General features: G+C 40.4%; 3 protein-coding genes across 6 annotated transcripts in view; 2 read left to right on the top strand and 1 right to left on the bottom strand.

The window, feature by feature from the left end:
• The window catches only part of gxylt2 (glucoside xylosyltransferase 2), a 22,960-nt gene extending 5,360 nt beyond the window's left edge, over window positions 1–17,600 (top strand). The window contains exons 2-7 of one of the 2 annotated variants that reach the window (XM_072451899.1): window positions 5,583–5,781; window positions 7,065–7,193; window positions 8,537–8,788; window positions 9,532–9,655; window positions 11,738–11,910; window positions 15,082–17,600. In XM_072451899.1, the coding sequence (XP_072308000.1) occupies window positions 5,583–5,781; window positions 7,065–7,193; window positions 8,537–8,788; window positions 9,532–9,655; window positions 11,738–11,910; window positions 15,082–15,258 (1,054 nt within the window). In that variant the 3' untranslated portion in view covers window positions 15,259–17,600. Of the gene's footprint in view, window positions 1–5,582; window positions 5,800–7,064; window positions 7,194–8,536; window positions 8,789–9,531; window positions 9,656–11,737; window positions 11,911–15,081 lie in introns of both variants that reach the window. The other variant, XM_072451898.1, reaches the window with a different exon arrangement.
• An 8,027-nt stretch (window positions 17,601–25,627) lies between these two features.
• On the top strand, window positions 25,628–32,609 carry ppp4r2b (protein phosphatase 4, regulatory subunit 2b). Its single transcript, XM_072451894.1, has 9 exons — window positions 25,628–25,781; window positions 26,424–26,505; window positions 26,723–26,893; window positions 27,085–27,178; window positions 27,260–27,297; window positions 27,389–27,463; window positions 29,078–29,209; window positions 29,287–29,576; window positions 31,281–32,609. The coding sequence occupies exons 1-9, from the start codon at window positions 25,745–25,747 to the stop codon at window positions 31,655–31,657; spliced, it is 1,296 nt and encodes a 431-aa protein (XP_072307995.1). The 5' UTR covers window positions 25,628–25,744; the 3' UTR covers window positions 31,658–32,609.
• A 9,671-nt stretch (window positions 32,610–42,280) lies between these two features.
• pdzrn3b (PDZ domain containing RING finger 3b) lies at window positions 42,281–131,561 on the bottom strand. Of its 3 annotated transcripts, XM_072451895.1 has the most exons (10): window positions 130,721–131,561; window positions 123,650–123,730; window positions 120,997–121,104; window positions 49,836–50,083; window positions 48,330–48,417; window positions 47,141–47,239; window positions 46,591–46,653; window positions 46,401–46,502; window positions 44,810–44,926; window positions 42,281–44,190 (listed from the first exon to the last, which is right to left on the bottom strand). In XM_072451895.1, the coding sequence occupies exons 1-10, from the start codon at window positions 131,432–131,434 to the stop codon at window positions 42,715–42,717; spliced, it is 3,096 nt and encodes a 1,031-aa protein (XP_072307996.1). In that variant the 5' UTR covers window positions 131,435–131,561; the 3' UTR covers window positions 42,281–42,714. The 3 variants fall into 3 exon arrangements, with proteins under 3 accessions (XP_072307996.1, XP_072307997.1, XP_072307998.1); XM_072451896.1 differs by lacking the exon at window positions 123,650–123,730; XM_072451897.1 differs by lacking the exons at window positions 120,997–121,104; window positions 123,650–123,730; window positions 130,721–131,561 and adding an exon at window positions 58,484–58,674.
• Window positions 131,562–144,179: the final 12,618 nt, after the last annotated feature.

Below are 144,179 nucleotides of genomic sequence, written 5' to 3'. Positions count from 1 at the left end.
CCTCTCTCTTTCTCTCTCTCTCTGTCTTGCTGTCTCTCTCTCTCTCTCTCTCTCTCTCTCTCTCTCTCTCTCTCTCTCTCTCTCTCTCTCTCTCTCTGTCTTGCTGTCTCTCTCTCTCTGTCTTGCTGTCTCTCTCTCTCCCTCTCTGTCTTGCTGTCTCTCTCTCTCCCTCTCTGTCTTGCTGTCTCTCTCTCTCCCTCTCTGTCTTGCTGTCTCTCTCTCCCTCTCTGTCTTGCTGTCTCTCTCTCCCTCTCTGTCTTGCTGTGTCTCTCTCCCTCTCTGTCTCTCTCTCTCTCTCTGTCTTGCTGTCTCTCTCTCTCTGTCTTGCTGTCTCTCTCTCTCCCTCTCTGTCTTGCTGTCTCTCTCTCTCCCTCTCTGTCTCTCTCTCTCTCTGTCTTGCTGTCTCTCTCTCTCTCTCTCTGTCTTGCTGTCTCTCTCTCTCCCTCTCTGTCTTGCTGTCTCTCTCTCTCCCTCTCTGTCTTGCTGTCTCTCTCTCTCCCTCTCTGTCTTGCTGTCTTTCTCTCTCTCTCTGTCTTGCTGTCTCTCTCTCTCTCTCTCTCTCTCTCTCTCTGTCTTGCTGTCTCTCTCTCTCTGTCTTGCTGTCTCTCTCTCTCCCTCTCTGTCTTGCTGTCTCTCTCTCTCCCTCTCTGTCTTGCTGTCTCTCTCTCTCCCTCTCTGTCTTGCTGTCTCTCTCTCCCTCTCTGTCTTGCTGTCTCTCTCTCCCTCTCTGTCTTGCTGTGTCTCTCTCCCTCTCTGTCTTGCTGTCTCTCTCTCTCCGTCTTGCTGTCTCTCTCTCTCCCTCTCTATCTTGCTGTCTCTCTCTCCCTCTCTGTCTTGCTGTGTCTCTCTCTCCCTCTCTGTCTTGCTGTGTCTCTCTCTCTTCCTCTCTGTCTCCCACCAGATGCTGAAACATTGCCTTGTCACAAAGCTTCATATGCACCACACGTTTTTTGTAAGGGAAAAAAACACATTTATGTCTTCAGTTATGCAGCAGAATCATTTGTAATGCCATTATTTTTGCATGATATGTGTGATATAATTTCTGCAGTGTGGCGGTAAGGGGTTTGGAGGGGAAATGTGTGCTCAGCGGCCCGGACAGCACATCAGGCTTTGGAGTGTAGCAGCCAAGATGTCTCCGCACCTTCCTATTCATCCTAATTTGTTATTCATTGTCCCTCAGCCATGCAGAAAACCCAGTGTCACCCTTTGAGACGGCCTTACCCTTTCACAAATTCACATGTAAAGTAAAGACTCACCCAATATAATACATTTAATGCATAGCACGTTTTAGGGATTCAAGGTTACTTTGGCACAGGACTTCTGCAGTACGGTACTTAATGACACTGGAATTGGGTAATGGCTATAGCTTCCAATCTACACCTTCGACTGCTCCAACCACCTCCAACCATGAGTGTTACTGCAGGGAGTAAATCATTTCCTTTGCCATCTCAACATTAGTAAAACATAAACATGAGTAAACATTTAAACAAACAGCAATTTACCTGAGCTGATACATTGTTCCACAGAAAACTCTTCTGAAAACGCATTCTCCCCTCTTTCCTGATCTAGTGATGTAAAAGCATTTGGCCTTCACCAGAGATATTTCTACTTCAAACACAAGTGTCTCTGTTCATTTTGCTTATTTCTCTCTCTGTCTGTTCCAGCAGCTAGAGCTTGAGTGTGTTATTAGAAGCAGCTCTTTTTTGCAGACGCGAGGAGATGGAGTTGGCCTCAGCCTCAGGCACTGCCATTGTGCAAATGTTTCCCTACTGAGCGTGTTTAAACCTAACAACCGCTCAGCATACATCGGATAAAAGACTCATGCCACAGAATCATTTTGTCCAGTGGGAGGATTTTCAAAATGCATGGAAACCCGGCAACTATGATTGAGGCATCTTTATTAAAATCGCCCATATTCCATAAACGCATCTGAATATCTGCATGTGGCAGTTCAAGGAGACTTTCAATTGCACGGAGTAAGAAACAGCCAGGAAAATATTAGACATAACCTGTACTTATTTGTTTTAAAGCAGCAGCGATGACACAAACTACTGTGTTTTGGTCCACTATGTGAAAATGAAAGGAAAAACTATCAGCGCTGTTCAACGGAAATGAGATGTTGCTTATCTTTGTGTGCCAAAAATGTGGTTGTATGAAAACTAGCAGTTTTTATTAGCAGTTAGAACTTTAAGTGCTATGCTAAATTACTAGATGCCCCCAAAACCGAACTAATTTCAGGGGGTTTGTATCCGCGACCCAACCCTGGATAAAGTGGAAGAAAATGGATTTGTCTGCTGATTGACTCGACTGTTTTATGTGACAACACAGATTATATTTAAGAAAACAAAACAAACAATGTTTAATATACCGTATTTTCCGGACTATAAGTTGCACCTTTTTTCATTGTTTTGGCCGGGTTGCGGCTTATACTTATACTCCGGAGCGACTTATATGTGATGATATTTGTTATTTTCACACTTGCAACTGCATTTTATACTCCGGAAAATACGGTAATTGTTTAATATAATTGCCCCGTGCAGAGACTTTCAGGATTTTCGGTCCTCTCTGTGACAGGATTTAACCCTCTTAGTTTGATTGTAGAGTTGATTTACTTTCCTTTTTCAGTCCTTCAAGAGGTGACGGAAGGAGGAATGCCCCAGTGACCATTGAGATTGTCGGCGGGATTGAAATAGATTATTGTGGAGCTGACATGAAGTGACACGCTGTTACACGACAGGTGCTGAGAGCTGTCATTTTCTGCCGGCCTTTGAGAATTGATGCATTTTGTTCACGAAGCAAGTGGAGGAAGTGTGGTAAACAAGGCTTCCAACACTTCCTTGTGTTGCTAATCAATGTAAACGCCGGAGACATTGACAATGCAAATGCAATGGAGAATATATGATATGATAATCATGTAGTGAAGTAGTAATGCTACAATGATTTACGTTTCCCTATCAACCTTTTATATATTAACTACACAGAACATTTAGATTTATTTGTCAGGAAATTGCAGTCTACAGGTTCAATGGTTAAAACTTACCAAATCAATCATGTCTTCATTTCAATATTATTCTAATTGAACAAGATGAAGGCCAAGTCTGCACAATTTGGCAAAAATATAAAACATTTTGGACAAGTATTGCGCTTGCGATTAGATTTGCAATTTATGTTTAATGATAGGATCCTGTCTAAAATTGACAACAAGACTGAAATATGCTTGTACAAAATTTATTTCAGAGCATGTTTGTAAAGATCAAAACTACAGAGTTAGCCGTTTTCATGCAGAATTAGTCAGGATATTTTGTTGTTTGTGGAGGAAATGATTGCAAAAATGTTGCGATTTACAAATGTTTACGATTCAATTGTGATTAATCTTCCAGCCATAATGAAGGCTTTTAAAAACACACTACAACAAGGGAAATCAAATACGGATGACCAAAACACATTTTGCGATCCAATTGCTGTAAACATCTCTTGGCCTGGAGGCGTTCACCTTGCACTGGTTGCGATGAGGCGTGTGGGATTTGCGGCGGTTGTGGCAGCTGGTGCAGTTGGTCTTATAATAGAAGTTCATTCTGTCATTAGGCTCAACTCACAGCCAGGTGCTCTCTCTAATAGACTTCAGCGGGGGCCACACGTGTTCTGGAAACGGACAAATTCAGTTGTTTCAAAGTCACGGAAGGGTCATGGGCTGATTAAAATGTCAAGCATGTGGCCAGTAAGACTACCTTTATACATTCACATTTTTTATCCTTGTCTGGTTATGTAAACCTGTAAACAGCGTGTACTTTGGTGTGTTGTGTAGTGTAATGTGTGAAAAATGTATATTTACAATTATGACAATTTTTATGCTGTATAAAAGAGGAACGACGTGATTTTCTTAGAACAGCACTTACGAAATATGTTTTTTAAAAGAAAATGCAACAAGGAGCCTCGAGTGTCCAGTCAGGTGGCACATCCTGTTCAAGTTAATCGCTTAATACGGGTCTGGTTTGACTTCTTCATATTTAAAAATGGTTACCGTATTTTCCGAATTATAAGTGGCATACGTTTTTTTACATAGTTTTGGCCGGGGTGCGACTTATAATCCATTATTTTTACACTGGACAACAGCAAGAGGGCTCTAAGCGACGCAGAAGAAGAATCGTTATTTCCTCTACCTCCGGAGTTTGCAGAGTTGTTTATAAGTGACACAGAGGTTGTGGTTAATTGTGCAGAGTAACAAGTGCAGTAATGTATGTACAAGTAAACTAGCCAAAACAACGTTGAGGCTGCGTTCACACTTTCGCAAACACTGCTTCAAAATTGGGACTAAACCGAGGTTAATCCTGGAACTAAACCTGGACTGGAGCAGGACTAAACCAGGACCAGAACAGGACCAAACCAAAGTCCAACAAGGACGATGTATGAGGTATGAACGCAGCTTTCTCTTCAGCGCACAACTGTAAACTCTGTGTCGATGCATGTACTTTTGCCGTGTGGTGGCTATTGTCTGCTGTTAAAGAACAGACCCACTGCTGTTTAGAAGTGACACAGAAGAAGGATTTAGTATTTTGGGGTAATACTGATGCTTTGGTAAACTTGTTAGCATGTTCTTTATGCTATAGTTATCTGAATAACTGTTAATATGTTACGTCAACATACCAGACACTTACGAAAGTTCGTTGTCTGTGCGTCATGTATCTGAAGGTGTTACGTTAGCATACGTACACCTATTCACCATGTTCTCTAATCTGTTATTATTTTAATTTGCATTTCAAGATTCTTGGTCTTGGATATTATCAAATACATTTCCTTGTATACCGTATTTTCCGGACTGGTGTGAGTTATACTCCGGAGCGATTTATAATCCGGAAAGTGCTGTATGTTTTTTTGCAGCTGAATGTAGATCGATGATTTAAGTCACTGGCATTTTCAAAAATTAAATTACAATCACTTAATCTACATGGCGTCTCATTCCAATTTGTGGGTGATGAGTGATGGAAACAAGGTTTACACAATGAGTAACTTCCAGATCCAGAACATGGCCTTGAGTCGTTTAACGATGAGGACTAATGGGAACACTCATCCCTTACCTTACTATTATTTGGAGTTGGCGTGCGTGCTTTTTAAACTGTTTCATTTGACAGGATATCTCAAAATGAATATATTCACTAGTCAAAGTCAAAAACTTCTCATTTACTTCATTCACTGTTCAAAAATGTACTTTGTATGGTTCAATTTTCCAATTAGAGTGGGGGTGGGCTATATAGACCAAAAAAAAAATAAAAAATTCTATAGAGTATCCCGATAACAATATTCAGACGATAATGTCAAGCTTCTTTTTATCTATTTGTTGAGGTTTAAGTATAAGACAATGTATCACTTAATCATATGGAAATGGCCACATCATTTTTTTTTTGCAGCATTTTATATCTTCAAAACCCTGGCATTATTATCAGTTTTTTTTAATATCATGGGAAATACCAGTATGTAAATCCTGCCGGTGCAATCATATTTCCTGGTTAAGTCTTCTAGCCGCATCACACCGCCTATGGATTCAAGACATAGAATTTGAATAGCGCCTTATCTTGTATTTCCAGCAAACAGCGGAGCAATGTGGGCCGACCTGTGACCAAACGGGCCAGAGCACAAGAGGGCATGCACCTGGCCGTGGTAGCCTGTGGGAAGCGTCTGGATGAGACCCTTACCATGGTTAAATCGGCCCTCCTGTTCAGCCTGAAGAAGATCACATTTCACATATTTGCAGAAGACCCCTTGGCCCCGCTGTTTGAAGAGAGGGTAAGATCACGCCTGAAGGTAAAGCTTTGCAATGAGTGATTTTCCCTGTCCGACTTTTCCTGTATTCCCAACTGGCGGATGCGCATTCTTTTCCGAACATGTGATTCCAGATTTTGTGCAGTGCATGTTAAACACACTGCCTTGCTTTATAGTTGATGACAAGATCAGAGCAGTTTTAACTCCCCTTGTGACTCCCGGTAGTACAGACACATAACCCTTTTATCTCAAAGCTGGGGCGTAATATATCACTCAGACACCCCGCTTTGCCCCAGCACCGCTCCCCACTTCAAAGTCACCTCTGCTGCAGTGCCTGCTATCATTCTGATTAGTTACACCGCTCCTGTAACTAGCATCCCACCGTCACCATAGTGATTTTTGACAACCCTGGGTTTACAATGCATTATAAGAAGTCAACTAGTTCCACCAAACTAGAACTATAACCTAACTAACGAAGTATTTGTAGTTGAGATAATAATACAATATAAAATATGGACAAAAAAACGGTTACAATTTCCACTTATTACTGCCCCTATGCAAGAAGCATTTCCATAAAACCTTCAAGCAGTAACTTGAATCATTCCCAGATGTGGAAAGATCCCATGTGGCAGCCAGAGTCCAGCTGCTTTAGAACATACTGTTCAGTATGCTGCGTACATTTTGAGGAGCTATTCTTTTAAGGCTAAAGCTGTGGTTTAGGTCTCCTATTCTACATGCAAAATAACTGCTTATCGCAACACTTCCACACTTTTCATGGTCAAATGTTAAACCAATGAAGCCTAATAGGTCAAACGACACGTGCTTCAGTACTAAAGGAGTTTGTACAGCTATATTGGATGGAATACTGAATGACTTCATTGTTTTTAACTGTGATTATTAGTCTTATTGTCTTTGGTCTTTGCCAGACATTTTGTTTCAGTAAAACATCTGCTGTCTGTGAATCTTTGGCTCATCGCACTCATGTTTAAGTAGAGCAATCCAAGGAAGTTGTGGAAATGTTACAAAATATTACATTTGCATTGATCTAAACTAAGTGACTCAGTTGAATAGTTTGTTTTTATGTGTTTTTATTCCTTTGTGTTGGAATTTCACCTAGTGTTGATATCTGATATGATGATATATGTCATCTATATTTGTTGCTTATCGCACATTTTCATACACTGTGATGCAAACATTATAATCATTATAATCAATTAAAACGCAAACATTATAATCAAAGATAGGTGAATTTAACCTTCGCACGCAAGTACCAGACTGTATTAACCTGTGTGCCATTGCGTTCACAGCTAAAGCAGTGGCCCCGCTCCGTTGCTAAGTTTCACTACATCATCTACCCCATCACCTTCTCAGTGGGTGACGCCGAGGAGTGGAAGAAGCTCTTCAAGCCGTGCGCCGCGCAGAGACTCTTCCTCCCTGTAAGCATCCTCTCAGTGCAAAAGGGCTTTTAATTAACATGTCCACGAGCCCAATCCAATTTGCCTCTTCATTCACACCATTGTTTTACTCCTCTGACGGCTTATAATTACTTAGGCAATTATTGATGATTTCACACCTTCTCTGCAAAGCTTGCTTAACAAACCTCCAGAGATCAAGTCCGGTAATTCCATCAAGTGAAAAACCGGCCTGCATATTGATTTTTTTTTTTCCTCTCAAAGCTGCTGTTGATTGAAATATCAGCCAACTCGCTTACCATGTAATCAGCGTAATGCAGGTTGAAGAGGTCCATAGGTGTTTTCTTTTTTTTCTCTTGCTGCAGTCAAATCGATATAGATTCACTTTTTACTGAAAGCACAAGGCAAGTGTTCAAGTCAAAGTACTGTTAGCTATAGATGATTCCACAGTAAGCACCTCAACTAAAATGTAATAACCCTATTGTTTCTTCCACTTGGTCCACTGTTTGTTTTGTTTCATATTTAACTTAATAATTAGTTTTACAGTCTTCGAACATACATTTTTGTACAGCCATTTATTACAAATTGACAAATATACAAATTCTTGAAATATAGATTGTGTGTGATATGGCTTGGCATTTTGTGATCAACAACAAAGTAGTAGTAGTAGTAGTAGTACATACCAGAACCTTTCTCCTATCATCGTATTTTTAGCATCCGCACATTCAAAGCCACCATTGTGTGGCGTGCTGCTTGCAGTGTTTTTTAGTAGCTGCAAAGACCAAAAACGCCTCTTATCTCGTCCCCCTGGTTATCTTCTATCCTATGACAGCATGATCCGGCAGGCTATATTGAAAGTAAAAACTCATCTTGAACTTATCTTTTTGTTCGCAGCTGAGTCACTGTTTTCAGACACAGTTGCAGCCGGAATCTTTAAGATGTCCTTCCACAGATGGTTCTTATCTCCTGTCTCACAGTCGTGTAGTTCATTACTTCAGCTTTTGACTTTTTCACACAATATTGTTGTTAGAAGCATTCTTAAACTTAATTACTAAAGTGAATTGCCATTTATTTCTTTTTAATGCAATCCTTAGTAACTTGTTCTAACTGGAGTGATTTGGGTTGAGTTTTGGCAAGACTTTTTACCCACTTTTCCGAAAGGCACAGGGTGGAAAAATCTGACAAATTGCTGCCAAATGAAATGAGTCAGTATGTAAACATATTCCTGGCCAGAATTACGTATGCCGTTCTGTTCAGTTTATATAACACCAAATACCAGTTGCCTCAGTTTTGCACATTACTTTGGGCTGCTTTATTGTGATATTAATATGCCATTTACTGAGCTGTTCTTGTTTGGCATCTCACAGGTCATTCTGAAGGATGTGGACTCTCTGCTCTACGTAGACACAGATGTGCTGTTCCTCCGGCCCATGGACGATGTCTGGAGTTTCTTTAAAGCCTTTAACAGCTCACAACTTGCCGCCATGGCCCCTGAGCACGAGGTCCCAAAGATTGGATGGTACAGCCGCTTCGCACGGCATCCTTTTTATGGGAACACAGGGGTCAACTCTGGAGTGATGCTCATGAATCTCACACGGATCCGCAGCACACTGTTCAAAGTGAGTGGTTAATCTAGAGAGACACTTTTCTGTTGTTATAGTTCTCTTATACAACTTTTAGTGCGTTTTTGTGATCATCAAGGCAGATTTAGTTTTTCCAATTTTAGTGTCTGTTTTTTAATAGATGACTGCTTTGTCAATGTATTTGTGTTGTCACCATAGTAACATTTCAAACTTGGATACTGAGGAAAAGGCTCGGTATTGATGTCAATGCTACGACGCATAAAAAATCGATGTAATGTTCAACACAACATAATATTAACATTTGGTCTTCAACTAATTCTAACTTTTCAAGAATCGGCATCAATACTTAAATACACTTCAAATCTTGTTTTGATAGTAGTTTTAGTAGTAGTATGACCACCCTACAATGTGGTACGATCCAACATTCTGATTTACATTTTACTTCCAATTCCAACATTATATGACAAATGGTTGAATGATGAGGTTAGATGTTTTGATTCTTCCTCGCTCTGATCAGTGGCAGACGTTTAGGTTTTTCTCTGAGCTGGAGTCACCGGCTGAGTGCTGTGAGTGGGCTGTGATTGAAGTGTTCTGATTATCACACTGGCACAGAACTCTGCCCTCAGAACTTAATTTAGCAGCGCTCTTCATGCTGCCAGCCGTTTGCAACTGGGAGGGCAAATGTAAATTTGGTCTGCTTTGATGATTGAAGTGTATTTTGAGAAAAAAGGCTTCACTTGAGCTGTCTGTGAGTGAAATTATTATTATTTATAATTCAGAACAGTATGATCCCCAGTGGCTTGTTGTGGGAGGATCTTCTAAATCCACTCTACCAGAAGTACAAGAACCACATCACCTGGGGGGACCAGGACCTCCTTAACATCATTTTTCATTACAACCCAGGTAACATTTGAGTATTATCCTACTGAGTACTATGTTGGAGTACTTTGGTTGCAGGTGAATTGGGGAAAGATGTTTATTCAAATGTGAAAACGCAGCCTGGTACTTGTGTTTGCATTCTATCCTGTTGTTATTTTATGTTCATCACTACGAGTGTAACGACGATGCATTGTCCCACAAAGCACTGCAATTCTTAAATGTCACGATATGCATCGTACACGTCTACGTGCCGTGAAGAAGCTCACACGTGGAATATGATAAGTGCAGGATAAATGCATCAAGCGGTTCACCTCATATGAAGATGTAGCCTAAATGTAGCTAAACTATAAGGCAAGGCAAGTTTATTTGTAGAGCACATTTCATACACAAGGCAATTCAAAGTGCTTCACATCAGGAAAAATGCATTCAAATCACAAAGAAATTACAGAAACAGAAATACAATAAAATTAACTAAATTCCAACTGATTTTCTAAACTAATACAATCACAAACAAAAGAGAAGAGTGCAAAGAAAAAAGAAAAAAATCCTTTCAGTCATATGCGCAGCTAAACAAAACTGTTTTTAGCTTAGATTTGAACATTGTCAGAGTAGAAGCCTGTCTCACATCTTCAGGAAGACTGTTCCAGGTTTTAGCTGCATAAAACTGAAACGCAGATTCCCCATGTTTTGTCCTGACTCTGGGCACCAGCAGGAGGCCGGTCCCTGAGGTCCTCAGAGTCCGAGATGGTTCATATGGCACTAACATATCCAAGATGTACTTTGGTGCTAGGCCATGGAGAGACTTGTACACAAGCAGAGCTGCTTTAAAGTCTATTCTCTGAGCCACAGGAGCCAGTGCAGAGACCTATAAGCCTCAAGTATGTTGTTTTTTTAAATGCCATAAACTAAATTAGTCTACAGTTACATGCAATTTACATTTTATTATTTATATTTTATTTATTTGTACCTTAAAAACAAATCTAAATTCTAACTTCAAAGTCTAGTTTCTAAAGTTCACTTATTACAGTAGGATTTGTGGTGCTTGGTGAAATCTAACAATTTATTTCATGTCAAACTGTTTGGTATGCTACGCTTTTGTTGCATTATTGTCCAGAATAAAGTTAGATTTAAGAAAGGCTTTATTACAAGGCTGTTATCATGTAAATGGTAACGCCCAGGCTAACTCTCAGGCAATGGAACGCACAAGCGGTGGAAGGGTCTGGAGGAATTCTTTGACTAATGGATTCCTTCTCATTTGGCATGTTGTGCAGCAGCTGCCTCAATATCTTCAACTGTCATACATTTAAAATGGTAACAAAAGAACTGGGAACCTCTATTTTTTAGTTAGTTTTTTTTAAAACAACAGTTTTTCCATGCCTTTTTGCTGTTATGATCATGTATTTGGTGGGTCAGTTTGATTTTATAAGAATGAAAATATTCCTCTGCTGTTGAACATAAATTGTTAGTTCTTTACGCATTACGAAATGAAACGGCAGAATGAAGCAACAGACGAACCAGCTGCAGCAGCCAGATGTGCATATTAAGTGCTTAAAGGTATCTTCAGGGCTGTTTGCTTGAAAACACAGTCAAGTGAAGTGTTGTTTTAGATGACAAGGCTTATTCACCACCTAGGCACTGCCATACGACGTGCTCCTTCCAGGTTTATTAGTTAACATAGGGCTGCCGACCTCCAGAGAAAATAAGTTCTACGCAGACAAAAAGTAGTTTTTGGGCTGCTCAGGGAATTGTTTGACTTGTTGGTCACATGAAATATGAAGATATTTTACACAAATCAATTTACTTTATAGCATATTTTAGCGGCAAGACTTTTCCCTCGTTCTCCATTTAAATTGGACCAGACATCTCCAATTTTTTGGGAAATATATTACTTAATATAAGATTAGAATTTCATTAGAAACATTAGAATTTCCGTTTTTTTTTTTTTTTTATTTGCTATTTTTGCAGACTTTACTTCTTTTTATTGTTGTTTCATGTATCTCCCACCTACATGGAAAACCAGATTTCAAAAAATCTAAAATTAAGTTATGCTGCTATGTTAATGACTAGTATCCTGATCTGGGGCTGTTTTTGTTTTGTGTTTTGCAGAGTGTCTTTACATCTTCCCCTGCCAGTGGAATTACAGGCCTGACCACTGCATGTATGGAAGCAACTGCAAAGGGGCCGAAAAGGAGGGTGTGTCCATTCTGCATGGAAACCGCGGAGTTTATCATGATGACAAGCAGCCGGCCTTCAAAGTTGTCTATGATGCAATCCATGATGTGAGTGTCCTTTACTAAATCACCTGAAGAATAGCGCCTCCTATTGAGAACATGAAATGGGCCCAAATGTGATCAAATATGACCTTAGGCTTTCTTCTAACAAAGAGGTTGGCACCTCGATCTCTGCTCTTTGATGCGATCATGTACAAATAAAAGCATTATAAAAATACAATATAAGTGAAATAGTCCAATATGTCTTTAATCCAATATGAAATAGAAACATCCAGTAAAAGGATGTCACCTACCATTCTCATCTAGGTCAGTTTGTGAAATTAGATGTTCTATCTAGTCACATAGAGTGCTGCATTACTGAGATAATCCTCTTAAACACTAGCTGGTTGGCAAGTACAATAATGCTGAATACCATTACATCTTTGCTGATAAAATGTTTGCTGTGGTTGATGTTGCCCTGAAAGTGCTGCTAATATTAAGAATTATTTCCTAAAATGATAATGTTCCAAGTCCATTTGACCATCAAGAAGTCTCATTTTCTGTTCGGAGTACAGCCACGTACGATGCATGTATGTGTATGTTTTAGGGCTGCAGCTATCGATTATTTTAGTAATCGATTAATCTATCGATTTTTTCTTTGAGTAATCGATTAATCGGTTAATTTTTTTGTACAATCCGTAAACCATTTAAAAGCATATTAATTTTTTTTAAATAAACGTTATAGTTCATTGTAATAAACAAATAACAAATTGAGTTTCTGCCTAAAAAAACACATTTTCTTAATTTCACATAAGTTTGTCCCCAAAACAGCAACATTTCACTTCAGTCCAAAGTGTTCTGTTTGTACATAAAGAATATATAAAGGACTAATTAACGTAAACAGTTACAGTAGCTATGAATTCATTTGCGTTTCTGTCACATAACTTAAAATAAGACATTTGTTTGTATAACATTTTGTGTGGGACCAGTGATGCTGGTGCATTTTGTCACGTACGAGTGTGACTGGGAAGCAGAGTTGGGAGCGCGGGGGAGCGCGAGTGTGGAGCGGGGGTCCGCTGTGGCGCGGTGAGGGCGCAGAGGCTGGGGCGGGCGGCCCGCGGAACTAGTTGTGGTGGTTAGAGCGGCAGCTCGCAGCACCCTGCTCTTTTACACAACAAAACTCTTCCCGGTCGCACCTAAAATACATCCATGGGTCGCACCTATAATACATCCATGGGTCGCACCTATAATACATCCATGGGTCGCACCTATAATACATCCATGGGTCGCACCGATAATACATCCATGGGTCGCACCGATAATACATCCATGGGTCGCACCGATAATACATCCATGGGTCGCACCGATAATACATCCATGGGTCGCACCGATAATACATCCATGGGTCGCACCTATAATACATCCATGGGTCGCACCGATAATACATCCATGGGTCGCACCTATAATACATCCATGGGTCGCACCTATAATACATCCATGGGTCGCACCTATAATACATCCATGGGTCGCACCGATAATACATCCATGGGTCGCACCTATAATACATCCATGGGTCGCACCTATAATACATCCATGGGTCGCACCGATAATACATCCATGGGTCGCACCGATAATACATCCATGGGTCGCACCGATAATACATCCATGGGTCGCACCGATAATACATCCATGGGTCGCACCGATAATACATCCATGGGTCGCACCGATAATACATCCATGGGTCGCACCGATAATACATCCATGGGTCGCACCTATAATATATCCATGGGTCGCACCTATAATACATCCATGGGTCGCACCGATAATACATCCATGGGTCGCACCGATAATACATCCATGGGTCGCACCGATAATAAATCCATGGGTCGCACCATGGGTCGCACCGATAATACATCCATGGGTCGCACCTATAATACATCCATGGGTCGCACCTATAATACATCCATGGGTCGCACCGATAATACATCCATGGGTCGCACCTATAATACATCCATGGGTCGCACCTATAATACATCCATGGGTCGCACCTATAATACATCCATGGGTCGCACCGATAATACATCCATGGGTCGCACCGATAATACATCCATGGGTCGCACCGATAATACATCCATGGGTCGCACCATGGGTCGCACCGATAATACATCCATGGGTCGCACCTATAATACATCCATGGGTCGCACCATGGGTCGCACCGATAATACATCCATGGGTCGCACCTATAATACATCCATGGGTCGCACCTATAATACATCCATGGGTCGCACCTATAATACATCCATGGGTCGCACCGATAATACATCCATGGGTCGCACCGATAATACATCCATGGGTCGCACCGATAATACATACATGGGTCGCACCGATAATACATCCATGGGTCGCACCTATAATACATCCATGGGTCGCACCGATAATACATCCATGGGTCGCACCGATAATACATCCATGGGTCGCACCTATAATACATCCATGGGTCGCACCTATAATACATCCATGGGTCGCACCTATAATACATCCATGGGTCGCACCGATAATACATCCATGGGTCGCACCTATAATACATCCATGGGTCGCACCGATAATACATCCATGGGTCGCACCGATAATACATCCATGGGTCGCACCGATAATACATCCATGGGTCGCACCGATAATACATCCATGGGTCGCACCGATAATACATCCATGGGTCGCACCGATAATACATCCATGGGTCGCACCGATAATACATCCATGGGTCGCACCGATAATACATCCATGGGTCGCACCGATAATACATCCATGGGTCGCACCTATAATACATCCATGGGTCGCACCATGGGTCGCACCTATAATACATCCATGGGTCGCACCTATAATACATCCATGGGTCGCACCATGGGTCGCACCTATAATACATCCATGAGTCGCACTCGTGAGTTTAAAACACGCCGCTCTCTCTGTTGTGCTTCAGCTGCTTCAGGAAGAAGCTCCGAGGGAAACAAAAGCGCCACAAGTTGTTCCGTGCGCTCCACACGCCACAGAGTCACGTGTTTTTAATAAAATATGTAAATTAAACGAAGCATCGAGGCAATAAAATAATAATCAAAGCTTTTTTGTAATCGAATTATTCGATTAACTCGAGTAATCGTTGCAGCCCTAGTATGTTTGTGTGCTAACTTAGAATAACTATTATGTGTATTAATGTACTTAACATAATGTTTTCTGATCTTGCAGTTTCCCTTTGAGGACAACATGTTCCAGTCCCTGTTCTACCCCGTTCAGACTAAGTTCCTAGACACAGTCAACACTTTGTGCGGTCGAATTCCTCAAGTTTTCCTGAAGCAGATAGAAAAGACTATGAGGAAAGTGTTTGAGGAGAAAGTAATCCGCCATGCCCGGCCACGCAAGTAGCCATTGGTCTGTAGACCAGAAAACGGTAATAATTGTATTGGTATCAACCAAGCCATGGACTGTGTCTTTCCTGTTGAGTCTTCAAATTGAAGGAGATGGAATGAAATGGTATAAAAATATGAAGGCTTTATTTTAATTGTGAAATGGACCTATGAGCAGCAGACAGTGCAGGTCAGTGATGCTGCTAACTCGGTTTATCTTGAAGTTTCATTAGCCACATGTGAACAAATGATTGAAGTAAATATATTTGTTTATCTTTTGAGCAAGACGTCTACGTTCTCCATCGAAACCAGCATCTCATATTGTCAAATCAATCATCTTTTTCGGTTATAATCATGACACAATTCTTTTTGTAGCTACACAGAAAATCAATTTCTTATTTAAGAATATGTGTACAATGGTGTGTTCAATTACTATTATGCTTGGGTCATTTTACCAAATCATTGTCTAGATATTTTATTCCTACAGTCCAATTTTATCAATAGTCACCTATTTTGTCTTCAGTCTTAAATTTGTGTTCATGTAATGGGAAAAACGATTATATCTACAAATAATTCCACATATGTTATGTAGAATTACAACCATGCACACAATAAGGCCAAATAAAATAAATAGTGTGTTTCCGGTAACATTGAAACAACATTTTTTGATTTATTTTTTTAATATTTTAAAATGCTCGCACAGGTTTTGCAGAGTTTTGTTTTCTCAGAAGTGAGCACTTCGCATTGAAGTGGCCTTATTGGTATGCAGATATTGAATAAAATAGTTCTGTAGTTCTCTACATCTATAACAGTCCAATCACAGAAAAAGAGCCATTAGCAGACAACTTTTTAAAAAAGGTTTAGTAATTACCGCTCTGTGGCCCGCTCTGTGGCCCCGCGCCGTGGTCCGCACTGTTGCCCTGCGCGCGTGTTCGATGAGCTGTAGATCCACTGGCCCCCAAAAGTTTTCCAAAGCACCATTGCTTGTAAGTGTCAGTCTGCAAGATGACCAAATATGAGCATCTGCGCAGGTTTTCGCGCAAACATGGATGCGCCTATAGGTAAAACAAAACCAAAAGTGCAGCGATTTTCATATCTTACGATCCCCACAGATGATTTTTTCCCACAGCTTTTGGATTCTATCTGACAATTTGACATTCTCGAAACGTACGGCCAGTAAATATGCAATAACATTTTTAAGGTTGGGTTTTTTTCAATTTTGGAATTCAGGTGGTCACTGGAAACACACCATTTTTTTGGGGGGGGGCTAACCATAATAGCCTCTGTGCGCCTTGTTTACACTCCATATTTTAGTGGATTACAAACTATGACACAAACGAATGTGAGTATTTGGCCAATGCAGAACAGGTTCATGTGAAAACACTCTGATGTACTCAGATGAAAGTTACAGACCGCTGCTGTGTTCCTGTTCTCCTTGTGGATTCTTAGTTTCCGCAGACCCACTGCCACTGTGCTCTGAGGCTGGTGATGGCACGGATTGATTCGAATAGCTTTGGAATTCTTGTGGGACCTGCATGGGTCCCAACTCAAGATTGGGCAAGGAGTGTTTTCTCATTTATCAGAATGTTCAAAAATGCACATTTCGTTAATTGGATCAATATCAACACGACACCAAATGACATTGTTCATCACATTGATGTTTTGCTTGACCCAGAATTAAACCGAAATAAGAAGAAAATGATGATCAAGGCATACTGGTTAATCTTACAGTTTAGGACACTGTTAAACTGTGTTATGCACTTAATTTATTGTAAAACCTTTCTTTCTCAAAAATACATTTTAAAATGGTCATTATCATATTTAAATGTTACATTTTTATTAAACCACACACAGTTTACCATTAGACTTTCAGTTCTTCCGCTGGGATTTAACGTTCAGACCACTCCAATGGTGTCTCATGTTGTAGAGACGGGATAAGGGAGATGAAGGATTTTAGTCTGCATTTTCAATATTGACCTTTTTACCTTTTACTACTATGTCTTTAAACCACTATTACAAATATATGTGACTATTTTATTAAACTTGAAAAGAAAGCCTTTGATTGGGATGAATCCTGGTGTAATGCTAAATGACAGTATTAAAAAATTACTTTTGTCAAACATCCTGAATGCTGAAATGCACTTTGAGAAATAGTTTATAGTTCTTTTTTTAAGTGAATCCAAACCAGTAGTACAAGAAGTATGTGCCATATATGAAACATCATGTGTGTCATGTTTTCTGTTATCTAAGATGGAGAGCTATAACTGTATACAGTATGTCTATCTGTGATATAAAGAGCAGTTGGAATGATCATGTCTTGTGAACTGGAATTATTAAGTAAAGGTGGATTTTTGAAGAAAATTGTGCAGTATGTAGTCTTTGTTTGCTTTTGTACGGTTTAGGCTCTGTTTGCTTTTGTATGCTTTTAGGTTCTTGCACACATTTAACCCAACCATTTTCTTACATGATAGTTCTTACACATAGTGTTGCTAATTTTAACCTAAATAAAGATATAAGATGAGTTATAAGACAACATAAAAGGCTGACAATCCCAAGCAAGTTTGATTATGCCTGGGCAACATAACTTAAATACACTACATACAGCCTGATGTCTAGCAATGTAAAAATACTGCTGTCTTTTTTATTTGTTTTTATTTTCATTAAAGCAAAAGGAAGATCGACATGAAAATATAACTAGAAACTGTTGTTTTACAGTGCTTTTATTGTGAAAATCCCTAAAAGGTTTTACAGTGCTTATTCTGTGTCTGTCCGTTCCGTGTACAAATACAGTACAAGTACAAGCGTGCAAGAGAACAAATGAACTTCCTCAAGGAGGAGCGCTAAAGAAAACTGTTATGGGTGAGTATTGAGTATAGGTCTTTGGGTCACTGAAAAGCGCTATATAAATAAAAGTTATTATTATTATTAGGTGAAAACATTCATTCATTCATGTATTTTCTACCGCTTTTTCCCGTTAGGGGTCACGGGTGACTGGAGCCTATCCCAGTGACTTTGGGCCTTAGGCGGGGTACACCCTGGACATTGGCCAACTCATCGCAGGGCCATCTGAAAATATGTCCCCTTTAATCATGGATATAGTGCAAAATAGAGGGCAGTGGATCGTGATGTGGATCCAAATTGCATTTCAAAATAAACAGATTTTAAAAAGCATGCGTATATTTTTCCAATATAAAAACATGCTTTTCAAAATGCATTCTGTAAAGATGCAAAAAAATAAACCACAGTCATGTGGTTGATATCACGAATCAATATCAGAGCTAGACAAGACAAATAAAGAATAATTACCATTACTACAACATAAGACTGAAGTACTAGGATTACTAGAATTCCAAAAATACAAAAATGTACTACAACGTCGTGCCCATACTCTTTCGCCATGGAGGGATAATCTCTGCAATGTAAACTATGTTTACCCTGTCATTCTGAAAAAAAAACTACAAGATCGACACACACCAAGATTAATACTACAATGTAGTACTACAACCTACAACAACATGGTACTCGTAGGTTGTACAATTACGCAGGCCATATCCTGTACAGGTCATTGAATGACAAAAACAGTAGTAGTTTAGTACTCCCCCACGCCCGGAGAGGCGTGGGGGAGGTCTTGCTGTTATTCATAAAAAATCTACATCCATCACTGAACTGAACCTCAACCTTCCATCCATCTCATCATTTGAATACCTCGCCTTCTCCCTCCCCAACTCTATCACCGCTATCCTGATCTATCGTCCCCCAAAGCCCCACCCCTCTTTCCTCACTGAATTGTCTGAACTCCTCACCATCGCATCCTCTCTCTCTGCCCGCCTCCTACTCACTGGTGACTTCAACATCCACATTGACTGCCCCAACGCCCCACTGACATCCGACTTCCTCTCTCTCCTGGACTGCTTCCATCTCACCCAACATATTGACTTCCCCACCCATACCAAAGGCCACACTCTGGACTTAGTCTGTTCCTCTCTCCTACCCATATCTAAGCCCCACCCCCTCCCCTTCCCACTCTCTGATCATCTCTGCATCCTTTTCTCCGCCCCCCTACCCTCGCCCCACAACCCCAAAAAACGCACCATCACCTACCGCAATATCAAGTCAGTCAACCCCCTCACGCTCTCCCAGCTCATATCCTCAGCTTTCCCCCCCTCTTCCCCCGACGACTATGCTGTCATGCTCAACACCACCCTCTCCGACTCCCTTGACTCCCTAGCCCCCTGGAAAACCTCCTCCGTCTCATACATCAACCCCGCCCCCTGGTACACCCCTGAACTCCGCACCATGAAGCAGACTGGCCGCCAACTCGAACGACTCCTCAAAAGAACCCGCCTCACCGTCCACGCCGAAGCTTTCAAATTACACATCTCCTCCTACCGTGACGCTCTCCAAGCCGCCAAATCTGCCCACCTCTCCACCCTCATCAACAGCTCCCACCGGAGCCCTCGCACCCTGTTCTCCACCGTCAACAAGCTGCTCCAGCCACCGGACATCACTCCACCCTCCTCCCCTGACCTCTGCAACTCTTTCCTCCTTGCCTTCAATGACAAAATTTCCAAAATCAACAGCTCCATGACTGCCGTCTCCATTAACTCCATCGCCACCCCCACCCCTGCCCCCCCTCCTCTCCCTGACCACCCACCCTTCCCTCCCCTCACCACCTTCTCCTCTGTTAACTCCTCTCATATCATAGACCTCATCACCGCTTCCAAAACCACCACCTGCTCTCTCGACCCCCTCCCAACGACTCTAACCAAGGCCTGCCTCCCTGCTCTCATCCCCCATCTCACCACCCTCTTCAACCAGTCTTTATCCCTCGGCCATGTTCCTTCCATCTACAAACTGGCCTCCATCACCCCCATCCTCAAAAAACCCACCCTACACTCCGCCAACCTCTCCAACTACCGCCCCATCTCCAACCTGCCGTTCCTCTCAAAAACGCTGGAACGCATCGTCGCCGCCCAACTTCACACCCACCTCCAGTCAAACAACCTCTATGAACCCCTCCAATCTGGCTTCCGCCCACTTCACAGCACTGAAACAGCCCTGGTCAAAGTACTCAACGATCTCCTCACCTCTGCAGACTCCGGGGCCCTCAACATCCTGTTACTACTAGACCTCAGCGCAGCCTTTGACACTATAAACCATTCCATCCTCCTACAAAGGCTGCGCCAACTGGGTGTTGAGGGCTCTGCACTTGACTGGCTCACATCCTACCTCACCAACAGGCAAGAGTTAATTTCCCTCTCCGGTCATTCATCCACCCTCTCCCCAGTAACGCAGGGGGTCCCCCAGGGCTCAGTCCTCGGCCCCCTCCTCTTCATCTGCTACATCTTCCCCCTTGGTCACATCCTCCGCCAACTCAACCTGGACTTTCACTGCTACGCTGACGACACCCAGATATACCTCACCACCAAATCCACCCAAAACCCTCCCCTCAGCCACATCGAAACCTGCATCTCTACAATAAAATCATGGCTCACTCTCAACTTCCTCAAACTGAACAGTGACAAAACAGAGCTCCTCCTCATTGGCACCAAATCCACTCTCAATAAAACTGGTCCCTTTTCACTCAGCATCGACACCTCGACCATCACCCCCTCTACCCTGGTACGCAATCTCGGTGTCATCATGGACCCCACCCTCTCCTTCACTCCCCATGTCAGCCACATTGTCAAGACCTCATACTTCCACCTCCGCCGCATCGCCAAAATCCGACACTGCCTCACCCTCCCCGCTGCTGAATCCCTCATCCATGCCTTCATCTCCTCCCGCCTCGACTACTGCAACTCCCTCCTCACTGGCATCTCCTCCCATTCCCTCCATAGACTCCAAATGGTCCAAAACTCCGCTGCCCGCCTCCTCACCCACACCCGGTCCCGTGAACACATCACTCCCGTTCTCCGCTCTCTCCACTGGCTCCCCATCAAGCAGCGCATAAACTTTAAAATACTCCTCCTCACCTTCAGAGCTCTTCACCACCTTGCCCCCCCCTACCTGTCTGACCTCCTCATCCCCCACCGCCCCACCCGAGCTCTCCGATCCTCCTCCTCGCTCACCCTGACTGCACCAACATCCCGACTCAAAACTTTTGGCGACAGAGCATTCTCCCGAACAGCACCCCGACTCTGGAACTCCCTCCCCCAACCTGTCCGCCACTCTCCCTCACTCACAACATTCAAATCCCGCCTAAAAACATACCTCTTCACCCAAGCTTATGACCTCCCCTACCCCTAGCCTCCTCTACCCCATTGCCTACTCTTCTACCCCCTGTTACATCCCCATCTTTTTCTCTCTACTTCTTCTGTCTTGTTCATTTTATCTGTATATTAATGTGTATTGTACGTGTTGTCCCCCCTGTCTGTAAATACCCCCCCCCCTTTTTTATTATGTTCAGCGTCTTTGGGTCACTGAAAAGCGCTATATAAATAAAAGTTATTATTATTATTATTAGTTTAGTAGTAGTAAACAAGTAGTAGTAGTAGTAGTTATGTTACTTATAATGTCGGTTGGCAGCCAACTGAAATGGTGCATTTATCGCCACCTACTGTAGTTGAACATGTTCCGTATATATACCATTAAAAAAAAAAAAAGGAGAGAAAGAGAGGGGAGAGAAACTAAAAAGGGTTTTGTTCATAGTTATCCACCAACCTCCTGGTCCCTATTCAGAGTTTTTAACAGAGTTTTCTGACTTTTATGATAAGTCTGTCAGTAATTCTTTCAGCACCCTGTTAGATAGCACAGCTCAAAATGTATATAAACCGACTCACAGTCAGAAGCACACTCTGGATCTTGTCCTAACGTATGGAATAGATGTTAGTGACCTCATTGTCTTCCCTCAAAACCCTATATTGTCAGATAATTTCCTAATTACCTTTCAGTTTATTCTTAAAGATTATCCAGCCCCACAGAATAAAGTTTTAATGAAAAAGACAATATCCAAAAAATCTATCTCAAGTTCAAAGAAATAATAGAGCCAATATTATAGCCAGTGACATGTCATGTGATCCTGCTGAGAACAGCTTTAGTCCCAGGGTAAGTGACCAATTTGTTGACTTCTGAATTCAACTCTTGATGTTGCAGCACCGTTAAAACAGAAGGTCATTAGGTCAAAACGCACCTCCCCATGGTACAACAAAGAACTACATTCACATAAACAAAGAGTTAGAAAATTAGAAAGATCATTTGGTCGTTCACACACAGAGGAATCCCTAAAAGAAGGGAAAAGCTGCCTACTGTCCTATAAGCAGGCTCTGCGTAAGGCCCAAACCAGATACTATTCAAATCTAAAAGAAGTCAAAAGTAACGCTAGATTTCTTTTGAGCACTGTAGCCAGGCTAACAAACCTTGGGTTCAGTACTCGGTCCAATTCTGTTGACTCTTTATATGCTGCCGTTCGGTAACATCAGAAAGCATGGCATTAATTTCCATTGCTGACACTCAGCTGTATTTATCAATGAAACCCAATCAGAGCGATCAAGTAGACAGACTTAGTGCTTGTGTGAAGGAGATAAAAACCTGGATGACACTTAATTATCTGCTTCTTAACCCTGAAAAAACCGAGGTCATTGTACGAGGCCCTAAATGTCTATGAGACGCTTTATCTGAGCAGAGTCACACTGAACAATGTCTGTGTAGCCCCCAGTTCTACTATAAGAAACCATGGTGTCTTACGCATCTAAATCAAGCCTGTAAAACAGCCCATTTCCATCAGCGCAATGATGCTAAAATTATTAAAATCTTGCCTAAAAGCAATGCTGAAAAACTAAACCTAACCCATGCATTTGTTACGTCTAGATTAGACTACTGTAACTCCCTGCTCGCAATAAAAAGCTTTCAACTGGTTCAAAATGCAGCAGCAAGATTACTACTAACAGGAACTAAAAGAAGAGAGCAAATTACGCCGGTGCTCGAGTCTCTTCACTGGCTCCTGTCGAGTTTAGAATCAAATTTAAGATCCTCCTCCTGACTTACAAAGCCATAAATGACATGGTCCTATCCCACCTCAAAGATGCTATAGTACCATATCATCCAAACAGAGCTTTTCGCTCTCAAAATGCAGGCCTTCTGGTGGTCCCAAGAGTCTCTAAAAGCACAGTAGGAGGGAGAGTGTTTAGATACCAAGCTCCTGTGTTATGGAATCAGCTCCTGTCCATGTTAAAGAAGCCGACACAGTCTCTTCATTTAAGACCAGGCTTAAAATGTTCCTCTTTGAAATCGCTTATGGTCAAGCTAATTAGGATCTACGCTGCCCAAGGAGCAACTATGCTGGGGGAAGTATGGCAGCTTGAGCACTATCCTCTGCTTCCGAATACTTTTTCTATCAAACATATCAAACAATATCTGATATTTAATTTCACTTGCAATCTGTTCATTGCCTTTTCTTCTTCTTTTCCCACTTCCCCGCTGGGAGTGAAACAGGCACATCGATGACCTGTGGATCCAGATGCTGCTCAACTGCCTGGAGAAACGGTCTCTACTCCATATGGACGGTTCTTCATCTGCCTGGAAGAACTGGTTCTGAGTGGATCCAGCTCCACTGTCTATCTCGCGTCCGCCTGTCTGTCTGAAGGAGTCGGATCTCTCCATCACTGTGGAACTCCTCCAGGACACGGGGTGCTGGGACGTTGCCAAGTCCTTATGAACATTGTTTAATCTGTTTTTCCCTGTCGCCCCTCAAGACAACTGCTGTTGTGATTTTGGGCGTTCCAAAAATAAATTGAACTGAATTTAATTGAAGGAGGGAGAGTTGTTGTTATTGTGTTGCTTTTAATGGTAGTTGGAAGCCACCTGAAAAGGTGCATTTACCGCCACCTACTGTAGTTGTACGTCTTCAAAGTAAGTGTTTTATGCTATACGTAAAAAAAAGAGAGAAAGAGAGGGAAAGAAAGAGTGAGAGAGAGAAAGAAAGAGAGAAGTTCTGCTTTGGTGTTCTATGGCGGCTGCTATCCAAGTGTTACATTTCCGCCACCTACTGTAGTTGTACATCTTTATTCTTTAGGCTTTTTTATCGTTAGACTTTATTCTTCAGACTTTATTCTTCTTTTTCTCCCCCCTCTTCTCCCCTTCCTCTCGCCCCTCTGCTTCTTCTTTCTTCTTCTTCTTTCTTCTTCTTCCTCCCCGGTGCTTCCATGAATTGGAACAGAAATGCGACCTGTGCAATAATAACTTGAAGCCATGCAATGGCAAGAAGCCTTTGTGAGTGACTGCGTAATGCATGGCCATATCCTGTACAGTTGCCATGATCATTGAACTACAAAACACGTAAGATGACATCATGCCTGTTATGCCTGGTCATGTGACGATATGAAGCATATGCGTTATATCGTCACATGCATTCAATTCCTTTCCATTTTGATACCATGGGCTTTGAAGACTCTCCTTTCTCTTTCTTTCTTTCTTTCTTTCTTTCTCTCTTTCTTTCTCTCTTTCTCTGTCTTTCTCTCTTTTTATTTGTTCCTTTTTTTATAGAGTAAAACACATACTTGAAGATGTACAACTACAGTAGGTGGCAGTAAATGCACCTTTTCCGTTGGCTGCTAACCTCCATCAAAAATAACACAACAACAACAATGAACACAGTGGTATGAGTCAGCACCGCGCAGAAAACAGTCTGTGTGTGACGTGGTGGACCTAGTGGTAAAAGTGGCCATTCTCACTCTCATACTGTTTCACCATGGAGCTCTCTGAAGTCTAACTGACAAACACTGCAATGTAAACTAATAGGGGAACTTTAACTTTTTAACTAAAAAAACTACAACCAAAATTAATACTACCATCATCATTGAATGACAAAAACACTACAAGTACAGAAATAGTTCTACAATTGAATCAATCACTTACTGCACTGTTCATTAGATTTTGTGTACATGGTAAGCCTATTTTTATTTTTATCCTATAGTCAATTTAAATATTTTTTTCTTTGATTGATGCCCTTTTTTATTTGATATGTGTTGTTTGATTATTGCTCATCGTCGTATGTTGCACCGAATCACCAAAGCTCCATTGTTTTTTACTTTTGTTGGGTTAGGTTTAGGGTAATGGTTTATCGCCATTGCAAATGATTCTGAACTACTACTAATATTCCGCCACTCTAAAAAATATGAAAAATTGCAACTCTGTCCCGAAAAAAAACCTACAAGACAGAGGAATAACAAAAGCAACAGCAGCAACTACATGAAAAATATCTCCAAAAAGTAGGCAAGACAATAAATAAGCTCAATAAAGAAGTAATAAAGAAGTAATGCATTACTCAGTCACTCATAACAACAGGAAAATACAGAATTACCAGCGTGAAATAGGCCTAAATGTTTTATTCCAGATTTCTTCCCAAGTCTTCCCTGCGCTCTGCCGGCGTGTTACGTGCGTTTTGACGTGACGACGCAATATTAAAGCACCCCTCCCCCTCTCGTGCCCAGGCGGACTGTAGCATAGCTGCAACAGTTAGCCGCTAGTCTGCTTTTCACATCACTGCACTGACACCGGGAAACGACATGATGGAAATTGATTCGCTTCAAGAGGCGCTCCGAGGTCATTACGGTTTCAAACCCATATGCTCATGTTCAAACGTATTATACGATGTTTATTTTCTACAATTGCTATTATGTGGTTGTAAAATGGGCTGCATGACATGCTAACTCTATTTGCTAAGTGATAGCCAAGACAGGCAGGCTAGTGCTCGCAGTTTCACGGAAATGCCTAGCCATTTGACTAACAAATTAGCCCCGACAGAAAACAAATATGAGTGCTATTCTGTATGTTTGTAGTCCGACAGCAATTTTACAAGTGCTACGGTTATCGGGATATTGTTTGTAAGGCTTCGCTCATTGTTTCTTGTCTCAAGTTTTGCCGGCTTTGCTCTTAAATGCAGTCCAATGCTTAGCTTAGCAATGAAGCTACAGTTTAGCTAATGCTAGTCTATGTTAGCCTAGACCAAAATGAAACCATAGCACGAACTGTCTTATTGTGTGGTGTAAATAGCTTAGGGTGTTTGGATTTGATCACCAGCGTGTGTGTTGTCCTTAAATCGCCATAGTCGCATGTTATCGCACACAATCATCAAGATCGGAACTACATTCAAGTTACATAATCCATTCTTTGAAGTGAATCAAAATCTATGCAGGCCAGTGAGTGCACTGTGTACTGACTGACCATTGTTTACTTTCTTTTCAGACTTTGATAAAAAGTCGAAAAAGGAACCATGTCCTATCCTCGAACAGTTTCTATGTCATGTTGCCAAGACGGGAGAGACCATGTAAGTGCATAACTACCTACTACCACATACAAAACTCAAACATTCAAGTCATTTCAAGACGTATAGTGCCCTCGATTGTGTACCTGGGGATGCCTAATAAATATTTCTGAATTGTTGTCAATAACCCAACCTTTATTAGTCAAAATAAAATGTTTGTATGTTTAATGCATTCTTCTTTCGTTATTAGTTTCTCACTAAACATTTTCTTCCTGTTTAGGGTTCAGTGGTCTCAATTCAAGAACTATTTCTTATTTAAATTGGAGAAGGTGATGGATGATTTCAAAGCATCGGCGCCGGAGCAAAGAGTCCCAGCAAATGCAAACGTGGAGTCTATTGCATTTGAAGACATGAAGGAGAGAATTCTGAAGATTGTGGAAGGATACAATGGGTGGGTATTTCTATGCCGTGGCCATATGATGAAATTATTACAACGTGAAGATTATTCTACATTTATTGATGCATTATTAGCATGCAAAGAACACATTACGGCTGTCCTTATTGTCCCATCTGGCTTAATGTCCGAAAAGTACGATAGTCACTAAAGGCATGGGTTAAACAAATACTTTATTTTCATTGTAGAATTCCATTTACGATCCAACGCTTGTGCGAGCTACTTACAGAACCCAAAAGGAACTACACAGGAACAGAGAAATTCCTTCGAGGAGTTGAAAAGGTAAAGATTTAGCAGAATCGCTCCCAAAGGATTGTAGTGCATCAGTTTCACATTCAATATTTATTTATTTCATCCATCTAGAATGTGATGGTAGTAAGCTGTATTCACCCAACATCAGAGTAAGTGTTTCAAATAATTGTACCTCTTTAAAATTATTTCTACTCTGATGATCACCTATAACATTTTAACTGTAATTTGTTGTTTTTACAGAAAAAATGGCTGCAGTACTGTCAATAGAATGAATGGTGTCATGCTTCCAGGGAACACGTCCTCTTTTACAGACAGGTTGGAAGACTGTATGACTTTGATTATGCTGACGAATAGATTTTGTTGTTGACATCTTACTTTTGCTACTGGTGTGCTGCCCCAAATATGCAACTTCGTGAAATTGCTCTTTAACTGTATTTTCCGGATTACAATTCGCTCCGTAGCATAAGTCGCATCAGCCAAAAAATGCGTAATAGAGAAGAGGAAACGCGTATAAGTCGCACTGGGGAAATGTATTAGATAAAATCCGAGAACAGACATTTAATCATAATAAATATTAAAATAACATATTAGAGAACATGGTGAATAGTGTTACGTATGCTAACGTAACACATTCAGCTACATGACGCACAGACAACGAACTGCCGTAAGTGTCTAGTATGTTGACGTAACATATTAAGTTATTCATATAACTAGCATAAAGAACATGCTAACACGTTTACCAAAGCATCAGTATTACTCCAAATCACTAAATTCTTCTTCTTCGGTGTCACTTCTAAACCACTCCGGAGGTAGAGGAAGCGTTATTCTTCTGCGTCGCCTAGAGCGCCGTCTTGCGGTTGTCGGTGTGAAAATAATCAACATGTGAAATGTGGTTGCCATGATCTGTGTACGTTTGTCAAAAATAATGGATAGGATAATTAGTACTAGTATTGAATACTGGACATTTTTAATTCAATCAGCCCTGGTCTGCGCCACAGGACATGGTGCCACTTTCAGACAATGAAACAGATGGTTTTTCATAGAGGGACACACACACAGGGTTTGAGCGTGTCCAGCCTTGATTAATTGCAGAGAAACGCGAGGTCAGGTTGTACAAATGTTTTTCACATTTATTATAAAGGACACACTAACCGGCTTCTCTTAAGTCGGTATCATTTAGTTTTACTTTGTGTTTCAGCACAAAGCAAAGAGGAAAGTGGGGAGAGCAAAAGTTGATGAGTAGGATATTTCTTACTTTGACTTACTATTTTTTTTCCAAAATTATACACTGTTGTACATTAATTTCCCACGAACTGATTGTAACCTTAACCATAGTCATTACTTGCCTAACCTAAACCTATTTTAACTCATGAATGAACTTAACTCACGATTTAGATCTAAAAATATAGGCTTGACCTCATGGGGACTTGGTTTTTGTTCCTGTAAGGCAGGCCGGCCCCTTGATTCAGTAAAGGTCAGTAAACTGACCTTTACTGAATAGTTCTACTACAAGACTAAAATAGTGTATTTTATTGTTGTATTGAAATCAAATTTTAGTTTCAAGCTAAATCAAAGTATCAAAATTGAGCTTTACCTTTAGTATTGTGACATTAGTTATGTGTAGATCCACTTCTTTATACCCAACTTGTGAATCATGTGGCGCTCTGCAGGGCAAATTGTAACTATTTTGGATGGACACAACTTGTGTGTAATGAAGCGGGTGTTTGCAGATGTCTCTTTTGCTTTGATACATGAGGATTTTTAAAATAGTTACAAATGTTAATAGGAAAATAGTTACAAATGACAGTATTTTGATGCCCTAATTTGCTTTTAGCTATACTACTGTAATTCATGAAATATAGATTGAAACATTTTGGATTGCAATTTAGAGTGTGGTTATTTTACATTTTTTCCCCCCATTCCCTGTAGGAAGGTAAATGGCCCAGGAACTCCCCGACCACTAAACCGACCAAAGTTGTCTCTTGCCAATTCACTCTCAGCTAATGGTCTGCCAGATAGCACAGACAATAAAGACCTCATAGAAGGAGATGGAGAAAATAGGTAAGTGATCAATGCTTGAACCGTGTTGGTTTGGTTTTGAGCTCCGAGTTCTTATCCAGTCTTGTTGCTGGTGTTAGTGACGTTTCAGGGTCAGAAGAGCCTCTGGAGGGCCCAGTAAAGACCAAACATCCGCACACAGAGGAGGACATGGAGGCAGAGCATCAGGAGGTAAAAAGACTGAAATTCTGCAAAGATGAAGATGACGAGGATGATGACGAGGATGAAGAGGACGAGCCAGACACGGATTCACAACGACCGTCACACAGCATGAGTCTCTCTAAAGAAGCCGAGGCCATGGTCCAAGACGGTGACGAAAAGGATTACAGTAAAGACAAAGAAGCCTCAAGTGCCACCACAGAAGACCAAGGTACTGTTCTTCATTTATTATTCTGTTCTTGATTTTGATTAACACTGGCATGTTGTTAGATAATACAAGGTGGAAGTCCCTGCTGCATGCCTTAGGCTTTATTCTGAGGAATACATTCATGATCATTTAAATATTACATTACTAATCAAGTATTAACTAATTGACAGATCAAGATCGAGTCATGTGAAATTGTCAATTATTTGGGTGGATTTTTTAATCAAGAGATCCAGTCGATCCTCTTTCAGTAAAAAACCTGTGGTTTTGAGCAGAGGTCAAACTTTGGAGGAATAATATTGCTTATTTTAGGGCTGCAGCTATCTATTATTTCAGTAATCCGAGTAATCTATTGATTCTTCAATTAATCGAGTAAAAAAAAAATTGTGAATTTTGTAAACCATTTAGCGGTGGCTCTGCATTTTGTCATTTTGCGGCGTTTGCTCCGTGTGCCGTTCACTCCGTGTACTGTTCACTTTGGTCTTTGATGTGAAACAGAAAGTCCGCGACGACAGATTATTATAACATGTCGCGGTCCTGCTGTTTCCATGGATGTATCGGCTGTTTCAAGGCGCTGCAGAAGAGAGGGCCGGAGTGTTTGAAACGTACGAGTGTGACTGGGAAGCAGAGTTGTTGTGTGAGGGAGCACGGGGGAGTGCAAGTGTGGAGCGGGGGGTCCGCCGTGGCGGGGCCAGGACGTGAGTGCTGCGGCCGGTGGGCGCATGGAACTCGTTGCGGTGGTTAGTGCTCGGGACACCGCCCTCTTTCACACAACAAAACTCTTCCCGGTCGCACTCTTGAGTTTAAAACACGCCGCTCTCTCCTCTGTTGTGCTTTAGTTGCTGCAGGTCCCAGTGGAAAAAACAAAAACACGCCTCAAGTCTTACATGTTTTTAATTAAATATGTAAATTAAACAAATCATCTAGGCAAAAAAAATAATATTCAAAGCTATTCAAAAATATTGTAATCAAATCACACTATTTACTCGTGATCTTTGCAGCCCTAGTTTATTTATTAGATTAAAAGTCCATATAGTTTATGTTCAGGAAATCATAACTTTGCTTTTTGAAAGACCAAATAATTTGAATTGAATCAAGATCGATCAATATGAGAAAAAAAATCTAATTCAATTTAACAATTCATTAAAACATTTTCCCATATTTCCCAGCCTATAATCCAGCACTTGCAGTTTTGTATCATCGTGGTTGTTATGTCCGCAATGTCAATAACTATTGTGTATTGTGGCCAGAACACTGTAGTCCCCGGACAGATTAAAAAAAAATCCCCCTATACAAAATAAAATGACAGTACAGTTATAAGTTAAAATTCAACTCAAAAATAATACATTACAGTCCTGCACTTAACAATCAACAACAACAAAAACACTCGAGACAATGTGTGTAGTAAACAAAGGGCTTGAGTTGCACTGGCACACTACATGTCTAAATATACTTGTTGATGCTTTATTTAGAAATGCACTGTTTTGGTGCACAAGGTTCTTTGTGAATGTGCTGAACATACTTTCATATACAGCAGTTTCTCTCCAGAGACCAACAGAACTTGACAGTTTGTTTCACACTTAAGTGGGTTTATATTGAACCGTAGCTTCTTTGGAGCAGGTGCAAGAACAGCAGCGTTGCCCAAATTGACCAAACAGATTTTTAGACTTCATTGCTGTTCTCTATGCCAACCATTCCCCTCTTTTCCAGAACCATCCAGCAGCACTCAGTCTGAAGCGTGCCCAGCGGTGGCGGGCCCAGGGCAGGACGCGGAGGCGGCTGAGCGGGAGGTACCGTGCGGCTCCCAGGACGAGGCCAGCGACATGGACCAGACAGAGCAGCAGGCCCCCGCCGGCGTCCTGGAGAGCCCCGAGTCGAGCCGTGACAGCGAAGAGGGCTCCAGCGACCCCGTCAGCAGCAGCAGTAGCAGCGCGAGCAGCTGTAGCATAGAGGAAAGTACAGATACCACCCGGGAAGACGTTACGCTCGCTCCCTCTAGCAGCACTAGCGACGCCCCCACAGACACAGCCATGGAGAGCACCACCTCCAACACTGGGACCACTGAGGAGCCCATGGAGCAGGACTAGACTGAAGGCCTCCTGCCGCCATCGGTGACCCTAAACCAGCCTGTCCTCCGGTCCAGCCTGGCTGTCTCTGGTCAAAGGACACCTGCACTTGGAACACAACACCTCCTCCTACCGCTCGTGGACACGCCTCCAGAACGGCTACCTAGCATTGACGTGGGCATACCAATCTATTTTCATTTGAAGTATCTTTTTTTTTATTATTATTATTCCTTTTTTAAACTGGAATCTTTTATTGATTTTATAATGTGTTTTTATTCATTTTCCCTTGAGAGGTATATGGCCTTTGTATTTTCTTTTTTCATAAATAGTGTGGTTTGGGTGGAACAATGCAGTGGTGTTCTGATTGTTTTTTTTTACCCTTTCACCTTAGTCCCACTAATTTCTACAAGGGTTAGAACCAAGCCATCAGGCGCTCTTTGTTTATGAACTCATTTTGAGCCAATTCATTTCACTCAAGCATCAGTAAAACAGTGCTGTAGTTTAACACGGCTTGTACACTACCATCCCCTCTTTCTCTTTCTCAATATTATGACTGCTATCTTTAGAGGTGTACTCTGAAAAAAATCTCTATTTTGGATGCAGAAAACCACAATAATTTATACAGTAATTTCAATGTTTTGTTCTGTTGGGTTATTTTGTCTCGTTTCCAAAACCAGCTGTAAGTACAAAGATGACTTCCGCTTTCTTTGTATCGTGATGTCACCATGTTGTTCACTGACAGATGTTCAAGAGCTGTTTCTGGTTCCAGTTCTACACCTGTTTTTGCAGCTGTACCTTTTGATATTTAGAATTTTAAATTTCTGTAAAGTAGATTTTTGTAGATTGTAATACAGTATGTGTTCACTGCCTTTGTGAAACCATAGGCTATATAATTGTATAATTTCTGTGTATATTCTGAATGCTTTTGTCTCAATGCAGTATTCAGGAACAGCAATAAATGTTAACATTTTTATGTGTGGTAGACCTGTGTTTATTTTATTATTTTCTACTTTTGGTTGATTACCACCTGATGTATTGATCTATAAAAGAGCAACAAGATCTAATAACTCATACATGACTGCAAATATGTTTAATATTTAACCCTATACATTGAAATGTTGGTACCTTAGTTTTAATATTAACAAACTGAAATAAGTTGATGGATAGTGATAAGTTTTATTATTTAAAGTTATGAACAACAATGATCTGAAGAAAAACCTCAGCTTTTTCTGCACAATCTGGTGATATAATGACTATTCTCTTTATTGGCAATAATCACAAACGATTGTCTATTTTCTTTATTACAATAAACTATATTATTGTTCAATGTCTCAGCCCTAATCCAGAAATTGTGTCACAAGATCTAAACCATATATTTTCAGAAGAGTGGTACAACTTTTTGCCTCAAAATCTCTGGTGTTCTGACATTCTGTCTCACTTCTGCGAAGTGAAATTTACCAACACTCCCTGTGGAAATGATGAAAGACTGAACTTTCTTCTCTAAAGAAGCAAATGGCAGCTCAGAAGGGATTCTACACACAACTGGACTCCAAATGATTATAAAATGAACCCATTAATGATGGAACTATTGGAACATGATGAAGCGTAAAGGTCGACCAGCATTACACAAATCTATCATTAAAATGACTTGGGAAGCCGACACTTGAAGGAGATAGTTGAGTGTTACTGTATAATGACTACGAAATCACAGCTTTTCATGTTCATCACCTGCCTCTAGAGATGGCTCTGAAATGTGATGAGTCAGCAGCGGCGCGGGGCAAATTAAGGTAAATTATCTTCCTTTTGTGGGAATGGAAAGACGGCTTTAGTTATCAAATATAAAATGAGTGTAATAAGCACCTCAAAGGGAGTAATAAAGTGTCTAGAGCCATTTAAAGGGTCTAAATCCTAAATCCGGCCACTGGTTGCTTTTCAATGATTCATTTTTCAAATTCCTGACCAAATGCCTCAAATGGGTGTATACTTTGATAATCCACAATTTAACAGCAGTGTACACTTAACAGTTTATATAATTTAAAGCAAAGAAAATTAAGCCTATCTGTGCCAGGAAGGATGTGTAGTTTATGTTATACTTACAATTCCCTTTCTGTTATTAAAAAAGCACAAAACAATTTATAATGCTACTCTAGGGCTATAAAACAAGTTACAACAATTGGAAAGATAATTTTACTATATAATGAGTAGACCTGCTTTGCGGCTATATCAATTAAGCATTCATCTTTAAATTACATCACTGCCAAACCAAACATGCTATAATAAATATATGTTTAAAAAAAAACATTGTTCAATTAAAAAAAAAAAGAATGTTGTTAATTTGACCACAATTGTGAGCTATTATTAGAAATTACATTCTCAGTGTCTCACACAAATACATAATGTCCAACAGGGGGCGCTGTTTCATCTTGCCTTGGCTGAGATCAGAATGCAGAGTGTTCCCTATAAAAGCAGACTATGAGAGTAAGCACACTTAAACTGAGAGTCCTCTGAATTAACCTAATTGACTCTGTTTTATGCCAGTGAATTAAAATGCCAGTCACACTCGTTTGTCTGCTCCTCAGTGTGGGCTGCTGCGCATGTTCATCTCGCCTCTTTAAAACCATGAGCATCAGCTGTTATAGAAGGGGGCAGTATGCTCTACTGTAAATATGAGGTAAATTAGCAATAAAAAGTCTGAATGTTTTGGATTAACCTGTCATGAAAAAATATAATATACACTTTTTGAGTTATTATTTGCAATGGAGAAGCTGAGAATCTAGCTTCTGCTCTTACGTCCCCACGTGGAGAAGGTTACTGAGCTGATGTAAAAGTGTAGACATACTGGAGACATACTGGAGACATACTGGAGGAGACATACTGGAGGAGACATACTGGAGACATACTGGAGACATACTGGAGGAGACATACTGGAGACATACTGGAGACATACTGGAGGAGACATACTGGAGACATACTGGAGACATACTGGAGGAGACATACTGGAGGAGACATACTGGAGACATACTGGAGGAGACATACTGGAGACATACTGGAGGAGACATACTGGAGGAGACATACTGGAGACATACTGGAGGAGACATACTGGAGGAGACATACTGGAGACATACTGGAGGAGACATACTGGAGGAGACATACTGAAGACATACTGGAGGAGACATACTGGAGACATACTGGAGACATACTGGAGGAGACATACTGGAGACATACTGGAGGAGACATACTGGAGACATACTGGAGGAGACATACTGGAGACATACTGGAGACATACTCGAGGAGACATACTGGAGACATACTGGAGGAGACATACTGGAGACATACTGGAGACATACTGGAGGAGACATACTGGAGGAGACATACTGGAGACATACTGGAGGAGACATACTGGAGGAGACATACTGAAGACATACTGGAGACATACTGGAGGAGACATACTGGAGACATACTGGAGACATACTGGAGGAGACATACTGGAGACATACTGGAGGAGACATACTGGAGACATACTGGAGGAGACATACTGGAGACATACTGGAGGAGACATACTGGAGACATACTGGAGACATACTGGAGGAGACATACTGGAGACATACTGGAGGAGACATACTGGAGGAGACATACTGGAGACATACTGGAGGAGACATACTGGAGGAGACATACTGGAGACATACTGGAGGAGACATACTGGAGGAGACATACTGAAGACATACTGGAGACATACTGGAGGAGACATACTGGAGACATACTGGAGACATACTGGAGGAGACATACTGGAGACATACTGGAGGAGACATACTGGAGACATACTGGAGGAGACATACTGGAGACATACTGGAGGAGACATACTGGAGACATACTGGAGGAGACATACTGGAGGAGACATACTGGAGACATACTGGAGGAGACATACTGGAGGAGACATACTGGAGACATACTGGAGGAGACATACTGGAGACATACTGGAGACATACTGGAGGAGACATACTGGAGACATACTGGAGACATACTGGAGGAGACATACTGGAGACATACTGGAGGAGACATACTGGAGACATACTGGAGGAGACATACTGGAGACATACTGGAGACATACTCGAGGAGACATACTGGAGACATACTGGAGGAGACATACTGGAGGAGACATACTGGAGGAGACATACTGGAGACATACTGGAGGAGACATACTGGAGGAGACATACTGAAGACATACTGGAGACATACTGGAGGAGACATACTGGAGACATACTGGAGACATACTGGAGGAGACATACTGGAGACATACTGGAGGAGACATACTGGAGACATACTGGAGGAGACATACTGGAGACATACTGGAGACATACTGGAGGAGACATACTGGAGACATACTGGAGGAGACATACTGGAGGAGACATACTGGAGACATACTGGAGGAGACATACTGGAGGAGACATACTGGAGACATACTGGAGGAGACATACTGGAGGAGACATACTGAAGACATACTGGAGACATACTGGAGGAGACATACTGGAGACATACTGGAGACATACTGGAGGAGACATACTGGAGACATACTGGAGGAGACATACTGGAGACATACTGGAGGAGACATACTGGAGACATACTGGAGGAGACATACTGGAGGAGACATACTGGAGGAGACATACTGGAGACATACTGGAGGAGACATACTGGAGGAGACATACTGAAGACATACTGGAGACATACTGGAGGAGACATACTGGAGACATACTGGAGACATACTGGAGGAGACATACTGGAGACATACTGGAGGAGACATACTGGAGACATACTGGAGGAGACATACTGGAGACATACTGGAGGAGACATACTGGAGACATACTGGAGGAGACATACTGGAGGAGACATACTGGAGACATACTGGAGGAGACATACTGGAGGAGACATACTGGAGACATACTGGAGGAGACATACTGGAGGAGACATACTGGAGGAGACATACTGGAGGAGACATACTGGAGACATACTGGAGGAGACATACTGGAGACATACTGGAGGAGACATACTGGAGGAGACATACTGGAGACATACTGGAGGAGACATACTGGAGGAGACATACTGGAGACATACTGGAGGAGACATACTGGAGGAGACATACTGGAGACATGGCGGAGAAATGTGAAGTGATGTGATGTTGTGAGAAAAAGGTAGAGTTAACATGGCGCTCAGTGTGTGGGCGAGAAGTGCACTACGGGAGTTCCACTTCTCTGCTATAGAGTCGCATCAGGGCAGACAGTGTTTTGACAATCTTCTGAAAGCTGTTACATACTGAGAAGTGTGGAGGGCAAGTGATGATTACTATCCAGCTAAAGAGAAACAACATTTGGAGCATTTAAAATAAAATAAAAAAATAAGACCAAGGAAGGATATTTTGGCCTCTTGTTGAGTCTCTTTCTGCTATGACTACCACTACCACTACCTCATGTTGTCTAATCTTTACTTTCCTTGTAAACATCCACATAAAACTTTACGTTGTATCTGTTGCACCCTTGAATGATACGCCGATACATTCCGTTTTGCAACTTTTATTAAGTCCACGGTTCAGAATAACACATTTGAGGCACGCAGGGGTACAACACCCACAACACACCTGGGCCACACTCAACACCAATGAATAGGTGTGGCTGACCTACTTTTAACGCCACACGCCGTCCAGGTACAGCCCCTTTCATGAACGTTCACTCTAATTAAAGTGCTCTGTGCTAACATGTACAATCTAACACACAAAAGTAATAATAATTTAGCAGTGTATTGTACCATCACTATTAAATACCAGCATAATAAACTAGATGAGCAACATATCCAGTGCATTCATTATTCACTTCTCTGACCAATAAAATCCCCAAATTCATCATTTAGCCTCATTCAAAAACAGAGAAACGGGGGATAATAGTCCTTTGCTAGTATAATGGCCCTGCACGGCACTGTTCAGATCTGAACTGTGCTCTAGAGACCATTTCCTGAGAGGTGATTGGCTATTTGAACTGTTTTTAAAAGGTGTGAATGAGAGCTTAATAAAGGTGCAATGACATAGACTGTGTTAGCGAGCAGTAGAGCGCCTCAAAGGGCTCACTGCAGCAGAGCGTATGAATCAGCCACTCAGGAGAAACTCTTATTCAATGGAATTAATAACTAATGCCTTTTTAAAGGTAGTTTTCTAATTGGTGGACAGATTCAAAATAAAACACCGGTAACATAAAACTGTGTGTGCAAACTATTCTTTTCCCTGTCTAGCAACTTGATATGCTTTACTATTATTATCATTCATAGTTGTATGTTGTATGTTACACCTTAACACTGACACAACTTCCTATGTTTACTGACAATGGCAATAAACCTTTCTCTGACTCTTCATTCAAAATGAACACACAGACAGACCACAATATGAAAAGTGTGAATTTAACTTATTGACTCTGGCGCTAAATCTTTTGGTGTCCAACAAGGAACAAAAATTAATTGAATGCAGAAATAATTGGTTTGTAAGGGATACATGGTGCATATTATTAAAATTAGTTATAAAATAAATCTTTAAAACCTTAAAACACCCCCATAAGAGCTGTTTTTTAAATTAATCTGGTCGTTTTGGCACGAGAGCTCAAATAATTTAAAAAACCCCGTAAATGTGTACATTTTTTTTTACTGTTGACTTGCTTGATGCACTTAGAAAGCATAAGAGTTGAAAGTATAGTATTTGTGTCTCTTTGTGTATTTGTGTATTTGTGGCAAGTTCAATTTCACAGTATCATTTATTTGGAACATTTTACTAAATGAAATGCCACATTCGCAGACTCATTAAAGGAAGATATTTGTAAAGCAACTGTGCTATTGATAATAGGCTTTTGCGATTTAGTTGGTTATCAAATTCTAGACAATTCCCATTGCAAAGTGACACTTGATGGTTGTCGTAAATAACGCCGGCTTTAGGCTAGTTCTATTGTTGACTTCTTGCTCACTTGGAATGTGTATAATGGGAAAATTAGCCGACAACCAATAAATCTTTGGAGTGGGAGCCATCAAAGTGCTAGTGATGTGGGCCAAAAAGCCAAGCTGCAGAATGGAAGAGGGTTTGTGGGAGGAACCAGCCTGCTTGAGTTATGGCTCCACCAGGTCATAAACCAAACACAACCTACAAGGGCCTTTGAAGCTAACAAGACCAGGGCCAGGGTGAAATAAAGACATTCATCTGTGTTTGGCATTCAAATCAGCAACATTCCTGAGGTGGAAATGTGGAAATGCAAAGGGAATCCACCCAACGTTTGTGTTAAATGTCTTTATTCACAGTCACAAATGAAGTTGACATTATGGACACTTTTTTAAAAATATGGTTTTGCTGGCCAAGAGTTCCTACAGCTCCAATCGATACTTTGCTATGGTTGAGGTAGTGGATCAAGTGGATGTTCTGGCCCAGCAAATGAGGAGGGTGAAGGCTAAAACAAACTCTTTAACTGAAGGAAACAGGAAAATCAGCTGGTTTGTAGAAGAGCCTTCCAGGACCACAGACCAAACACCAGGGAGGCAAATAACTAACTACAAACACTCACATCACTGTAATTGAGTAGATTTTTTAAATGTGTACTTGAACTTGTGAGTGTAATTTTAGCAATGTAATTGCAATTAGTTACATTTAAAATGACCATGAGTAGCATGTACAGCCTCAATCATCCCAAAGTTCAGCTGTCTCACCTCTGTCCCACACAAAACATCGCTGCATCACCTGCTCTGATTGGCCAAAGCTCAAAGAATGAGGATTACCATTTAAAACTATTTCACTCAGCTTTAAACTGTATATTTTAATCAGGTTTTGTACAAAATACTGCTCTAAAATTATAATGAAACCATGTTTAATAGTAACAAGTAAGTAGTACTCTGAGAACTGTTTTTCTTGCATACTTTTTACTTTTACTTAAATACAGATTTGGCAAAAGTACTTGTACTCATAATTGAGTAAGTTTTTAGTCATGCAACTGTAGTTTTACTTTCTAATATGCAGTATTCTTTCTGCAGCGATCTACGATGGCTTCACTGTCTCAAGTGTTCTCACGGTCTTTGTAATGATCAGAGTTTAGGTCCAATCATTCTTCAATCCACGTGTCCAGGAATGAGCTGAAACCATTATTGATGTTTATTGGGTTTATGCCATTTCATCATCACAATTGTTGGTTTATTTGGTGGGAACAGAGCATGTTAATGAACATTCATGAAACACATGCTGTAAACAGGCCGGATTGTAGCCATGGGCTCATTTGCATCAGTTGTTCCACATTCACTCTCACAACACACTCTCATTCATACTCCAGCATCCTTGGACACTGGAGGCAGGTGGGTGAAGTATGCTCTACTGCCCCCCTGTGGCACCTGGTGTTCCAGTGGTCCAAGTACCAGCCAAGCCCATCCATACTTAGCATCCAAGATCTGACAAGTTCAGGCTTTGACAAGTTGGTATGGCCACCTAATGATTTTATTGAAGCTGATGTAGGAGATTTACAGTGATTTCTGGACATTGTTGATTTTTAATTATTCTTGTCACAACCTCAGAAACCAAAGCATTTTAGCGAGCTGTTTCCCATGGATTGTGCCACAGTTTTTTTTTTTTTTTTTATCATCAAGAAAGAAAGATTTGGAGAAAACTGGAAAAAGTGTGTGTTTTTGGCTATTCAATGGTAACTGGATACTCATTTTGGGAAATCTCTGGAGGTCGCTCTTGGTACTCAGGGGAAATAAGGACTCGGTGGTCGTCCGGATTCTGACTCATTTCACTCCAATATTTTTTCCAATCTGAAGGACTTAACATCACAGAATACATATTTTCTACATAGTGTGCTTCCTTGCCTTGGCATGCCACCTTGTTAGAGATGATGATGATGATGATGATGATGAGACCACTCTAGTAGAGATTGGAGATTGTGGAGATTGGAGTGATTGGTTTAAATGTTTAGCAGGGTGGACAATGGTGGCATCTAATTTTATCATTAGTTCTAACAAATAAAGAGCAAAACGCCATCTAGTTTGTTGTTGAGTAGACAGAGGCAAGGTTTAAGATGCCCCATGTTTGTGTTCAGGTGCTGTATGGCTGCAGAGTGGAGCTCCTCATCAGGGGCCAATCAATGTATTCATCAACAGGGTAGTATTAAACACAACCAGTTGTAAGCTATTGGAGTTCCAATTATTATGTTGAGATCGGTAGCCATGAGCAAACTCGCATAACAGCAAAAAGGGCCAAAAGAATAAAACAAACACAACTCAACTCAAAAGATGCAAATCTACAAATTACGTTGTGTAATAATATGAAATGAAATTAAAGTTTTGGGCCTGTTCTTCCTCATTATGATGTGTTTTATTTATGGAGCTTTTCTTTCCAAAGGTCTATCTTTTGGATATTATACTTGGGTCATTCCAGGTGTCTTTCTTTCATGTTTGTCTTTCTTTGAAACCAACATTACAATTATTGCTATTTTCTATAGCTATGCAGTGCTTTAACAAGGTCATTTTTTAATAATAATAACGATAATAATTCTAACTTTTAATAATGCATTGGATTGATAAAGTGCAGGACAAGTCAGGCCATCCAGATTACTCGACATTGCATTATTTCTTCACTTTATACTTAGTGGTGGTAAGCTACTTTTCATTAGCAAGGACCACGCCACAACAAATACAGTAAATGCAAACCATAATACCGGTAATTTATTGAAATGAGAGACACTGAAATTCTGTAGCAAGCTTGAACTATGAAGGACGAAGGTGGCGGGAGAGACTGGGCTTTATATTGGTGATCTGCCTAGCCAATTCAGGATCCCGCCCTTTAGGAGACTGGAAGTTGAAAAAAAAAAAAAAAAAAAGAAGTAGATTATGTGGTAGGGAGAGGGGTGTGTGTCGAGAGAACAGTCAAATGGTGACCGAGGCTGGTATAAGAAAGGTGTGGTCTTGCTCATGAACCGCAGTTCTCTTATCTCTTACCTTATCTAACACACATGCACATCATATTCGTACTAGGTAATGTGGGTGAAGTGTCTTCTACTGCTGCACCTGGTATTCTCCGCCGTGTCCCGTTCAAGTAATACCAGGCAAGTATTTACCAGGAAGTGCAGTCGTGTGTAGCAGGTTTGAGTAAGGACTTTGGCGATTTAATGCATTACCCGTTGTATTATTTATAACAAGCTAATTGTATCGGCCGGATCCTGATCTTTCCACAAGCTGGATCATCCTTTTCAGTCTCGTCAGAAATTGTCCCTGATCATATCCATTTGAGATGATTTTCCTTCTACCAATAGTTTACCGTTGATCTCTACCTTGAACTGCATTATTGCTATGAAACAAAATTATACTTTTCCACTTAAACGCTCATTAAATAATATAAAGTATAAGGAATAATTTATTATTTCTTTCATTTTACAAAAAGACAAAGTGTGGCTAACTAAAGACTTAGGCTTAGTTACATACATTGTTATTTTTTTGGATACATGAACCCTAGGAACAATAAAGAATGCAGCGTCTACCTTAACACAACATCAGGTTTGGCAATAACATTGGTGCTGTTCAGTTTGGCAAATAAACACCTTGAAAAATAGAACTAAAAGTGATATTGTATTAAACTATATACAAAGGTGTCTTTAAAGGGTTTATACATTCTACCTGGCAGGGAATTAGAATTGTTTCCATAAAAACATTGACAACAGTAAAATACTGACAAAAATATATATGATACAAACAGAACATTTCAATTATGTAAATGCTATTTTATGTTGGCACACGGTTTATACATCAAAAACTATACAAGAGTGAAACAAAATGTTCTTCCCGAATTTATCAAAAGCAAGCACAAGCATACTAAATTTTGAAAGAATCTGACTCAAAGGATCCTGCTGACTGAGCCCAGATATTAATTTAAGAACCTTCAGTTCACTAACAAAGTTGACCATGTCCATGCAATAAGATTTTCTTTATGTACAAATATTGCCACATTGAACGAGGCAGGAATCTCTACCCCGAGCGGTAGTGTCCTATGTACAGTCCAGTCAGTTGCTGCAATGGGCCAGCTCTCAGACTGTAGTGACAGACAGGAGTGAGTTATACACCCTGGTCCCATCTGGCGACTTGGTGCCATGGGTCAGCAGTTCTTGAATGGTCATCCAGTTGTCAAATATTTTCTTGTTTCTCTTTTTCATCATCTTTTTATGACTGAGTTGGATTATGTTGGGCTCCTTATTGTCTTCAGCTGCAGACTGCTCCTTGAGACAGTCAGTGCGACTCTGCTTCATGAACTCTCGCCTCTGCCTCTGCTCTTTTGCCCGGACAGCATGCTGCTTTCTCTCCTCCTTGCTCCAGTAGCGTCCCATCTTCAGCTCGCTGATTGCATCATCGTCTGTTGTCATGCCACTGCGTTCTTCATGGATCCTGAGGGCACGTTCTCTCAGCAACTTGTCTCGTACCGGGCGCTTGGTGATGTAACGTGTGCCGTCGCTCCGGATCTTTACCTTCCACTCCATCTTAGGGTCCAGGTCACTGGGGCTGATGGGGTCGTGACACATACTGACAAGACTCATTTGACTCTGGGCATACTCTACAGCAGATTTCTGCTGGATGAGCTGCATGTAGCTCTGGTAGTGCTGTGCATGGGCTGGGATGTGGGCGTGCTTGTATGGGGAGTGTGGAAATCCACGAGTGGACTTCCTTTCTTTGGGTTCCGGTTGTACCTCTCCATCTTGCTCTTTTGCTCTGCTGCGACTTGGCCCATCAGCCTCCAGGACAGGAGAGAGCTGTGGCTTTAGCTCATGACCCGTAGTAATGATGGAAGGCCCTGTTGCTCCTGGCCCAGGGTTCTCTCTGCAGAGAGAGTTATCTGGCGATAACTCTAATGTTAGTGGTGTGCTACGGCAGCTCTCTCCTGTGTTGTAGGCACTGGAACTGTCCTTATCGGACTTCTCAGGCAGCTCGGTGATGTCTGACAGTTCATGGCGGCGAGCATCGATGCTGGTGTTGTAATTCCGGAAGCCACTGTTGTGGAGCATCCAAGATTCGCGGCACTGCTCTCTCAGTTGTTGCATCTTGTGAGCCCTGACAATGTTCAAGCACTCCAACTCTATGGTACGCAGCTCTTCATTTAGCATCTCCAACTCTTTATCCACACAATCCCCATCCTGCCCAGTAGCCCCTTGGCAGTACACTCCCTCTACTACCTGACCCATCTGACACTTGAGCTCAAGCAGCTCCCTGAAGCGCTCACATTCATCGGCAGGGATGCCCAGGAAGTCGGTGTCGGTGTAGTCAGCAGATATGAAGGATTCTCCACTGAAAGGGAGGTCATTACTTCCAAGCGTGTCTTGGCTGTATGTTAGCTTACGACAACTGCCCAGTGTGTTTGAGGCTGTAGTGTGGTCGTCACATAGGTTCTCTTGCTCAGAGCTCTCGTCGTTTCTTGTACTCTCATCTGTGCGACCAACTCCACTGTCTTTCTCATGATGGTTGGACAGCAAAGTGGCTGTGTCTGTAGTGCCATCATCTTCCTCATGCTTTTTCTGTAAGCAAACAAAATTTAGATTTGTAAATCTAATGTTATTAATGGCCCTGTGACAAGTTGGCCACTGTCCAGGGTGTACCCCGCCTAAGGCCCGAAGTCACTGGGATAGGCTCCAGTCACCCGTGACCCCGAAAGGGAACAAGCGGTAGAAAATGGATGGATGGATGGATGTTATTAATGTTTTTATTGTGCTAAATCTTTTCTGTCCCTCTGCCAGCATGTTCATGTGATGTACCGGTATGTCTCATTAAAGGTTGTTTTACAGCAGAGGGGCAATAAAGTATTTCACTTCAGAGTCTGCTTTCACTTAAAAAAATAACTTTCTTCAATCCTAGATTGTGTAGGCACCCACAGGAGGGCTGACAATGTAGCTCTCCATATTGGCAGATTCATTCTACAGTATATGCCTGCATCTGCAATCTGATAACCCTGAACAATACAGAGACAAACACTTATATCATATATATGATATCAATTAATTACCCCTCTTTATCATATTCCTTCACGAGAGATTATTTTTTAGAATCTGTTACAAACACTAAACCAATATGTTAGTAGATCTGGCTTCAAAGAAGTACACTACATAAGGCAGTGTAGTAGACAGGTAGTGTGCACACCTGTTGCAGCATGCTGGCGGTGAACTGCATGGCCTGGTGGTGCTGCTGCTCCAGCATGTCCATGTGAAGGTCATCCAAGAAGTCATTTCTGTCAGCATCCATCCAGCCCTCATCCAGCTGAGACACAAGAACAAAAACCTTATTAGACCCTTCCGCTTCCTCTGCACCACCATCACCCAGGACCTCAAGTGGGAGCCCACCATCAGCTCCCTCATCAAGAAGGCCCAGCAGAGGATGTACTTCCTGCAGCAGCTGAGGAAAGCCGAGCTGCCAGCGCAGATGATGGTGCAGTTCTACACGGCCATCATTGAGTCCATCCTCACCTCCTCCATCACCGTGTGGTACGCTGGAGCCACAGCCAGGGACAAACAGAGACTACAGCGCATTGTACTCTGCTGAGAAGGTGATCGGCTGCAGACTTCCATCTCTGCAGAACCTGTACGTCTCCAGGACTCTGGGACAAACAGGTCAGATCACAGCCGACCCTCCTCACCCTGGACAGCTCAGGCAGGAAGCCACTCCCCTCAGGCAGGAGGCCACTCCCCTCAGGCAGGAAGCCACTCCCCTCAGGCAGGAGGCCACTCCCCTCAGGCAGGAGGCCACTCCCCTCAGGAAGGAGGCTACAGTCCATCCGGACCAGAACCTCAAGAACAGTTTCTTTCCCTCATCCGTTGGACTCATGAACACTTCTTTAACACCCGTCATTTTAACTAGAATTTAATCAATCACTCACTGCACTGTTCACTTTCTGCACTACATCTGTAAATGTTGTGTACATAGTAAACCTATTTCTATTTTTATCTAATAGGAAATGTGAATTGTTTTTCTTCAATGCATGCCCTTTTTGATTCTATGTACAGGTATGTTGTTTTTATTATGGTTCATCGTTGTATGTTGCACCAAATCACGAAAACAAGTTCCTGTATTTGTGAATTTTGTTCATTGATAATGGCAATAAACCTTTTATGATTCCAATTCTGATTCTGACAGACAAGCTACTTCAAACTTTTATTCAGGAAACCCAGGATGGGCAAGAGTGTCTTCAAGATGACATAAGAATATATTATTTTTCTACAATGACATAATATGTGTTTTATAATTCAATTAAAATTGTGAGCAGTGAGCGCCACCATGCAGCGATTGGAGACCCATCTCCAGATCTTGAGCTAGGCTAAAATCAAGACTATTTTAGCTGGAGCATTTAACCTATTGTGCAGGTTTTGGGTTGATTGGGGGAAGCGGTAGAGCCCAGTGGAAACCCCCCCAGTCATGGGTAGAAACGTGCAAACTCCAAACAGAAACGCCCTGGCGACCTGGGAGTCAAACCTGGAGGTAAAAGTGCTAGCCACTCAACCACCGTGCCACAAAATGCACTGTCCCTTTAAATAAGTAAGTACCCAGAGAGATAACAATGCATTAATACTAGGACTGAGTGATATATAGCTTTTAGTTATTTCATAACTGTAGTTATAGTTTAAAAACTATACAGACTTTTAAAGAGTGTCATTCAACAAAAAAAATAAAACACATTTGTGCCATTGAGGAGTGAACATGATTGAATCTCGATCTCTCGTTCTGACAAATTAATTACCTGTATTTCTGGCCGGACCACCAGCAGAGATATGTTCTGGTTGCCCTCACTCGTCAGTAGTGCCACAGCCTCTTCACGGTTTTGGATCTCAACTCCATTGATCTAAAAACAAATTAATTTGTGTGGATCACTGTTGTGTCCAATATTCAAGTATGTATAATGCTAAAACTCTACAATAGAGAACACATACCTGAATGATTTTATCTCCTTCTCTGATGCGGCCATCTTTTGCAGCAATGCTATGTGGGTCAATCTAGAGCCAAAACAATTGAAGGTGAGATTATCAGGCCATTATTAAGGGTGAGCAGCCTTCTGAAGTACATTAGTTCAGTTTTATAGTTGTTTATTTCGGTCAACAGGATGTGTCATTTGAATAAATCAAATACAAGACCAAAAATGCATAGGTTGATGCTTGGCTTATTGTGCCTGTACTTTTCACATTTCTACTTTATGCTCCCTGGGCAAATTGAATATAATACATCCATAAAGAAACAAGAATTTAGAATACATAATTTTAGAAAAAGGAGAAAATATATACATATATTAACTTTTCTCTGCTTGATAAGAATTCATCACTTTAAATTTAAACATTGTCCCAGATCAGACAATGTATTATTATTCTTTTCAACTGGATTTGCTGCTCCAAATATTAAATACAGTGATAGCATACTTTTCAAACAAATTCCTGGGGCCTGAAAATTCTCCAATACTACCGTACAAAGTCAGAGTAATCTACATACTTCACTTATGTAGATGCCAGCCTCGTCTTCATCATCAGTCCTGTAGCAAATGGTCAGGCCCAGCTTTTCTTGGATGTTTGTTCGATACAAATCCACCTCCTGAAAATACAGACAAAAGAGCCGAATAGATGAAGTCGAATAGATGCTGTAAACAAGATCACAGAGGAGCTATATCCCATCCGTCATTGTAATGAATGTTTAAACTGAATGCTGTCGACTATTGGCTTCCCTACTTGGTAAATGAGGGACGATGCACCGGCCCATAGATAGACAGAACACCGTTTGTCATTTGTCAAAAGCCGTAATCTTCATGATACAGACTCTAGATACAAGGCCAGAGTGGTTCAGAGGAGGTTAAACTTTCAAAACGGGCAGACTCTCAAAACGAATGAATGGAATTCTTTAAGGGATCAGACGAGAAAAGCAGCTTTGGGTATCACAGAAGGTGCTTTCATTTCATTGTCGAGTAACCAATGCTGCCAAAGCATTATGGTCCAAATACTGTTCCAATGTTGAGCATTCACATCCACTGAAAATGAAACTTTTAACTGACAAACAATTAAAAATAAATAATAATAAATGATTTATTACTTAGATGGATGGATTTGACACTATCCACTCAAACGACTGGAACAAGCAGATATTTGACAGTCACCGTTTGTTGACATACAAATGGTGTATTTAGTGATCGTTTTTCATTAACACTTTAAATGCAGTAACAATCATATTCTTCTGTTTGACCGTCTAGTGTGTCTACTGCTTGTTTTGTCCAATACTTTGCTCTGTAGTCCATGTCTTCCTTTGCACATTACCCTATGGATGTTATTAATACAAACAGTAGGGGGCTGTCAGGGGGCTGGGGTCAAAGGAGGTCACTGGCAGTCGGCAAACCCCTGCTTTCCTCCATAGGACGCATCCAGGCATTGTTTTGAGTGTGTTAAATCCATCACAGTAGACATATTATCAGTGCTGGGTAATTATCCAGGAGTTATGAGAGCGGTGTCACTAAAGAGTAATGGTGAGTGCTCCACATCTGCTGCAGAGCACTAGTGAGCTCAGGCTTTCGCATGTGCAGGCGCTGACAGAGAGCCATCTGCTACAGAGGAGGACAGATACGGACGCTGAGAAGACAAGAAAGTTGGGCTGCGTATTTCCATCTGGGTCACATCAGAAAAGAAGGAGATTTTACCTCATATTCCATCTCTTCACGTTCAATGTCTTGCTGTATCCCCACCAGGAATTCATTGGGATCAAAATAGGCATGTCCAGTGGGATGCCTGAAAAGGAAAATGGCAATTATTTAAACACCTACAATAATAGTTGAACAAAAAAAGCATTTGTTCATTTAGACCAATTTGCTCTGGAGTTATGGTACACACATTTACAAACTATGTGAGGATCTCCTTCTTGAATCAGATATGATGTCTCTAACCCTGAGGCAAAGTACAAATTAGCCTGCCGTGCTAACTTGAGTCAAGAATCAATTAAAGAAACGGCAATAATACATTACTACATAAAGGTTGAATGGTGCTGTATGAGTAAAAATGCAACATTTATTACTGCTGGGAGCTTATACAGGGCAGGTTTAGAGGTGCTGCTCTCTCATTTAACCAAGGTTACAGGTCTGATTGAGTCTGACAGCACGAGGACCTTTCCAATATAGCAGAATGAAAATATCCTTATCCTGACATTTCCTGACCAGCCAAGACTACCGCTATACAGGCTTTTTACAATGCTTTACAAAGACATCAAACAATGGAACCGTAACTTGTCTCCGATCTGAGTGATTAACATCTGGATCAATTAGAGAAACACAAAATACTGAGGACTAAGAAATAGCACAAAATCAATGAGTGGAACCCTTAACTCTGTAAATGAGTTGAAAATAGTTATTTTGGTTTGAAAGATACAAGAATATTTGAGAGGAGATATCTTCCCATTTTAGAGACACAACTGCTACAAATCATGTGATGGTTCCAAATCCCCTGCAGTCGATCCAAAAGTAGGAAAGTCTGCCTCGCCAGAATAACAGACACAGCCCACAGACCTGAGATTTATTAATCTAGTCATGAGTTCACAACTGTGTATTATAACCAAGCGTTACTGAATTAGCACGCCGCAACACAAAATTATGTCTCTTTTTATTACCAAATTATCAATCAATATGTGCACTGTAGGTTGTATTTAAATTTCAATAAAGATTTAAAGCAGAACTAAGTAACATTTTCACCTTATTGAACATCTTTGTAAGTCCCTGTGATGGTTAAATATGTATTTTTGGGGCATTTGAAGCGCCTGCCGTCGCCCTCTGCTGGCTATGGAAAACCAGCCTTGCTATACTTTCTGACCCGAAAACAACACTTCTATGAAACTCTGGTGCTTTTTTTTTTTTTAACGTATGGCAATTTCAAATGTTTCTGTATGTAATTATACCGTCTTATAATGAAAAAGCTTTTACACAAGGCAGCTGCAGGAGGAGCTTAATCCCCAGAGTTACTTAGATCGACTTAAAATATGCAGCAAACCGCATACGGTGTACATTTAATTTAAAATGAGGTTAAATGATTGTGCCCATTATGTACTTTCTGTCTTTTCACTCTTACTCCACAAAAAATATTTCTACAATTGTATTAAAAAAATATTGCTCCACTGCTTGAAGTGAAGACATTATACTTTGAACAACATAGTAACTCACTCGTCTGGCTGCAGGTAGTTGTTCAGCGCTGCCATGCCGGGTGCAGGGGCCGGCAGCTTGGTGAGGGCTATGAGGTGCTGTAAGGTGAGCTCCGTCTGGGTGCTGGTGTCTGACAGCTGGGTGTCAGAGTTGGGGCTGGGCAGTTGCGGGGTCCTGCGGAGAACCTGCACCATGATGGGATCCTTGGCCATGCGGAAGGCTTCTACGGCCTGGTCATGGGTGGATTTGGAGAGGTCCTTTCCATTCACCTGCACAGAGGAACAAAGAAATATACAGACCGTGTTACAACTGATACATAATACACAAAATTATAAAACAAGTAATAACAAATATGTTGTATTTACTGAATTATTGAGATGGAAAAACATGTAATTTCAATGCAAGTAACCGACACCAACATGGAATATTTGCATCAAGGATCACAATATATACATTTAACTGTACATCTTTGCAAAATGACAATACAGGACCTCTGATTACATAAGTATGATATTTTATGCATGGCTTATTTATTCTGTCAGCAGCACTCATACAGAAGTCCTTGGTTTGCTTTCAATATGGAAATGGAAGGAAATCAAGCGACTGAAACCCCAGAACTGGTCTTGCAAAATGAGCTGCCCTCTTGTGCTGAGGAAATGAATGCTAATGGTCTGGGTTATTTTTACAAGGTCAGAGTCAAATGACTACAATAACCACTTCATTATGAGGAGTCTCTCTTTAATGAATAAAAGTTGTTAGCCGCTGCATCGCCAAGCCCCAATTTGGCAAGCTCATTTTGAGCAATCAATTTAACCTGCCGTTCCACAGCAATCTCTGTATGCCACAAGTTAACCTTACTGATTCATTTAAGCAAAAAGGCAAAGGAGAATCATGAAGAGGAGCTAATTAAGTGTTTGAAGCACTTAAAGTCTCCCCACACAGATGAGAGATCGGTGCAGAGGTCCTCCGACTAAATGGAAGGTGTCAGCAAGTAAAGATGACAGCGCAATTATAAACTACTGGTATGTTCCATTTCTCACAGAGAGGGAGAAAGTGCTAAGACATGGATACCAGTGACACTGAATACAAGTGCACGACAACCACCCTCTAACTAACCTATATATTTTGATAAGCTACTACAGTAAATAATTAAAAAAATAGGACTGTCCTTTAATTTACAAAATCAGCGTATTATTCAATAAATGAAAGATGGAGCAATATTTTTGGGGGCTAAATATTCAACATTTGTACATACAAAACGTTGACATTTTTAGGTAATATATTAAAATTTCAGCTGTAGAGGGTGGAATATTAAATATATTAGACTCATGATGATGACACTATAAGTGGTTAATCTTCCTCTTTTTTATTACAACTCATGGGTTTGATGGTATATATTTGATGGTAATATATGTTAACGAGATGAATAACTAATATAAACCACGCCAGAGAATGAGTGATAAATAAAATTGAATTATACACTGAAAAAAAAGGTACATATAATTTTTCTAAGTTCTTTGAAGTGCCTTTTACAGATTGGACAGCTCATTGAACTAAAATGCAATTAAGAGAAATCTATTTTTGCAAAAAAAAAAATAATCTCAGAATAGCTTAGAATTCATTAGGTTTATATATTTTTTTCCTGGTTGTAATTGATGAAAGGAAATTATCCTTTTGACAAATAAAAATATATAAGAGTACCGGTACTTTTATTTTGTTGAGTTAAAAAATAATTTATTTGTTTGTGTAATCCTTCATAAACTTTAGTCTTTATTTAAACTTTTCTCCACAAACAGCTGCTCGATTGGTGTAAAACTATAATTTATATCTACAACCGGTATAAATACATAAAATACAGTCAAAATAATACAAAATAAAATCTGTCATAAAAAGCTGTCATTAAGTTTATGTTCAAACCAGGGGCACAAAAGAGACCATGGCACCACCCGCACTACACAACTGGAGCGATTTGCGATGCTCAGAACTCAAACTACAGCAGCCTCTGAGGGTCAAACTACGCTAGCTTTCACGGTCAAACACACACAAACCGAACTCTTCATTTACAAGACGTCACAAATGTCTCAAGACTGGCTTTTCTCTCGTTTCCCACAGCGTGCCATCTCGCTGCACATCAGCTGAGGAAGACAAGGGCCTGTGTGCGTTCTTGGCTGCAGAAGTTCGACCTGGTTGCCTGGAATCCGCACACACAAAGCCTTTAGGGCCTGTGCTGAATGTGTGCAGCCCCCGCCCAGCTGTGGAGGGGGTCCGGCTGGCCTCATTCAGCTGCTCACCTCTGACACACAACGTCTTTCGCTGTGCAATGGAAAAAAACACACACAGAACACTCAATGCACCACGAAAGCTACTGCCACGCCATTCATATTGTTTAAGTACTTTCTATGACTACTTTTGAATCCAAATAAGAAGTAGTAGTTCTTTGTCTATTGGACATAAAGACAACAGAAGCTGCACGATCATTACTTTAACACTGTAATGCGTCGTCGAGAAAACCGCCTAAACTCTTTTGAATAAGTAAATATTACATCTTTTTTCATGATGACAAATAAACAGCACAAGCAGAAATGGAACGGACACCAGTGAATCTTTGGAGAGAGACAGCTCCTCCTTTTTAATTCATCCATCTTAAGGACAAGGAGCACCGAAGTCCCACTTAAAGGAATACTAATTAGGTCTAAATCACACGGCTGTCTGGAGAGGAATTTACACAGCTGGGCTATTGTTATTCACAGCCTTTTTTTCTTTCATTAAAACATTGGCAATCTGACCTCAACCAGGGTCGCAGAGGAACCAGAAACTGTACGAAGATTCATTTAATATTTGCGTTAGAAAAAGGCAGATTTTTTGTAGACATTATGATAAAAGAGCTGGCTTTCGTGATGATAATTAAGGCTCGAATGGGTGAGTCGTGTCCTCCGGCTCAATCCTGCCATGCAAATCAGCGTGGATGTTGATATAGGGCTGATGTATTCATAGCACGGTCAAGGCAGTAATCTCTTTTTTCATTATCTGTGGATGGATGCTTTTATTCAATAACATCTCATTCAAGACAGGTGCTCAAATTGCATGGGAAATAATATACTACTCAATTATGTATTCCAACAGTCAAAATAGGACAAAACAAATCAACTACTATGGGATTGTACAGGCATCAGTGTTAACATATATGATAAGGTCAGCACAGGCCATAAAATGAACTATTGTCACAAATATTCATAGAGCTTCTTTTCTTCCGGGATTTATGTTTGCAAGAAAATTCCAGGATTGTTGCCTTAGAGTGGATACAGGAAATACTTCAGTTTAATCTCGTTATGTAACCATTTTGTTTGATGGTAATACCTTCATACAATGGAGTTCTTAAATTCCAAGCCTGCATTCTTTTAAGCTGTATGGTAAACAAAATAGAAACCTGTGCTTGGCCATCTCCAAATCTTACAGGCAAACACAACAGTTACACAGAAAGTACACTCAACCATGGTCTTTTGCTTGGATAATCTTGTACTCACAGGAAAGCTAAACCACAGGTTTGTAGAAAAGCATTGTTTTCAGCTGTGAATGTGTCCTTCTCCCTTTAATTTCAGCAAGAAAACAAATTGAATGCTTGTCAGTTTTCAGAGTGTGCCTGCTCATGTTGTTCTTTTCAGTAATCTGACAAATAATAAAAAAATGCTTCTGTTTGACACAAAACACACACATTACAGACCAAAGAGTTATAAATAATGTAAAGAGTGTTTTATCCGAAGTGGAAAGGGGCCTTCGGTCACTTTTAGCCAATGGATCACTTCGTATCAGTTCATTATGCCAGGAAGAAGCAAAAGCAATTGTAATGTTTTGTTATACGACATGTTTCAATTGAATCTACGCAAACACAGCTCTGACTTATGTATTTGTGCTTATCTCAAGGGCAGACGATTTCAATACAAAACTAAAGTTATTCAATAAGAAATTGACACTAAACTAAAAGCAGGTCTACAGTTGTATTATTCATTGTGCATTGTAAAATTCAGACTACTTTTAGATAACAATCTATGTATGGAGCATTTTTGAAACCATGAAGACAAATCCACTACAAAACTAAAAGGTGGTTCTTGCACATTTTGATATCACTGAGCTCTTCATCCTAAAAATGCTGTTTCATCTGGCAGTATCTAATCATCTGTAAATATATCAGTGAAAGGGGCCCTTGCTGCGCTGCTGCCAGCCCCTGGTTATGTCTTTATGTGCTTTGTGTTGACAGTAAGTACAAAGGCAGCCACCTGCTCCGTGGTTTAACAGATGCACCGGCCCAGGTCCAGCCTGGCTGTCATTAAAACACAGTCATGGTCCACTACGGCAGATCTCCGGCTGGAGTTTGAGGCTGCCAGTGTCAAGCCTCATTAAAAGCCTCTTGTCCCACTGTGCCGCTTTACTTTTCCCCTGCAGTGCTTTGATAATAGGGGACGACTGCGGCTTGGGTCATGAACGGTCTACAAATAATGACATCTCACAGTGACCTTTTTGAGGGCTAATAATATGGCTCATTTAGAAACACAAAAAGAGAATGATGATTTGATGTGTTTACAGATTTAGATGAAGAAACAAGACAATAAATTGCCAATTATTGCCAATTTGCTGCCCTTCAGCATGCTGCAAACAAGACTAAGACATTCAATAACTCAACAGAAAATGTCTGTGTAAGGTTGAATTCTGTCACCTGAACAAAACTTCACAGTACATTCGACCGTCTTGTATTTGTGCACGTCAAAGCGAAATATATCGAAAACAAACTTGCAGAATCAGACTTGAGAGCAGCGCTGCCTCTCTAATGAAGCCGTGTCTCCTGTATGATCCACAGCACGGCGCCACAGTCTAGAGTGTTCTGCCAGGGACACACTGTGTTTCAAGGGCTCTATCTTTAAGTCCCTGACAAAAGCAACATCTCCACATGGTGCCCCCTCCAGCTTTGAAGACTCCACTGAAGGATCCACTGCAGACTGCGGGGTCAAGTTCAAAGCGAGCCCCATGGTCTGGCTCTGAAACGATCACCTGTGAAAGGGAAATCGCTTAGCTAAGATGATAAATCACAGCATGTCACAGGTTGATGTATACCGGCATATGGTTGATGTAGACCAGCAAGTACGCAGATACATTTGGTGGGATAGTACCCGTGGTATATATTTTTTATGGTTTTACATCAGTCAAGTGGACGTTTGTGAAAGGGAGGATAAATTATGTCATCAATACACAAAAATTCATCCAAAATGAAGGAACATATGTTTCTGAAAGTTTAAACATTAATTTAAGAAACTAAAGATGTTACACATTTGTATTTATCCAACGAGGAACTAAAATTATAAAACATTGATGGGGATTGATCTCTAATTTTGATATATTGATACAGACAGAGGTATCAAAAAGTATCGATGCTTGTGCAGAAATATCGACAATTTCTTCAAAGAAATGTTGTTTTTTAATAAATGTTGTTTATTTTTTTGTAATACTGTGCTCATATTTTAGGTTTTCTGCATATATATTTACCATTCATATTAGTTCAAGCAGCGGTAAAATAATGATGGCCCATGTAAAATTGTTCATAGTTGAGTTTCAATGCATTTTAGTACAAAACTCATCGGTATCAATATTGGATCGATATAGTATTTGCCGTAGTATTACTTGGTATTGGATCGAAAAAAATAAATACAATTAAAACAAAATCAATGGTGTCACTTTTATAAACGTCACAAAAACAGTCCAATTAGGGAAAACCAGAGTGTGTTAAAAAAAACAAAAAACGATAGATATAGTACTAAAAAATGTATATCTTACAATGGGATGGTTGATTTGATACATTATATCATTAAATAAGTACAATGATATGAGAAGGTTGCATGCATGGCCTTGACCATCCTCAGAGGTCTATGTACCTAAAACCAGAAAGTATTCTAGTGCAGAAGGGTGCAACACAACCTCATTTAAACATGTTTGCCCCGCCATTTGAGACACACTAATGGCTCAGTATTGTCTTTGCACCCTCAGTCCGTTTAGTCTGGACACCTGCGTCATAGCACAATTTTTTTTCTAAACTTTGGATGTTTGAGAGAAATAAACCCAAACTAAGCCCAGGAAAGCCACGTATTCAGGGACAGAATCAGACATAATAATAGAGACCTTGGAGCGCTGACAGAACATTCACAAGTGAACTGGATCAATGGGCCAAACAGAGCTGCGTGAACTCTCAGACCCCAATCTGACCATCATTAACTCTTGAGGGCCATGAAAGCATTCATTCTGGGAGACATGTTGTAATGATTAAACGTGTTGAGTTACTCATATTTCTGGACAACAGTGTAAGGTGTTAACAAGAATTCTAGACACAGCACTTATTGTTTGGGGTTTTTATCCAAGAGAATGTCAGTTGTTTTTCTTAGTGTCAAAAGGGCTGCCTCCAGTGTCTGTGTCTACTGATGGAAGAACAAAAACGCCCAGTTGGTGGTAAAAAAAACGCCACTTGGGACCATTTTATAGTAGGCAACTGTAAAAAGACGATTTCCGCAAGACACAATTGCTGTAACTATGCAATTCATTTCAGTAAGAAGACTTTAGTTGAATGAAATGTGTCCAAGATGAGTCAATGTGTACACTGTAAGCTTGATACAATTCTAGGTTTTTGACATTTCAGCAACCGCATCACAACGCAGTTTATTTTTAGGCTGACAGTTTTATATGAGCTTTTATATCAATCTCTTCATATCCTGCAATAACTGCTGATAACAAATGCTTGTCCCTGATTGATGGACACAATGACACTGCCATCACAACAAAGGTCTCCACACAGCACGTCGCTGCTGTTATGAGTGTCACCCGGGGGCCGACAAGTCGAGTGCTTTCTGACCCCAGCATCACCCATCATAATACATACAACGTCATTATTTTGAGTATTTTTGAGAGCAGCCCTGATCAAAGCCACCTTCTGCGCTTTGACTCGTTCTCGCCCTGATGTGCAGCTGCCATTTTTAGGGTTAGATAATGAGCACACATTTCGTTTGATTGAGGCCGCCACGAGACACCCTGCATGGGAAATGTGTGTGTGCTGATAGATGGCTAACCCGCAGTTTTCACTCATTAGACCAATCCAAACAAGCAGATGAACATGCTCTGTGTGGGTCTCAATTAAAAGATGACACTGAGGCATAACCCATATGAGCAAGAGAATGGCAGAAACTGAGAGATGGCGGATTAACAAGCAATAGTGCACTAATGATGTTGCCAGAGAGAAGCATTTGTGCCTCATCTTGACAAAACTGAGGTCACACCGAGTTCAAAGACGGGCAGAAAAGACAAGGAGATTAATAATATGGTCAAATATTAATGATGGTTCAGCAAGGGTATTATTTATGCAACATACATTACCAGTTATTTCAATTCTCTTTGTAATGTGTGACCTGTGTCCAAGCATTTCCCTTTGTGGATCAATATCAGTCTAGACAACACTTATTTTGATCCGCAACTTCTACTACTACTGCCAGTGCTGCTGCAGCTACTACTGCTACTACCATCTTCTGGGTACGTGCCATAGAATGTAATGTTTAACAACCACTACTCCTGTTCTCTCATGTGAAACATTGTCTGTGTCATGTTAACAGACTCTTTACCACCACTTCGTTACACCTTTGAGTGTCAAAATGCAAAATAAGTGCAAAATAAGCAGTACGCTGTTAAACATAAACTTTAGTCAAAGTCAGACTGGGGTGAGAGCGCGAGAGCAGCAAGTCAGCATTCAGTTGACAATGAGGAGGTGGGCAGCGGTGGGCGAGCTGTCACCCCCACACACACCACGGACCCCCCACCCTCAGGACGCCTCTTTTGAGCTCAGTGAGGCCACCTCTCCCTGACCCCCGCGACCGGAGTGCAGCCCCGCTCACAGTGTCAGCCTGACCGCCACATACTCTGCTCTAAACCCCCAAGCACACGGCGGCCCACCTTCACACCAGGCAGCAAGTACTAACATACAGCTAACAATACTTCATTACGATGTAAGATTAACTTCCATATGCGCTTTCACGTCATTCAAGCATAATGCACTTTACATAATATGTTATATAAAATGTGTTTATTTGAGAAGAAATGTATACTGTATATTTGCTGTTGAATGCTTGTTGTTGTCCTTAATGTTATGTGGCAAATGTTGCACAAATTTCCTTCAAAGTTTATTCTCCTATGTGAATAATTGATGCTAGAGGGTTTCGATTGACTGCTATATTTCATGACCAAATCTATCACAAATCTAGTAGCTATCACATATTATAATTATATAAAAATCTTAAAGTTATGATTTAGAGATGTTGCATGCTAAAAGTGCATTTTTCTTCAAGCAAATAAAAGTTCTGAGATACTTCTTTGGGGTAGTACTAGGCTGGGTGATCAATGAATTGCAAAAAAAACACAAAAACAAACATTCAAACAAACAAATCAAAATCGTGATGTGGCTTCAAGAAAACCACCAAAATCATTCTACCCACTCCTAAAGTACCATGTGTTTTACCAAGCCAAACTATCCGTATGTTACATTTTACTGCATTTAAACACTGTAACATTGCAAAGAAACTTTCAAAAACAGCAAAACATACAGCCCAGCTTCGACTAATAAAGTATACTAAAGTTGCTCCCAGTACCTGGCATATTTCATAGAGTAGTTTGTAGTGCTCATCGGGCTTCTGCAGGGTGCACAGGCTGCATCCCATCGTGGAGCGCTCCCTCCGGGTACGTTTGGTTAGTCCCCCCCGTGCTCTCTCTCCTCCTCAGCCTCGACCCTGCCGGCCTGTCATGCTTCCAGCCTCTCAGCGCTCTCCAGCCTTCTGTCGAGCCTCAGCCGGGCCCCTGACAGAGCACACTTATATACCCCCGCCCCCTTGTGGTTATTGAGTAGCGTCATTGACTATTCATGAAGGGCCCGGGCATGACGGGGATTACAGACACGCTCACACCACAACAAGACAGCTTCATTAGCAAACATTATTAATTCTATTGTCCACGGTTTAAGCGACAAAAAGCTGCTTAATATTGTGAAATTACTGAATATCTAGCTTGGATGTAATGTTAAAATATTTATACTTTAATCAGAACAGCATAAGGACATATATTTGTTTTTTAGCACTGAGTAAATCATTGCAATGAAGAACACATTGATCCACTTCAGTCTTAACACTGCAGCAAAAAACACATTTGGATTGACTCCATGTTGTTAAATGATGAAGGTTTTGAAAAATCCAGGCATATGATTATTTGTAAAAAGAATTAAACAAAAACAGATGGACTTACTTAGATTTTAACAACCAAAAGTTGAATCAGAAATAACTCAATGTTGTGGTTAAATTAGCTGCACTTTTATCTAATCGGACACAGTCAGCATTCTCTGCTAACACAGGAAAAGCTACAACAAATAAGATTCATTGACCCATTGGGGCGTCTTATGCAAAGTAGCACCTCCTTGATGGTGTCCACTGCCTAGTGCACGTCCAGAGCTGGCATGGACAGTTGGCCACAGTCCCACTCAGCCAAAGGACTGTAGCAAGAAGGGTGATGAATGCATTCTGCTACAATCCGCTGGTTCACAGGCCAACTTTGGCATAGAAAGTAAAGCCATTCACCGCTACTCCACCCTCAGATATATTTTTAAACCCTTTATATGATTTGATCCCACTGGTGTGTCACAAAAGGATTGCTTTAATTGACTCGGCCGAACTAAGTCGTATACCTGGATGGATTTTGGGGTCCTTGGGGAACACTCTGCCTGCTGCTGATAGGGGTTTTCTTCAACCAGATGCGTCCACTGATCCCTATCCATCAGCACTTCCCCAGCCCACAGCCGGGAGAGTTATTAAAAGTGCTCAGAGGTTTTCAAGTCAAATGTCAAGCAAATTCTGGGTATAGATTTCAAATGCCACCAAAAACAAATTACAGGGTATGGAACAAAAAAAAATCTGGACAAAAAACAAGGAAAATGGGTCTCTTTGTTAGGTGATCCATACAGTGGGCAAACAATGACATTCACTGAATATTCCAGCGGAAGTATCTCCATACATTTCCATAGAAATCAAATGTCAACTTTTAAGAATGAGGAGGGAGGTTAGCAAGCAAGCAAGCAAGTTTGACTGAAGCCAGTTTCCATTTGAGGAAAAAATTGTCTTGATAATAACGAACAAAGCAGAGAGAAAAAATAATAACTATGAGAGCTGACGGATGAAAAAAAAGGATAAAACATCTAGGGTTAATACTGCATTGTGTTGTCCCATACTGCATTCATTTAATTCCACCATCAATTAAAACTCTTCAAATCTTCCCACAACTTCCTGTAATCCCCCACTCACCTCGGATCTCAAATGTTAAAACTAAATGCTGGAGGCAGTGTGTGGTATGTACGCAAAGCTCAACTTATCTGTGCTTCCTAATCGCCAAATTCTCAGCTTGTCTGGTGCAAATCTCCAGCCGCTTCCACCGAGCCAGCATGAAAACCAATTCTGCGCTCACATTAGCCGCCCTGTAGTGCCCGGGGCAGGGATCAGCGTGGAGTTGTAGCCAGCGTTCTTGCACCGCTTAATCTTTTTTTCACGCTCCTATTATCCTATTCAGTGAGTCAAAAATGGACACAGCTCAGATATGAACTAGTGCTAAACGTTAATTCAGTTGTAGTTCAACTTCAGTGTGGCACAAATAGTAATAAACAAGTGGTAAACAATATCATTATTCAACTTTTGCACACTAATTACACTTTAGGCACACACAATCTAGTTGAAAATCACTTCCTTCAAGGCTAGGAATATACTTAGAGTCATTTTGTCTGAAGCATTGTTTTGATTTGTTCCACTGTCAAGTGAGACTGGAGTGAGATAATGACAAATTAATATTGATCAGCATGCGTAAACCATAAAACTCATTTTCATTTTTATGCCCAGGGTTACTGCATCACCTCCCAATTAACCCACGGTATGTTAAAGTGGGCAGGGCCATGGCATTTGATCTATGCTTGGATGGATTATTCATATTCATGGGGGCAGTGTGATGTTGTGTCTGCATCCCGGGGGGCCCAGATGAAGAGTTATGCCATTGGATATTGCCGCAGTGGGATCAGGTGGCTCGTCCAAAAGGATTTGGATAAAGATATTGAAGAATATCTACCGCAATATCTCAGTTTGTAGACCAATAAAATCAACATAAACTGATTTTTTTCTTATTTCAGATCGGAAGAAATGCCACTCAAAATTTGGTCAATGTGTGATGTTGGGGAGGTACAGACTGTCGACATAGCAACATGTGAGGAAACCCAACACTGATGTGGAGCAGTGATAACAGGGGGAAAGTGTGATGTCCAGGTGTCGTCACACTGGCCTAATGCACTGTCCAGACGGTGTAAGATCAGGAATTATGGACAAACGAAACTGCGACATAAACTGAGTTAATCCAGAAGTGAGGCATGGTCTACTTTACACAGTATTAATGTCAGTTCATATCCTCAGAAAATCAGCAACGTGTTTAGTTTTAATAATGCAATCTCGGAGAACTTAATTTAATCCAAAGTATAAAATGACTTAGCTGGAAAAAATGTACTTCACAATACGACGTGACTATTCTGTTCTTTTATATCAAGTTACACTGCTGCATGTGTAACCGCTTTACAAACATCACCAAACCTGGAACAATCTTCCTTTCAGTCATAGTAAGACAAGTGGATGTTAAAAAACACAAAAAATAACTATTAGCTGATTTAAAAATTCAGAAGTATGATGTACAAACAGTAAAATGAGCTATTAGACGCTATAATATACAATAACTCTAGTGCAATCAATTTAGTTAAATAAGACAATTGATGGCCAATGTGTGCACTATAGATCAAGGTGGTTAATATCTCAAAATTTAGACAATATCGTGAATCTTGTTTTGAAGATATGCAACATTTAAATATCAAGTAAATCGTGTATAGTAAGAAACTGATAATTAAATCTCAACCAATTTAATGTTTTAATACATTTCTGTGGAATTGACATATCATCCGACTTTCGTTTTTGGGAGACAAATATCAAGGTATTAATTTTTGTCAATAATGCCCACCGTTAACCAAAGTCACTGGGATAGGCTCTAGTCACCCGTGAGCCCAACGAGTACAAGTGGTAGAAAATGAGTGAATACACATTTAAAGTATTCAGATTGTTGGTATTCAGAATACAGATACTTTTCTAAAATCAAATGAATACATTATAATATTTGAGCACACAATTTAGGCTTCAAACGTCACTGAATTTGTGAAAAAAAATGTAAAACACAGCTCTTAACGCCAGTGCATGTGCATTTTTGTCCTGCTTTAATTTGTGATTCAGCTTCTCTTGTTATATACATAAATACAGAACAAACGGTCAACAAAACCAAATAATACACTATAAAATAATACAAGTATTTCAAGTATTCAGTATCTAATAATCTGATTAGACCAAGCAATGGAATACGTAATACTAAATACATTTGAGTATTATTCCCAACACTGTTACTATAGACCGTATTCTTTATGTTGCGTTATTTCCACCGAGCTTGACTGATTCGGCACAGTTGGACAAAGAGGTCAGACGGTGTGCTTTTGTTGGCCAGAATCTCTTGGTCTATCAGCGCTTCCATCTACAGAGGATATGAGGAGCCCCGTAGTAAGTGAGATGCCAGATGAGCCAATGGCAGCGAGTGGGAAGTGAGGAGAAGGTGAGAAGACGACAGAGGATTCAGCCCTGGAGGAGTGGAAGGTGTCTTGGCTGTTCCAAAGCGATCTCGACGGTGAGCGCGTGTGAGCGGGGGACTCGATGTGCAACACTGACTCCTGCATAATTGATCAAACAGCTGCCAGCTTTGCACTCCTATTTACTCTTCAGGTAAAAGAGAGCGGAGTGCCACGTGAAAGCCACACAACGGTAATTGGAGACTCGCACAACTAATCACTTGGATATGACCAAGGTTTAATAGCATGTATAAAGATGCTTTTATAGTGTGACAGCTGTGAAAATGAAACATGATTGCGATTGGAATATGGGCGTTGAGCATGAAAATGGAAACTATCTGCTGGTACATTTTTAGTAGCTTGACGCCACCAGTACTGAAGTGATGTAGCTATACGTGGCGTAGCAGTATAATACTAATAAAACTAATACAAAACACCTTCAATTGATGTGGTTCAGGCTTTGCAGATACTGTAGTTCTAAACCGCCCATTAAATGTCTGTGCAATCAAATTCATATCGTGCAATAATTCTCATAACCTTTGCCTCCATAAAACGTCTTCACTGTGTTGTGCTTGCAAGGTCCAATAAAAAAGTATTTACAGTTTATAATTATGGAAATGCCACGACATTTCAGCAGTGTAACTCGCGGGGGCATTCAACAGGGTTATTAGGCGAGATATTAAAACAGATCATATTTCATACTTGGGTCTGTAGATGGGGTGGTTTACTAGTTGTTCCATGGACTAAATAAGCAGAAAAAAAGCAAGAAATCAATATTATCTTGGTGGGGAATAGTTAAGTTAATAATAGCGATCTTTGCATACGGCTGTTTGATATTCATTCATAGTTACAAATATCGGGTATATACTATAACCATCTTCTTGTTATTGTGGTCAAAGAATATTATCATCAAAACTAGTGTTGGAATAGATTAGCTTGACTGCTGAATTAGACCCTACACAACCATCTACTACCCAGCTCACGTTTGAAAATAATGGTAGTTATATATGTATTAACCGTCATTTAACCCGTTTATACCTATTAAGATCTAGATCTCTTTTGTGAGCGTGACCCGGGCAAGTGGTCTGCATCACACATCCCAGAAAACAAATGACAGATATTTTATGCAGAGCAAAATACAAAGCATTGTAAAATTCCAACTGAACTACCGGTACATTTAGAGGGACAAACAATATTCATAGGATTCTAACTCTTTTGTTTTGAAGTGAAAACACCATGAGAGGAACCAGCTCACAAAGTTTGAGCACAGTTTACCGACTAACAAAAAGCGTACTTCCACAAACAAATGAAAAATATGATGTGAACCCAGGGCACGGTGGCTTTCAGCGCTCTTGAAAGAGGAGCATAAATAGGAAGGAGCACAGCCGTGAATAGTCTTATTGTAAATCGAGGCCGTACGATGAGCAGACCTCCGAAAACACTCAGCCCTGGCATACGCTTCACAGTCACGGTAAGACATTTCAACTTTTGCGGCTTCCAACACATCAAATATTTGGACTAAATATTTGATAAGGCTTACTTCACCTGGACGAGGTCACAATGTTATTCTCGTGTCGTCCATTGCTTTACCCAAATACAGTAAAGTAGAATCTAGATATCAGGACAATTTCTCTTACATCCTGAGTAGTAAATACAGTGGAAAAAACAAGAGATCCATTGACTAAACTCCATCGACTAACCTCTCTATAGTGCTCCCAGCCCTCAATTTGTTAATGTTGTTAAATGGTGGGATCTGTCACTGTGTTTGAGTTTATGTGGGCTGAGTTATAGGCAAAGGCCCATTCAGTCTCATTACATTATGGTGCTCTTTCTAATGAAAACGTGAGGTCATTTGATATCACTCAAATACCTCAATAGTCATATAGACAGACCAAGACTAAGTGTTGTGATAAACGACACAGGCCAGAAACAGGAAGTCTGCTTCTTTTATACATGTCTTGGCCAGCGGACAGCAGTTTGATGAAATTGCTTGTGAGGCTAACTGGATGGCTTGACCAGTCAGTAAATCTCTTTGCTGCATGACCCGAGCCCATTAGTCCGGCGGACGCACTGACCTCCGAGAGTGCAGTCACACACAGTCACAGCTGCCCTGGTGTTTTGCTGAGCCACTGAGCTGTTTCAAAGCTAGATGTTGGTGGTGAACAAAGATGCCAAATGACACAAGTGACACTGATGTAAAGTCAAATTATTATATCATTATTATATATTTCTATATCAGGATATAGAAAGACTATAACAATCAACCAGACTACTTTAAGTCACAATTTTCCAGATTTTTTACAAATCAGATTTTTCAATGATATACCCTCTTTTTATATGCAATGTGAATCCTTTTATTGAGGAATTCATCAAATAATTTGAACCAAAACCTATGTCTGTTGAAGTGATTCTGTGGTTTGGACAATTGCGGTCCATGTTTGTTCGAAAAGAGAAAGACACTTTCAAAATGCATTGAATGTTTAGTGTGTTTTGGTCTGTTCAATATCAAAGGAGCAATTAGCATTGGCCACTAATTGGGTGAGATACACAAATAGTTGTGTGAATTGTGTGTACTAACTGGACAGTACACACCACAAAAAGCATTTCAAACAGACATCTCCGGCTTCAACCATAACTGACATAACTCATGATGTTGACTGTGATAACTAAAAGCCCACTTACAACATAGACAAGATAACCCATTAACTGAAATACTGGCTGTAAATCAGAGAGTCATATCCGTCTGCAGTGTTCCTCGGGTCACGTCACAGCTGAGGTGACATCTCCCTCCAAGACTTGAAGGAGCTGATTTGTTGCTTTCGGGGAGTGTCCCACCTCATAAATGTGAGCCCCCTCCTCATTACTAGCCTTGATTACCTTAATCCCCTGTCTGATGCCGTCCTGTCACAGGCGCACAGGGATTTGAGGGGGCAAAGGGCAAACCATCCCCCAAATAATCACTGCGTTTTCATAAAAAAAAAAAAAAAAAAAGAAGAAGCCCCCTTGCGATCTCAGTTGCTCTTTTACAAAGCATTAGAAGTAAGAATAGAATATAAGTATAATTTGATACTAAATGGATGATTCCTTAAAACTAGTAAGTGCCAGAAAATATATGTTAACCCTTAACAGCACTATGTGAAGTAAATGCCTCAATCTCAGGTATTTTTTTTATTAAAAGCGCTGATTATCCTTTCGCAGTCCTGAAATTAAATTGTCTGTATTGTGAAATAAATTATTCTAAACAATAATGCTTAGCCGCCACTTAACACCTGTACTGGCACATGTCACACAAATTATTTTTTCCATTTGCGCTAATGGAATTTGGATGCTAAAATCTGTTCTGGCTCATCTTTGGATCAGTACAGAGGAAAATGGAGGCATTGTTCACAATGGATTTCCAGGGATTTGTTAATTGAATTGACTGCATGTAAACCTGGTTTGTATTGTTGATGTCTGGGGAGGTGATGGATTGGAATTTGTTAGCTAAATTGAATTTATTACGGAGCACTCATGACTGTGCTTATAATAAGACAAATTGAAACAGTAATCAGTTTAGATTAGTTAGATTTGACTTGGAATGAACAACTGCAATTCATTTTTACAGTGGTGGAAGAATTTCAGAAGAGTGTTGTTGTAATGCCCAATGTCTTAGTTTTAAACCAGTTCTTTCATAGATTGCGTAACTGAACAATTGCAGACAAGTATTTTCCCAGGTGGATCAACAAGGAGTTACACTTGTGTGGCTCAAAAACACTGCAACTATCAAAAGGGTAAAAGAAAAAAAGTATATGGTCCAGCTTTTGAGGTGAGAGTCAGCTATAATCACCAGACCAGACTTTCTCAAAACTCCAGTGGGATTTAATGCTTCAATTGTGTAATTTTCTTCACATTTTGATACCTTCAACACTAGTTTAAGCCACAGTGTCCATCTAAAACATGGTCCTTTATACTGTGAATTACAAGTGACTCAGGGCATGTCAAATGGTAAACTATAATTTTAAATACATATGTTGCTATCGTCTTGGTTAAATGTTAGATTAGGTTTGTCTTGGGGTCCCTGCCCCAAAAGTCCCTCTCTCTGCTCTGCTCATGCAGCAGCTTTAGATCTACTGTATGAACCTTCTGTTTGACTGGACTGTGCTGTGTTTTGTGTTGCTTTATGGTGATAGTTTGGGCTTTGGTCTGGTTGAGAGGTGATGACTTTGTGCTCTGTGAATATTAGGTTTGTTTTTTGTAGAACGGCTCCTTTCTCTGACGCATTCTGCGTTCTAGGTGAGGGAGAGAGGGGGTGGGGGAGAGAGTGCGTCTCTTGTTTTAGAGACACAAAGCATTATAAAAACATGTTTGTCCCGCTCTCCTATCTGTCAATTCACCTCCCTCTAACGCAGGTTTGGCAGCTCATGTCCCGAAGTGGACTGAACCATTATGAGAGAGGGGTGATTGAAGCATAGAACATTTTTTTATTGGTCAAAAGTGTTCTGAACTTTCTGAGCCCTTGTCACTTCTGGGCCCTATGAATCTTTCTAACCTTTCGCCCCTGACCATGTGCCCTATCCTAAGCAACATTTAGTATTTCCATTTCCATGGAAACACGCCTTGTGGCAGACACTCAAAAGACAGAAAAAGTTACACAGTGCACCTTTAAAAAGTTAAGAAATGTCAAGATTTTGCAAAAGCCTGAAAGGCCTCCCATAGCTCCAGACGGAAGTAGTGTGACTGGATTTAAAGGATTTGCTCTACAAGAATACACTCAACAATGCCAAGACACACAGGACTTTCAAAGGGTTATGCACTGTCTGCTGCTGGAACATGACTTCACTCTAAAGTCCACCCAATCCTTTCAATCATCCTCAAATCCTGGCTCTGCTGCTAACTCCACACAAAGAGAACGCTTAGTCCTCATAATGGGGATGCCACATGCCAATATCGCCTTTCACTTGCTCGGCTTGACCACTGCTTCTGTACAGAGTCACGTTCAGTCTCTGACTTTTTTTTTTAATCACATGTTTTCAATTACTGCGGGAGTGTGGAAAGACGGCTGGTGTTGTAATTCAATAAAGGCACACGGCAGAAGGTCAAAGGGTGGGAAGGGGCGGCCATTGTGCTGCGGACAGTTGAGTGACAGCAGTGAGGTTGGGAGAGTCGTGGTTAACGTCGTACCCGTCACTCACGCCGTGACATGAGCAGCTCGCAGAGATGTTGATGTGATGTCTCCGCTATGGGGCGAGGTGAGAGGTCCCGGGACCACAGGGCAGGGCCACCCCAGCACCTGTCGGCCCCAAACCACAGCACGCCGAGACGCCCCGCAAACAATACACACGGCAGAAAGCTGACAGAAAGGATGGGAGCGTGCAGACGAGGGGAGGATCAACAACAGCCATTACATAAAACCTGCATGCTGTCAATGTAAGAAAGATATGGAAGGATGTACTAACAGTAGCCACAAGGGGTCAGTAAAGTAACAAATGATCAAAATACCGTTTCATCAACCCTAAACAAAACAAAAAAAAATCCAAGAAACACAACAACTCGATAAAAAACAAATATTGATCAAAAACATAACACAACGACATACTGGTCCATTGACTTCCTGCTCAAAACTGCTGAACTGATAAGCCCTGCCTCTTCATAGTGAAATTTCCCCATGACAAGCAGCAGATTGTAATTTACATGTTTTTAACTTTAGAAAAAGGGCTATGTAACATTTTAAAGTCCTAAGCGTGTCACCCGGAGTATCATTGTTTCAAATAATCGTAACTAAGTACAGAGATGGTGGAACAGGAATTTTAAAAGCCTTCAAGATTCAGTACCACGATACAGGATTACTCAAACACGCTTTAATTCATCAAAATATAACTTTGTGAAACACATGATGAGGAAACACTGTTGCAACAAGGTTAAAAGCTTATTAAAGTTGATGTAGCAAAATATGTCCCCTTTAAGTACATTTCCAGTGTGCAAGAGGCCGACTGTTAACCCCTCGTTACAGTCTTTCAATTCAAACACACTTAAAGTGACAGAATTGTATTTTTTCTAGCGCTGCCATGCTCTTTGGTCTCTGAGCCAGATGCAGTGAAGCTTTATGCTCCACTGAGGTTCAGACTTCTACCTCCTCCAGCTCATCCATCTCTGTCAACACTTCTTCCTCCAAAGTACTCTACCACTTCCTTATCTAGCCCTCTCAGCGAACACAACATCATTCAGCAATCTTCCGAGCCAATGACCGGCCCACAGTCGGAGAAAAGACATTGATTTTTGCCACTGAGCGGTAGAGGTGAGGGGGTGTTATGTGCCAGTCACAGTTGGCCGTGCTGACAGCAGAGACAGTGGATCATTGAAGGCCAAAAAAACAACTACAAAAACAACAACACGTGCATTGACTCCAACTGTTTTATCTACGATTGTGGTCTCAGCTAAGTAAGCTTTCAAACACTTATTCAAATACACTTGGTTAGTAATAACGATCATCTGAAACTAATGGTAAAGCCACCTGAATACTGCCCAAATACCGTATTTTCCGGACTATAAGTCGCACCGGAGTACAAGTAGCACCAGCCAAAAAAGGCATAACAGAGATGAAAAAAAACATATATAAGTCGCTTTTGAGTATGAAATGCGGTTGCAAGTGTGAAAAAGTAAGTATAAATATAAGTAAAAGTCACACCCCGGCGAAATCTATGAAAAAAGGTGCAACTTATAGTCCGGAAAATACTGTAATCATTAAACTTGATCCATGTTTTTTTTTTTACAATTCTAAAACTCAAAAAATACTGGAAACGCCCCCCAAAAAGAAACTCAAGGGCAAGGCATTAAACGTCAAACTTTGTGTTACTGCATCCCGGAGAATGAAGTACAGTTGGGCAAAAGCTTATAGGATTTAAAGGCCAATCTGCCCTCATCTCTGCGCTTACCGCCAGTCAATTGTTATTGAGTTGTCATTAGCCCCCATAGTAATCCCCTCAGCACTGGGCTCTAATTGAGATCCACAGGTCGACATGGTGCCTCTCTAAGCCCCCGCTTTGATGCTGTTGTGCTCCTCAGCTTCTCCACACAGAGGCCCCTAATGGGAGAAACAGGTGAACCAGGGACAAACATTACTCAAGCATGAAACCGCCAGAGAGCAAAATCGGAGCACTGTGGAGAACAATGGCCATGACAGAAAGTACAAAGATCCGTTGTGTAAAATATTGTAGAAAAAAAATAAAAAAAATACTGACAAAATAGCTTTTATTGAACTGGATGTTATTAAACTACTATGACCTGTTTTTACTTCAGCATGTTTCCAAATGAGGAAGTTTCACCAGGACATTTGGAGTTTGTGTTCCTGCTGTTTTTGAAATTGCTGGTCACTTACAATAAAGCCTTTTGTCCAGCAAATGTTCAAGATACATTTTAGTTTTCGCACAAATAAAAGTGATGTTTAGCGTTGTGGTTCACAAAAAACAAAAAACAATCAAATAAAAGTGAGTTTGAATATATTTACATTTATTACGGTACTATATAATACCTACAGTCAACCATTTTGAACAACCACTGTGGAATATACTCTAAAGTAACATGCCATCATTAGATGCAAGAAGAACAGTGCCTTTTGTTTGTTTTTAAGGGGCTCATTGGGTATTCACCGAGATCTCAGAACATTTTTATTTTACAGTTGCACTGTCGATACCGGGTCGGGAAAAAAGACTTTCAGTAACTTTGCCTCCTGCTTGTGGAACTAAACACAGAGACTACTTAAATTAAAGCCTTTTAATCAAATCAAAGCACTGGTTAAGGACAATCCTCCAAATATTATTTTAAAATAATAACACATAGGGATAATTAAAGTAAAGTCTAAATTAAGGTGATGATTTTCCAAAACCCCAGTAGCCCGTCTCCAAGCAACGTCTCAGACAGTCACCATGGAAACCTGCATACTGAAAGTGTCAAGAGCATCTTTCAAAAGTCGACGTCCCATCGTTTAATATTATTAGTGACAGGCGTACTGTACAAAACTAAAAAACAGTTATTTCACAGACTCACATGAAGTTGTTGTTAATTAAGTGATAACACAGATCTGACACAGCAGCAGAAACACTTCTTAACTCGACACTGAATTAAAACAAGTCAAGTCAAAAATGTTTTTCACAAACAAAACAAAACAAAAACCGTGAGCAATTATGAAAACGCCCGAGACGCCTGTCATTGCACAAGGAAAATGAGTAATGAAATCATGCCCCGATGACACCACTGAAGATTATCTCTTCTTAGCACTCCTTTAAACTCACATGGTTACTTTGCCCTGGAATTGGACCAGATTGATAATTAAAATTAGAGAAACTAGAGTTATACAACCAGACACTAAACCAAAAAGTTCTCCAATTGTTATCAGACTTATCCAAACTATTAAGATAAATGCCTTGATGCAAAGCTATTAAAGTTGAATAATTAATAATATAGACCGGAGTTATTAAAACAAAAACTTAGTAATGGATATATGAAGACCAAGTCAAAATATACTTTCCTACACTTCTGAGTGGGTCAGCTTTGATTTGCTATTATTACATCATGCGCTACGTTCTATAAACATGTAGTGCAACCAACAACACAAACAATACAGTATTAGTATCGATACTGTCTAAATGTCCACATTGCATCTTTAAACCATTTCTCCTGCAGGGCACAGGCAACTGGATTACATCACTAATCTGAGCCATGCCTCAGTATTTGGGTTGCATATTCTGCCGTCACCGTCACTGGCAGCAGACAGGCACAAGCACATTCCAGTACCAGCGAGAAACAATAAACCCCATATTGCCAAAATCTCTCCACAGTCTGAAATAAAGCCGCCTAACGGTCAGAGGCGTGACAGACTAAACAAGACCCACATCTCCTGGTCTAGTCTCTAATACAGCAGAGGTCGAGTTTGGGGTTAAGTCCACAAGGTCAAGCCAGTCTTGTGCACGGGACAAGAAAGAGAACACGTTCTTGAACACAATGTACAATCACATGATGTATATTGATACAAACGGTCTCCAGTCTGAACCTTGAGCGGCCGAGACCTCGACTGTGCAGCTGCAGCAGAGGTTGAAGACATGAAGCTTGAAGAATATGGATGAGGAAGTGCAGCATCAGTGAGACAAACTTGTTTTTAATCGTTCACACAGGCAGTGGTTAGAAATGCGTACACGACACAGAGTCCACATTGTGTTGCCAGGTCACATTTGAGAGAGGTCTCCATTTCCTCCGAAGGGGGTAGGGGGGTAATCTTCAGTTATTTGAGCATGCCCAGTGACACATGTCTTTCAAAGTATTGTTGTTGTTGTTGTTTTTTAAAGTACAGAAGTGTAAGTAATAGAATTATACTAGATGTTGTGATCATGTGTCATTTGTACTGACGGTGATCTATGCTTTAGTCTTAAAGGTTAAAGATTAAAAAGGTACAGCCAATCCTCTTCTCTGACAGTAAAATATGTGATATGGAGCAAAGTTCTGTTTTGTGTGTGTTACGTTGCAACAATTACAAGTCTGTATTGTTTATGTTCAGGAAATGTATATTGAAAGCCATTTAAACTGAATCAAAATGTTTACTGATGAATTGGATTATTATTTTTTGCCCAGCCCTACATCCATGACAAGTTTATGCAATACCGTGGATACTTCAAGACAAAGCCATAACATCTTTATGGAGAAACACAGGTGGCAGCAGACAGGTTGCATTATGCGCCAAAACATTCATATAGAACATATAATTGTCATTTATTATTGTTATTATAGAGAACAGAATAACCAAAAGATGTTATGAAGAACCAAGGGCTCCCATTTCAACACACTTCAAACACAACAGGACTCATATTCTTACTCAAATGATTCCCCGTTACTGCCCAACATAAAGGTTAAAGTGGAGATACTGCATGTCTTATACACCAGTTCATTTCTACAACAATGTCACAATATCAAGAACAAATCCAGATCAATTTAGAATTCCCCTTTGTTAAAATTGTGTTGCGTTAAAAATCACCACACAGCGCCACAAGACTAATTTGTGCTCCGGGGACAAAGGGATCAAATGAGGCCAAGTGGCGAGCCCTCTGAAGAGTCACATCGCCATCTACTGGTCCAGTTAAAAAGCCTGGGAAAGGGAGAGGCTGATCAGTGGGTTAGTGGAAAGAGGAGGAAAGAGGAGGAAAGAGGAGGGTAGAGGAGGGTAGAGGAGGGTAGAGGAGGGTAGAGGAGGAAAGAGGGGAGGAGGAGGTTAGAGGGGGATAGAGGAAGAAAGAGGAGGAAAGAGGAGGCTAGAGGGGGATAGAGGAGGATAGAGGAGGAAAGAGGGGAAGAGGAGGTTAGAGGAAGAAAGAGGAGGAAAGAGGAGGCTAGAGGGGGATAGAGGAGGAAAGAGGAGGTTAGAGGGGGATAGAGGAAGAAAGAGGAGGTTAGAGGAGGAAAAAGGGGAAGAGGAGGTTAGCGGGGGATAGAGGAGGGTAGAGGAAGAAAGAGGAGGAAAGAGGAGGTTAGAGGGGGATAGAGGGGGATAGACGAGGATAGAGGAGGGTAGAGGAAGAAAGAGGAGGAAAGAGGAGGAAAGAGGAGGAAAGAGGGGGAAAGAGGGGGAAAGAGAGGAGGGAAGGCTGGGCAAAAAAGTATTTCTTCACTAAATTCTTTACAAACTTAAAAAAACAACAAAAACAGGTACATTAAAAAGTAGAAGTATAAAGACCTTAACTTTAAAGAAGATATTCCCCCAGGTATTTAGTATTACACAGTATCATCATTTTACATTTTGTTCATTGTAAAGCAGTTCTTGTACTTTTGATATACTGTAAGTAAGTTATAATAATATTCATAACATTTTGTTTTTGTTGCTTAGGCTATGGGACATGTGTCTGCACCTGTGTCCTTAATAAAGATGACATAATCATAATAATAAAAGATGAATCACAATACTCATCTAAAGTGACATAACAGAAGCAGGTCCATTGACTTCCTGCTCAAGACACTGCTTTTTCATAGTGGCATTTCTCTGTCATAAGCAGCAGGTTTTCATTTACTGTATTTATTAAAAAAAAAGGTTGAGTTTAAAGGTTTTGAATAATCACATGTAAGTTCCATGGTTGGTGCAGAGCAGTGGGCAGCAGAAGGACAGTGTGCTCTACCGCCCCCCTGTGGCACCTGACAAGATCGGGCAGAGATAAGTTGACCACATGAATCGTAAAGCTCATGAATGTCGGTTTAATACTTCCCCATTTAATGAATGCGTTTGTATAACTATCGTGATTATCTATATATTCTGTTCCCCCCAAAAAACACTCAAAGCAATGTGTGTCTCGGTTTGTGGTGTAGGAAAAGTGTTATTCAATAGGGTGACAAAAAAGTATAGTAAAAAAGGGGAAAAAAACGTTTTTTGTGTTGTTTTTTACTTTTAAAGAAAGAAAAAAAAAAGATAATTAACAAGCGGGCATACAAAGTACAGTAGTTCTACGAAAGGCCTGGCTGGTGTTTACCTGCTACATTCTACAAATGCCCATCAATCTTAATGCTGTGCCTGTTTCTAGCATTCCATCTGCTCTCGCCGTCCCATCCGATTGCCTCCACATGTGCATATGTATGTCGTGTGTTAACAGAGGACCAGCTGCTGAGGTCGGCCGTGGGAGGGGTGAAAATACAGGGGAGAGAGGAGAGCAGGGAGCCGGAGATATGGCACCAGCCGAGCGTGACTCAGTCTGGGTGCATCCAAAGCCCGGGGGCCAAACACTCAGAACATGTGGAAAAACACACAGCACAGCCCCCACCTCAGCCCCTATAATCAGTGAGCTCACTTTCCCCCGTCAACAAGCAAGTCTATGTCTGCAAGTCCAGCTGCTCACACCGGTAAGAACACAACCCAAGAGGTGCACTGTGCAGAAAGTAGAAATATTGCTTGCTTCCACTAAATATCATGAATGTTGATTGGTTGCATATGCTCTACATATTACATTTGTTAAGCCCTACACCTCAAATTTAGCATTCTTGTAATTTATACATACCTATCTTGTATGTACACAATCCAGAGGAGAGAGAAAATCTCCATCTCTGCAGCGCTAAACACCAGGATCTTCTAATGTGCAGCTGCATCCACTTTCCACTATTGCAGCTTTAAACTAAATCTGGCCAATTGCTCAATCACTCAATAAATATAAAAGAAAAAAAGAAGAAAAAATAAAATAATGTATAGACCCTTGAAAATGCTCAACATTTTGTAATGAATCGACTGGAGGCAATAGTAAGTAAACCATAAAACATTTTCAAAGATTAAACTGGGATCAGATCTAAATGCTTAAGATTTTTTACAAAAAGCAACCATTTTGAATTTCCAGGGTAAAAATAGTTACTTTGCAGGATGGATGAAAAAAAAAAAAAAATTGCATTTGATCTTAAAAAAACTTAAAACTTATCAAAACATACTAAGACTTTCAGAATCTCCATATAAATTAAATCATGTAAAATATTTTCAAACCAGGCTTTAATATCACTCACATGTATAAGAGTGCTTTGTATTTGCAAAATGTTTTCATATTTTGTGATATTCTGTGGTTAATCCAAATGTCTTCATCTCTTTACTCCACATTTGCCTCCAATCTGAACTCGAGAATGTATTTGTTTACAGACTTTTAAAGGTCTATACACAGCGGCTCATGTATTTAAATACAATGTAATAAATATATGCAGTATAAGACAGCTATACAGTAGGTCACATGGGTCTGCTACTGTAAGCACACGTCCAGCACACCCTGAGGCAGCAGAGGGCCGTCATGATTTATATAATGAGAGCAGAGGCAGAAATGTGTGGGTCTTTGAAGGACAGTACCAAATGGCAGCCATGACCGACCTTGGCTGCTCCCTGTGGTCACCACTCGCACCCAAGTGTGGGGTCAACAAAGAGGTCAACTGGCTATGACCCTTGTTGACCCCACTGCTGCTCGCTTCTGGTCTGTGGACTTATACAGACAATTTACTTAAACCACCACTGAAACCTTGATGGCAAATGGTACTGTATGAAATTTAATTAGAAAAAAAACGGTACCTAGGGCCAAACTCTACTCACGATGTAGTCTGACTATAATTGGTGGTTCTGTGACAAATACAATGCCCTTTTCTTCACTTGATTTCCATGGCAATCCACCAACCACCATCACATTAATTTATGTATTTTGCAAATTGTATTATTAATCTATTATTAGCACACCCACATTAGTCCAGGACTCACCAGCAACATGCTGGTCCAGCAAAATTCTACACCTGATCAGTATTTTAATGATATAAACACTGCTATAAAACATGCAGTGAGAACCAGCATACAGGTGAACCTGGTTCAACTAAAGGTCAACTTAACATTGAACCTGCTAAAATAAGGTTAAATGAGGCTCATGGGCTCCTTCAGCGCGAGTTATAATCTCTATATCTAAGTTTTTAGATATGAGATATTCAGAGATTTTCTGAATTCCTGAGCATAACTGCACCTGCAGCCCACCAGGAACTGTAACTATACCATTTACTGCTACAGAGGACACAGCAAAGTTTCTCTTACATAACTTTAGCCTCCAGCAAAAACAAGCGTCTTTCTGACTGGCAGCATTAACCTTGAGTCTGGTCTCTTCCCAGCCAGCCTTATCAGCTCCAGCAGACGGCTGGCGTCGGACAGGGCCCAGGAATAAACTGCACCTTAACTGCACCCATCGCCATGGAGACTCCCCGGGGGCAGAACCAATGAATACCTGACAATAGCGGAGGAGTCTGCAGTGGGTGCCATCATCTCCTTTTACAAGCAGCTAAAGTACTCCCAGTGTCAATGTCTGGGCTGTCCGTTATTACCCGCCTGCTGCTATTTATTTAGTCCATTCACACATTAGGTGACTCATGTGACGGAGCAAGGAGACAACAACAGGTTTTTACAGCAGAGTGCTGCTTTAAGGCAACATGCACCCACTCATACAACCCTGCTAGAGTAGGATAAACTGCCTAACTTATTTGGTACTTTCATTAGGAAAGTAGTCGAGATATTGGCAGTTGTAGCAATTTCTACTTTTCTCCTAAAGTCAATTCTAAATGTTAAACCGATAATAACAACTTTGATAATAACATGAACTTTTTAACAATATTCACAATGTTAAAATATTTATTGTAATTGTTTGCAGCTAGATCTCATACACAAATTAATTAAGTCTGCTATTTTGATGAATTTGCAAATGATCACAAATCCTGGTAAGATTTGACAGCCAAGAGACACCTCCATGTTTTTATGTTCTTCTTCCTTTCAAAACTTCCACTCAAAAACCTCAAATTACACCTTTCAGAGCAGTCATAAATCAGGGCTGGCTGGTAAATGCTTGTGTGTCAGGCATAAAACATAAGCAGGACAAGGGAGAAGTGAGTCAGCTAATAAAACGGAGAGAGCAATGTACCTGCGGTCGGGATTCATCAAACTCTACATCCACTGACATGTTCCTTTGAATGGAAATAATCCCTTCTTACAGCATGAGTTGACATTTAAAAATGAATTGCAAGAGGTACAGATGTCCACCAGGGGTCATCCTTTAGTCGTTGTTTTATGTTTTGTAGCTCTGAGCAAGTCCAGCTGGGCAGAACTCATGAATGAGGCAGGAGCATACAGGAGATACAGATAGTGAGTCCTTAGAGAGATGGCAACATAAACCTATTCTCATCAATTGATCATAACAAAAACATCTGGCACAGCATCATTAAAACCCCCTCCAATTTAAAGAATCGGAGGGACTATTTCTTTGTTTCAGGATTACCAGTACAACTCTGATTATACTAAAAAGCTAAATTTGCTGTGTACAATGAGACTGTGTTTTGAAATGACCTGCACCAGAGCACACATGGAACACAACAATTCCCCCCCAAACATTTCAAATCTTTCAGCACATGAAAAGGGTTTAATTACAAGCAGAGAGATGGGAGTGAGAGAAAAAGAAACAGTCGGATGCTAAAAGCCCTTTTGAATGTCCCGTAGGGTAATGCATGCGCAGAGCTGCTGTAAAAGCTCAAGAGTGCTCACCATTTGACATTTTCCTTGCAAGCACATACAGGAAGCACCTGGGACTAAAATGTCCCCAAAACGGCGGGGGTGTCTCTGCCCCGCCTACCTGTAACACATCATCATCTTCACAAGTAGGTTCATGCGAGTCCTAAACGGCGTTCAATGGTTTTGGCTGTATATAAACAAACGCAGTGCCAGGGAGCGTGCTCATTCTATCAGCCTCCGCCCTCCAGGCTCAGAGAATACACAGGAAAACAGCATGTGGTGAATCTGCTGGCTCTGTACACCAAAGCGTTTGCTGAATTAAATGCTTTTCCCACACATGGAGAGGAAATCTGAAGAGAAACAGTCAGTGCCTGGACATGAAGCATTAAGTGAAAGTTGAATTAGGAAATTAAGCAAGCAAATTTCAATTACCGTATTTTCCGGACGATAAGTCAGGTTTTGGCCGGGGTGCGACTTACATATACACTTATACTCCGGAGAGACTTATATGTGATATTATTTGTCATTTTCACACTTGCGACCGCATTTTATACTCCAGTGCAACTTATATATGTTTTTTTCTTCTCGATTATGCTTTTTTTGTGCGACTTATAGTCCGGAAAATACGGTCAGCTTTTCAAATCATATAATCTACTGTATTGTCCCAGTAGGAAATTAGTCTGGTCTAAAATATAAAGGTATTATCATTGCCAAATAATTACAGACCGATATAAATTGAGTTTCAAGACATAATTATGTGTATTTTGGTAAATAAATATGGCGACAAACTTTTGGCTCCATCTGGACGCCCACACTCTATTGTTGTTCGATACAGGTCATAGAGACTAACATTTGACCTTGGTCACAATAATCTGGTGATGTGTCTTAGCAGAACACTCCAGTTCACTCCAGTCTCCAACACAGGAGTCTCTATTTTAAAATGTTACTGAACACTGAGGTCAAGAGATTTCAGGCCCCAGGCTGGAGGGTCATACTGAATGACATTTGGGTGGGTGTGTGGTTGCTCCCGCTAACCACCACCCAGTGTCCCCCAGCAAACAGCTCATTGTGGTAAAAAGCCTGATGAACTGCTATAATTACAACCAGATCGATGCAGATTTAGAGGGAGTGACGAGGAAATCAAGAGGGTTAGTGGGGCTCGAGCACAGGGTCAGGGAGCATGGTTCTACTTCTTTCCAAGATCTCTATCTAGTTCACATTCCAAGGGTGGGTGAACAAAGGTCCAAAGCAGGAAGTGGAGTTCACCCCACTGCTGCAGTTTAGTTCTATCCCAACAACATGCTGTGTGAGATGTTCAAAATGAGTCTCGTACTTGTCTGTAATGCCCTGTGCTGCAGCCGGCAGTGGCCATGTCGCCAAATGATCAAAACACTGGAGAATATTGCTAAAGAAATCAACAAAATAAAGAAAATACTAGTCAAAAACATATCAGAGAGGGTGCTGATCATGAAGAATCTTGCACTTGTTGTTAATTTGTCTCTACAGCACAAGCCAATTCAGGTTTTAGTGGTCTTGGAAGAAACACTCTAACACTTTAACGCTCTCAGAGACTGCTCACTTACACCAATGTGTTCAGTTGATTCCGAATACTTCAGATACTTTTGATTAGATGACACGACACAACCACAATGTGACAGAAATTTTACTAGCCATCTATTTCAATTACTTTCGATCAAAAATAAATAATTTGATGAAGAGTACATGAGAAGGCCACATAAAAAGTGGGTCTATAAACAGTTATTCCCAAACGTTATTCACTGCACCAAATAGCCAGGTTCACATCTTGTTCATATTCTGTAGATGGAAAGTCCTCTTATAGATGACTATTACGGACCAACGAAGAGGCTTATTCTGACTCTGGGTACCAAAGCAGGACTACTTAAACACTTTTACGCCCAGATAACGCTGAAATTAGCCCCATGGCCGGTAGTGTGTTTGGGTCGGTGAGAGGAGGCCCATCAGGTGTACCCGTGCAGATTAGCACAAAGCTCGCCGTGATGAAAGAAAGGATGTCCACCACTCCCTGCATTGCCTTTGAAGTCCAAATCGGACAGGGGGAATAAAAGGCATTCCCTGCAAAAAAAAAGCCTCCAGAGGGTTAAGATCCACACACAGCAGCTCTCAGAGGGCAGTGCTGATAAGAGATGAGTGGATAAGACTCATCCGGTCGCCAGTGTGCTCCTCTCACTTTCCCCCCAAAATGGCTTTCTAGCTGAATAAAGCTGGTTTAAAGCAGTGACAACTGACGGATGACAAAAAGGTCTGAAAGCAGAGGGACAACTCCGGGAAGTCATTTTTCCTCATTAATAGACAATGACTCAAATGTTAATGTTTGGTTCTCTGCTACCAGCAATGCAAATTACGGTTGTGTGCTTGGTAAGATACTTCACTGACTTCTCCTGTTGTTAAGATTTCTGTAATAATGTATTGGCATTTTCAACAGAAATAATATAGCACACAGCTGGAACAGAAATACACCTACAGAAGAATTCATGCCGCAGAGAAAAAAAGAACAAGTGCCATTTGACATCAACAAAACAGTCAGGGATGTCACTGATGGGCATATCTGGCATTGCAGGCAAACGCTATGTTCAAAACAAAATACACACACTTTTCTTTGATTCTTCCCGTAGTACTAGGCCTATGAAAACTTTCAACTGACCACATTTATCTTCCCACACAAACTACACATCCACACACAAATTACACTCTGTAAGGCCCCATTACAGCCTACCCCTCTGGATACTGTTTATAGCTGTCTACAGAGGTCCCTAACAAATCTGTCATTACTCCCAATAATGTCGGCTAATGCCACATAAATCAGTCAGGCTAGAGTATAAATTATTTTATATTGTCTGAGGGCTGGGTTAAATGCAAATGGCAGGGGCTGAACAACAAAAGTGCACATTATGTGAGCTCTGCAATGGAGCAGAGTTACATTAAGGTTTGGTTTGTATTAGGTAAATGTGCGCTAGGTTTGGGGAATATATTAATATATTCTTCAGAGACCACAAGAGTCATCCCACATAGTGTAAAAAATGTTGAATGTTTTAAAGGGGGTGTGGCCTTCAGTTGTGGACATGTTGAGGACGTGTGTAATGTTTGAAACAGATGTCTCACCTGTGTAAAAAAAAAAAAAAAAACTAAGAAAAATGGACCAGAGGCAATTTGGTTGTCAAGTATTATTATTTACAAAACAATCAAAAACTTTTCTCTTGCTTAACTCACAAATCCAAAGCATAACAGTGCATTTATTTAAAGAATTAACTACACACACAATGCATTTAATGACTCAGTGGTATGGTAAATGTATCCACATTGAGCTTCTGCAGCACCATTATGGACCAGGATGATCATGTCTTTACTGGTAGATAGTGCTGTGGACTTAATACATGTTTAATCAAAAGCAAACATTTCTAATAATCAATGACATGTTTTTAATGAACAGGTCCACTGCTAATCCTGTCAGTACAAACATGTGGATTGGAGAAGAGTTCAGAGTTCAGACTTTTTGTTTTTGTATTCATGTTAATGATTAAAAAGTCTGTATTGTTTATTTTCAGAAAAGCTAATCAAATATTTTGATCAATCAATATTAATAATCTTTATTTCATTTTATATATATTTTGTCATACCGTCCAGCCTTAGTGGTAGAGAAAGCTGATACAGACTTTCCACAATGCTGAGAGTCAACACTTTGGACATCAAGAACCTTTTAATAAATCATTACCAAAATAATAATAATTATCAAAATTCTCTGCACTTGTATTTTGATCTGTGAGTAAATGATAATTAATTTTGTAACTAGCCAACTATGTACAGTATAGCGCCATTAAAGGCTCAATATGTCATTGATTTTATGCCACGTGTTTTTAGGAAGTTCCAATCCATCTGTGTTTTGCGCTGCTTACAACATTAAGATAAGATAAGATAAGATAAGATATTCCTTTATTGTCCCACATGGGGAAATTTCATTGGTGCAACGCAGGTAGATACAGAGGTAGATACAGAAGAACAGATCACTTATAGGAAGTCTGAAAAACACTTTCACTAGAAGATCTCCTATAGATAAATAAAAACTCCCATAGACAAATAAATACATAAATACCATTTCATGTGATCCCGACAGTAATTGCACATGAATATGTGTCACGACAGCACATAGATTGCACATGAATTTCACAGTAATTGCACATGAATTGAATTGCCACAATCCCTCCTTGGTAATAGGCAACAAAAATGACAGAGTTTCGATATGAAATGTTTACTAAATTCCCATCACAAAACCTCTGTTTGATTACAGTGACCTTCATCCTCCCAACGCTAAATACAGACAACTTACAAACATATTTCTTCCCAAGCAACTCCCACCTATACTTCATAGCCTTCATGGGGAGTTTTGAAAGAAGGATTCATCCACCAATCCCAGCTCTGGCTTAGAGGAATGTACCCTGGAGAGTGAGTCGCTCTGGGAGAAGTTTACACAATGTACAAGGAGAGGATTTGTATCCATGGAACACAGCCTGCTCCAGCTGTGCAGGAGTCTAATAAGAGTAAATTAAAAGCAACTTAAAGCCTTTGGTCCTGGCACTCGTTTTTTAAAAGCGGTACTTGTTAGTTACAACAACCTGGCTCATTTTCAAGTCTTCCTCCCAGATAAATGTCAGTGACCTGGCATTCATTTCCAAAAGGCTTTCAGGGGCGATGCTTCGCTGAATCCTAAAGCGAGCTCTGGCAGTTGTGTGGAGTAAGTGGCATTTGAACCAGATCGTTCATTGTAAGACAACTGCCAGTCTTGCATTAATCCATGTTTGAGCCAAATGTTTTAACTCCACTGGTAAATGTGTGCATCATAGGTTTCAGGGAAAACCTTGTTTTATTTATTGCTAAATAACTGTTTTCATAAGCGGTTTGGGCTTGTAGATCCAGACTGATTTTCCAGACACTTTTGCCGTACAACAGGCAAACACACCCATTTAATTCACCATACAGTTGATAATTGAGAGCCTGTGCACTCGTCATGCTTCAGGAGTCAGTGTGTTTTCAGTAGTGTTCAGCAGTTTAACATACGGAAGTCACTTATCTCTTTGAAACCATGTGTTCTGTATCTGGGTTGCTGCTTCTCAAACTTTGACCATTAACTACTGTCAAACAACAAGCTTGCTAAACATCTGCCAAGTTCTTTTCTGTACTCTGGAGTAGTTTTCAAAGTATCTTTCTCAATTTATTTGCCCATTAATTTCCTCTGAAAATCCTCTGGCTTGATCACATGGATTTTTGCAGCGGAAACGTCAAAACGGACAAAGAAGACAAAAGGAAGAGTTGTGGACGATTGTGGGAAGTGGTTGAAGTTGGAGAGAACTGGAGTTTGATGGGGAACACATGTTTATTCACACGGATGATCACGCGGAAGAGGAGTCGGCTGCCAAGCGCATTAGTCACTGGTGGAGAGACTGGATGGGAGACGCAGATGGCTCTGATATGGCAAGGGGGATAAGACAAGCTTCATTATCACTCTTCTCTCTCACATCTTGCCTGCCACAACACACAAACCCCCCCGATTCCGTCAACTGCCTGCCTCTCCCTTCTAATTTGATAATACTGCACGGCTCCCCCAGTGTGGTTCCTGCGCCTCTATGTCAAGCAACATCGAGCTACGACGCACTGCTGTCGATGCAGACCAATTAGCACCAAACTTCCAACAAATGTGATATCAACTTTTTTTTCCCAGTCCAATCTGATTTACCACCTACAGAATCGGTTGCCAGTGTCCCCCCTCCCTCTTCATAAATTCATCCATCTGCTTCTTTTAATCTTTCAGAAAGAAGTTGCAATTTGAGAGGGATTTGAGTTTTTGAAGCTTGATACTTGCACCACAGGGGTTTTCTTGTCTCGCTAGATCAGACTGTGATCTTATTAACCACCCTAAACACGCCTGCTTTTATCAGTCATTTTGAAGGGGCTTTGTGCGCAATCTACTGGTTACCCACTGCTTTATCAGGGCCTTTTGTAAACCCATTCTCAAGTCAGGCCTTTTTACTAACAGTCTGGACAATGCCAAAACACATCAGGGGCCTGGTCTAATAATACTGCAGTTTTTTTTACCAACTTCTTATTATTACAGATTTTAAAATGTATTTATTTTTCTCACTTGTTTTGGACACTTATTATTGGATTTTATTTTAATGTGTAGACAGGGGCAGATTCACACCCACAGTTTATTGTACGCACATCTGCACTGATACAGTGTATTCAAAAATATGTTATTCTGTTATTCCCACAATGACAGAGGAGGAAAAGATAACCACTCTAATCTTTTTATTCCCAATTTGAAGCTAGACATTTCCTTTTAAATTGTGTATAGACGCCAGATTTATGATGTGAAGGAATTGGATATGGTGATGACCGAGTAAAATGTACAATCATCCACCCAAATACCTCATTCATAATTCCAAAGCATAGGACTGGGATGCGGAGGGTAAAACTAGTCTTTCTGGCAGGCGAATCTTTAAGAAAAGCTCTCATCCCACACCCTTTCATCGAGCAAATGTGATCATTACTGTTTATACTAAAGCTCCTTTGGTTGCAAACCCTAAATGCAATTGAGGCTAGTTAGCAGCCAAGCGGGTCCGACTGCGATCCCTATCTGAGGTTGTGACGATGTGGTCAGAGGGATACGAGTAAGCCAGCAGAACTATCACCGTTTTGGGGGAAGTGTGGTCTGGCCAAAGTGGATGAAGGTTTCGAAGGGGAAATGAGCTTGAAAGTGAGACTGCACAACATGCTCTGGTCGGTCGGCTTGGCTGGGCCCTCGTCGAGAAGGGTTCAAATGCTGGATTCGGCCGAACAACCCGATCACAGTCGCCATGCGGTCGTTGAATGACGCAGCTGTTCCGTCTCATGGAAGGTAAATTTAATGCGCAGAACAGAGATTACTGTAAGTCAAGAGGTCGAATCTGAAGTAAGAGCTTTTTACAGTACAAGCGGTTTGCCTCTTTTCCATAACTTTCCTACAACAGACGTCTTGCGGTCAAAAGTGTAATTTTCTCCTCTGTTCTTGAGCTTGTCCAGAGATGGCTTAACCGGGATTTACCTTCTCTTGACACACTACGTCATCCTTTTACTGGCTACTGTGCAGAGATTACAGGTCGAGGGAGAGGAGAGTTTTTACAATAAATGCCACTCTTCAAACAGTAGGTTCCATATACTGCGGTACATAAAAGTCAAACAAGATACAATACTGCTTCTTTATGATGTGAGTGTAAACAGAGTAAACATTGCAGACCCCGCCTCTGGTTATTAGGGACTGGTGTGTGCGTTAGTAACATCATGGTGATGTATAGGTCTGTTTTTTCCATTCAGTCCATGCTATCTTATGAAGTGAAAAAAGAAATATACCGCACACAACCTCCACTGTCCTCTTGGACCGTAATTGCCCTGAGTAAATGGCACAACATAATAGACAAGGAGCAGATAGCATCAGCTCAGTCTGTAATCAACAGCCGACTTTGACTGACATACAACATTATTAGCGTGACTCGGGCTAAAGACCCCGAGCTCCCAGATTACATTCTATGCCTTATCAAGTCAAAAGGCTGTCAAAACAAAAGGTGCCTTGACTACGACTCTGAAGGAAAGATTTCACAGACGGAAGATCTTCAAAATCTTACACTTTTATACTTACGTAGCAGAATTCACACAGCTTTTTAGAACAGCTTAAGTTGCTTACCTGCAAAAAAAAGAGAGAAAAGTGTTGCTGAAGCACAGTGTGTCACAAGAGTTGGTGTGGGTTCAGTTCAGTCTTCCCCCGCTAACACACAAAAAGTCCAAGTGGAGGCCCATATTTGGCTGTGTGGGTGCTCGTCCAAACCGCTTGTGTTTATTAGCACATAGGCTGGTTTCAGCAGCTGCACTGATGATGGGCAAACCCAGTCTATTTCTTTTCTCAAATTCTACGACTAAAAGGCACTTCAAAGTCAATACAACTGAAGAGACACGAATCTAAATTGTCTTATGGCAATCGTATGAGGAAATGGAATAATCCTTTTGGTAAATTCTGACCACAAAAGCCTGCAGTGTAACATTCTTGAATTGAGTCTTTTGTGGTTGATCCTTGAAAATACTGTATACAAAATACAACCACTCGTACAATATGTTTTAGAGATTTTCTCCCTATTTTTATTTCCCTCTGATATTTGAACCCCTATAAAAACAGCTACTTTTATATATCTACCAATAAAACGCTAGTCTTCAGAAATGATTTTACACCAATCTATAAAAGCAAAGAGGCGTGACAGTGGCGTTTGACTGCAGCTGGCCCAAGGTCGCGTAGGAGGCGGGATTTCTTCTTTATTCTCCGCCTAATTACGCGTCACCTGCTCACCCCTGGTCAAAAACCCCACAGGTTTTGGTCTAATCCAACTCCTGAGGCCACTTCAAAGAGGCTGATTAAAAGGCGCAGGCGAAAGACATTGAAATGAAAGAAAGGAAGGATAGATGGATTGACAGACATTGGCACCCAAGGCGGTCTGGATTTTAGAGCAATGTAGGTCATGTTATCTAAAATAGAAATTAGGCAGGAGGGATAGCTTGGTATAACGTTGAACTACCCTAAAAGACTCTTTTCCAGTGTTACGATAAAATTCATGCTGCCTCTGAGAGCGGCCATAAAAACATGCAAGCAAATGTAGCATAATAGCAGCAATGTTCTAAACATCTGCATGGGTTTTTGAAGTCTCTCCAAACTTCCATCGAGGCCGTCTCTAGGCTCTGATCTATTACATGATGTGAGCACCAAAACCATTAAGGGAGAAGATAAGAGAAGACATAGCACTGAACTCCAGCCAGCAGCGTTTTTATGGCATTGTCATAACCTCAAAGCAGTGCTGTGTATTCAGTCCAAAATGTCTGCTGTTTGAGACCAGTTCAGAAGCATGTCACTTAACAAAAACACAATATTTATCTTTTTATTGTACGGTTTTGATGTGTATTTGTAATTTACCTAATCCTATTTACCTAATCCTACCCAATCCTACTTTCTAGCAGCTATACCTTTTGTTCTCAATGATGCTGTGCTGCACATGTTGATGTAAAATGATCTTTCTTGCACATACAGGAAACTGAAATCAGAACAGTCGATTTCCAGAGAGCGCAATAACTTTTCAACATACTTATGCCACCATATGTTCTGAACAAAGAGGAGAAATTATACGATTCAGTTCCAAATAGAGAGAACCCCATCAGAACGAGAGACCATACAGACCAGAAACAGACATTACAGGTAGCCAAAGCCCCCACAAAACACATTAACTCCATTTGCCCAATGCATGGCACTCATTCCAGTCACTTGTTGGAGCGCCGCAGGTTAGATTTGCTCATATTTGTGCAGCAGCTGAGAGTGCAGCACTATATTCCTCTTTAGCCCAGGGACATTTCTGGGAAACATCCCCCTGACAGATTTCACACAAATTGAATGAGTGTTATGTTAGAACCATCAGCACAAAGAAGAAGACAGATGTGTTTGCTGGAAGTCACAGTGGGTAATAAGTTAAAAGTGACAGCTTTCAGACAGCGGTGAGCGAGCCGAGAGTTTTTCATTTTGCAACAAACTTTTCGCATTCATCTGAAAGAATGCAAGCAACAAAAGAAGATCCAGACAAGACTTTTAACAGCTCAATGGAATATTTTCTCCAGCCCACTTAGGCGTGTTTACACTCAACACATGGCAGGCTTTGCACTGTGGTACGTTGCACTGCGGAGCATATCTGACCTACCGGCTCATGTGGGTTTGCGCAATAACACACAGAAGATTTTTATGGCCCAATGGCTTTATTTAACAGGGTAGCTAAAGTGTGAAATTGGGAGAGAAAGGGTAGAGACATTCGGCAAAGGGTTGAGGACGAGAAACAAACCCACAATAGAGAGATGGTAACCACCAATGAGCACGAGAAGTACATGTCTAATTATCTATAAACCGTCTAAAAGTGCTGCGCTGTCCAGTAAAAATAGGCTCCTTGCGGATTATTCCCGCGGACCCGTGTCCCGCTGTGCTCTGAGGATCGTCTGACTACACATGGCTTTTTCGGACTTTGACGTTCTAGCACAAGCCGCCCGGATCATGAACCGCGCCGACTCGCATTAGGTGTAAATTCAGCGTTATAGTAATTTGTGATACCAGATATTTTTTACTTTTTATTTAATGCTGGTATTGACAATTTGGAATATATTTAATGCAAAGTCATATATAAACATATTTTTGGGGGGATTTGGCCATATTCAGGCTATTTAATCCATTGAAAGAAGTGTTTATCAAAACATTCTGAAGAGTACCTTTATTACAGTGTGTATCTCTTTCTCTTCCATGTACAGTATAAAGTACTAACTGGACAACATAAGAGTGGATCAGAAAATATCACCACATTCAGGCACCTTTTCTCCAAATTCTTTTTCATTTCTTTTTCCTGGTAGTCTCAATTGAAGAACAATGTAACACTACAAATGTGTCAAGTGAGAAAGAGCAGAGGAGTGCGAGAGGGAGGACAGACGCATAAGCCCAGGGCTGTGGCTGTGGCTCTGTCCTGGGGGTGGACTGGAATGAGGCTGTCCGCTGGCGAGACTCGTCTATCCACAGGTTTAAATTTAGGCACTGGCCATCACAGCCGTTTAGAGAAGGACTTTTCGAAGCCAGAGGCAGAGTGTGTTAGAATGTGTGCTCACCTCAGAGGAGACAGACGTGGCCACCCAAATTCACACTCGCCTAGACGCAGACAAGCCTGTACAGTTAAAGAGGCTATTCATAAGGGTGCTGCAAAGGACCCTGGTATTCTAAGAACGTGCTGCATGTTTTTAAATCATATTTATGGGGGCTTCAAAAGCATTTCAAAATCCCACAAAATACTGTGAAAGAAAATGTATTAGAAAACGTTCTTGAGGCTAATGAACTAATAACATCCCATACTTAAGATAAGAACAAGTTTGATGAATGGTGAGGTTTGTGATTCTCTTTTTAAAAGCATGAAGCACATATTTAAGATGGAGATAAGAGATTTCTTGTTTTCGCTCAGAGAAAGGATAGGAAGGAATAGGCAGCAACCCAAAACAAGCACAACATAGGCCAGGCGTGTCCAAACTGTGCCTCAGACATTTTTAATATAATACAAGCAATACTTATTACTGCAAATTTAGAAAAAACTCCACTATTAAAACAAAAGTATGCAACGTTTTGATGTTGTAAAGAGCTGTGGCAGTTTGGTCAAGCTTCTGCTGTACATATTTGAATGATTCACTTTATTAACCACCGGCTGAGGCCCTGATATAGGTTCATCCTCCATCTAGGTAGTCCCGACCAAACCTATAGTTCAAGATATTGGGGTCCTCCAAGCGCTGCAATGCACTCGTCCACTCCTCCTGTCTGGTTCCCCCCAACAACATTGAAGAATGGATCAAACGCAGAGGACAAATGACAGGCACAATAGGGTAAAGCTGAATGAAGCATTGTTGTACAAATCCTCACTTATCATCTCTTTATGGAGAGAATCCCGCTGTAGTCCTGACTTTCATGTGTTTTTCTGAATCACCTTCTTACGTACTCCAAAGTTAGCACAGTTTATAGATTTCACTTTGTACCTGGTAAAAAGGTGTCCAGTTGATTTTTAGTCAAACTGTCCGTCTGAGTGGACATTGTGTTCTTCTCATGTCTAGATGGATTTCTTTCCCCCATGAATTAGAAACCACCTGCCAGCAAAGACCTCCTGACAATATCCCAGCTACAGCAAATATCAGTTCACTCCGTGCGTGAGTGACTTAGTTCCTCACTCAGTTGTTCTAGTTACTATTCAGCTGTACTGTTACTGCTGGCAATAAATGAAACTATAACTAACACAACTCAGTAAAGTTCCAGCCCACTAAATGCATTTCCATTGCCTCATACAAATAGTTTACCAAATGTGAAATACATGTGAAGCCCATGTAATCACGAGTCTGGGCTGAGACACAGTATGTACTTTCATCTTATCAGAACACGTGGAAAGTCAAATCAGAATATAATTACGGCCGGTCTCAGTGAAGACATTTCCATCACAAAATATGGTTGGGGTCGGATCTCGTTTACCAGCCATTAGCCACTTCCCCTCATTTCTCTGCGGCTCCTCGTTCGTACTGCACTATCTCTGCTGTAATTGTGCCTTATTACGCTGTCGAGATAAGCAGCCATGAAACAGGCCGCTTGCATAAACATTCAGTAGACATCCACCATACTGAGGGGATTTACACCAAACAGCTATTTAAAGTAGTGGTTCTACTGGTCGTTTGTGTCTTCATTTAGAATTAGTGTGATCAAAGGTTTTGCTGTGCTTTTCCCCTTAGCCCAGATTAAATAAATCAACAGACAGTTTAATTTATTGCATTAGTGACACAGATTTCAAATTGGTAAATCAAACGCCTGACGCAAAATGGGGGAACTAACCACTGACTGTTCCGCAAGCTTGTATAACTGGGCAAATTTGAATAGCTTGGTAAAGTTCTGTAGTCTAAGAGTTTGACCTATAATCTAGACCAGATTGTTTTCATTTCATTCCTATCTCAACATTGCTTTGTTCATTTATTATATGACATTAGTGTTTGCAAAAACCTTTGGAAACTAAAAATACATTAAATGCGAGGAAAAACAATGAGATGATTTACAAAGGATTATCAATAACTCTATTAAAAGGGGGGAAATGTGTCCTCTGCATTGACTTCCCAATGCCGCTGGGGCCACCAAGTCCAGAGCTTCTTCTTCTCCAGAGCTTCCGGGCTTAACACATTTTTGGGCTGAACAAACCCACGAAGGCAGCGAGTTAAACCCTTAAGAAAGAGCCACCGTGCTGCCTTGATAAGCTATTGATAATCCTGAATCTATTACTGCATCTTAAAGTTTAACATTGGCATTACATAGCATTAAAGAGAACAGCAGAGTCTGGGATATAATATGGGCCACACTCATTTCTCCCCGTTTCCCACTTCCCCTCAGCGACAACCCTGCCACGCCTCCGACGCACATCGCTCCAGCCCGGGCCAAATTAAAAGCCTTGGCAACTCACATTCACATCCAATTATGTGTTCCCCTGTGCGGCAGCGGGGCAACAGCTGCACAGACTCCGGCCTGTCTGTTGAGTGCAGCAGTTGTCTCGTCGTCCGTCGGAGAATTACACCAAGGCCATAATCACAATATACTTTGGAGGGATACATTACCCCCAGTGTTTAAATGTTTTCGCTGTACAGCCCAATAAAGATGTAGACATTTACAGAGGGACAGGGCCGACACAAGTAACAGAGGCAGTATTTAGAGCAACTATCAGGAGAATATCCATAAAAGAAGGCAGTTATAAGTGGATGGATTCTTTATGCCAGAAATGTATTTATTTTTTATTTTGGCTTCAGTTGTTTTTATAGGTTTCGAAACACTTTCCAGCAGTGGTTCAAAAGAGTTCTGTGGGAAGACACTTTAACATAATCCACACACAAAAAAATGTCTGTAGGTTATTTTGATTTATTTAAAAAGGGCAACTTCTTCTTCTAACCATCTCAACTTACTTAAAATTAAAGCGATTTCTTAATATGCGTTCCAAGGCCTTTGCACAAGCACATTATGAAGACATGTACAGTGCACTGCATTTCCACCATTAGCACACATCACACTTCTAATTACTAACCATGGGAAAGCTTAGAAAACGGCTTAAAGCAGCAACAACAACAAGGCGTCATCCGGTGTGCTAAGATCATGCTGTGGCAAATTAAATTAGGGAGAAGAGACAGAAATATGCAGAGGGAGAGATAAAAAGTGTCCCAGCTGTATATTGTGTAATGAGTGAAGGGGAGCACACGTGAGACCGGCCGCTCAGGGCTCTCTGCACAGCCCTGCACAGCCCTGCCCCGCACAAGAACAGACAACAAATACACAATACAAAAGGAAACCAATACAGATGTTATAATGTGCATTCGTTAGCACTTATTTTGCAGTATTAGAAGATAATACTTCTTAATTATAGTTGCGGTCTTCTGGATCTGAAGAAAAATATGAATGACACAGACAAAACAGCACGTTCAAACTCCACAAATGCACTGGCACCACTGAACAGTTTTTGTGCTAAAATAAAGCAACTATCGATGCTTTATTCAGCTTTCTCAAAATGTTTCATTTCATGTATTTTTTGACTAGATTAAAAGTATCTGGCCTGACTTAGAACTGACTGATGAGAAAACAAAATGGTGTAACTGATGCCAGAAGGCATGAGAACACATTTTATAGCTATTTGGGTCATTTTAAAATAGCAACTCGCTCATTGTGATGTGTCCGTATACATAAACATTGCAAGCGGAACACGTACGTAAATCTAAAAGAACCTTTCCATCACCCTATGTGCCACTAAACTAAAACTAAAAAACGATTTAAAAGCCAATCTCAGGCATGAGTGAGAGGAGAAGAGACGTCCAGACACAAAAAGGCTTGAATAGGACAAAATGCTGTAAAGGCTTTTAATTTATTTCACAAGTCCTCTGGGCACTCCCGCTGGTTGGAGAAACTCAAAAGAGAGTCTGTGTTTTTTCATGTTATTGAAGCAGTGCTAAAAATGTGTTAGTTCACAAAATAAGGCACTTTAATTACCCATGCTCATGTTACTCAGGAGTCTGTAGATGTAGTCTGCTTTTTTAAAAAAACTGTTTTAGCTGGAAAAATATGAAAACATGAATATTTTTTAGTTGCAGAAATGTTATCTATTTAATTTGTTTGAAGGGTCCAATACTGTGTTGCCCAAAATAAACAACCATCGAGTTTGTTCACTTCCTAAAATATTGCATTGTGAAAAGTCACCGATGAGCCCGGTGTGTTGTTGCAGCGCTTCACCCCCCTTTGCGTATTTGTGTCCGCACACATAACCCAGACTAGCACAAGCAGACAGGCGGGAAAACACAGGGGGAGAGGGATGGGAATGGGGAAGGGCTTGTGTACCCATGCATGAAAAGCACACAGCTCTGCACCACCAGGGCAGGAGACAGAGCAGCTTTTCAGAGCACGGCACTAACTCATGGCTGTGCTTGCAAAGTGCCCCAGGACACGGCCGCGGCGGCGGTGATGGTGTGAGGGCCAGAGGCGTGTAAACAGCAGACTACAATGACGGGACTGACCAGAGTGCACACTTCTGTCATTCAAAATCCTCACAGCTCTGTTCCCACAAGCCGCAGAGCCGAGTCCGGAAACAATATGCTTACTCTAGGACAGGGTTGAGTTATGTTGGAGGAGTTGTGCTTGTGAAGATGAATGCTTGTAAATATTTCCAGTTATTATAAAACGTGAAAAAAACAAAACCCCATGTATGATTACACATATTCAAGTTGCATGCAGGGGCTAAAAAGCAGTGCGAAATACCAGTTATTCCTTGAATCGTTGGGGCTTTTACATTTTAAGTGGCGGTGACTCGATTTTTGTAGATCAAAGCTTTGCTAATGTTGACTTTAAACTTGTTGCAACTTTTTGCATTCACACCAAGTCCAGAAAATTGTCAAGAAAGGTTACGTCAGGGTGGAAATCAACAACTGAAAACCCACCAACAACATGGCAACACCTCAAAGAATAGAAGTAGTTGTCACGGCTTTTGAATACCTTTTGTTTTTGCGCGTTTTTATTACTATTGAAATTCAAACATATGAGCCGATATTTAATAACGATCAATTTGAAATAATGAGATTTGTTATTTTTTATCACTAGTACATGTGATTTAATTTCTTCGGGGTTTACTCCAACAACATCTGGACATGTTTAAACGTCATTCAAAAATGTGCTACGGCTCAGATTACAAACTCAAAATGGTGGAACAAACAGGTCGGCCATACCATCCTTCTGAACCTTATCTGCACCAGAGTTTGGTCTCATCTGAGAGCATTTACACGGGGCTATAGTGCGAAAACTGCTCAAGCCGGTGGGCTGATAAAACCATGTTTTTTTCCAAATGAAATGTAGGGAGAGTATGGGGAGAGGAAAGGAGGGCAGGGAGAGGTATAGTCGGGAGTCTCACTGCTGTTTGAGTGTCTGTGTGCTGCCAGTGCCAAGAAAAACAAGGTCCGAGCGATGCTGGGATCTGATTTCAGCGTGGAGGCATGGCAGGAAACTGAGTCCTGGGGCGGGGGTGAGGGGAAGGGGGTGCATGGGGTACGCCACTGTAAAAATGTCAAGTGAGGGCTACTTTTGATTTAATATTAAAAGTCTTTATTGCCCAAATTATGATCTTAGCTTCACCGTTGTATCAAGTCAAAATCCCTTATAATGTACACCATTTATGGATTAAACGGTGTTGACAAAAATCTTACAAATACACTTTACATATTGTTATAGTTATTCAGAACAAGTCAGATAACGGACAACATACAAAATGTAGTTGTCCAAACAAAACTAAAAGCTAGTAGTAATCTCAGAAACATAACTCAATGGGCTTCCTCATCAACTGTAGATATTTTAAGGTTAAATCAAATAAAACCAAAACCATCTGTATATCTATCTATAACCTATAATAATGATATTCTTTATTTATAGAAGACTTTTTAAAAATGGTTTACTAAGTGCTGCAAAGTCAGCATAAGAGAACATTGCAAATGGCATAAAATAAGAAAAAGAGCCCAATACATAAATAAAATCATAGGCCACTCAATAAAAGTGAGTTTTAAGAAGGGATTTAAAAGATGATACTGAAGGTGCAAGCCTCATCTCCTCAGGCAGGTCATTCTGAAGCCGAGGACCCCGGAGCGAGAAGGCTGGATCACCCTTTGTGCGGAGCCTTGACTTTGGCACGGCTAACAAGGCCTGAGGATCCAAGTTTGGGGGGTTAAAAGTTCAGAAATGTAACTTGGGTTGACTTCAAGTCAACAAACTTCCTCTTACAAGTGTAAACCTACTGAAGAAACTTTGGAAGAACGCAAAGCCAGAAGGCTTTTGGCCGACAACTATGGGACTCACTCTCACACCAGCCATTGATTCTTAAGACAGGTGCCAGGGCAAAATGGTGGCTCTGGATTACCCACGGTCGGATGATGCCAGGACTAATTTGAGTGATCTCAAGTGGTCTACCAGATCGTCATGCCACACCAAGGTCATACCAGTTCATCCTCTGTATCTACATCTGGATCTGTCTTCCCCTGCTGCAGAGCCGGAGGGATCCTGCTCCACATGTGCAGAGTATTAACACGAACTTGGCTGCGTTTTTTAAAAGACTGTTTGCCTCCATGCAAAACGCCACTCCACATGTGACGTGCTATTCGAATCCTATTTGTCACTGGCTTTTGGAAAGGTTTTGTGGTATCACCGAGCTGCTGGCACTGCATAGCGGGGGCTGACTTTTTCAACTAGGAAATAAAAATGATGGCAAAAATCCAGGTTCTTTGTCTGAGACAGTAGGTGTGGTGACGCATTCTGCAAAACGTTGAGCACGAAGGAGGATGAGAGATGTGGATGTCAGCGGATTATGTCAAAGCCGAGTCAGTTCTTATCAAAACAGAGCCAGGAGTCTCTTCCTTTGTTATTCTTGCGTTGCATTGCACGGAAACAGTCCCACAGAGACCAGCCAGATTTGACCCAATATGGTGAGGCTTTCTAGTTTAACAAGTTGGCATTTAGACCTTTTTGGCTAAATGTAGCTAATAAACCACACATATTAGCAAATAAAAAACATTGGTCATGGTAATAAATAGTTGTGTTTTTCCGCAATAAAATAAAAATGCTTTGCAGAATTCTGAGATGCAAAATATACGTACATTTACTATAGACTCACAATATGAATAACCAGGAAATCAATTTGACATTCAGCACATTAGAACGGACATCTGCTTCATCATATTTGCATTTTAAAGATATGTGGGTCAATTGGAATGTGAACTTATTAGAGTTATTAAGTTTACTTACAAAGTTTCTTTATTGCTTATCCCCGCATCAGTCTCTCTTTAGCAGGAATCAGGCCTGTTCAACACATTAACAAGAAATCTTGGAGCCCAAATCCAGCCTTCACAAAGAGTTATGTCCTAGAAACAATCATAGGTTTGAGAGAAACGACTGTGGATTTGAGAGAAATATTACCAATCAAACATATGGGGGCCCTGAGGAGGAAGAATGGAAAAGTTGCTTGTGAAAACGGCAACCGAACCACCACACATACAGAGTCTTGATATGATTATGTGAATTATACTTACAATTGTAGAGAATGCACGGGTATTCAGTTTCTTGAATGGAGTCAAAATGTTTTATAATGACAAGCAGGCTGCAAGTTATTTTACAATCTCTTCAAGCATCAAGGGAGCATAAAAACAGATGACTCCAGTTTCCATCTAAAATGTAGCACTAGCTCATATGTTGACACAAGTTTGTCCTTTATATTCAAATTGTGTGCGTTCTTAAACCTCTATCATTTAATTTAACCTGTGTAACACTCCATATGTGAGAAATAATGGAATGTGCATCAAAACAGTTAGAGAATATTACTTGTGACAGCTCGGAGCAGCCAGGAGCATAAGATCCTAGTCAGGAGCTGGTAGATAAGACACAGTCGCAGATTTAGTAATGAAACCCACCCAGACACATGGAGAACATAATACAGCGTTTCCACACAGAAAGGCCCAACACAGTCCTGGAATCAAACCCAGGACCTTTGGGCAAAGAGACCAGAGTTCCACTAACTTAAAATGGTGTTCCCCCATCACTAGCTTACTAATGTATTAAGATGTATTGATTGACACAAGTTTGAGTAATCCTGCACATTTGAAGCTTAAATGCTCAGAAAATGTCTGTTTTCACCTGCCCCCTATCTCCGCCCACAGCTGTACTTGATTGAGAACACTCAAAGTATTGTCTCCAGGTCGTGATGTAGGGTTCCAAACAGTCAAAGCGTTCGAATGTTTTTTCTAAAATATCAACATAGAAATGAGCTGCTTGCTACAGTGACATGTCCCGGACCTCTTTGTTCTGCAGTATTGTGGTTTACAATAACCAAATGTAAAATAATGATTGACATAATGGTATAGTTTATCACCAAGTACAAAAATAAGTCTTCTTTAAATAAATGGTACCAATGGAAATATTTGACAAACTGAAAACAGTTTGAAATTTATTATGCATAATAGTCCATATCATATAATATTTGAGAACAAAATAAACCATGAGTACGTTATATATTTCTAAATCCATGGGTCTGTTTGCACTGCTGCCAGGACAAAACAAACATCACAACTCAGGTAAAATATGCCACAACTCTGCTTCAAGAACAATTTAAATCCATGTTTATTGGATTTAGTCCAACACATTCAATGGAAGTAAACAGTTCTGTTTACACTTGGTGCTGTGAATGGATCCACTCACATTTGACAAAGTGCTTTCTGCAGTCTGAATGTTTGGTGTTCCATTTTCCAAGAGCTACATTGAGCATCTTCAAAGCAGCTCTAGTGATTGTCACATTGGTACTTTCAATTCTAGAAGGCCATAATCAGAATTGACACAGCCTGATTAAAACATCTATTACCCCAGAAAACCCCAAACAACTCTTCAGTATTCAAGCAATCTGGTGCAGCAGCCAAGTCTCATGTGATGTGATAAATGAAAGAAATTGCAGAAAGTTTTTCCCCAAAATGTGTAAATATCTTCAATGAGCTGTTGGCATAATCTAATATCATCTATTGTATTCGTAAAACACAAACTTCAGCACCTGCAGGAGAAACAAACAAGATTGAATGAGGAAGAATAAGTATCGGACCCCACAACTGGAAGAATGTTGTGTTCTCTAAATGTTCCACAGTATGGCATTAAACTATTTCCATGTAAAAAAGCAGGGGACATTACCAGGGACAAGTTACTGGTCAGATCTGTGGAGAGGTGACCCCGCTCATAGTAAAAACACCTGTAATTCAATAAACACAGGATGGATATGTTTCATGACATTCTCAAGAAGTAAGAAGTTACATTGTGCACCTTTAAATACAATCAAAATCCACATGCAATTAAAGTAGAAAGGATGAATGTGGAAATCTATAAGACACCTTTTTAATCCAGACTTAGGAAAGTTACATAGTGTAGCTTTAGACTCCAGTGTCAACCAATATTCTTGAATGTCCAATATAAAACTGTAATTAGGAGCAAACTAAATACTTATACAAGCAATAAATGACAAGCCTGACGACATCTTTAAATTCAGAATCAACGATATTTTCCTACGAGTATACGACTGAGCCACTATTGCCATGTTTCACCCAAACCCCCTATCGAGGGGGTTTGGAGTTCTGTAAAAAGAACACTGTTGCCATAAAAATGATCAAAAACAAAAATAAAAATCTTTCGAATGATGACGAGTACTCAAAACAGCCTCTAAACCAGAAACTGAAACCCATGAACAGTTGATTTCCTCCTTTCACCATCCCAGTTACATTTTGAATGTTACACACAGAAATTGGATTCATGATTGAGTGTTCATATACAGTAGCCTATATTTTACCCAAGGAGCTGATGCAGCGTTTGCTCCATCACACAACAGGCGCTCTGTTAAAACCACATGTTCTGACCACTGCTGGGCCTCCCTCCGTGAATGTGGACCTTTAGGAGTAAACCACTCCAACACATTTCTCTAAACACACACACAAAGTACATGAAGCAAGGAAGAGAAGCTCTGGAAATCATGGACCAAAGTTGCAACAACCTTTCATAGTAAAAATCAAATGGAAAATTGCTACACATAGGGCAAACTTTACTTTTTCATTAAGCCACTTCAACTCCATGGCTGGGTATAATGTTAAATTAAATGAGTCACTAGTTTTATCTTGCAAAGTTGTATACAACACTGTGCACAGAGCGGACAGGGAGTGCAGCTTGTGCCCGTGCAATGGAGTGAACAGCAGTGTCTACCCAGAATACATCTGAGGTCCAGGCAATACATATCAAATTCAGACATGTAAAAGTGTCAACTATTAATACAGACATTTTATGAGGCTCCGCTCTAAAACTTGGCCTCAGAGCTGATATGAATGCACTCAGCACTGGCCTTTGCAGGTGGTTAGCACTGTAAACTTCCGTGATGGCATGCAACGTCGGAGATGGAGTTACTTGACTTTTCGCTCATCAATGCTATTCGTTTCCACCCGCGTTTGATTACTTTGACACCCCAATTAAACAGATCCCTTTCGCTCGTGTCAAGTTAACAGTTGATATACTACTCCACTTTGAGGCTAAACACAGAAGCGTGCAAACTAGCGACAAACTTGTAGTGATCCGAGAGGGAGAAATGATCCGAAAACGATTGGAATAGCTGATGAAGATTTAAGTTAGCGACATGCCAGGCCGATCGTGAGGGTGTAGACTGAGAATAGCAGCGACACCTGTTAGTGGGTGGGCATATGCTGGGATGTCCTGCCGAGGCCTGGACCAAAAACAGAGCAGGGCAGCCAGATGTCATAAATCCCATAAATGCCATGCTACTGTCACAGTTTTATGCAAGGCCATTTAACCACCAAAGGCATGAGAGACACATTCTTCAACACAAAAGATCAGACATATTTAAATAGGATGGTAGCTGTTGACAATCTAATGCCTTTGTAGCCACTGGAAGTGTAGAAAAGTGAGATTCTGGCTTAAAGTATTGCAGTTGGCTGTATGTATAATATTACGTGTTAATCCAACAAATTAATTCCAATGGATTCATAATAAATTGCAATGAAATGTCTTGGCAACAAGACGTTAACATAGCAGCTACACCGTTAATAGGACAGTGACATGTTTTATATGAAGGAGTATCAACTGAAGAGACAGTTTTACATCACTTAAAGAGATTTAGGTCATAATATAGTGCCACTAAACATAGGTCTGTGATCTACTGATGATGTCTAACCCCAATAATGTGACCACACCGAGCAGGGAAATATTAATGATGTCTGTAAATACACCTCCCTTTGGTTCAATCCCCCAAACACACATCATCTGCTTCTTCCATCAGCCTGCAGTCAGCCGCAGCCAGGCCAAGGAGATGAGCTCACCTCCAGATGGACGTTCAGACAAAGTCAGAGAGCTGCTCCCCAGTTGCCCTGGATAGACCAACTGCATGTCTATTTTCACTTATTAGACAGATGTAAGACCCTAATCAGGCAACAGAGGGTCATGTTCAAAGCCAAAGTGTCAGTCGCATATTTGGATTGACAGTTGTGAGAACCGCATTGCAATTGAAACCTGTGCCATGTTGTTAATTCATAAAAATAATTAATCACTGCTCATTGGGATGGACTGGGATTCTTTGGACAAAATCAAGCAAGCATTAATTTTAAAGCTTTGTTCAGCTATACAATTTCCAAGCCTGGATAAATTTAGTCCACCATGATTTATTTATGCCAAATAAATAGCACAATATGCCAAGGAGATTTTCATGAGTCCACTGGAACACAGCTGCAGCCAAGTCTCTACCAAACTGCCAGTAGCTAGTATCTTAAATAAACATAAGATGTCCTGTGGTAAAATGAAAAAAGTAAAGGTTATGACTGGTATATATAATGACGCTACCAAGTAAAACACAGATAAATACTTGCAAGCCTAGATCAGAACTCCAAATCACCACTATTTCTCCCAAAGACTGATTGGCAGCAATGGGAACAAAAGGGTAGTCTGCTAATGAAATCAAGAGTTCATAGTGTGTGGACATCAACAGAGTTATAGTACACAGGCCTCGGCTCACTGCCCGAGCTCTGACTGGGGCAGCTTTGAGCAGATTTATCATCTCCGGTGGGAAACAGAAGGATTTTTGGTTTCGGACCTAAATCATATGACTGAAACTACGAGAAGCTAATTAGGACAGCAGCGGAGCCAGGGTCTAGGGACTGGAGTGGTTTTCAGAATACGTCCACCTCTGCTGGGTTTCGTTCTGCAGCATTCTTCACCATAAACATGCAAAAAACGCACAGGTCCAGGCAAAGACTACGTTGGAACCCAAGTGCTACGTCAACCGAGTGGCATATCTGGGGAGTTTGCAGCAGCGAGGCCGGGAGAGCCAACGGTACCTATAGCTGTTTACGAATATGACAAATGTTTTATGTGCTCTGGGATGCATCTCTGCAACAAGCCTCTACCTTTACTATGCTACACTTGCCTGAAGGAAAATGCTGAAGTCTGCAGTACATCTTTCAGATTACCCATCAACATTATTGATTAAAATGAACATAAATGTCACTTTGGAGAATGACAAACAACATACTTAATAATCCTCTCCAAACTATATCTATAGCTACATTATAACGGCTGTTGATAATGCTCTAAGTGTCTCAAATCTTTTTTCTATATCATTATGTGTTGATGATGTTTTGAAGGATGTTTCATGTCTGTTCAAAGGGGTAGATCTCTTAGAACTCTTTTGTACTTTAAAAATACGTTTGAATGTATCGCTTTCATCAGATAAATACATTTTGAGTCAATTTTGTACTTTGCATCGGTTTCCGCTTTTCACTGTCCTTTTTTTCCACACTTACATCATGTCAATTATCGTTTCTGGAATAATGTCCAAATACATCTGTGATTGAACCAACTGAGAAATACGAAATGATTCCCATTAGCGTGTTAAATGAGTCTACTTCTTCTCAGCTACTTGCGCTGTGACGCTCTTCTGTCAAATAGTCGCACCTTCTAGGGCCACCGTCCTGCTCTAACTAGGCAGCATGTGTTGGTAATTTGCAGGCAGTTGATGTTGATTAGCTGGGTTATAACACCCTGTGACCTCAGCTGTAGCCAAGCACATAGACACACCATCTCCAATTAGCCCAATGTCGTTTGCCCATCAGGCTTTACGGGCCAATAAGCGGAATTATGAGTCAAGTCTCCAGGGCTTAACACTGGGCCTGGCACTCAAAATGCATTTAGATGGATCGTCTATTTTATCATTCATTCCTCATCAGTCATTACTACTAAGTACATGTGAATTGCAAAGATATCTAAACCAATCCAGTCAGCTAATGATGTGTAAGCAAAAGGCTGTTATCCCCTGCATCGATGAAATACTAACTCATACTCAGGAAAAAGGAAAAAAAGGTTCCTCGCCAACTTTGTTTTCGCTGGTATGCCGTTTCAGGGAGTGTGAAGTAATTCAATCTGTCCAATTGAGTATTACCGTTAGCTTTGTGTTCTTGTTGTCTAAGTGCCACCCGATACTTCTGCTACCCCACTAAGACTGTGGAATTTCTATAGTGGAACAGTCCACTCCTGACTGCAACAAAAGCTGGTGTTTCTTATTAAATTCCAGCATGTACCGTTCAACTGTTTCTATTCCTTTGTTCAGGTTTGGGTAACAGTAATCCGGCAGTAGTAAATCTCTATTGTGACTGTAGAGTTGAAATGTTCCCAGTCAAAACTCAGTCTCAACTTGATTCACTCCTTTATAATGACTGAGTTACCGTGACAAGAGGTTATATTCTTCAATTTGCACTCAATGCAATTCCTGGCCTGCAGTGTGGACCAATGACAGATTTAAAACCAGTCTCGGATCCAACAGGGTTGAAATGACTTCATAAAAAGAAGCTGACAGTTTGAATAGGAAAGTAGATGCTTGATGTGGAGAGGTTGAGGCAAGACACCAGGACTGTTTCCTATCCAACCGGACGTGTGCGTGAGGGCCTTGGTCTCTCAAACTGCCAAAATGTGGACTACTACAGTACATGCAGTAGCTGTCAGGAATGAAATGGAAATAATACTATAGATACGGGCCTTGGCAGCAATATCCATGCTCCCAAGTTTATTTGACGACGGTGAAAATAGAGATGTTAACGTACAGGAGCTAGTATAACATTTAGGACCTGCTGGTGCTGTCAGGACAAGCATGAAACCAGCGATGCATAGATTAACTGTACAGGCATTTCATCATCATTATTGTAAGTGATATAATATGTACAGATCCACTCACCCTTCAATACTTGACTGAAATAAAGTAAAATCCTTCATTACCGATGGTGGTAATTACAGTGATGCTAACACACGTCTCCACTACTTTACATAGACGAATAGTGTATTATTTCCCCAAGTTCACAAGTGTGTGAGGTGAATTAGCTAATCAGAGACACGTTCAAATTAAATTCAACACTCCCAAAAGGCAATTAAAAAGGCACAAAGAGCGGTTGCATAAAAACAACAATCACATAAAAAAAAAACTGCAAAGTGCCTTTATTCAGACACCGCTGGTCACAAAAAGGTTAAAACACATCTACATTTTGCATAGTAAAATATATATAGAATCATTTTAAAGTGTCAAATGTATGGAGGCTTGGATTGAATATCTAAAACTATCTAAAGGCGGTAAAATAAAGCTAGACCATGAACACCGCTCCATGGCTACCAAACCGGATCCGAACCAGCGAACAAGACCTGTTACTATGAACTTCAAATGAATAATTTCATGTATAAACATTGGATTAAGTAATAATAAAGTACATTGGTGTTTTGGTTATTATTTGCGCAAAAATACAATTATCCTCCTGTCCTATTTCTATTAATGACCCGTCTGTATCAAAAGACGACTGGAAAGAAAAAACAACACATGGGACTGAAAACTCAGAATGCTGTTAATCTGAGGTAAGACAAGTTTGATTCAGTTCTGAATGATGGATGAGAAATGAGCTGGTCTGTTTCGCACGTCACTGAAGAGAACAAACTTGATGCACGGCTCCGTTAAAATATGGTTTGAGACGCTGTTCTGTTTGGAGCAGACGGACAGAACATGTCTGGATTCCAGGCTATGCCATTTCTTTCCTTTATTCATTTATTGTGTGATCAACTCTAACATCAAAACTACCTCCAAAAGTATCTGAAATAGTCATTGATCTGAACTTTGCCATTTATGAAGATGTTCAATATTGGAGACGTTTTGGGAAAAATAGGCCGAAACTTAACAAAAAGCTAAAAATTGGTGCAAAATCAAAGTTTACAACGTTGATTTATTTTATCATCATTGTTTTTGTAACTACAATTTTTCAGGAGATCTCTTTTTTGTTCAAGCCAAATGTTAACAGATGGGGAAAAAAATCTCCAGAGAGCATTTTTCTCTTGTGAGATCGTGTGGCACAAAATCCTGTCCCATCCCTAGTCTTACATTAATTATATTGTCCATGATGATGATACAAATCTTTAGGCCCTACTACAAACTGACAAATTTGGGAAACAAAGTCCAGCCAAATAACACTACAAGTCTGTGGGTTCCCATGTCTTGCTGACAGGCCAAACCAGTCCTTGGTCTTGTTGCATGTGTGGGACAGACCCCTCACCCAGCCCCCTCCACCTCTCCAGACATGCACTGATGGAGAGATAAGTTGAAGGTCATCCAGAGAGAACAGAGGCTCCGCTGTGGAATGTGCCGAATAACACCGCGTTGTTCCATAAAACCATGTGAAGGCCTGCTGGGGCGTCATACAGGCCGGTGTCATCACTCACAATGATACGAGCTGGGCGGAATGATGACTTGATTGGGGGGTGCGTGCGTGTGTGTAAGCTGATATGCACAGTCAGCAGCTTGTAACCACACCAATTTTCTCATATATTTATAATAATATGCCAGCAATTTTTACAAACAGACTGAGGGCATGATATGAACCTATAATGTGTATAGGTCCAGAATGCAGAATGCTCTTATGTGGTTCTCAAGCTTGGTACACACACTCCTCTTCAGTTCCCCTTCAGTGTTGGCGGGATCAATTTGATTGATACTTGTATCCTCTATTGGGTTAGTTCTTGTTAAGCGATAGTTTGATCCTATTTTAGACCTATTCTAACCCTAATTTATACCTGATATAGTGTTACATGTTATAGAATTTAGATCATGTGGTACTGGGAAGGCTAAATACTGTATTTAGTTGGTGTAAAAATTGAGAACCAAAGTTCTATAAAAATAACTATTGACACAAGTGCAGTTAGGCACAACCATCCAAGATTCCCACACAGGCTTATTTTGATATATTTCAGAACTTTTTTTTTATTGTTGTGACACACGGTAATTTTAGATTTTATTGGTCAATCACTTCTTGCCTTGATTGCCTACCACACGCTACTGGATAGAAGCTTATGCAACTCAGCGAAATCTTTTGTAAATAACTTTAAATAAGCACAAAGTGAATGAAAATGATTAATGGGCAATAATCTTTTTATAGAAAAAAGGCCTTGATAGCACAAGGAAACAACAAAATCTGACAAGTGATAAAATATGAGCAGTGACATCGTTTCAAAACACCCATTAGTTTTCAGTTCATTATTCGCGACAACAAAGAGATCCCACCGAAATATCAAGGGAAATGGCCTAATCCTGACTAAGATCCAATGGCTGTTGCTCTTCCGCCTCTGCTCACACACATTCATAATGTCTGCAACATGCTCAAAGCAAGTGCTCTAGACAATAGACAATTTAGCACTGGCTGATGACATGAAAATGACAACAAGAATACATAAGGCTCATTTAATTAGCATCCATATTTTACATGAGTCATGGTTCTTAACTGAAAACAAGGATTAATATGTGACTGAAATGTTGCTGAATAGAATGATCTGCATTTGGTCTTGAAAATATTAATACACTAAGTCAACAAAAACACACAAGTCTAATGACATTTGCATTTGACTGAATCCTTCATTGTTTCTGATGGTGGCCTTACGTGCCTTTACTTTGGTCTTTCTTCTGGCAGCTCTTCAGCACACTCACAAAAGACCACACATTCAGCTCAAAGAAGAAATCAGGAGAACTGAGCAGTGGGTCAGAAAGTAGACCAGACTGGCTGTGCTTAGGGAAGCAGAACCGGAGGGATGTGGCCCTCGGAGCAGTGTGTGGCGGCCTATAGACAGCCACGGGGCTGCAGCACTGAATTAAGCAGGAATTAATACCACTCCTTTTCCTGTCTCTTTGCAAAGAAGTGATTCTGAAGCTTTTCAGTGAAACTCAGGAATGTTTTACTGTAGCTCAGACATCCAGTATACTTTCCTTTACAAAGCCTTCCTTTCCTTTGCAGAATACAAAGCTCTTTTCATTCCCTCAACACCACCTTTCTACCGACTCGACATGCTGGTGATGTCACATTAGTTAATCAGCGTAGGACTGAACCTGTTCACTTCCCTCAGCTCCTAAGACTGACACCTGGAAACCATGCTGCTTTCTTCAACACCAACACATTTTAGTTGTGGATATTTTAGTCTTAAGGCTCCTTTTATAAACATGTCCTCAGTGGAATATTAAAGTTTTATGTGCAAGCACTTTATTCTGACACATCAATACAATACAATGTGGGATCATTTCCAGGGCTGGATATGGACGTGAATAAATATTGCTTAAGGTTTCATTGCAAAAGTATGACCTCCTGCACCAGAAGGTTTGGAAAGTGACTGTATCCAAGTGGGATACCAGTAAAAAAAAAAGAAACAGACCAAAAAGACCAAAAATAGCTTGTGTAATGGAGTGCAACGTTGGTTTAATTCACAGCATATGCTTTGGGGTAAACACCTTAGCTCAATTTCAAACATTCACATTTATATATTCATTCACTTATAATCCATCATAGGAGAAGGTGCACACGAGCAGTTCCAGGAAAAACACTTGGACCAGAAACACGTTCCTGCTGCATATCCCTTTCCGCTTTAGAAGCTATTAGAGTAATCTTCCCCTGCCTTCACCTGGCTCTTCTGTCACCTCTGTTTTTCCTTCGCGTGCGTCTCCCAAGGAAACGCTTACACAGCCTTTCACAGATGAGCGGCCTGTTTGTCCAGCTCTCACAGCCCAGGACGGTGGTGGTGGTGGTGGTAGTGGGGTGGTAGTGGTGGTGAGGGGCCAATATCCCCCATCACCAAAACAAGAGCCACCCAGCTGGAACAGACTATAGACACTCTCCCACAGAACACATGATTTACTTTAGTCAATTAGCAGCTTGTTCTAAGAAGCTTCCAAATCAGATCTTTGTGTTGAGATTGTTTGTAGGCAGTGGACTGAAAAAAACATTTGTTGACGAGGAATGTAGTCACTTGGACTGGAGTACCTTGGTTTGTAACAAGGTTTTGCATTAGTTTTTTTGGTATTCAGTCTATTTAGCTAAATAGTAGTAGTTTTTTTTCAAGGAATAGAAAATGGGAGCTTTTTGTCCCATTGGCTGCCTTCTTCACAAAGTAACTTTCCAGAACTGTATAACTGTAATAAATGTCCTCCTTGCTTGATTATATAGCTAAAATTCCAGTAATTTATTTCACTAAAGTTGCAGGAGACTATTTTCATTCAAATAAAAAAATGACTGTGAAATTAAAGTCACATTAATATAATGTTTAGGACAATCATTTTCCAAGTCCAATCTTTATTTAGCTCCAAACGTTCCATATTTGGACACAAGTGAAGCATTAGAAACCACCACATTTTTTCCTGTGCGAGTCATACTTGATTAATCAGAAGTTTAGAGGAGGGGGGAATAAATGTGTGCTCAAGATGAGGAGAGACTTATCGGAGAAAGCATCCAGAGACGGTGAAAACGCAGGACGGAGTATAGCGTCAGCAGACCTTTCAAAACCTCGTCATTCTAGCCTAGAGCCACAGTTATCACGGGAAAAAAGTGTGCACCTCTTTCACGTCCCCCATTAGTGAGTGGAGTCGACAGTCTGGCCACCTACAGTTTCAGCATCATGTAATTTAATTCACTGGCCACAAAGAACAGTCAGGTGAAGGCTGAAGACAAAATTCCACAGTGCCATTTGTGGCTTTTATTGAAATACTAATAAATAGAGCATTGTTTTATTCAATTTGTTTACATGGCAGTTAATTTGGAGTACCGTATGTAATGTAACCTGTGTTGGATGTCTTGGATTTAATTTTTACTCCTCAAGTCAATCACTCCATGCTGTTCCCCTCTCGTTATCCATATAAATAAACTCTCTCTCTCCCCCTCATCCTGCATTTCGTTTTCAGCCCCATCTCGAACACAGTGTTTAAGATCTTGGTGTTTCTATAACATTATCAGTGACCTCGATTGATTGACATACTCTCTAATAGTGAATATTTACTTTTCCAGCTCTGGGGAAGCCGTTTCTTAGACATGTTATGGTTATGTCGATGAAATGTTCCAATTAAAAGCAGATGAAATAATAAAAAAAAAAACACTTCCAGAACTCGGACACAAAGCAGCTCCTGACCCTCCAGCAGATCTTTTGAAGCATTATATATATAAATAAAATGTCAAGAATGTGAGGGAAACCATTTTGTTTGTATTAGAGATGTACGTAAAAATCATCAATTAAAAATATGCCCAAATTCAATTGGGCATTCAATGCCCAAATGTATTGTAATTTAATGTAATGTATTATACTAAATACACTGACCTTCAGGATTTTTTAAAAACACCCTTACTGTAAATGGTGAAATGGAAGCACCAAAACGGACAATTTGGATGAGTTGAACCTTGATGGTGGGAAGTGTACTATCTGGTGATAAACATCATCAATCATTTTTATGTGCTGTGTAAAGTCAATTTGTTACCCTTCAGTAAAAAACATAATACTACCAGAACCATGAGCATCATGTCTGATCTACAAAGAGTGTCAGTGGGAGAGGGATGTAGAGGTCACTGGAGTGACATGCAAAGTCTTGGCCTTTAAGTACGAAAGGGCACAACCCATTTGTCAAAGGTTTTCCAAAAGCTTAAGGGAGTAATGTCAGACCAAGGTCACAGATGAAAGCCACATTTGATCCGCACTTGGCCTTAATGTACGCGCATACATAAATATTGACTGAATCTGAAATATCATGTAAATTCTTCAGCAGCAGAAAAAAATCTAGAAACAGCAAAATCCCACTTGACAACGTCCCACTGGCTTTGGACGTAATTGAGAGACTTGGACAATGGCCATTTGACGAAGGCTGGAGTGGCCTTCAAAGAACAGCTTGTCATAATGAACTGTTTGCCCACTTGAAATGATGTACAACATGCGTGCTGGTATGAGATGAATGGCAGAACAGATAGTGATCGAAAAGAAAGGCATTTGTCTAGACACAGTTTTGAAGGACCCTTCAGAGAGCCAGCTTGTGTGCCGATAGATGTGTTTGTCTAAGAACCTGCTCGGTTACTCTTTCAGAGATGATGGGTAAACAAGTACATACAAAGTTTGCTGTGTGACCTTATTGTCTGAAGAGCTGGAAGACTTTAAACAAAATTACCTGAATCACTATCATATCATAGACATATTTACTGAATAAATCGGCAAGAAGTCAAGTAGAGAAAGTGTTGGCTCTCACATTTGTCTGGGTGGTGAACTCGGTGGCTTTCATCCAATGATATTTATGAACAGACATATGGCGTGCAGTTCAAACAAATTCTGAAACTCAAAACCCCCAAATCAGATGAAGGCTTGGTCTTGATGTGCCAAAAGACAGCTGGGAGAAGTCTAACATCTTCATTGGCTCTCGTTCAAGGAATTCGACTTGTGGAGCGTGACGTGCACCCTTCACCTACGAGACCGCGTTTCAATCTTCTAATGCTGGATAAGACAGTAGTTACTGTATATGGTTCGCACTATAGCCTATTCAGAGCTTGATTTGCAATGCCAGACATGAGATGTTTTTATTTGTAAAGCTAATAAAATCTGAGATTGAATTTTTAAAGAGCGAAAATAAAGCATATTTTTGTATGATCGTTGCATGTAAAGCCAAAGTTGTGCAGACAGCATACCTCTGCAGAGACAGCAGCTGCTGGCCTGATATAGCATGGCCTGAAACAAGTCACAGTCTTAAAACCTTCCTTGTCCTTCAACAGGCTCCCTTTTACCAATGAAAGACTATAGGCAGTCAGCATTATTGCTTTTGGAACAGCCCAATTGTACTTTCCAGTGTGGACGGACTAAGAACAATTTAAAAGAAAATGAAAACAGCTCCCCAGGCCAGGAAGGAGATGTCGATCCCTCTGTACAGGGCCTAATTCTGTTTTATCTACATCAGCAATTCTTCAGGTGGATGGATTCCTAAGTCCATGAACATTCTACATTTCTCCCCGTTTGTTGTTTTTCCATCACATTATCTGCACAAGTGCGTGTCAAAGGGGAATAATACTAGATGATGGCATATGATATGAGAATAATAATATATCGTATTTCGTTTTGGAAGAAATTATATACAGTGACCCTGTGTAGCAGCAAATACTGTAACTGTAATTTTGCTTTAAAGTTTGTAAGAATTGCAGGGGAGAACTACTGACTCAGATTCAGAAGTATGAGGCAGTATTAGGCAGGTAACCTAAACGGCTTTCCATTTTAGGTGCCCTTTGGAGGACATATTACAATTCAAAACATAACATATTTTAACTGTTAATTACTATGGCAAATGTCCAAATGCTTCATCACTTGAAAATTCTACATTGTTGGACTGTTGATATTTAGAGATGTCATAATTCATTCATCAACTATATTTTATTCTAACGGGAAGAGGAAGGAAACGTTTCAAAGTCAGTCAGAGATTTTGTGTCAATCATTTTCAAAACTGACAAACACATTTGACATCCCTCTATTGAAATGTTGTTCTAGCTCAAGGTTTCTACTTCTGTTGCTTAGATACATTGCACATACACAAAGACAGTTTGCATGAAAACATGTTTAAATTGAATGTGTATTACAATTGGAGGGACCTCTCATGGTAATCAAGGACCAAGATTCTAATACATCAGGTTCTTTGAATTTTATAAAGTGAACTATATCCTGTCTCCACAATTTCTGATTGATGTGATTGACGAGTGGATTAAACAATCAGGAAAAGAAATGGTCAGTTTCTGTCAAAACAATCCTGGCAGGGTAAAAAAGAAGAATCAATGAGCTATACACTTAATATTTTTTGTAAACCTAAGGTAAAAGAAGTGTTAAAGGATGTTTGAGGATATGTCTTGTGCATTTTAGTCATATGCTACAAATAATGGAATGTCGGTTTGTCGATTGACGATTGTCGGCTACGCTCTGTGACAGAGGGAGGGACTGACATGCCGGGCAACTCCTCTTTGTACTAGATGGTGATAAAAAAACTGAAATAAAAAGTTGTATGTCATATCAATATACTATAAGTATACATCTATACATATATGTATAGATAGATATAGTCAGATTTCCCCCCGATATTGATAGATCATGCTTTTTTATTTAATGTTCATATTCAAACAGAGGAAATCACTTTGATTTGAAATTAATGAACATAAACCAGACGGACATTTAACTAATGCCATTTAACAGACACTTGCATGCTTTTAAGCAGTGTAGACTTCGGTTAAAAAGCCCCTTGCTATATCGATATCGATATCTTTATGTGTACATGTTTGTGAGCAGGCATTAAATGAAGACATGAAATGGATGTATGGAAAGACCCAGGTGCTGGTGTAATTTGGTGGACTGCTCATGATGTAATGCAACCTTGTAATGCACAAATATCAACACATGCTACAAAGCTACAATGAAAAGATACTCAACATCTCAAATGAAACAAGTACTTAACACATACACAAAAAGGCCCTTGCTTATCATTGACATTTGGAAATGAATTAATCTTGATTCAATAACAATCTACTACCCACCATTTTGCATATTCTTAAGGACACCACCAGCCTCTACTTCTATGTTCCACAAAAATAGCTTGTTTAATGGTGTTTCGAGTTGATACATGCGTATTTAATAAAGCAGTTTAGTCAAGCTTTTAGGTTTTATAAAACATACCTCCAGTCCTAAGTCAGCCTCTAATAACTAATATGGACTCTCAACAGTTGTAAAGTGGCCGCCTCAGCACTCCATGCAGAAAAGGTTGGCTGCTGAAGCTCGCAATTATTTTCCATCTTACCTCTCAGCACGAACCCTACCACCTCCCTCCATTCTTTTTCATTTATTTTAAGAGTATTGCATTGCAGCTGAGTGTAGGGAGAAACGCATAGTGACAAAGGGCTTCATTTCCTTGTAGCTGGACTTTCATTAGTGTTAAAATGTTCTTACTAAAGTCTATTGTCTAACTAAGTCAAGCCTGAAGTTGCAGTCACAAGATGTCAAGGAGGGAGAATACCTCTTTCAAGTTGCAGTAAGAACTTTTACTCTGGGGGATATCCTTTACCACCTGTACATATCAATCACAGTCTTTGGTCAAGCTCATGAATAAGGGGCAAAATGTTCTTGAATCTCAGTCCAAGATGGAGACAAAATGGCGGTGTGTTCAGGGGCATGGCACAGAGATTAAAAAAGCAACAAATTCTTGCTGAGGTTTTAATCAAAGCGTCTCTGTGCAGGCCAGCCTAAATGAAACTTTATTGACACCTAAGCGTTGAACTTGGCATGCACTGCAGTGCTTGGCCAGTGGTCTGGTGCTCCTGCTAAGACTGCTTGTTATTTTCAGGGTTGCATATCACACTCTGCAGAATCTTGTGGACACAACATGTTTAACCCCATGTCTAGAGTGTAAGTTTTTCATAGTAATAGGTGGTCCTTTTCTGTCCGTTTATTATTATTTTAAGAACGGGAAACTTTCAGTATAGGAACATTTCTATAGGGTCTAAATCTTGACTAAATGGTATTGTAGTTTAGTTATGGGTTGTATCTTGGGTTCTACTGGTTTAGTATATGTATTATACTTGTTTAGTGCAATGTTTACCCTTACTAATTCTATATACATCTTTCTTCCCAGCATTTTCCAGACCAGTTATTCACAAGGGGGCCGGGCCGCATATTTGGGGGCCAATAAAGTCTGTATTTTTATACAAATCGATATCTGGTCACCGTTTTCATCAGGGACAAGCACTGTTCGCCCGCATCAGAACTGAAATACAGCATTTTTTGCAGAAGAAATGAGCAAAGCATAAAACGTTCTGAGGTGAAGTGAAGACTTTGATTTGTTTCACATGCGTTATAGAAACAAATAGATCTAATTGCGTAGTAATTGAAGAAGTGTGTATTCTGGATCCCAGGCAATCACACGGCGTTCCTAAAAACGAGATCCAGACCAGACTGCTTGAATCATAAGGCATGTTAATTGCTTGAAAAGAAAATGACAATCCATGACCACCCTACATGTACCCTGTTTCTGCTCTACCACATCCCAAATCGTAGAAAACCTTTCTATATAAAAACATTTCCTAAAGACACACTAATCATTACAAAGGAGACAAGATAAGGTAAAAGTCACAAATGTTATAACAAAAGAAGAAAACATTTGTTGGAGCACAGTACATTTTTGTTCTGTATATGGCTCCTCATACCGAGCCGGGGGAAGTGTGCACTCATAAGGAAAGAAGTGGCATCCTTACAGAAAAAAGGGAGTAGACTAATAAAGAGCACTTTTCTTCCCACTGCGGAAGAACTCATCCAAAGAACAGTGGGAGAAATAAGACGAGTGAGGCTTCTGCACAACATTGGTCAGTCTCTCCTCTCCCTTATCCCTGAAATATCTGCTCAATGAACTACTTGAGCAAAGTCTCCAGACCGTTTGTCAAAAGGGTAAAAAGGAAAGTCTTCAACGAGAAAAGAGGTAACACTTGAAAGAGCGCATTTCTCAGGGGGAATAAGTCCAGAACAAAGCAGAGTAACAGACACCAACGCATTGAACAATGTTTCTTTTTGCACATATTTACATATTAAAAAGGCAATGCAACAGTCACGAGTTCTTCAGGTGAATTTAAATAAATAAGAGTGGACACTGTGCCATGAGGGCCAGCGATTATACTATAAGATACTTCCACTTGTGTATCCCCCCAGTCAGTCCAGATGTAGTCTGCAGTAAATGAGGCTGTAACCACTCCTGGCAGCTGACCCCATTTGCCTAATGTTCAACACAGTCTGAGCAGGTGCACTTATCCCGTTTAAGCCACAGGACTACTGTACGTGATGTAACCCGAAATGTCTCATGCAATAGTTCTTTCAAGAAAATACATGCCGATTGTTGTACAGTAAGTTCTGATACTATCACACATCTGTCAAGTACAAGAGGGACAGTTATGCTGATGTGAGGCCAGTGTGTTTCTGCATCTGTTAAGCCCCTGGACAAATGGACCTGACATCTGTTGGAAGAGGAAATGTTGACGACAGAAGAGTCGGCTATTGCCAGCCTTCACTCAGGGGTACAGTGGACAATGGGAACTATTCACATTTTAAAACAAATTACATGTGTACAATTATTCTAGAGTCAGCATCACCCGCATGACAAAAAACACACACATTTTCAGTCAAATGTTAAATGTACGGTAAGTGTTAGCCCTTGTAAAGTAATTGTGAATGTTAAATGAAGCAACACAAAAAAGACATCAAAAGTTGCAAACAGCTGAGTGGATGTTTCAGTAGCACACTATGGCTAATGTTACAGAGTCTGCCAGTGTGACATTCCCTCTGTACAGTCTATGTATAGTGTGCCTATGTAAAAGCATTTAGACAGTTAGTCCGTAACCCAATAGTGCAATCTCTCCACTTATTTCACTTACAAGAGTCTTTGAAGACTTGGGAGTTGTGTGAAAAAAAAAGCACTGGGTCCGTAAATCAGTGCGAGGCTTCTGGGGACATAGCTTGGTTTACCCAAATCTATAAATCTCTGCATCATCGACAGCAGCACATTTTAGCACAGTAAAACATCAGCATGCAAAGTAAAGAAAGTAAAATCTATGCAACTGCAGGCTTAAGTAACTTTTGGCCAAACCATCCTCAATGAACACTTAATGATAATGATTTTTTCTCAATTAAGGCAGAAGTGCCACTGATACGTGAATGTTAAAATGTTAAGATTATTAAGTGATTCACTACATTTCCTCCCATGCTAATGCACTATATTATGAGATGTCACACTCCTACACAGGGAAAAATTAAATCATATCATATAATTTATAAAAATCCCAAATGGATATTGTCAGACCCATTATCTCAATTAACCACAATTAATAACCTCTTAACCACAAAGTGGAATCTGAGATCCCGAAATTAAAGTGACCCATGAAGATTAGCTGGGAAATGTGGTGATAAAAATCAAATTGTGATCTAATTCCAGTGACAATATGCCATTTTGGTCAAATTGCCATATTGTGATTTACAAACAGTTTCATGAAAACAGCTCTATGCTCAAACCACAACACTTTTTCACATCCATACCTCAAATTGCGTAGGCAACACTCTGAGTGAGTGACAGGCGGAGTCAATCAATCACAATGACACGTGATCTTTCAGAAGAAGCAGTTGAATTTATTTACCTCTCCAATGCAATATAAAGACACTAAATGTACCTGAATTGTGATAACATTTAAATCTTGATCAGTCTCAAAATGTGATATACATGTTTTGGAATATTGCCCAGCCTCACATGACGTGACAGCTCATTGATATAATTTTGTATTGATGTAGGTTGCTGCAATTTTAGACCTAAATCTTGGGCATAAAATGTAATAAGATGTTTCAGTGTGTCCACACACAATGACAGTGGATTATAGATATAAAAATGTTAGTACTACCATGTTAAAGCCAAAGTGTGATGTCAGTTTTGTACAAAAAGGTATGTTGTATATGCTCAAGAGAGCTTAAGAGTGGTGATGAATGGCAAACCACAACATCATACCAAAGTAAGTGTTGTATACAGATTCTATATGTGGGGCGGACAGGAAAACACTGGCATTTTGATGAATGAGGGGGACGTATAGCCTATAATCTATTGTAGGAGTCATGTTGGATCACACACAGACGCACAAAGCAGGTTTACATCACTGTAAGCTCAGAACCTGTTCACACACAAAAAACCCTTAAATGTCAGAATTGAAATCTGAAATAAACAGAAGTCCAAAAGTGTGTGTGGGCGTAATAGCATTACGTTTCTTATGAAAAGAACTCACAAGAATTCTGTCAAAAGGATCAAAATTGTGTCTAAAAAATAAGATTAGACGTAATGTAAAATCCAACAAAGAGCTGTTCATTAAGAGTCTTGTGATTTATGTCAAATGCTACAAAGTGGTTTGGCAGCATACTCCTAATTGATTTGCCAACATAAATAATTCTCTATCACCAATGCCCATTAAGTTTTACTGCAGCTATAGTACTGCTATCCATCAGTATTAAATGGAGTTAAACACAGTCCTAGCAGGCCTAGTTGAGCAGTAATTTTCTATGGGAAGAAATGAAGGTACTAAAGGCATTTGCTGGAGACAATGTCATTACCTGACTTCATTTTGGCATTGTTAATCTGATAAAAAAAAGATAAAAAAGTATGCTCTCTAGAAACTCTAGCTCTTCTATATTGACAAAGCAGTCCAGATCTATACTTCCATGTGGTTCTAAGGGAAATAGGCTTTGCTGTTAAAAAAAAATAACTACAAATGACTAATAATACATTATTTATAGAGCACCACATATTCCATTTTTCAGTGACTGTAAATATCTTCCAAGATCAGTAGCCTGTTAGCAGAGAACAGAGGAGTGTGCCTAGTGTTTTAAAGGAAAGTAAATGCTTAAAAGAACTAAGCACAAAAGGTTTGAGTTACTAATAAATAGAATATGATGGTTCTATCACCACAAGTAAGAAGTGTGTAATTCAGAGGATTATTTGATCAAAGAGTTCTTAAGTTCTGGGAACATTTTTGAAGTAGTCACCGAAGAGTCTTTTTAAAAGAATGCATTAACATAATTATGGTAAAGAGTCAATGTTGATGGTAACACCTCTCAGTTAAATAATAAAATAATGCCAGCCAGCCATACTAACTCTACCTGATAGATTAGAGCTACAATCATGAAATGAAATTGAAACAAAGGCTTCACTTTCAAGGCAGAAACAAGAAAGAGCTTTATAAAAATGCTTAATTCCATCTCACTATTCCATTGAAAAGCAGAAATGCCAGGTGTCGTGAGGATTTCTGGGTTGCTCAAAGTTCTGTGTTAATCTGCAGTATATCCTGATAATGAGTAGGCAGTGATTAGCATGCCTCGGTCTTGATCCATTCAGAGGACGCGGAGAGAAGACGACAGGCCATTACGGCCCAGCGAGCTCCTGTTAATCAGTCTATTAGGGTTTAATTGAGGGTAGTTCATTAGGAGCCAGTGGGCAGTCAGTGCTCTGGGGCCACAAGTCGAGATGAGGAGCAGCTGGCAGAGCAACCTGACGCCATTGTCATGCATTCCCTTTATACACAGCTAGTGATGGACTGATGGGAAAATGAGCCAATTACACCAGTCTACTTCTGTCCTTTTTGAAATATTTTAGGGAGTCATGAATTAAGATTCTATACCCTCAGCACTGGCCACAAATGCCACAAAGCACTGGACACATCAGTTGAGCCACTATAGTATCCGTTATCATGAAAACTAAAATGTATTCTGGGCCCATAATTTTTAAAAGCAAATATCCACAATTATAGCCCATTGCTTCTTCCATGGGGACTCAACCAACAACATACAGTTTTCACCCATGCAGAGACTGAGAGAATCCAACGACCAACCTCCAGGTCATTAGACAAATGGCTGTACCTTAAGTCTATAGCTCCTAAAGCCCCACTGTTTAGCAGCATTACAGTGATTCAACAAAAACACAAAAAAAAAACAAATAAGGAATTATAAGTGAATAAATCAAAGTGCACAAATTCCCTGTCCCAAAACAAAAGGTGGCTTGTCTTTACGTCTTCAAAGCAGCTTTGTGTTGGATCTGAAGTTCTGCCTCTGCCTTAGCTGGACCACGACGGGGTATTGGAATGTGGCTCACTGAGGCTAGGATGGGTTCATCAACTCCTGGGCCACACAGCAGCAACAAAGAGGACTGCATTTGGTTTGATCTCTTAGATATCACTTTTCCAGAAACAAAGTGCATAATCTCTACTTATCCATACTGCTACAGCTTATTATAGCACTATTACAATTGTTGAGTTTCTTTGGTGTACGGCTACTTCTACTGCAACATTAGACAAACACAGAAACAGTTATTCCTGACCAGACTGGGAATCAATCCAAGACATTGGCATGCGATCATAAACTAACTTGAGTAAGTAAGCAACATCCACCTCAGATGTGAATAAACATGTATTGCACCAGGGCTAGAATCTAATAAAGTCTTTGACAAAGGCTTGCCTCTTGCCTCAAAATTTCATTGCTCCACGGGTCAAAAATAACGGCTCAGAAACGCCAGGCACATGTCCTACTGAGATAGCCATGTGCAGAGCTGGTGTTTATCACTGCCACTAAGGTCAAGTCCATCACACAATGTTTCCTCAATATCAGATGAAAATTGTATTAATTCACACTTTTATAAAGTCCTACTACATACTAAATGATTGCACTTACAACAGAACAAAAAATACAACTGATCTTAACTCAACGCATACTATATTTCACACCCAGGGAGACTGTGGCCTCCACTTATTCAGCTAGTTATCTCCTGACTATGATTAGAAGTACGATAATACAGTTTCATTAACATTATCCAACTCACTTCACTTGGACGCTAAGTGCCGCATGATTGCATTTGGAGATGTCTTCAGCCTGGCGACTCGATACTCGAGAACTGGTGAGGTGTCTAGTGGTTCACTGTAGGTAAGCTCGCAACTCATAAGTGACAAGTAAGAAGAAACAGATGTGCTGCTTGTAGGACTGCTAATGGAGAAATGCAGGTTATTTTAAGACATGGTGAATGAAGCCAAAAGGGCGTGTCCCATAATAAATGCCTCTTGCATGTAGTAAGTATTTAATTTTACAGCCTCATGCCAATCAGTTAGCTGCATGCAGAGCAAATCCCACTGTGGCATTTCACACATGCTTAACCCACCAGCACATACACACGGTCTATTCTCATTTCAAAATGTGCAAAGACTATTTTAGAAAAAGATAATAAAATGATGTAAACAAATAAGGAGACTAGTTGAAATGGGTCAGAAGGAGGCATTAGATATTGAAGTGTGTTGATACTATTTTGGGTATCATTCAAAATGGCATTGTATCGCCCGTTTAGTGTCGGGTGCTGAATAAAAAGTGGGTTCTGTTGAATCTTTCCTCTGCCTCTCAGATGTGACATGTTGTTTATATACTGCTGTAAACATTACCCTGGCTCAGACACATTTCTTCAAGCTGACGCCTCACCAAAAACACTCAAACACAACCCTGGCCTCCATAATAGCCCTGGCATCTTCCAATGTCAGTTTATTTAGAACGGGTCGTTACTGTTCACCTTCTGCGACCTTAGTATGTTTGCTGACAGTTTACAAGGCGACATTTACACCTACAGCCCAGAAGGCTCCATTCTCCCTCCATTTCCTCACTCAAAAGCCCACACAGAAACTTCTAATCTAGGAGCTCAGACACACTTATTCAACAACTGGCTTCCGTAGCCATAATGCAAAGAAGCTTTCAAAGAGTTATTTAGCAAGAACACACAACAGGCTTTGCACATTTGTAGGAAACAATGCTTGTATGTTTCATTGACTGAAAATGTCACATGCCTCTATGCCTAATACATGCATGACACAGAGCACAATAAGCCAGTGCCATTTTAGCTTCCTGGATCAACTAAGATCTAAGACTCAACACAATATCCATAACAACTAATATCAAAATTCAACATATACAGATCTCACTCAAAACACTGGTAGATTCTGGGTGCTAGGAGTTTTCAGTTTGCTCAGTGTTGAGCATAAGCAAACACAAGTGGAGGTTTTTATGAGAAAAAAAAATCTGGCTGAACAAGGAGGCATTCATGTGTTGATTCATAGCAGGCTTGTAGTTGGGTTAGAGAAGGGGCCATCTGTGATGGCACTCCCCCGCTAAGACTCGGTTATAGAGAGACAAGCCGTGGATCCGCATGGACGTGATACATCCATATACTGTAGGCATACCGGAACTAACACCTCAAGTTGTCCCTTAACACAGTTTATGGAAAGGATGCTTTATGTCACCAACATACCTATACCACTGAATTTATGGGCTATAAATATTTTTCTTTTTCTCCATAAAATGCAGAAGAAAAGTAGTTTTAATGACTGAATTGGTATTAAATGTGCTTAAGGGGCAAACAAAAAGTTTTCCTTCACAGTAGAGGTGGGAAAGATATATAAAAAAATCAAATATTGAGTATATTGTGTGTAATTAAAATTATTAAAAATGACCTCAAGGGTTAGAGAGACAGAAACATATATTTTAGTGTTATGTCCCAAACAAGAAAATAAAGGGATATTTTTGTTGTTGTAATTTTTGGTCTATTCACATTTTGTGGACAATTACACCCGCCCCTACTTCAGAGTGTGGAAGATTAACATTTCAGTCACTTCCGAAGTAACAATACCTCTGCTCTGATACAAGAGCTACAGCACGGTTCAATTACAATCTGAACATTCTTGACAGTAATTACTCAAGAAGTCTGCCTAATCAAGAATACAATGACTGAATAAAAAGACAGCAGTTCATCTGAATAGACTATTATTTCAACCAGCTATGTTTTAAGTTAACAAGTAAAAATGTCAAATTGCTAACACTGTTCCACATGTGCGAACAGGACAGTGGTACACTTCACCCAGCCCACATGTTGAAGACACTACATGAAACTGCCTTTGGGACATCATAGGATTACATTCCATTTAGCCTCAGAGTAACAAAGTTCACACGTCACACCACCCTGAGGTGAAAGATACAAACACGTCATCGTGATGCTGCATTTGAGATTATAGCCTCCAGACACATGACATGGGACTTTTTGTTTTTACAAAAATTAGATCTAGGGAATTTGAAGTAACATTACTATCATGTTTCGCACAGCTGAAGTGTACATTTCCATTTAAAAAGACTGCACGTTTTATGTGGTGTTTTTCTGTATGCTAGAAAAGAAAGTACTTTGCAACCTCCTTGGGGTCAATGTGTACTTTTTACTCTGACAGGTTTTGATGACATGGCTTCAGAAACAAGACAAACGTTAGAGCAGTACTCCGCAAGCAAGTTCTGCCTTGTGGTGGCCATTAACAGTGTAAATAGATTTCTAAAGAGTGAAGGCGTAGCGTCTCAAGTAGCCACATTAACATGATTCCCATCCATTGAGACACATGCTACACTAACTGTTAAAACAGATATGGGGAGCCTACAAAAGAAGTGTGACAGATGAGCTAATCTCTTTGCAGATCAGCGAGTGGCCCACTGGAGACCCAGTTTGGTCTCAAGTCCTGAGGAGCCCGCTGAATTGTCGGTTTAACCTGACCATTGTTATGTGGCTCTAGTGACAAATCTCAAGTTGCTTTGTGCTGCAAGGTCTGGAGGTACATGTTACCTAATGACGGATGATACACATGAGCATTAGAGTTATCCTATTTGGAATCACAATAAGAGACCTTTGCTAAAAATATATACTTTTACTAGACTAGGGGGAAAGTGGTTACATCTGAACCAGAAATGCTGAACCTTCTCCTGTGCATTGGATACGAGTTGTAATGTTACATACCTCAATGATCTTGTCGTGGATTTGAAGTCCATCCTCTTTATCCGCGGGACCATTCTCCACAATCTTGGATACGTAGATCCCCTCATTTGAAGTGCTGTCATTTTCATCCTGTAATAGATGAATGTAATTAGTAATGCTACAATTTCAACATAAACGTACTAGTAGTAATAATACATCCATAATATAGTAGCTAAAAGGAAAATTACTGTATAATGTCAACTGTGGGATTGTCAGTTCCATAGACGAATGTCAAGAAGCTATAAAAAGTAAAGAGTTAATTTACAAAGTAAAGTTATTGCAGCCTATCAGAGTGTTTCTCCAACAGAGGTGCATGTTGTGCTGGGGTTGATTATTTTCCTTCATCCTTTCCAATAAAAATGCTGGATTAGGCCTTTTTAGTCATGGTTACAAGTAGAGAGAGTGTTTGTCAACCACTCCTTCCCATCTAGCATTTGAACATGTTAGTAGTGAAAAGATTCCCGTCTGATCTTGATGTATAGTCTGTCTATACACCCGGATGGGGATATGATCCCAGCGTCAGAGATAAATGGTGCCTTTGTTTGCAGTATTGCTTGTTAAAGTGGGCATTGTGGCTCCATAGGGTGTCTCAGGAGGCGTGGAGGATGTGACGGGGTCAGGTCAGCTATACAGTCCTCCAGCCACAAAGCGGACTCCTGTTGGGTGTTTACTTTAGGACCAGAATGGTTAGACTAACTGTATACACTGTGAGCACTTAAGAACTAATGTGGATGGCTCTCTTGATCTTTACACTTCAACAAAAGAGTCACTGAAGTTTGTGAATGCGAGTGTTTGTTCTGGGTTTAACATGCCATATTGTGAACGGTCAAATCATGTGATGAACACAGCCCTTTTCTACAAAACTCCCAAACTATCAAAGACGGTCCAAGTCAGTTTCCAGTAGTTCATTTCCATTCACTCACCACTTAGTATGTCATGCTTATCAGTCATCATCCATGTTCACATTAACGGCACATGTCAAGGGTGACGGTGAACTCACTCAGAGTCCTGCGCAGGCCTGACAGCTGACTGCCCCAACCCAACCATGCCCTAACAACAGCCACATCAAACATCAAGGTTGAAGGTCATATAGATATTACCTCCATTTTAACGAATTGCTATGAGAAAGGGAAAAGCAGACACAGAGGATTAGCTATCTGTAGCCACTGAGGTTGATGCATGGTTCTGTCACAGACGCAAGAGAAAAGTGCCAGACTCAAAACACTGCTTTATGACTTAAGTCTTTTTATAACTTTCTCCGAATAGTTGTAACGGTGATAATGTTCGGGAGTGGAGAAAGTGTGTGCGTCACTGGAGCTATGGAAAACTGCCTTGTAACTGTTAAGTAAGGTCCCGGTGAAAGTGATACGGGCCATGGCATGTGAAAGAGGTGCAAGCTCAAAGGCTCCGTGTATGGAAGGTAAACCTGGGAGGAAAGTGTAAGTAGGATGTACAGGACAGAATTACAACTAAAAGTAGGGCTGCCTGGGAGATATTATGATCACATTTTTTTTTTGGTCATATTGGTTGATCATGATTTTGTCTAAAATTGTCTTTAAATATTACTTTCTGCAACATAAACAATTCAGACTAATAATCATTGCCATTTGACAGAAAAACATACACGTCGAACTCCAAAGTCTTCAAACAACATGCTTTTACTGACAGAGGGTTGTGGCGGTGCACCAGATTTAAAAACAAGTTGATCATTGACGATTTAGAAATGACTGTATCTCGAATAAAGTGGGTTTAATTTAAAAACCACAAGAAAAAGTGTACATTAATCGTCATTTAAATTAAATTAATATCAACAAATATCAAAGTTGCAGCATTAAAACAACTATTATCTACTCTTATGATTCAATTGTATTTAACAAACAACATAATAACATGTAGCAAATGGCTGAAAATGCAGCATGTGGGATTGAGCAAAGTCGTTGAATACATGTCTGAAATTGTTTTAAGTTTTTGTTTCTAAGCATTTGGTCGGTTTTTGTGTTGTTCTTTTAAAAAAATATATATAATCTATTTTATGTTATGTTTTGTTAATTGTTTCAACATTTTATACACTTTTAAATTATGAATATTCAAGTTTACAGAAAGAAATCATTTTAAACTTAACATCTAATTCATTTAATTCTTATGACCAGTAACCCTCATAAATAGCTACAGTTGAAACAAAGAAGGCACAAAGCGATTCATATTGCAGTCTTAAAACTCAAAACGAACACCAAAACACTTCTGACGCTTCACTTATCACTAAATGTACCAATATTCCAGTATGTTTCAGTTAGAGAGTCATTAAAGAGCCCCAGCACTTCAGAACCGGAAGGCAGAACACTGTTGCTGTGATAACTTTGAACCACCAAGAGCCCTTTTCAATTAGAGACAGAACAAGTGTGGTCAAAGCCAAAATCCTACATTGAACTCTCATAAATGTAATCATAGTTTTTGTTTTAATCAGTAATGCCAAATCCACAAAACCACACCAGTGTATAAACATCATAAAACAAGCCCGATGTGGTCCATATGTCCACGGACTTCTGAGCAGCAGAAACTAGGCCTGTGCACAGAAGGCCGGTGAGGGTAGTCATTGCTGGGTTGCTATTTGACACACTACACGCTTTCAACCTACCGCGCATGGCCTTCCTCCTACGATGTTAAACCCCAGAGATCCACCCTCACGAAGAAGCACAACTGGCACACTCCTAGTCTCCTACAGACACAGAAAGGGACACGTCAGCAGAGAGAGGGCATGTGGCAGCTGTTCATTACAATACATTTCAATTGTATAGAATTAGGGGCTTGTGTCGGGAGATAAACAGTGTCAATCAGCTTTTTTTTCCATCTTCTACTGCTTGTTCCTAGTAAAGGTTGTGGGTGACTGGAGCCTATCCCAGTGTCTTTGGGCCTTAGGCGGGGCACACCCTGGACAGGGGCCAGCTCGTCGCAGCTGGCCCCTGTTAACACAGGGACATAGTCACAGAGTCACTCCCAGATTCATTCACTAGGGGCAATTTAGTGTTGCCAATTGACCCAACACATGCATGTGTTTGAACGGTAGGAGGAAGCTGGAGAACCCGGTGAGAACCCACGGTAACATGGGAAGGACAGGCAGACACTACCCAGAGAGCTACTGTGAGATTGGAGTTTGGGGGCCGGGGCCCATTACTAATGGCCATCTAGTTGCTGTATGACCAGAGAAGGAGCTTGGCTCACATTGTGTTGTCTGAAGTGAAATTTGACTCTGGTTCTGCCCAATATCGTTATAGAATGTCTAGGCGCAACCAAGGCCCAAAGGATCATGTCTCTTTTTTTTTTTTAAACAGCCAGAAACTTCAGCATGCACAACAGAAAACTGCTGGGGGGGAAATCAACATCTACAAATCCAGGGATTTGGTTCTTGACTGGAAAAAGGCAGCATGCCCAATCTATGCCGGTAGAGAGGGAAGAGAGAGAGAGAGATAGAGAGAGAGAGAAAGAGAGTGATAGAAATGCTCATGTTATTTTTAAGGGGTCACCTCAGACCTGACGAGTTGTTAGCCAATAGTGTGTGAAGAGTGTGAAGCTAATGTGTCCGCGTTTTGTTTTTAACTTTAACAACTGGATGATAGCAAAATAAATGCTAACTACATTTTAAAGCTATGTGGCGAAACATCGAAATCCATAATCTAAATGCTATGTTTTCTGTTTAACGCTAAATGACCTTAAATGGTTTGTTGAGTGTCAGTGCAAACAAATAGTTTCAGTTGTAGTCATGGATCACACTGTAATTAGATCCACAGACAGATGCATTTGGAAGCTGGACATTCTCGGAAAGTGTGACTGGAGCTGAGGTGAAGAGCTGCAGTGCCAGTCCACTTAATAAACCATCAAAGTTTTCCATTTATTAATCATTTGTTTGCTGTCTGTGAATTTTTTTAATGTTTTTATCCCCCCATTTTAACGGTAAGGACATTTGGTTTTATCACTAGGACATAGCTATTGCTTTAGTTCGACTTGTTTGTAAGGACCGTGGTACAAGAGTGTTTGCAGATGTGAAAAGCAGACTTCTTAATTAGTCTGAGATCATTTTAACAGTGCTTACAGACACAATAGACCTGTGTCTGAACCACACTAACTGTGCAAACCTGGAATCATCTGCAGCAGTCATTTATGCCCGTCATTTTGGGCAAATGAATAATATTAACAATGGCAACAGCATGATTACATTTTAAGTCGACCGTCCCGCAACCCATGCATGGAGTTATAAAGAAGAGGACACAAGTTTATGGGAGTGTAAAAATACAAAAACAAAAATGTTACAATAAGTAAATGGGTAAACTATTAGCACTATCTTCCCCCTGTCAGTGTGACAGTGTATAACACACAATATCAACCAAACATCAGAGAGGGACACAGAAGTACAGAGCTGATACTGTCACAGACCTGCACCTCCGTTATTGTTCACTCAACAAATCTTTGGGTCTTGTTCACCACTCATATGTGCACATGTGCCATTATTTGTTTTAGAAACTTTATCAATCCAGCTTTATTTGACACCTTCTCTTGGGAAGTATGGAAATACAATCTTAAACAGAGTAAGACTTTTTTTACTCTCTTTGTTTACGGACACTTTTCACTTCACTGTTTCCCGACTGTCTCTTGTTGACAGCTATAGTCCGAGGTCACTATAATTTGAAAGCATGTGTGGCTAATGTTTCCGTGACAAAATGCAGTGCTTCACATTCCAGAGTACCTCGACAAGCGCATGATGGCCCCTGTACATGCCAATAATATGTGCTTTATATTTAGGGTTTCTCACGTCCATTATACACTGAGGTGGCAGCTGAAATTATGCTTCCTTTTAAGTGACCTTAAAGCCCCTGTAGAGGCCTAGATTAAGTGCTGACTTTGCATCTTTCCCAGAAGTCTTCATGTCATCCTGTCCTTCTGAGTGAGAGGTCTGTGGATGTATTATTTTACATGAGACAAGAGTTTGTGGAGGGGGGGTCACAATATATGCTCTTAGCTTTGGTTGCTCAGATTGCTTGGAATGTATCCTAATATTTATGATGAAAATATTTACATGCATGGTTCATTCTTTAGTACTTGTTCAGTTTGGTCTCAAAATATTATTTCCGGCTCAAATATTATTATTTTTTTAAACATGTGATACTTTGTGTATTTGTGTACTCAGATAACAACATCTTATTATTGATATACTGTATTCAAACTAAGGCTGTAACGCTGCATGCACATGTTTGTAATGTAAAGGGCAAAACTTATTTTGTCCTGATAGCATAATGTAATCTTAGGCTTATTAAATTTAACCCTCCTTCAGTCTAATGAGATTGAAATGGTCAATGGTTAAAGACATTTTACAAGGAATGTAATGCCTTGGATATCTTGTAACACTTATAATGCGCTTGATCATATTATTAAGTTACCCTACAGGGTTATCTATTATTGCAGCACATCTAAGAGAGGAAAATCGAAGGTTGGAAGAATTGCAGGCCATAAACTAGTCACATTGTGCATTTAGAGACGCAGCAACACAACAAAAGTCCTTCACCGGGGACTGATAAAATACTGTAATCAACATTTAACCCACTGACAATGTTACAAGTTAGAAAAAGGGTATGTCTCCCCAGTGATCTTATCTTGTTGAACAGATTTTCAGCTTGTAATGGTCCTGTTCTGTGCTTGTTAACACACAGCCAGGAAGTCCTCCAAATGTTAGTTCTTGAACATTGCACGAATTAATAAATCATATCCAAATAACGTCTTGAAAAAACAAATACATTTTTAATGAAAACTCAATCTACAGTAAGGCTGATTGGCCACATAATAGGAACATTTCCTGTGTCAAATGGAGCAGGATAAGCAGATGTGATACCACCGCTGCAGACACCAGCATGGCCGATTTCACCATTTCTGTGGCTCAGTGCATTTAATGCACAATTTACCAGTCTACTGGAACACATTCAGCTCAGAGTCGAGAAAGAGACAACCAAAGATGTGTGATTCTGCCGTTTGAAATCCCCCCAAGGCTCTATTTAAATACATCTTTGGATTGATGAACAAAAGCTCGTAGCCACCTTCGTGAAAGCTAATTTTCCACTATTTTACCTCTATTCAATATTGAGTACATTTATATTTTTGTAAGATGAAATATGATGCGTGTGTGATGGAACAGAATGCATTAGTTCAAAGATGTATACATTGCTTTGTTGTGCATTTTCAATGCATCTCACAGCTGTACTTTATTATCCCTTAAAATGACAAAAACATAAAAATATTCACTTGTATAAAACCACAAAACAAAGACATATGTAAAGTCTGAGGAATAAAGTCTGGCTTGCTCAACACCCGGTCTGGAGAGACGGGAGATGGCGGAGGAGAGTGGATCGGGGATGGAAGACGTTCTGGACGGCGTGGAGGAGCAGCCTTTTCTGCCTGCACGTGCCCGGAAACGTAAAAAGTCCCTTAGCTCGTCCGAGGGTTCTGGGAATGAGCAGCAGGATGAGGCTGAAGCTATTGATATCCGGGGTGAGAGCAGAGACTGTAAGGTGATCATACAGCTTGCACAGGATAGTGCATCCTTTAAGGAGTGGAATTCAGTGGCATTGTCAAAGAGCCTAACTGTAGCTGTGGGAGTGATCAAGAGTGCGAGTGTCCTTAGAGATGGCTCGCTGCTGGTCGTGTGCAAGGACGCGGCTCAGCAACGGAAGGCGATTGGAGCTAAACGTCTGGGTGGAAAGGACATTCTTGTGTCTGATGCTGAAAGAAACACGGTCAGAGGAGTTATCGTAGGTGTCCCTACGGCGACGTCTGTGGATGAAGTTAAGGAGAATTTGACTGGAGTTACGGTGGTGGACGCTAGGCGTTTGAAGGTGACCCGGTTTGGGGTAAGATGTGACAGCTTGTCGGTAATGGTAACACTTGGAGGGAGGTGCCTGCCTAGTAAGGTGTTCATTGGGTACATGTGCTATAGCGTCAGGCCATATGTTCCGCCGCCCCTGCGTTGCTTTAAGTGCCAGCGCTTTGGGCATATTGCAGCGGTCTGTAGAGGGAAGCAAAGATGTGGTAAATGTGCAGGAGACCACGAGTATGGGAAGTGTGACTTGGGAGCAAAACTGAAGTGCTGTAACTGTGGGGAAGAACATAGCTCTGCCTTCGGGGGATGCAGGTTTAGCAAAAGAGCTGCTGAGGTGCAGAAAATAAAGGTCTCTCAAGGTATATCCTATGCAGATGCAGTCAAGAAAGTTTCAAGTAACGAGTTTAGAGTAAATACAGAGAGAGGAGCCAGCGTTGCTCCCAGCCAGGGCGAAATGAGAAAGGCCAGCGTGGCTCCCAAGAAGTGTGAAGGTTTCAAGAGTGGAGGTCCCAAGTGTGCAGGTTCCAGAATTAATGAGAATACCCTGGTTGTGGATAGAGAGGATTTTGTACTCTTTATGGTGGATGTTGTAAACTGTGCTGCTCAGACTCAAAGCAGAACTGAAAGGATCAGGATCATTGCTAAAGCTGCAGGGAGATTCCTTGGAACAAAGGAGCTTGATTGGGCAGATATAGAAAACAGGCTAAAGGCGCTAAATGGGAGTCGGAGTGATGGGGGTCTGCTTGTGGGGAGTCAGAGTGATCAGAGTGACGAGATGGGGGTGGGGGTGGTCTCCTGTCCTCGCCCAGTCTCGTAGACGCACGGCTACCAAGCAGCGACATCAGTGGACATATTAAAGCCTATAGAATGAAGCCTAACGCTGTACGGTGGAAGCACCGAACGTCAAAGAAGGAGAGGAAGATGAAGAAGAGTCTCCCTGGAATAAAGCCGGTTGGTCTCTGAAACAACAACAACTATTCTAGTCACAAAGACATATCATGACCTCATGGGCTTTGTAACACCAAAGCAATGGAAGGAGTACTTTTACGGACTACGACAGAGTCTGAGGACTACGACAAAGTCTGAGGAATAAAGTCTGGCGGTAATGCAACACTTGGATGCCAACCGCCATAAAACAACAACAACAACAACAACAACAACAACATATGATTTTACAAGTATAGTTCTGCACCACCAATCTAATTTGAATTGAATAGAAGCCTCTCCTTGTAAAGTATTTTAGATTTAGATCTTGATTATTATCTTACGGTTCCCCTCTATTTAGCCCCATGTAATTACTGTTCACTAATTTGATTTATTAACTTAGTTATGAACTTCTGTGTCTTTTATAGCACTGTTAATTGATCTTTATGACTCATTAAGGATTAAATCCCCTCCATAAAACACTCCACCCCATTATTCCAGGCTGTCAGTTGAGTCTGGATGGATTTCATTGCTCTATTATTCTAAAATAAAAAGATTGGGTCATCGGTAGAGGTCGACAGATGATTGAAATATTGACAATATGCTAAATGTTTTGAAGATATTCCAAATTTGAACGAGTATGTTATAAAATGTACAAAAAAAAACGCAAAACAAGGTGTTTCTGACAGTTACACCTCAACTCATACATTCAAATATATTTCTGTTTGACTGACATAAATTGTCTTAATATAGTTGTCAGGTTCCTCCAAAAACCTAAGGCGTCACTGGGATAGGCTCCAGTCACCGCGACCCCGAAAAGGAACAAGCGGTAGAAAATGGATGGATGGTTCCTCCAGAAACTACACTTTTGCTTTTATGTATGTTATACAAGCTGACACATCTCTATTAGTCTGCCTCAGGGCAACTGTGACTAGCAAGAACTATCAAAGTAATATGACGTTATTTTGACTCTTTCAATGCCAGAAAAAGATAGATGGATAGAACCGCTGGAAAACCGCTCCAGTCTCCAAACCAATCCCACTAACCGAGATAGTCTCCATTTTTTGAGAATTGTGAACAAAAACTTCCAAATGACATTAAGCAATGATTTCCATTGTATCTTTGATCAATATTTTAGCCGAACAGTGAGCTGCCACAGACATGTTTAAATAAGCATGCTTGGAGCATGCTGTAGAACCCTTGTTGTGTACAGAAGTGTAGTAAATATTTGGCCCTCCCCCTTCACTGCCAGCTGGTCAGGAGCACAGCTGAGGGCCATGTCTCAGAGCACAGCCCTCATACATGCAGCTCTAATGAAGATGCACAGCAAAAAGGTTTCCTTCTACTTCACAAAATGCTGCAATACAGATGTACATTCGTAAGGATTTTGAATGCAAAAAAAGCCAACAAACTATACAAACTTCTGACTTCTGTCTATCCAAATATTATCGTGTCAATGTGCAAACTTTGTTACAATCAAACCCGTACAGTATGACAAGTATCAAGTGATGTAAAAGTAGACTTGGGCTTATCCAATCAGATCTCAGCGGTAGTGACAGTAAAAACAGGATTAAAACGGTGTTGCTTGCCAGGACACATAAATGTCTACAATACTTTTAGAGAAATCTAGAAGTATAAACACAGCAAAAGTAGTTGTTAGTGAAAGGTGAGAGAACAGCTAAAGCCATGGGTCAGACATACATCAGTGTATGAGTTGGGTTACGTTTACTGTGCTGTATAATGAGGCCAGACATAAGAGCTAGGGTCTGGTACTTGAGAAAAGGAAGGACTGGAGAGGAATTAAACTTGTTGCTGTGTGTGACTATGGACGGATGAGCAGCTGTACAAAGATGCAAAACTATTCACCTTGTTTAAAGTGTTTTTAGTGTTTTTTTTTTACACAATGACACTTGCCAGACTCACCTTGCAAGAGAAAGCCACAGTTTTGGTGAGGGAGTCGATCCTCTCGCTGTACTCCGTAAACTTCTTCTGGTACTTGAGCGCGGTCATCTGCAGCTCCCCGTGCACGGCAGAAAGCTGCGCGAGCAGAGCTTTCTCCCTCTTGTTGGCTTTGATCGTCTCCTTCTTAAACTCCCGGTCCAGGCTGATGACCTTGCACTGCAGCCCGGTGTTGTGCGCCTTCAGGGCTCGCACGCAGCAGTGGCTCTTGAGCCGGTGCTCCTTGTGCGTGAGCGTCAAGCCGCAGCCGCTCTCGCACGCGCCGGCGGCTCTGTGGTCGCAAGTGTCCCGCATGTGAGCGTCCAGGTCCCGCAGGCTGAGCACGTCCTCGCAGCCCCGGTTGCTGCACTTCACCGGGGCAAACTCGCACATCTCCGCGTGCTCCTCCAGGTGTTGCAGTTGGACCACGGCGTCGCAGCCCCTCGCGTGGTTGTCACATTGAATCTCCAGCTTTAGTATGAGGTTTTTAAGAGGCAAGACGTGGTTGAGCTCTTTGGCCGAGATCCGTTGACATTTGACGGGGCAGCTGCTCCGCTGCACGACCCAGGGCAGCACGCAGCCCGAGCAGAAGACGTGACCGCACGGCGTAGTCAGCGGCTCCTCCAGTACTTTGTTACACAAGTTGCATTTAAAATCCGGGTCCACGGTGCCTTTGAATCTGTCCACCTCGAATCCCATGGTTTAAAATGTGGAATAAAAGCAAAGTCCCAGTCTAAAGTCCCCAGTCCGCGCTGGGGGGCTTCAGCTGGTCAGCTCTCTCTCTCTCCCTCTCACTCACACTCAACTCCACTCAACAAACTCACAAACTCTGCTAATTGACCGAGACTTTGGTGCCTTCACGGACGCCTCGGAGACGCAGTCGAGGCGGATTGAAAACGTTTCCTGAACTTTTTAGACACACTTTTTTACAAAATAACTGTGACAAATGTATAAACTAAAGTGACGCGTTGAGCTTGCGACAACTTGACACAATTCACCCTAAATATTTAAAGTGCGCTGCATTCAAATTACATTGTATTATCCTGTGCGTAAAGTTGAAAAACAGTTTTGCACAATGAAAACAAGAATACATCACACATTTCTGTGGTTGTTAAGTTACTGTAACAGAATAAAACACCAGGCAACTCTATTCTTATTAAAGAATTACCTTCAACAGTTTAAAGCCAAGGTTCCGACAGACTGTGAAGTCACCACTCCAGGACAGTTGTTGCGCATGAGCAGTTCTCACGTAGAAGTACGGGTTTGATTAATTGCACTAGTGATGGGGAAGATACACATTTGTATTTGTTTTATTTGAATCAATAACGATACGAGTACTTCGAAGTATTGGTACAATACTTAACACTTATTCAACCTTATTGACACTGTAAGGTCACTACTACTTTGTATTCTTCAAAGAATGATTTCAATTAGGCTCTGAAGGACAAAGGTTAAAACACACTACATTAATCCTGACACATAATTCTTACACAGATGGATTTAACAAAAACGGTGAAGCTGTTTTGAAGCAAAACAAAGAAGAAATGATCCTTACATTTCTAAAAATGTATGCCTGGACTACATTTTTAACATTTATAAGTGTTAATTACCTGTGGTATTGATATTTGCATTACAGTATCACAGTACTACATCTATATTGTGTCACAAGTCTTGGTATCAATAGTCATATCCGTCTTATAATCAAAAGTGTTTTATTTTTTATGAGCGTATATCCATAGTTCATATTTAATCCTATACCGTGCAAATGCATTTATAAAGCTGTGAGTGCGGATTTCTAATTAAATTACATCTCCATTATGGCATGTCAGGCCAAGTTTATATAGGCTGCTGCTTCACCCTGGGTTTGATAAGCAACTTTGAGTTTTATATTGAAATACCAATATTTAAAATACATGCATGTACCTATCATATCCTATTTAATTTTGCATTTTAAAAACATGTACATAACAACATAATATTGGACCAGTTGTATTTCACAGCATGGAGCATGAGCGTTCAGGCTTGTGAAAACAGGTAGGAGGGCACACTTCAGGCATAAGCACAAGCTGTTTCAACACACGAATGAAGACAGGATCACAGCAGAACAACACTGGTGCTGATGGACAGGACAATACATGAGGCAACTCTGCAGCTTTGTCACCATGTTTAAGAGCTCAGATGGGACCATATTTTCATTTACTTCTGTGAATAGTCTCTTAAGTATTTATTTTAAAGTAATCATAGCCTACGTTTATGCACTAGTCATAGTGTTGAGCACTTCTGTCGCAACTATTCAAGTTTGATTACTGGACGGTCTGTCAGAATAAAGCATTTCTCAGCAAAGAGAATGCTTAGCCGCGATAGTTATAACCACATTTTATTGAAACAAAGGCAAATCTTCAACATGTTATAAAACTACACTTATTCCAGCCTGCGTGAAGCATGAGCTTAGTAACTCAACTGATACTCCAACCCCAATTCTTAACACCTAACCCTAATTCAATATGACTACTAAGCCTGAATCATCACAATTTGTTCATACTGAATTAAATTGTTCATGATTTGTTAGATTAGATTAGCCTTTATTGTCACCATAGGGGAATCTGACCTCTGCATTTGAGATGAATTAAGGTGTAGTTATTATAAAGTGGTACCAGAAAATGTGATTATCATTTCGTTTGTAAAATACATTAGGCCAATAAAAAATGTTATGCTCTTTGGAGTTTATGAGCTAATTGTGCAAACTGTCGATCTCTCTGGCTGTTTGATTTTAAATGTATTTTTGTTTCTTAAAATGATTTTTAGTCCATTCTGTTTCAGGAAGTGTCTCATGATGTTTAACTGTGGGAAAGAGGGGCAGGAAATACACAAAAAGTTCAGTTCCTCAGAGTGTCTTCCGTACCACTTCCAGTCACATCTCCACTCATTCATTTCTAAGGTTAAAATCCAATCTTTTCTTGAACTACTTGTTGCTCCAGAGTTGTAGTCCAGCAGTACATAAGTGGAAAATGTCTATGCTAAAGCAAGCTTGCCACCTCCTGGCTTTGACCCTTGGGCCACACCACTGGTTGCGTGATTTATGATCTCCCACTAAACAGGCCGCCTGCCTGTGTACGTCTGTTTACCACCCACTGTTTGGTCTGCTCTGCTGTTCACTCTCAAACTGTAGCAAAACAAACAAGCAAACAGTAAAAAGGTGACGTAGGCTGCTATTTTAGGCTGAGAAGCTTTGTGCAGTGAATATACAGTAAGCTATTGATTGATTTGAAGTTTTTCACAACCGCAGTCAGAAAATGTTCAGGGAAATTAGCTATAGTTAAGTAGGTAACAAACCTTGAAAAAAACAAGGTTAGGTCTTACAAGGTTTGTCACCAGGACAGATGAGGAGCCGTTCAAGGACCTGAGACACTTTCCTGGTGAAGTGAGTGTGCAGATGGTACTGAAAGACACCTCATTCACACTTCTGTATTGTTAAAAGAACACTATTATCTAAGTAATTACTGTAACCCAAGACTAAATGAGACCAAATAGGAAAGTCCAAATCACAGACTAAATTACAACCTAACCTCAAGGACAAAAAGACAAATATCATGCAAAACTTTTTTGAGTCTGCACAGTTTTTAAGTCCACAAATCCTCACCAGACCTGCTCATCTGCTATCTGAACACAAAAATAAATATTTCTAAAACATAAGATACTAAAGCAGACTTACCCAAGAGCATGTTCAATGCCCAATAACAATACAAACTTATTGCCAGATCTTTACTGAACTAAAATGCTTCAATTGTCAAAGAGAACACCTTGTATGCCACCATAATGTACCTGCACCACAGTTTTGACATCCACTGCTGCAGACCGATATGCTATCTCTTGCATGTGTGGAGACTGGTCTGCTGAAGGCTCTGCAAGAAGAAACCCCTGAGATGACTCCCGCACACACAGGCAGCAGACAGATGTGTTTGGTTCCACTGCAGATAAGACTAAATCCAAGTGCCTAACTGTGAGTGAGGGATCAGGACAGACTGGATGGAAGTGGTGCTACCAGGTCTGCAGCAGCAGCAGATATGCCTGGGGGCTCGGAACACTTCTGGCACTAGCTGATCTCAGAGAAAATCAGCCAAACTGTAAGTGTGAAGGATTGTCTGTCAGCAGGAGTCCGACGGAGACATGCATGAACGGTGGCAATCTTCCCACTGCGCGAGACAGAACAGAAGCGGATGTACCAAATGTCTTTGGACTTTTAGTTTAAGAATTTACAACTTTGTGGAGATGGAATGTGTTTTAAAACCAAAAACTGGGTCCGCTATCTTTACTTCCGTCTCTGCAGGACCTGTATGTCTCCAGGACTCTCCCTTCTCACCCTGGACATGGACTATTTGAGCCACTCCCCTCAGGCTCTATTTTACAGACTTTGCAATGATCATTATTCATTGTTTTATGTTGCACCTTTAGCGCCGAAACAAGTTCCTGTGTTCGCAAACTTTGTTCAACATATATTTGTTCAAATTCTGATTCTGACTACACTTCTTTGAGCACATGACAAATCCATTATGAACCGACAAACACACAATGTAAGTAAGTTTTATTTCACAGGTTTCAGGTATAACGATTCCTTCCTGATTTGAAAGATTTGGCATGGCAACAGTCCTACGTCATAGCAACAGTTTATTAAAATCTAAATATTATCATTTTTAAATGTGGAAATATCTTTACAAAATCCTTCAAATCAGGAAGGAATCAATTGCCTGAAACTCAAGAATTTGTGTAACTTTTCAGAAGAACGAAACATCCAAAACAGAAATCCACAAACATTGAACCGTCTCATTGTTTGTTTGGCGTTGGGGCCACAAACCTGTATTATTGTTTTTGTGGCCTTTGGGGTTGAATAAAGGCACGCATTTTTGAAGATAATAAAAAAAAATCACTTTTGTTTATTTATGCAGACAGAGAAGATGTTGATGAGAAGTTTGTTTCATGTGGATTGACCCAGTATTTACATGAATCATATTTATGTATAATACATCTATATATTGTATATTATATTGACCACAATGCAGTCTGGGTGTTTTTGGAGATAAACCCATCAAGCAATCAGCGCCTTTTCTTAGCGTTAACGTTTCATGTAAACTTTTCATGCCGGTCTTAAACAAGATGTACTGATGAGAGGAATACAATATCTCTCCTGCAGCGGTTTCCCATGAGCTTGATTCTCCCATGGGTGTCACAGATTTTGTCAAAACATCTTACAAACCCCCAGTGATTTATGTAGCAATAGCATGGCTTGTTTTTCTTCTAAACATCAGTAACTTATCGCAGCATTCACAGGGAAGTTGATGCGACGCCTGGAGTGAATGAGTAACTTTAAGGGCCGTCTGGAGCGGCTTCATTGTTGTGTACTCTGAGGGTGTCATATCTACTGTTGGTCCCAGTATAACAACATTTAGATAGACTTAAGACAGACAGAGACAAATATAAGAATATATTACATTTCTGTCTGTGGAATATGTAAGAAACAAACTCGACCACCTTCTCCCTTGTTATCTTGGTTTATGGGGTTTTAATTTGGTAAATTGGTGTTTGGTTTTAGGGTTTTATTTATAGTCTCAGGGCTTTTTAATAGTTTGTGGGTTTTGGTTTGCGTAATTAAAGATCATTTTAAAAACACCTTCATTTTAGATAGAAAGGAAAATGTTTGAAAAAGAACATGATTTTTTAGCTTTGTGTTTAGATATAGATATAGGCTATAATATATGAGTAAAAACAGCCTCCACACTTTTCTGTTCTGTGAATTTCCTGTTTTATTTAGATTATTTCTCGGACTAAAGAGTCTCTCTGAACCTCTCCAGTCGTGTGTTGTCGTGTTGCTGTCACTGCTGCTGTAACATCAGCTCCTCCTCACACTCTGTCTGATCACACACTCTCTCTCTTCTCCTTCTTTAAACCTCTCACATTAAAGTTATCTGGAGTAAACATTTCCCAACTGATCATTTATCAGGAAAATAATGTCGGAAAAAAATATCACGTTTATCGCGGGACCTTCTTTACTGAAGCTCTCATGACTTACCTACACATCCCAATACGGCCTTGGTGCTTTTCTCCTCAGGTTAGCTTGAAATATGCTGCTGTTTTGCATCCCACAATGGTTTTGTTAGTGTATTTATTATTCAAAAAAATATCCAGTTATAGACGCTACATGTATGAACTTAAACATGACACATTTCACAAGATAAGATTAAAAAAAATTTAAGATAAATACGTTTAAAAATACCTGAGACTTACTTCTTAATGACAACTACAAAAGAGAGATTTTATTCCATCTTAGTTAAAAAGGAGATCTAATACAAACAAAATACATCTTTGTTGTTGTCATCAGTTTGGATCATAATTTGAACCCCTTTCAGTCAACAGAAACGTCACCTTTTGTGCAATTCATTTTTGGATGGCAACACAAACCTGACCTGGATGCTTCTTTTTGTTGAGCGTGAAGTATTGCTCACAAATCCGTTAATAACCGTTTTAAATTTATCTTAAAAATATTCACCCACACCAATTAACTGTTAGCCTGCGCCACTCTGAACTCCTCCCAAACTTTAACCCTCACAGCTGATGGAAATATGTGCTCCTTCTTGAGAGATCATTATTGCTGGCTGCTATGTGGGATATGGAGGCCAAGACAATAAATATTTTCCCTGCTTCACATAGCAGACTGTTATGAATTCTCGCAGGGAGGTTAGAGGGTGAAAGTAGGTCAGTGAAAATACGAAGGTACGAACATTTTCCCAACAGCAGAATAAGGAGGCAAATTCCCATTTTCATATGAGTTAAGACTGTAAGATCTGGCCTATATCCCTGTTTGCATAATTAAATGAACTGACAGTGTACGCAGTGAAGTCACCTTTACCCTTTTTGGCTCCAGCGGTTCTCTCCGTCACTGACAACAGTAATTATGATGATTATAACATGTATTTTTCGATGATTTTCCCAGCATTGTAAACTCAGTATTTGCATGCTGAGGAATACATGAGATCAGTCTTACTTGTGCTTGCATGCATGGGGTTTGCTTTTATTGTACTGTTAGTCTACATCTTGGTTTGAGTGTGTTGTATGGCAACGTATGAACCTTAAACAAGTTTTGAAGAGTATTTTTATTTAATTCCTGACCAGATATAGATAACCTCAATTGCTAGTGCATACACAGTGCCATAAATACTGTAACTAAAAACAGTATCTATCAGTCCATCAGAAAGTTGCTAAATGGCAATATCATCAGATAAAAATAAATAGGTCTCTTTTTTAATTGCAAAGAGGAAAAAGTAAAATTAGTTCACAGCATTTCTTAGTAGTCCTCATTTATTACATTTTATGATTAATGTGATCCAAACTATATATAAAGAAAATAAATACTAGACACAAATGTGGTCTTGATGATTATAAGTTCAGAGGAAAAACACAGAGCTGTTATTCTATTATCATCATCATGAGGTGCATGTGATTACCAGTAGCGTAGGGATGATTCATAGTGCAATACTTTTTGTTAATTAGCTTAAAATGAAGTAAAAAAACAAAAAAAAGGGTATAAGAGGTTCAATTTACCTTAATATCTGACAAATACGTCGGGCTACAGCGGAAACATGACATAACCGACTTCTGCGTATAATTACAGCAAATGACCGAAGCTTTTAAATAATCATCCACCTGAAACTGCTGTGGAGGTTGAACAAAGCCAACAGCATATTTGAAATTCGGTACCATAATGCATTCGTTACAAGGGTTTCCAGAGCAGCACTGTGTAATATTAGGACCAGATGAGTGGCGCAGCGGGAGGGAGAGAAGGAGGAAGGCATGTGAGAATCTCCAATCACAGCGCCTCTGCAGCCTGTGAAGTTGGGCTGATTTTCTGGAAGCTCTGTTCCCACTGTCTCCATAAATAATATCCAGAGGCGACATCACAACCCGACAGTCCTTTGTTGAATCAACTTAACAAGAAAAAGACACAATATGGTTATGGTTGTTTGATGTTAATTTTGCATTTAATTTTCTCTCTAGTACTGACTGCAATGAATGAGCGCAAAGCATATTTATTCTGATAATTTGGGGCAACTGAAATAGCTTCTTATTCTCTAACTCAAAAGTAAATGACTTAATTGTTAATGCAAATACCACAACTCTCGTGTAGCACTTATTTCCTTAGCATATTGACATAATGGGTATGGCTTTAGATTCTAGCTTTATTCTACTTTGATCAGCTGCTCGTGTTTTCACCAGTCAATGCTTATCAAACAAGTATCAAACCTTCTCACCTGTAAAAACAATATTTCTACTATGAAAACAGGGGAGGGGGAAAACACAAATATTTGCTACTCAAAGACTTCCGCTGTCTGAGCTCAGTGGGAATGTTGCTGCAAGAAGGCATCCAAGCAACAAGAAGGCTCTAATGCATGAAGTGGGAATGGCTGCATTTTTATCCCAGCAACCTCAAAGCTCAAATGTCACAAGAGTTGAACCAGTTGAACAATCAATTATAATTAGTGGGTCAGAGACTCTCCAAAACTAATAGAAGAAACTGTGGTTTAAAAGTGCAGGTAATGTTTGTTAGGACAGAAATACGTGAGCTGAGTTACAAAGAAAATAGTGGATAGTAAAACCTGTTTACCCACAAGACTTATTAGCAGATATGGCTATATATATTGAACACATGTCTATTGAATGTACTCTTGTGAAAGTGTGCGGGAGGCTAAGGAAGTCATACACACACTTCTCCTTATTAGAGAACATCTTTATTAAAAGTCCTAGACATTTTGTTTCAGTGTACCTTAGGGGACCCACTTCCATAGCCCATTAATTTTAATAGACTTTCTCTGAATTTATAGGGGATAGTTTCTTCAGGTAGGATGAGGATCAACAATAGCTCATTTCAAATCAGCTACAAACTTTCATAAATAATTAAGACCAGCCAACACAGAAAAGGCAATTCTAGTCAATGAGGTATTAGCAGAAAGTCACATGATCACGGGATAGTTTCAGTTGTTTTTAATGCAAAACAGACATTTTGTGATAATTACTCAACGCAAAACAGAACATACCTGTTCTGTTTTGTTTGTTGCCCTCTGGAGGTTTCAAAAAGCTAATATTGTTAGCTTGACTAAAACAGCTTCACTTCTCAGCGTATTCGCAGAGGACGTATTTCCGCCATCTGCAGGCAATTTGAGCACAGAAACCGGCCTCATATAAATGTACTTGTCTTCCATTGTACCAGCTAATATCACCATGCTAAAATGTCCTAAAGGAGCCTGTGATGCATGAGGAAGAAGTCTTGCTGAAAAATAAATTCTTTAACTTATACCTTGGGCCAAATACAGGACCATATCACCATATTCTTTACAGTCCCACCTGCAGGGCATGATTTAGTTTATTTGCATTGCCCTTTTTTATACACTGTATGGTCCTGTGATAAGAAGCTGGCATGTGAATGCTCAAGAGGGTGCTTTGCCTCAGGGTGACAGCAGGCCCGGAGCAGCAGATAGAAGGTGTTGCACTGAAGGAAAATTGATAATAAGACCAACTTTAACCTGTAGAAATGCACTGCTGACAGCTCATTCAACACATACATACAAGACAGTGCACAGATAATAACTTGCAAGGTTGATGTAAGCAAGCATAAACAAAATGATGGGCATAATTGATTCTCATCACTGAAATGTTGCTTTCATAGAAGCACGCAATAAGTGAAGTGATCATCTTTAATCTGCACAAAGAAAACATGGCAAAGGAAAATGTCCTTGATAAAACCTGGCAGAAGCTTATTTGATAACTGAATTCTTTTTTTTTCTTCATGTCAATGAATTCCCGAATGTAAAGGTGGAGGTTTCTGCTCTTCTCTGCTGTACAGTGCAATAGACACACGAGGCTCATTGTATGTGAACCTGTGAAGTGACTGGAGCAGATAGACAAAACAACAGGACAAACTCTAGCTCACACATGCTATAATACACCAATATAACCCTGAATATAGTAACTGTCAAATCTCCCCCACTTGTATTCTGCATTCAGCCAGCAACTTATTAGATTTCACATGTTTGAATATGGTAATGTCTTGTAGCCAATTCAGATTTTATGTTCTCAAACATAAAATTCTCAGCCTCGTATTATCTGACCAGAATATAAAGTACTAGGATGTGATTCAGCTCGACTAACCTGGTGAACTGAACAGCACTGTCAGTACACCACTAACAAATAACACAATTATTTGGATATGGTTATCCCACAACTAATCTACTACTCAACGAATTAGAGTAATACATTTTTTTTCTTTTCTCTTGAGCAGCTGAAATATGTATATAAATCTATCCTACCCGTGAGGGGAGAGACGCGGTCAAATAACCCACTCCAGCTCCATTGCGTATGCTATTTGACTCAAGCAGAAGGAACGCTTTAATAAATATTAAATTCAGGCATGGAACTGACACGACTAATTAAATATCGATGGCATAACAATATCAATTTCATTTACAAGAATAAGCATGTCTGTCTTCCTTGTCCATTGCATTTCCCTTTAACACAGACCTATGTATGTACTGTCACTTAAAAATGCATTCTTGTGGCCTCCTTCCTCCCCCTTTTCGAAAGTTGCAAGTATCAATGCCACCGACCATCTGGTATAGAATTTCAAGGTAGCAATAAAGCAATTCTAGTTACCTAAACAAGACGCTTACACTTGCTTCACTGTATTTAGAATGACTTTAATCCAAAATGTCAGGCAATGAGGGGACGTTTCAAAACCTTCTCATAACCATAGGCATTAATTCAACAGCCAGCATGAGAGTTTATATGTGCATCATTTCAACCATTCCCACCTAAGCTGCACACAAGGTCATGCACTATTTGTGTAAAGCCTATAAAAAATGATTACTTGCATACCTCTGCCTCTAACTCACGCCATGACCAGGCTTTCTAATCCTCCAAATAAATGAACGCAGGAAGAGAAGCGCGTTAGCCGGCCTACCACGCTCCTTTTGCTCAGGTTAATGAACAGCACACTTCCCATTCATCAGCTGCTCCCATGAGACCTTCTCCTCCAGTCATTAGTCAGGGTGGAATATGTACATTAAGTGATGAATACTTGGATTAGACCAGCAAGAATAATGAAGTGACAGTGCCATACTTGTTAGTGCGATCATTGCCGGCAAAAACAAACAGCTTGATTGGAGGGTTTTGGGCAGTAGAGGCATGCCAAGGGTTCACAGAGGGATAACCGCATAAACACAGAAACAAGGCAATGGTCTGTGTAAGTAACATTAGGAGGTAATCGGAAACAAGAATAGTCTAATTAGCTATTATAAAAACACACAGGGGTCATAGTTATGGCTCTCTCTCTTCGTGCAGCGCTGCTCTGGTCTGGAGTTTGTTTGAAGACCGAATTAAGTCAAGAGTTTCAAACAGTTGCCAACAAGACATTTTATTTGGAACCTTTTAGCATATTGGGAGGAAATACCTGGAAAGACAGTAACACAGAACATTATGAAGATTGTGAACCTTCAGCAACGTTACTTTTAAAAGTAACTTGTTACGTTACCTCAATACTGCCCTGGAAAACTAACGTGTTAAGTTGCTGCGCTACTTTGATTTGCCAATATGATATTGGTTGTTTTGTGGTGTGTGGGTTGGGCTTGGAATGGAAAACATGCTTTTGCATCTTTATTTTAAAATATGTTCCAGTACAAAAGATGAGGATCCTATTTGGCATTCTATTTTCTGGCCTACTTGTTTGACTCAAATGAGCAGTGATTGAATTACTAGCGTGTTTCGTGGAATTGCATTACCAGTAAGTAACATTATTGTATAACCTATATTGTTTGCCGATAATCCTTTTGCGTTGGTGAACATAGTAACATAATCATACAAATATCAAATAAACAAGTATTGCATTACCAGTAAGTAACATTATTGTATAACCTATGTTGTCGGTGTAATCCCTCATTCGTCCAGGAGTGTTCCATTGTAGAAAAAGCTTCAGTTGTAATCATCTGGAAAATAGACGTTTCGACTCTCATCCAAGAGTCATTGTTAATAAGCGAATTTAGGCCGGGAACTCAGAATAGTATAAAAATCTGAGTTTCCGGCCTAAATTCGCTTATTGACAATGACTCTTGGATGAGAGTCGAAACGTCTATTTTTTTCTAAACTGAGTCCAGATGACCACAACTGAAGCTTTTTCTACTATATAACCTATATTGTTTGCCGATAATTCCATTTTACATTGACAGTTTACCACAATACAATGCCATACAAAAAGCATGTGTAGGCCTGTCCTGAAGCAATGGAAAACGTGGCTAAAACAAGTTTTAGCACTGTATTTTATTTAAATCAAACTCACCACATAAATGTTACCCATCATTTACTCCTCAGATACAAACTAGTGGTTATAATGAAGGAGAAGGAGTTTTTCAAAACGTGCATCTCAAAGTTTATTTCTCTTTGGCGTGAAGTTTCACTAGTCACTAATGGCACAATGTGCACGCTCACAACACGCCGAAAGTGTGCGCTGCTGCGGCTTTCTCTCTCTGCAGCTGAGAAGCAAACCTTTTTCTGGGATTGGTGAGGAGAGATGAGCTCTAACCAAAACTGACGTGTCACTCTTTTGAAACACAATGTAATCTCTTACCTAGTTGCATCTTTAACCACCAAATGTTTCAGTACTTTACCAATCAATATCCTAACTGGTTTCTACCAACTACGTCACTCAGGGCATCTAGCTAGATATCTGGGCATTTAGTACCACAATGGTTCAATGAAATGGACTTAGTGTGTTAACTGAAGTTTGTGAGCAGGACCACGCCTCCAGCTCCGTCTTTGACCACGCCCCTATTACCCAGAAGCCTTCTTATACCAGCCTAACGCCTCAGTTGCCACTTGACTCTGTTCTCTCGACCCGCCCTCTCTCCCCTTGTAATATGCTTTCTTTCAGCATTCAGTCCTTAAGAGGGGGTCCTGAACCGGCAAATTGCAGAGGTGGAGCCCCCACCCTGAGTCTCTCGTTCCCAGCCGTTGGTCTGCAGTTCGAACCACAATCGATCACCAGCATCCGGCTCACATCATTAAATAATTGTTATTTGCACATCTCTGTGGTTGCATGGTCCTTGCTAATGAAAAGGCTGTATAAAGGGTATAGACGGTTATCAATGTAAGCTCAAAATCACCTGAAGATCTACTACTAAATACTCCCTTACAAGCCTTTTCAGGTCTTAGAATATTTATTTGAGTCCAGTATGCCAATAAAAATGCAACTCATTGACTAGCATTTTATGCATAACTTTCTGCAGCCAAGCCAAATTTGTTCTGTTGTATAAATGTCAGCACCACGACTCACAGACTTTTCAGGGATCTCCAGCTTGCACATGTACAAACATGTTACGTATGTGCCTTTCCACGTTAAGTTTGTGAACTG

The sequence above is a fragment of the Eucyclogobius newberryi genome, unplaced genomic scaffold, assembly GCF_026437365.1.
Source record: "Eucyclogobius newberryi isolate DKJ021-1_F unplaced genomic scaffold, fEucNew1.0.hap1 SCAF_19, whole genome shotgun sequence".
NCBI classification, from domain to species: Eukaryota; Metazoa; Chordata; class Actinopteri; order Gobiiformes; family Gobiidae; genus Eucyclogobius; species Eucyclogobius newberryi.
Note: the sequence above shows the minus strand (reverse complement) of the source record. Positions and strands in the feature narration are given on the sequence as shown.

Coding starts and splice junctions, on each gene's coding strand:
- ppp4r2b (XM_072451894.1), top strand. CDS start 25,745: ATGATGGAAATTGATTCGCTTCAAGAGGCGCTCCGAG. Junction 27,298..27,388: donor TGTATTCACCCAACATCAGA/GTAAGTGTTTCA, acceptor TTGTTTTTACAG/AAAAAATGGCTGCAGTACTG. Junction 29,577..31,280: donor TGCCACCACAGAAGACCAAG/GTACTGTTCTTC, acceptor CCTCTTTTCCAG/AACCATCCAGCAGCACTCAG.
- pdzrn3b (XM_072451895.1), bottom strand. CDS start 131,434: ATGGGATTCGAGGTGGACAGATTCAAAGGCACCGTGGACCCGGATTTT. Junction 123,731..130,720: donor CTGTGGCTTTCTCTTGCAAG/GTGAGTCTGGCA, acceptor CTGTGTCTGTAG/GAGACTAGGAGTGTGCCAGT. Junction 121,105..123,649: donor TAGGAGGAAGGCCATGCGCG/GTAGGTTGAAAG, acceptor CATCTATTACAG/GATGAAAATGACAGCACTTC.